This window comes from Mustela nigripes, chromosome 1 (genome assembly GCF_022355385.1).
Source record: "Mustela nigripes isolate SB6536 chromosome 1, MUSNIG.SB6536, whole genome shotgun sequence".
Classification (NCBI taxonomy): Eukaryota; Metazoa; Chordata; class Mammalia; order Carnivora; family Mustelidae; genus Mustela; species Mustela nigripes.
Window position 1 is genome coordinate 264,418,022 of NC_081557.1, and position 141,791 is coordinate 264,559,812.

The window sequence follows — 141,791 nt, forward strand, 5'->3', positions numbered from 1 at the left end:
AAGGAGAAAGCAGGAGCTACCTGATTTCAAACCTGGTGCTTCCTACTCTCAGCCAAGATTGACGCTCCAAACAAGCAGAAGCGGGAGAGCTACTGGCCAGAAAGGATTTTATCTGAGCTTCATCAATCCCTCAAATTGCCTCTCTTTTTCTTAGGCATCTGTTCCCCGTGTAGCCAAGGCCTGGGGTAGCTGCTTTGGAGCACAGTGTGGCTCCGGGTGCCCAGGACTGTGCTGCCGGGGGAGGGGGGGGATACCTCCTGGGTTTGAAGCACCTGCCTCTGCCCCCAGTGTAGGTGTCGCTGGTGCTAAGACGTGGGCTGTCCTTAAGCCTGGATGACCCCTGCGGTCTGGGATGTGCTGACACAAAATCCAGGCAGGTAAACACTAGTTGACCCTCTTACGCGATCTTACCAACCCCTCAGGGATTTTTCTATGGCCCCTGCATTTTCTCACTGAACAGCTCAAGGTGTGGCGGCTGCCTGTTCCAAAGAGGGGAGCACCTCAGTCACTATACTCTTCTCTTTCCCTTGGACTGGGGAATTTCTCATACTGGTTGGCCAACTTCCATTTGCTGTGCTGATTTTTGAGGAGTGCGGCAAAGGAAGTCTTCCGGGTGATATTTCTAGATATTTCCCGGCTCTTGGCCTTCCTGGTGGGGGAAGAGCTTTGGACTAAAGGATACACCCGGAAAATGGGCCTGCCCCGAGGGGCTTCGAGGAGCTGCCATATCTCCCCAGAGGTATTACTGGCCAGATACTGCCATGGCTTCTTCCCGCTGCTGTCCCGTATGTTCACCCGAGAGGCCAACCTTTGCACTAGCAATTTGATGACCCCCTGGTGACCATGGATGGCTGCAAGATGCAGAGGGGTGTATCCACAACCGGACTTCACATTGACATCAAGGGTAATCCCTGCTTTCTGGGTGCTGGAGACGAAGTCCTGGAGTGCCCCGAGGTCCCCGTGTTTGGCCATCCAGTGCAAGGCCGTGTACCCAGTCAGGAAGTCTCTGTGCAGAGCCAGCTGCGGGTCCTCCCAAAACAAAGTCAACACCTGAATCCAAGAGCCACTGGCAAGCTTCACAATCCATTCGTGCTCCCTGGCGTCCAGGGGGACCACAGATGACTTGTGCTCAGAAGGTCTGTGCAGGACGGCAGCTGCAGACTCGTCCCCAGCCCGGGCCCAGGGGCTGTGTGGCCGACGCCGCTCAGCAAGAGAGGCCTTAATGCCCACAGGTCTGGGTGTCAGAGCAGCATCCACTCTCGGGCTGGGCCCTGCTCCTGCCTTGGAGGGTCTCCTGGACCGTGGTGGGCGACGGGTCCTTTTCAGCAAGTCCTGCTCAAGATGCTCCTCATCGGAAGAAGACAGTTTGGCTCTCCCTGCCTGAGAGCTCCTCCTGAGGGATCTCCTGAACTTGGGAGCTGGCCAGGGCAAAGACTCCTTGGGGTGCCCTGCAAGGCCGTTAGCCTCCATCGAGCCCTGCCGAGAGCGGTGACCATCGCCTCTGCTGCCCTGAAGGCTCTTGCCGGGACTTCCCTCCTTGGGAGAAAGGCCTCCCGCTGCATTCCTGCGCTCTCTCCAATCTGGGGTTCCCAGAGCAACCCGCAGCCCCTCTTCGGAACCCCCGGGAGACTCTCTAGGCCCACTGCTGCTCTCCTCGCTGCCGTGGCTTTCTTGGTCCACAAAGTCATCCAGGTCTTGCAGGGACAGCTGACAACGAATACTGCGGAAGACCCCCCGCGGAGGGCTCTCGGGACGGGGCTCCGGGACGACAGGCAGGGCGGGAGGAGACGCAAGCGCGGGGTCTGGAGGCACCGAGTCAGGTTCCCGGACCCAGAGGCTCAGCCCGGAGGGTAGCTGGAGGAAGCTGTCCGGCAGCACCGACCAGGCTCGAGTGGGGCCGCGGTCCCGGGCCTCGGGGATCTGGGGGTGTCTGGCCACCCACTCCCAGGTGCGCTGCCGCTGCTGCTGCGGGGTGGAGTCGTGCAGCGAGTCCGGGGCCCACAGCTCCGGCGGGTCTCCGGGGGAAACCGGGCGGGACAGGGGGGCCGGCGGGGAAGCCCGGCTCCCGGCAGCCTCGACAGCTGCAGGAGGCGAGCCGGGCGCTGCGGACCCCGGGCCGCGCTCAGCGGACGCGCCCTCCGGCTGCTGCCCCGGAGCCCCGCGGTCGTCCCGGGCCGGCGGGCCGCGCGCCGGCCGCTCCCCGGCGGGGCTGGGGCCCGGGGCTGCTCCGAGCACGGGCTCGCCCGGCGGCCCCTCCGGGCCGTTCTGCAGGCATTCCCGGCAGCAGCGGCCCCGCGCCTCCGCGGCGGCGCACCTGGCGCCGGGCCCGTGGCCGGAGCCGCCCCCCCGCCCGCCGCCCGCCGGGGCCGCCTCCGGGGCGCGTCCGCCGCCACCTGAGCGCGGGGCCTGCGCGGCGGCCCCCGCGGGCTCCTCCTCCGGCTCCTGCTCGCGCCGCCGCCGCCGCTCTCCCCCGCGCGCGCCTTGCGGGGCGCAGGACGCAGCCCCCCCTGCAGGGGCGGGCGCGGGCGGGTCTCGGGGTCGCTGCAGCTCCTCCTCCCCCACCAGGTCCCGGTACCTCCTCTTGAGCACCACGTACTTGGTGCCGTCGGGGTCCTGGCGCACTGCGGCGACCGAGTTGACGAAGCCCTTGAAGAGCTCGCGGCGGCGCTGCTGCTGGCCGGGGGGCGCGTCGGGGTCCCGCAGGAAGCTCTTGAAGTGGCTCAGCAGGGCGGCGTTGGTCACTCTGCCCCCGGCCTGGCACAGGAAATCCAGCAGGGCCTCCTGGCTCAACTCTCGGGCCATCCCCGCGTCGGCGCGTCCCGGCCCCAGGTGTCGGCGCTTCGCCCTTCCTGCGCTGCCCGCGGCCGGCCGAAACCCCGGCCTGTCGTGTGTCACCTGCGCCCGGGGCGGCGCCACCCGCCTCCATCAGCCGCGGAGGGCGGCGCTGCTCGCGGCCCCCGAGCGCGCCCAGAGCCGCACGGGCTCCCCGGGAAGAGGCCCCCCCGGGTCGGGCCCCCCGCACGCAGCCCGGGCGGCAGAGGGCGGCTCCGCGGGCCTCCCGCCGCCGCTCCCCGCAGCGAAAGTTGCCGCGATAGGTCGGAGCCGGCTTCACCTGCGCGCTGGCGACGCCTCCCCGGCTCGGGGGGAAGGGCCCGGCCCGCCTCCGCCTGTCCTTCCGCCCTCTGAGGTCTGCCCTGCCCCGCCAGCCCGGCCGAGTCGCGCGGCTGCGGGCCGGGGGCGCGCGGGGGGCGAGGGGCCCGCGAGCCGGAGCCCGCAGCGACCGGCTGAGCCGAACGCGCAGCCTCCGGGGCGGGGCAGACCCGGCAGGTGAGCGACCGGCGGCTGCCGGGGGTCTCGGCACCGAGCAAGCGAAGGCGTGGACGGCCCGCGCCGGCCTCTCCGTGTGCGTAAGTCCTGGCGACAGCCGCTGGCGGGGAAGGTGCGAGTCCGCGGGCCTCTGCGGTCCCCGGAGAGGTGCCTTTCTGACCGCTCCGGGCTGGGAACTTCGGATTCCCTAAGGCCGTGCCGAGGTCGGGGGACTCGGTGCGCGCCCCCGACAAGCCCTTCTTCATCCCCACTAGCCGCGGGGCCGGTCCTCAGGCCCGGGCTGCAGAGAGCCAAATGCACCCAAGTGTGTACCGAGAAGAGAAATGAACTCTGCAAGTTACCGGTTGGCTTCGGCCTTTCTTCTTCCTAGCGATGGTCTCCCGTTACGGAGAAACTGGGTTGACAGCTGATGGCCCGGCAGCTTTAAAGGAACAGGAATCGCGCGGTGAAGGTGTTTGTTTCCTCCAGAGTCTGTGAGCAGAAGAGTTTTGGCAGGGTCCCCTCTGTGTTGGCTTGAGTAGTGGTGTCTCCTCTCTCCGAATGTGAGCCCCCCCCCCCCCAATCTCCACCTCACCCCCATCCCCGCACCTTGGAACTGGTGAGAATATTGCAGTCTTGCCTGGTTTGACCCCACTGCTCCAAACCTTCTAATGGCCGCTTGATTCTCTTCCATTGGGAGTTTGGAAACTTCCTAATTCCGAGTCCATGTGTAGCCCAGAGCGGTCTTTGGGAAAAGCAGCACTTTTCCTAATGGCTGCTTTCCCCTTTCAGCTGATCTGTCCACTTCTAGGTCCGGCCCTTTCTTTAGTTGAGGTCTTTGAGTTGAGATCCTGTTTGACAGTCCTGTTTCCATGCCCAAGGTTCTTTCATGTTTTGTCTCTTAACCTTTCTGGTTCCATGCCCTCCCCCAGGCTACCTTCCCTACGGTGAAGTCTCCATTTCCTCCTGCTCTGTCCTAGCACTTACCTCTCCTGCACGCCTCCTTATCTTTTCCCCCTTTCCCTTCTGCTCTACTATGTTTGGTTGTTTCATGAGTCCCTGTCCTATGTGCTAAGAGAGGTTATTGAAAGTACGTTGGCCTGACAGTTGTCAACAAAGACCAAGACCAACCTTAGTGACCACCACAGAAGCCACGTTCACTGACCTTCATCTTAAGGCCCCAGTAGTCCCCTGGTACTTTTCCAAGCATGAACTGGAACCCTTGGCTATAAATTATCTAGGTCAGAATGAAGAACTGGGAAACATTTTTGTCTACTTTTGGGATTTTCTGTAATTCAAACCCAGGACTGGGTTGAGAGGGGGGATAGTGCTTTTCACTGAAGAGAAACATTAATATCAAGCTCTTAGGATGGTTGTTAAAATAAACATTTTGTATTAAATTTTAGCTGCCTTTTGTGTTTATTTCCTGGTGTGGAGCCCCGATGGGACTGAGAGGCATGTCCACCCGCAGGGCAGGAGGGATTCCAAATGGAAAAGGCAGGTGGGTATTCTGGAGGGGCAAGTGGAAAGGACCTCCCTTCCCCCTTTGGTATTTTTCCAAACTTCTGGTTAAAAGGGGGTTTTGTGTCAAGGAGGAGGGATGATACGGACTTGGAGCACTTGAGAGGACTGGGAGAAAGGAAGGGCTCATCGAGGCATGGGTGTTGGAATCAGATTATCTTTACTTAAGGGTGGAATGAATAGGTCTGAGAAGCAGAAGCAAGGAAAAGGCAGGGAAAATCCCTTTGCTTCAGATTTCTGGTGGCACAAGGGTTGAGCCCCCAGAGCTCCTCTCCTCCTCTTTCTCTCACTTGTCCCAGGTTACAGGATGGAAACGTAGAATGTTCTTCCCCTTACCTCAGGGAGCACTTTTATGCCTCTCTTATATAAAGTTCATTATTTCCAGAAATATTTATGGAGCAGCCATGCCATTCTGGCACTACTAGAAATGGATCTAAAGAAGAAAGCTTGCTCGGGAGCTCACTATGCATTGGGAGCAACAAACAAGAGAACTGGCATGAACCTGTTGTAAGGGACTTACCAGAGATGTGCACCAGAGGCTGGAGAAGCTGAGGGGTGGTGCATACTGGAAGGACCCAGGCTTAGCCTGGGGGATCAGGGCAGTTTGCCAGTAAGAGGCAACTTTGCGTAGAAGAGATGAAGAAGAGGCAGAGGAAAATTGTGCAAAGGTACAAAGATTTGGCTCAGCGTGGCATATTTGGGGAACTAACTGCGAATAGAACTACTTGGCTTTAAGGAAGACTGTGTGGACAGGCTGGAAAGGAGACTGGGAAAGTAGGGCAGAGTCAGAAAATGAGGGCCTGGAGCATGGGGTGGGGGGCAGGCTTTGAAGAGTTGTGGGGAAGGTGGTGGCCTGACCCTATTCATACTTTAGAAAGATCATCCCGGAGGCAGTGCTGCTTTGGAATCATGACCCATATTAACAAGTAAAAATAGTACATTGCAGAACAGTAGTGTATTTAACCAAAGATGCCGTGGGTTGTAGGATACATTTTGGTTTCTGAGATGTTAAATATTGGGCGCGGGGTGGGGGAGGCTGCCTCTTAAGGGAGAAGAAATACAGGGGCACCTGGGTAGCTCAGTTGAGCCTTGAGTTCTCGATTTCAGCTCAGGTCATGATCTCAGGGTGGTGGGATCGAGCCCCACATCGGCTCCGAGATCAGAGTCCGCTGGAGATGATCTCTCTCCGTCTCTCTCTGCCCCTTCCCCTGCTTGCGTGCAGGCACACGTGTGCCCGTGCTCCCTAAATAAATAAATAAAATCTTTAAAGAAAATAAAATAGAAGAAATACAGCATGTTTAATATCATATTTTTAGGGGAAAAAAAGAGGTTTATTTGGGAGTAGGATTTGAGGACTGAAGTGGGGGTGACTTTTTTTCTTTATAACCTTAAAACGTTTTGGCTATTTCACAATGAGAGTATATTACATTTTATTTTTTCTTTTTTTTTTTTAAATTTTATTTATTTATTTGACAGAGAGAGACCACAAGTAGGCAGAGAGGCAGGCAGAGAGAGAGGGGGAAGCAGGCTCCCTGCTGAGCAGAGAGCCCGATGTGGGGCTCGATCCCAGGACTCTGAGATCATGACCTGAGCCGAAGGCAGTGGCCTAACCCACTGAGCCACCCAGGTGCCCCCGAGAGTATATTACATTTTAGTTTGAAAAAGACAATAAAGGGGAACCTGGATGGCTGAGTCGGTTAAGTGTCTGCCTTTAGCTCGGATCATGATCCCAGGATCCTGGGGTTGAGCCCTGTGTGCTGGTCTCCCTGCTCAGTGGGGCGCCTGCTTCTCCTTCTCCCTCTGCCATTCCCTTTGCTGTTCTCTCTCTCTCTGTCTCAAATACATAAATAAATAAATAAATAAATATCTTTTAAAAAGCAGACACTAAAGAAAAAGAAGACATAAATGAATAACAGTGACAAAGAAAGAAACAATATCCAATCTTTAGAGTGGAGGAGAGAGACGGTGTTCCCAGCAAGGAGAGCAGTCTGGAAGTTATTGAGATGATCCAGAAAAGGATTGCTAAAGGTCGGACTTCAGTAGTGTCCAACAAAGGGAGATGAACAGATGGACTGAAGAGATAGCGGGTAGGTAAATTCAGCAGGATTTGGAGCCAGAGGAACTGGGGTGGGGGAGGAGGGGGACGGAGAGGGAAGGAACAGCTTGGCTTCTCTCACGCAGTTAGCCTGAGTCACTGGATGGATGTTGGGTATCATCTACGTGGATAGAAAGTACAGAGGAGACAGTTTTGGAAATGGGAAAGATGATAAATTTGGTTCAGTGCCTGTTCAGGTTAAGTGCCTATAGGCCATGAAAACAGGAATATCCAGAAACCAAGATAAGGTTTGAGGTTCCAAGAATGTCTGAGATTAGCATATGTAAACGACCAACAGAGCCCTAGGCCATGACAAAATTGCTTAGAGAGCACAGAGGCAGTGGGAAGGCAAGGAGGTGGAGGGTGGATCCTCGTTTACCCGAGAAGGAGGAAAAGAGACGCCTTCGGGAGACTTAGAAGGAGCTGCTGGAGGGGAAGAGGAACCCCAGTGAGTGGGTGTGACAAGCAGAAGAAGGAAGAGGTTTCTAGAGATGACGCCAGGTTTGATAAGAAGCGAAGTGCGACCCTGGCCTGTTAGGTCACTGGAACCTGGTCTGGAGGAGTTTCAGAGTGTGGTGGGGACAGAAGTCGGGCTTCAGAGGGGTGAAGAGTGTGTGAGTGACACTGGGTGACAGACGTGGCCCCACAAGGCAGGAGAGACATCTAGACATGGAGAATATCAGGTCATGGGATCTAAGGTTGGTTAGTTGGCGCTGGTCGTTTCAAGAGATAATGGTCAAGTCTGTGTGCTTAGGGAACACCGCCAGGAAAAGATAAGTTGAAGACGAGAGGAGAGAGTAAATAATTGATAAATCAGGAGTTGGGTGTGGGGCGAGAGTCCAGAGTTCCGCTAGAGAGATTCCCTGGAGCAGGACAGGGCAGAGCTACTTTTCCTGTTGAGAATAGAGGGGGGGGGGGGGGGGGGACCCAAAGAACTGTTAGATTAACTGGAGGGCTAAGAGATGGGGAGGAAAGGTTTGAGGAGGTCTTGGCGGGGTTGAAAAGCAGGTACAGCGGGAGTAGTGACTACGAGAGCTAGAAGGTTGGGCAACTGTGAGCAGAGCATCAGATACTCTTAGGTCTTGGGGCTAAAGCTTTCCAAAATGGAGTCACGTTGAGGATTCGAGTCAGAGTAACCACGTGGATGTAGCATCCTGGAGCCGAGAGCACTGTAGACACTGGGGAACCATGTGGGGGTGCCGACTGAGACCCTGAGGTCACCTAGGAGAGAGAGGACACCAGGATCATCCTGGGAAACGCCCGGCATTGTGGTGTGAGTGACACGGAGGGCATCTCCCCGGGAGCACTGGCTCTGTTCCTGGGCAGGCACACTCAGCTGTGCGGTACAGGGATCACAGAGGCGAGCCACATTCCAGACCGCGCGCCTTCATCTGACCTCAGGACGCGGATGCGGAGAGTGTAGGAAGGAACCGTTCCCTCGCAGAAAGCAGCTCTGCTCGCTAGTCATGGGATTGTGTTGCTTGTAGGATGTGTTTGTTCTTTGTCTTCAGTCCAGACCTCCACTGGGGCTGTCCAGTGGGATCTGCATCCAGGAAGGCGGGGCTGCCCAGTGTCAATCATCCGGGTGGGCAGGGAGACTCCAGGTAAAACCAGAGCGAAGGTGAACCTTACAAAGGCCCTGAGAGTAAACCATGGGGCGAGGCCACCCTCTCTCTTTCCTTCCCAGTGTCGCGAGCTCTAGGAAGAGAAACAGAGTTCCATGACCAGCCCCCAACATGAGGGGTCCGGTCCTAAATAGTATCTTAATATGAGAACCTGTCTCAGCCACACTGTGGCAAAGAGATGTAAAATCCATGTTTTATCCCCCACCTGCCCCCCCCCCTTGCTGGCCTTGTCTGCCGGTTGTGGTTACAGCAGACTGAGTACACACAGGAGCGAGGTGAATTTCAGGGTCTGGACTCAGGTCCAGCTTCCCCTCCCCAAGTGGAAAATCTCCTGCCATGGCCAACTTTAGAAGGTACAGATTTGGATTTGTTAGAGGAGTCAGCAGATTTTCTAAATATATCCTGATTTTAAATGTGGGAAAGCCAAATCTCGGAATTTGGTTTGTGGAACTGATGTGCAAATCCAGGTGACTTCAGACATAGCACTTGACACCAGAGTCATAATCTTTCTGCAACTCTGTGGACTCAGTGGACCATTTTTTCCCTTTGAAATCCCTGTCTTGGTTCCATTACTCTTTTCAGGTTCTTCTCTTATCTCCCTGACCCTACTCTGAGTTTCCTTCGCTAGCTCTTCTTCCCATGTTTTTCTTTTCCCCACTCTCTGCGCATTCACCGCGCCCCTCCTTCAGTTACTTTGACTGTGTCCCCGAATTCACGTACCACTTCTGTTCTAACGATTTCCAGATCTATACATGAAGTCTTCTTGGAGACAGCAGAGACTTCCAATCGATTAGTCAAGTCTTGGCTCTGCCTCCAAGTATTTCTTTAAACTTGGCCCATTTACAGATGCTTCAGACCCGAGTGTGTCCACTTGTGCAGGGAGGAAATCGAAAAGATGATTCGGAAGTTCCTCCCAGGGCTCACGTTCGGAGTCTAAACCTGCTGCTACTTTTAATGATCTTAATAGTAATAATGACATTTATTGCCTATTCGCCAGACACGAAGCCAAGTACTTTCAGACACATTAATATATTTAATTCTCCTAACACATTCCTGTGAGGTAGGAGCTATTTTTAGGCTGATTTTGCAGTTGTGGAAATGAAGATCCAGAAAATGTAATTTCCTGCAGGTTTATAACCAGTAACTAACAGAGCCAGGATTCCAGCCCGGATGATTTAAACCCACAGCTGACATCATTGAGCCTCTACTGTGTACTTGACCGCTTCCCCTCGAAGACCCTGCTTCCTGTCTGCTCTCCCACTGCTGCCTGCCCCAAAACATGACTCCTTCTGAGCCTCTCTGCCCTGAATCTGCATCCTCTTCCTCTCTTTACTTCCACTGGCTTTTCTTCCTGGAGCAAAACAAAAACAAACCCAGAATGAGCGCCTTGCTAGGAACTGCCCGTCCTCCAGTCACTGCTCTCGCTCACCCTCGTCGCCCTGCCTAGGCCACCCCCTGCCCCTGCAGCCTTTCCTGACCATCTTGGAGAGATCCATGTCCCACTCCAGGCATCTGCAGGCATCTCTGTTTGGGGGACATCAAGTCCGAGATGCCCACTAGACATTGACGTAGAGATGGCGAGCGGGCAGTTGAATATAGGATTCAGAGCGTAACCTCGGAGCGCCTATGGCTCAGTGTCAGGAGAAACTTCCGTGTTTATCCATTCCTGTGTGGCCCTCTGGCGCAGAACAAGGACTGCATCTTGCTCGCCATTAGCCAAGAGTCAGTTGTGCAGAGGACTCCGAATGACAGGGACTGTCGGCTTCCTGGGCTGCTGTGACACATCCTCACAGCCTGGGTGGCTTAAAATAGCAGAAACTGATTCTCTCGTCTGGAGGCTGGACATTGGAAATCGAGGTGTTGGCAGAGCTGCCCGCCTTCCGGAGTCCTCAGGAGAGAACCCTCCTCCTCCTCGTCTAGTTCGTGGTTCGGATCCACGTTCCTTGGCTTCTTCAGCTTGTGGCCACATCTCCCCAGTCTGGGGCTTGGTCTTCCCAGAACCTTTTCTTCTTCTGTATGGCTTCTCTTCTTCTGTCTCTTACAAGGATACTTGTCATGGATTTGGGGTCTACTCAGGTAATCCAGGACGATCTGGTCATAGCATCCTTAATTTAATTACATCTGCAGACCTTCACCTTTCTATAAATAAGGTTACATCCACAGGTTATATGGATCTGGAAATATCTTTTTGAGGCCCATCCGTCAACCCACTACACAGGGGATCAGGAAGAAGTTCTGGAATGTCTTTCTCCAAATCCACCAATTTCCCCTTATTTTGGCTGACTTAAAATTCAGCTCAGTTGCTCCCAATTAAGGGAGCCACACCCCTAGGCCCAGTACATGCCCCTCCTGTAATAATAGTTACTGCATATTCAGCACTGTTTTAAGGGTTTTATGTGCGGAACTCACTTAATTCTTGCTACAACCCCATGGGATAGTTCCTATTATTATCCATATTTTATTGAATCCCAATATTCTGTTTTATTGTCCCTGTTCCCCAGGAGATCTTCCCCAGGCCATCAACCAAGACTTAGTCATCTCTCTGCCCCCAGCAAACACCACTGCACATCCAGACTCGTTCTAAAGGCTGGTGGGTTGAATAGGAGACTGAACAAGACCGAGGTAGGCAAAAGACCAAGGAGGGTTTTGAGTATCTTTTTAAGACATTTTATCTTTTAGGGTGCCTGGGTGGCTCAGTGGGTTAAGCCGCTGCCTTCGGCTCAGGTCATGATCTCGGGGTCTTGGGATCGAGTCCCGCATCGGGCTCTCTGCTCAGCAGGGAGCCTGCTTTCTCCTCTCTCTCTCTGCCTGCCTCTCTGCCTACTTGTAATCTCTCTCTGTCAAATAAATGAATAAAATCTTTAAAAAAAAAAAAAAGACATTTTATCTTTTAGATCACAGATGTCCAGTAGTTTTAAAGCTGAGAAGCAATAGGATGAACTTGTCTTTCAAATTATCATCTCTTTTGGAGGAATCTCATCAAATACTGTTTTAATTATCACTTTGAAATAGGTCATTCCTCCCAAGCCTTCCTCCTGAGCTCTAGTCTCACATTGCCGGTTTTTTGCTGTGTCTCTCCAGACCCCGGTCCCGCAGGTCCAGACTAGCCCTCCTCATCCTTCCTTCCCCCAAAGTCACTCTTCCTGTATTACCAAGTTCACAGGCATCCTGACTAGACAGCTTGAACTAATCCCAGATGCTTCCCTCACCCTCGCTGCTTATCAGTCAACAAGTCTTACCAACTCCGTCTCCTGAAATTGATCTCCAGTTCCTAGTCTTCATCTGCTCCTCCAGTTAGTCCTCCGCTCGGGCCCTCATCACGTAAGCCTAAAATCTAGATCTGGTCATGCTGTTCTCATGTTAAAGCAATAACAAAAAACGGCAAAACAACTCTGCCATAGTTCTTCATTGCTTACAAGATCAGGGTCTTTAAGATCTACCTGTGAACACCAACCTCTCCTCCCTCTTCATTCACTCCGCTGGTGCGTATCGAATGCCGGCTGGGTGTCTGCTTCTGTGCTCCCCGCGTCTGTACACTAGTGAGCGAGGTGCCCCACACATTCCCGGGGGGGCATGGGGGTTCCTACTTGATCTGCTCTTGTTGTAGGCAGTAAGGGCCACTTAGTACCCTAAGGGAAGATGTAAACTGGAAGGTTGCTGGCAGCATCCTTACCTCTTTGCTCTCAGTATATACCATAACCATAGTGCGATTTGCATGCTTTTTGAGTGGATTTACAGATTATATTATCTCATTTTAAATTATTCTTCACCAAGGGGGCAAATGATTTAAAAGAATTCTCAAAAGAAACTACAAATTAAAGATAATACTGAATTTTAAACCTAAGGGACCGGGATTACACGTAGTAAGAGCCTTAAGCAGCTTTAGACTTAAAACAGTAGGCATCTGACCACATCGGACCAGAACTGGCCCCCACATTGAAGATCATCATAAAGAACATTTGAAATAGAGATGTATCTTTTCCATTTTACATGATGAGCTTCTCCTTAAGTGTGAGTGCGGGTCTGAAGTGTTAGTTGATAATAGTGTTAAAAGCCATCATGATTAATAATATCTCTTTTTTCTTCTTTTTTGGCAACATACACATAGACCTGATGTGACTGTAATTTTTGTGTTTATAGAAGGATGGTTCACAACATTCCAAAGTAGAGTATCATGCTTTTATGAGCTCTCATAACCTTTCCCAAATATCGCTCTCCTGCAGAAAGTAAAGCCCGCAGCCAAGCAAAAATAAGTTTCTCACTTTCAGACTATTAGTACAAAGTTAGAAAATAAATTCATGAGCTTTCAGTTCTTGCTGTTTCTACTACTTAGTGCTCACCACGGCCATGATTAGCAATATCCTTTTATTTTTTTTAAAAGTCTAGTGAGTATTTTTAAAAAGGATTTCATTTATTTATTTATTTATTTGTTTGTTTGTTTGTTTATTTATCAGAGAGAGAGAGAGAGAGAGCACAAGCCCAAGCCCACAAGAGTACAAGCAGGGGGAGCATCAGGCAGAGGGAGAAACAGGCTCCCTGCTGAGCAAGACACAGGATGCGGGGCTTGATCCCAGCATCCTGAGATCATGACCTGAGCCAAATGCAGAAGCTTAACTGACTGAGCCACCCAGGCATCCCATGATTAGTGATATTTTTACAATTGCTTATTTTTTCCTTATAATTTTTATTTGTTTTTATAATATACATTAGTACAGTAGCACTGCATATAGTTTTTTTTAAATATTTTATTTATTTATTTAACAGACAGAGATCACAAGTAGGCAGAGAGGCAGGCAGAGAGAGAGCAGAGAGCCTGATGCGGAGCTCGATCCCAGGACCCTGAGATCATGACCTGAGCTGAAGGCAGAGGCTTTAGCCCACTGAGCCAACCAGGTGCCCCTGCATATAGTTTTTTTAAAAAATAATTTTACTTTATTCTTATTATGATGATAATACATGTTCATTATGGAAAACTGCATATAGTTTTAAATAAATAAATTGTCCTGGGCTACTTGTCATTCCCTAAGCCTGTTCCATTTTTCCCTACAGCTTTGTGTGTTTATTACTCTTTTTTGCAGTCTGGCTTCTCTTTTCTCCATTTGGCAGGGTCCTGAGGATTGTTCAAGATTTCTTCAGCATCCAGAGTCACAAATATCCCCTTTCCTCTCTATTCCCTTAGAACTTACCGCTATTATGGACTTCTCTCCTTGGGTTATACTTACCTTGTTAGCATCTTCCTGGTGGAGTGTGATCTCCAGAAAGGAAGTAATCATTCTTAGTCATTCTTCGTCCCTAATGCCATACAGCTGCTGTTAGAGGGTGTTGCGAGTGTTAATTGAATTTAATCATCTCAAAACATCATTATCTTAACTCTCAAACCAGTATGAGATACAGAGAAACATATGAGATCTAAAGAAACAAGAAACAGAGGGCTACAGATAAAGCGAGAGCCTTAATTTCAAACAACATTTTTTGGGTTTTGTTTCTATTGTTTGTTTTGTTTTAAGATTCTTTCTTTCTTTATTTATTTGACAGACAGAGATCACAAGCAGGCAGAGAGGCAGGCAGAGAGAGAGAGGGAAGCAGGCTCCCCGCTGGGCAGAGAGCCTGATGTGGGGCTCGATCCCAGGACCTTGAGATCATGACCTGAGACTAAGGCAGAGGCCTAACACACTGAGCCACCCAGGTGCCCCTGTTTTGTTTTTTTAGACAGCATTTTATAAGGATGGTTCTCAAGGTATGGTCTGCAGGTCCTTCTGACAGACTGAATTTAACAAACGTCTGTCTTCATTCGTCGCACAGGGAAGACGTGTCATTCCATAGATTCTTATTTGTGCTGGCAGCTAAGGGCTACTTAGTGATCTATTAAATGAATTATTAAAGTCTAATGTTTGTAAACCACAGTTGACACATATCTACAGATGCTGAAGATTCTATTCTGGTTCTCCACTGAAGATCCTGGCCACCAGGAACACACTAGGCAAATGCACACAGGAGTCCGGATCAGTGCCCTGCCAATCTCGAAAGGCCAGTTTCTTACTCATCATCACCGGTATGTTGAGGTAGCTGAGGTTCTGAGTATAGTTCTGGCTTATTAGTCATATATCGCCATTGCTTCAGTTTCATCATCACCGGTGTGTTCTTGGTTCATTCCTCTGTTGGTGTCTCAGCTGGACAGCTCCACACCTGCGCTCTGGAGGCCGTGTCTTCTGTGCGTACTCTGGGAACTTGGGCAAGCTGTTTGACTTGCCTAAGCTTCAATTTTCTGTCTCAAAAAGAGGGGGAGGTGGTAAGAGTCCCAGGACTTACTTCATTGGTATCGTGTGGGGAATCAGTGAGCTGAGGCGTGTGGACTATTTCACGGGACGGCACCCGGCACAAAGAGAAGGTGCCCGGCCCACAGCGCATGATTATTAGTTAGGATTCGTTTCAGCTGAGCGTGGCAGAAAACCAGTCACAGTGACTTACTAAGATAAAAGTTTCTTTCTTTCCCCACGACGTCAGGCAGCCCAGAGTTGGTATGATGGGGTGCAGTCATCCTATACCCATGTTCCTCCCGTCTCGTGCCACCATTTCTCAGGCGGGAGTCCCACGTCACTGTCTAGCGGGCTGTTCCAGCACCATCCAGCACATCTGCGTTCCAGCTGGCGGGAAGGAAGAATAGACCCATGCCAGGCCAAATAAAATCTCTTCCCTGGTTTTTAGGAGCTGGAGCTTGGGCAACAAAGCAAATGCATATACAAACAAGAAGCAGAAACAGATCCCACAAGTACAGAGCACAAACTAATGACTGCCAGAGGGGTTGGGGGCGGGTGGGTACAACCAGTGAAGGAGAGTGGGAGATACAGGCCTCCAGTTAGGGACTGAATAAATCAGGGGTATAAACGGTACCGAACAGGTATTGTAACAGCATCGTATGGCGACAGATGGCAAGCTGCCCTTGGGATAATCGTAGCATAAATGGAGAGACTTGTCAAATCGCTATGTTGTACACCTGTAACTTATGTAACGTTGTGTATCAACTGTACTTCACTCTAAAAAAAAAAAAAATGGAGTGAGAGGAAGAGTTTCAATTTCTTGCTGGGCGGAGAAATAAAATCCGGTGGTCTTCACATACTACTGGTAGGAACGTAAAATGATGCTGCTACTTTGGAAAACAGTTGTTCACTCTTCGGAAGGTTAAATATAGAGATACCATGTGCCATAGCAGCCCTACTCCTCAACTATCCAAGAGAGACGAAAACATGGTCAAATAAAATCTTGTACCCGAATGTTCATGGCAACATTGTTCATGATAGCCAGAAAGCAGCAATAGCTCCAGGGTCCATAGGCTGACAAATGGATAAAAATACGTGATTTCTCCCAACGGAATGGAATATTACTATTCAGTAAAAAGGCATGAAGGAATGATTCATGCTACGTGGATGAACCTTGAAAATAGCACGGCAGTCGAGAGCAGCCGGTCACAGAGACCATGTACTGTGTGATCGCATTTATGCAAAATGGACAGTATAGGCAAATCCACAGGAACAGGAAGTAGGTTACTGGTGGCTGGGGGAGGCGGGAATGATGAGTTACTGCTCATCGTGTGGGGAAACGGAGTCCAGTCACACAGCTGGGATGTAATCAGTCATATCTGTGCAGTAATGAAGCTTTGATGAAAACTCCAAAGAGGTCCAGAGAGCTCCCAACCTTTCCCATTTCAGACCTGGTCTTATGTGTCTCTTCTGTTTGGCTGATCCTGAGTTGTAGCCCTTATAATAAAACAGTAATTAAAAGTATAGTGCCTTCATGAGGTCTTTGAGTTATTCCAGTGAATTTTGAAACCTCAAGGGGAGATCCTAGAAAGCCAGAAGTTAGTAGTCAGGCTGGTTCTATCAAGCATAGGTAGCCCTCTGGGCTTGCAGCTGGTGTCTCAGTGGGGGCGGTCTTGTGGGGCAAGCCCTTAACCTATGTGGCCCACACAGTGTCGGAGGTGAATGGAGTTGTTAGGCACCCGTTTGATGCTGGAGATTATTGGATTGCTCTGGGGAAGGCAGCATTTACTCAGTGAGCCCTGGTCTCAAACATTTGAGAACGCTATGTTTGAGAACAGTATGGGGAAGTACTTAGTACAAAAGCACCAAACTTTGCACACAGGTAGAAGGTAGTAGTCGTGCTACTTCGGGGGCACTTCTTCACGTGAGAGATAAAAGTGTTGACATTTTTAGAGTTGAATTGTACTTTACAGTACAAATGTTTACTGAGGGGTACTTTTCAAAAGACACTTCTCTTCTTATCAGCTTTTTCAAAGATACAGAGGCCTGTTTACCTAAAATTATCTGGTGGGGACGGGTCTGAAAGTGAAAGGATGAAATCAGAGCTCTTTTAGGGATATGAGTAGATATATTTCCATCAGGAGATCTCCCTGGATCTTGAAAAAAACAAACCAACCCGCTGCTATCCAGGTAGGTCTGAATGCAACACATATTTTTTCAGGAAGTATTTTATTCCATTGTTGCTGTTGGGAAAATGGATTATGTTCCTACCTGCTCTGCACCCTCCCCTCCTCTCTGATCTTCTCCTTTGGTACCCCCACCCCCACTCCCGGACAGGGAGAAGGACATTCGTAGAAATTAATATAGATGATGGCAGAAAGGCTCCAGAATTTTAAAGGGACAAGAAACAGTTCATTATGAAAAAAACTTCATCACTCTAAGCTTCAAAGCAAAACACGAGGCATCATGTAAATTAAATATTTATAAAATGAATATAAATAATGAGAGGACTTTTCAAAATAGTCACTGTAGAAACAGGGCAGAAGATAGCTGGTCAATATGTGTGAACACAGGGTCGGTTTTACGAGGAATCATCATATGTGTAACTGATCTTAATCAGAATCTCCACACACGGCATTAATTCATAAGTAAAAATTTTAATGAAATGTTTGTCTCCCCCCTGGACACAAACAGTGGTTTTCTTGTTATTTCAAAATGAGAATATTTACTTCATTGAATTAGTTCCTCAAATCACGATAAAAGTGGTATGACATTTTTTCTCATTTTATTTTATTTTTTAAAAATTCTTATGTATTTATTCACCAGAGAATAAGTGAGGCAGAGAGGGAGTGAGGGAGAAAGAGAGAGCACGAGCATATAAACGGGGGCGACAGGCAGAGGGAGAAGCAGGCTCCTTGCTGAGCAGGGATCGCCACGTAGAGCTCGATCCCAGGACCCTGAGATCACGACCTGAGCCGAAGGCAGAGGCTTAACCCACTGAGCCACCCAGGTGTCCTATTTTTTTCTCATTTTAAAAGATTGCAGTTACAGTCTTATGATGGGTCTGTATAGGTTGCCTTTGGACTAGAGAAATCATCTTCTATTACTTTCCTAATATTTTAAAACTATAGGAGTCTCTGTTCATAGCACCTTGAGGAAATGGTGAACATGAATAAAATTATGGAGATCACTTTTAGTTTGCTAATTGAATAACACTTGAGCTCATCCAAAGTGGTTCCTAGAGACTGTGACAGGTAAGTAGTTCATTTATTTTTAATTGCTAATTTAATTTCAGCTTCTTTTATTTAGGAAGTTACTTCATAGGAGAAAGTGTTAGGCAAGCGGAAATAATCAAGTATGTCGTCATCTTTTAAGATTCTTCGAAGCAGGGCTCATGATACTCTTTAGAAGAAATGAGGGTGTTCTGTCATTTTAACTTTCAAAGGTAATATGTATTATATTCGTGATAGAAATACATATGCATCTTTTTATTTTCTTAATGAGCTAAATACATTGACAAAAAGAGCTGTGCGTCGTCGTGGAAGGAGCACACTGTATGGAAATCCAAGGTGTTGGTTCTAGGTCCTGCCCTGAAACCAGCCAGCTCCATAATCTCGAGACTTCTAAGATTGTGTAGCTTTCCTGATTCCTGGGGAACAGACTCCGCGATCTCTGCTGTACTTCTTGGCTCCAGATTTCTGTGATGAGCTCCGTAATCTTCAGGGTGTGCCTACAGCGTTCGCGGGCTCTAGGAGTAGTGCCGGGCGTGGGACTGTTATCACACGGAATGGATTCCCTGATCTGCCCCTAACTTGCAAGGTAACCTCGGGCGGGTAACCTTTCTGAATTCCAGCTTATTCACTCTAAGTCGGGTTAATAATGCGGTAACAGACACTGTTGATGCCATGGCCCATTGCCCTCAGCCCACGGCCACGGCGCGGGACAGCTCCCAGGCCCTGTCCGCTGCCCGCGTCTGGGCCTGCCTCCATCTCCTTCACTGCCCCTGGGCTTTTTCTGAGGCGCAGGACCTTGCACAGCCCAGAAGTACAGGGAGTTCATGTCCCCCGGTGCAAACCTCTGCCAGTGAGAGACAGACGCTTCCCGACTCTCAGTAGGGCAGTGTGGGACACATTAACGAGTTCCTCAGTGTGTCTCCAACTAGTTGGAGCCCCTGTTCCCCGCAGTGGTAACCAGCTCATTAGTCAGCCCTGCGCTGGCTGGTCCGGCGTACCTGTCTCCCTTCTCCCACTCTCTGCTTTGTGCTTCCCGAGATCACCTCCCAAATAGTCTATTTGCACACAATTTCTAGTCTCAGGTCTTACTTTGGGAATCCCATTCCAGAACTGCTGTGATGATTAGTTGAGAGCATGTGTACACATATTTCCTTACTCTGATAGCTAAGAGGGCCTCGAACCAACCGCACCCCAATTAGCAATGAGCACACCTAGTGCCAGATCTCAGTTTCTAAAAGCAGTTTCCAAAAAAAAGGAACCAGAGCCTATTAGAGAAATGGCAGATTCTAGGACTGGAGAAGGGAATATACAAGGTAAGCTTGAAGTATTTTATAGTGCCGGAAAGTAAGAAAGTGCTAGAACAAACAAACAAAAACCAACAAAACTAAACATACCTAAAAACCAAAACCAGTGATGGGGTGTGTTAGAGGGACAGAGTAGCTAACTGAGAGGTCCCAGTGTCTTCTCCTCACTGCCCGTGAAGCATACCGGGCTGTCAACATGACTCACTGTTGATACTGACCTCAGTCACCCGGCTGAGGTAGTGTTTGTCAAGTTTCCACACCGCATGATGTAATTAGAACGGCATTTACCTCTTTCATCTTCCTGCCACAGGCTCCTGCCTAACCTTAGTCTAAGCTTGAGGAAAGTATCAAACAAATTCCACCTGAAAGGTGCTTGACCAGTACTCCTCTAAGCTGTTAAGGTCATCAAAAGCAAAGAAAGTTTGAGACACTGTCACAGCCCAGGGAAGCCTGAGAAGACGTGACAACCAAATATCCTGGAGTGGGAAAAAGACATTAGCTAATCTGAATTATCCACTGAAGGAAGTCTGAGTAAATTACGGATTTAAGCTAATAATAATAATGTATCAGTATAGGTCCATTAATTGTAACAAGTGTACCATACTCAGATAAGATGTTAATAATAGGGAAGATGAACTACGGGTTATATGAGGGATACCCTCTATAATTTTTCCATAAACATAAAAACATTTTTAATAGAATGCTTATTAAAAACAAAATGATAGCCAGTGAAAAAATAGCTTTGCAACTGGGAAAGAATTAAAAGGACCCGTGGCTTGTGGTAAACAAATGCATAACACGGATCCCTTTCAAGGAAGGATTTGCTTTCGCGCCACTGGGAGTGCAGTTAGCAAACCAGCAGCTTCTTCAGAGTCTGCGCCAACTGTAGAGAGGTGCCTTTTACAAGGTCACAGCTTCCAGAAGCAGCCCATCTAGTGCCAGAGCAAGGTGGGCGTGAAGGCATGGCCGTCTCTGCCCACAGAAGGACAATTCTGATGACTGGTATTTGCTCTAGAACTCCTCCCTGGGTTGGCTAACTCTTTAGTATTTGTTCTAGAACTCCCTGCTTTGTTGGGTCTGTATTATGGTTCAGATTCTCCCTGTGCCCAATCCTCCTTCATCCTACTTTTTTTTACAAGTTTTATCTCTCATAAACATCTTGCATCCCAAACTCCATTTTAGTATCTGCTCGCAGCTCACTATCTGCTCATCGTGAGTCTCCTCATTTAACAGAAGAATTTTACTTAATATTAGAAATAATTTCCCTCTGAGCCTTGACTGGATCCCCAACTTCTGCTTAAATATTGAGACATACTTACTTAATGCCTTCTCTGTTACCACGTAAAGAAGTTTGTGGGCATGAACTTACAGGAGATATTTCATGCCTACATTCTGATATGAAGAGCGCCCTGATAGGACTCATTGTTGCTCTTGCCTGTGCAGCAGCCCTTAACCCAGACTGTTTCCATCTTTCTTTTAGGGGCTAAATATGTCTGTGCTTTGGGATTTTGGTGGGATTCACGTGAACATGTACAGACTGACACAAGGGATGGGCACACAATCTCAAACAGGCCAACCAGACTTTTTACATGGGCATTCGAGTTTCAAGCAGAGTGATGGAGAGTTGGAAAATGGAGCTAAAACCCTCCATTGGTGATGCCAAAAGAGATGGTTCTGTGAGGCCTGACTGTTCACTGGGTGAGCTACCATTCTGGGTGAGCTACCCCAGGTCCTTGTAATCAATATTGGTTTTGCTCACTTTTGCTAGTGTTTCTTTTGCTTGAGCTAAAGACAAAAGCCACAAAAAATATGACCCATGGATATATTTTTACCTCACCATCGTTATACATTGTAACCCACAGAAGTAAAGCGTCTTTGTGCTGACAGCTGGTCACCGCTGGTGACTTCACAGTGAACGGAGTCCACTGTACGAGAAGTGGAATGACTATGTTAAACACCCAAAACTCATGGAACACTGGGTGTCAACTCTGCTTACATAAAAAATAAAACAAAAAAAATGCTATTTGTGCAACACTTCTGAAATGTGAAGGGAGTTATTGCAAAGCACTGAGCGCAGTTAGAGAGAGGTAGCCAGGGATGAGGATTTTTCTCAAGTCCCTACCATATCCACCAGTCCCACCTCCAGGAATTTATTCTAAGAAAGTATTTAAATAAGTAGTGAAAGGTGTATGTGGTAGGCTGTTGACCCCAGAGTTACTTGTAAAAATGAAATCTAGGGGCTCCTGGGTGGCTCAGTCCATTAAGCGTCTGCCCTTGGCTCAGCTCATGATCCCGTGATCCTGGGTTTGAGCCCCATTTCGGACTCCCTGCTCAGCCCGGAGTCTGCTGCTCCCTCTCTGCCCTTCCCCCCACTCATGCTCTCTCTCTCTCTCTCTCTCATGCACTCTCTCTCTCTCAAATAAATAAAATCTAGGGGAAAATATTCTAATACTCTTAAATATAAATAATAAACACACGAATGTTCACCTGTACATAATTTATCTAAACAAAAGTTAAAAAAAGTTTTTAATCCAGTCACAAATATAAACCCTGCTGTTGCAGAAGACCAGAGAAAGAGTTTATTACACATTTAAATTCAATCTCTTTCTGATTAGCTGGTTTCATCTGACTGGGAAGGATGTTGATAAGGATCAGAGAGAGAGAGAGAGATCAGATCCAGTCTGGGATTAACTCTAAAAAGAATAAACAGACTTGGCCTCTTTATTTCTGCTAGCCCAGTTCGATACATGCCCAACCACTCTTCTAGCTCCCTTTATTATTATTATTATTAATATTAATATTAATACAACTTGCTCCCACTGAAACTAGAATATCAATTAGGCATGCACAGTAGCCACATCAAACCTTTGTAAGGGTGCTAGCTCTTCCATTTTTAGAAATTAATTTATTGGGTGAATGAATAAATAACTATGGAATGTCTGCCACATGCATAGCCTTGTAATAAAAATGAAAAATTACAACATACGGCTGTTACCAAAAAATTTTTTAAAATGTAACAATGATACAACAATTCAAAGTCATTCCAGGAGAGTATGCTGTCACACTGGAAGCAGGATGACAGCAGAAAGGCAGAGATTGAAGAGTGACATTGTTGTGGCTTCCCATCAGTCTCCGCCACTTCCTTAACATATCCCGCAGATATGGGATACCCAGAGATTTGACATATCCCATAAATATACTCTACTGGCAGCAGTTTTTTCATCTGTAAATGGAGAAAATAATAGTTATGCATAGTAGTCCATTTTCAGGATGGTCGCTAGTGAGTCTTGATTCTTTTTTTTTTTTTTTTTTTTTTTAGTATTTTATTTATTTATTTTGTTGGAGAGAAAAAGAGAGAGCTCAAGCTTAGCCCACTGAGCCACCCAGGTGTCTGGCTTACTGCCACTCACAGCCCTGTGTCGTCACCTCTGACACCGAATGGAGATAACTCCATCATCCGTAGAACATTGTGGAAATGATCAGTGTGAGTTTCGAAAGCCAGGTCATAAAAGATCTCATGACTTGCCCTTTTCTCTGTTTTGCATCACTTCATTTTGGGAAGGTCAGTTGCCATGTATGTCATAAGGACACCCAGTCAGCCCTGTGGTGACGTGTACGTGGTGAAGAACCGTGTCCTCTGACCTACAGCGGTGCCAGTTTGCCCACACCGGAGCGGGCTGCCTTGGAAGCAGATCCCTTACCCTGCGGAACCTTCAGAGGACGGCGGCCTCAGCACGGTGACTGCAGGAGACCCTGAGCCCAGAATCACCCAGACAGGCTGCTTCGGATTTCCTGACCCACAGAAACCATGGGATAAGTCAGTACATTTTGGGATAATTTGTTATACAGTAATAGCTAACCAAGATGTGATATCATAATATATTAGCATCTTTTTGTCTTCTGCTCCAACACCAGACCATTGAGAGGATAGGGTTTGAGAGCAGCGTCGTTGGAAAAGAGGAGGGCTGCCGAGGGCCACAGATACATGTGCCCAGTTGTGCATCAGGGCGTATAAAAGCCCTTCTGCTGGGAATATTTGGTTTTCTCTGTGAGTTAGAAGCATGGAGTAGCTGCTAGAGGAAATAAATGTCAGGCACCAGAAAAAACAAAAAACGGGAGTAGATGGCATAAATGTATAGAGATCTGATCCGCAGGGCTCCCAACGTTCTCGTCAGTTTCGTAGTGGAGGAGTAGAAGTGACGCAAATTGCCAGCAACTGGGGAAAACCCAAGGAGAAAGTTCATTGATGGCCAGAATATTTGGGGCATTGGCAGGGGTTACTGATGATGCCCTTGGTACTCATAGGCATGTAATTTCTTCTGTGTGAACCTCTAGTTAATAATTTATACTGTGAAATTGCCAATATTTGCCTTTTTTGACATGTAAATATGTCAACTTCATTTACTTCAAACTGTTTTAACTCTGTAAAGGGTAAATCCACAGGAAACAAGTCACTTAAGAAATTACATCTTAAGGGGCACTTGGCTGCTGGCTCTGTGGGTGAAGCTGGCAGCTCTTGATCTCAGGGTCGTAGGTTTGAGCCCCATGTTGGGTGTAGAGATTTTTCAAGATAAAATCTTGAAAAAAAGAAAAAAAATACATCTTGAGAAAAAAATTCTCAAGATTAAAGGGAATTTTTCTTGAATGCTCTCTATTTTCCAATTCCTGGAACACAAGGATCTGTCAAAATCCTTTAAAACAGTTGTGTGTGCCCATGATTAAAAAAGCAAAATACAGCAAGTGTATAAAAGGAAAAATGTCTCTATCTGCTTTAATTGTTTTCAGCGGCAAGTAGCAGAGCCCCTTAACAGTACGGCTAAGGACCCAGATTTCGCCTGTCTTTTTACTCTGCTCTCTAGTCCGTGGGCTGTAGCCTAAGGCTGAATTTCTTTCATAGTTGTAAAATGAAAACACTTGGACCTCATGCTTCCTTGTTTGTATCCAACAGGAAAGAGAAACGCTGACCTGCAATGAATTTCTCATAAGAGTGAGAAAGCATAAACCTGAGAAGCTTCCAGCAAACTTCTTTCACTTCGTTAGACATAATTGGGTCACCCATAACAGGTCACTGTCAGAAGCACGGAACCATGTATATACCAATCTCCTCCCTGGAGAAAAAGTCAGTTTTCCAAATGCATTTGAATAAAATGGATATGGTTGAGTCACCCAGGGTTTATGACCTTGGCCACATCTGCTCCTCATGCCCTTTCACAGAGGCAAGCACTAGGGCCAGTTTCCTGTGCATCCTTCTAAAGATATTTTATGCATGTTCATTTTTAGAAACCCTCTATTTCTAGTCTCTTTTTAGAGAAATGGTAGCATAGCATAGTATACACACTCTTACATTTTGCTTTTTTGTGTAGTACATTATTGGTAAATGTTTGATAAACGGTAAGAACTATATTTCGTAAGCCAGATGGTTTCTGTCCTAATTAGTCACTTTCCTTCTTTGCCTTTTGCACTTCAGGAGCATTCAACTTTTTTTTTTTTTTTTTTAAAGTTCTAGACAATTTCTATTGGGCCAAGGGGGAAATAGGGGAGTTTTTGGCTAGACTGAGGCCTGAGTGTTAAATGGAGTCAGTGGACCGTGGGTGTCAGTATGATAGTGGAAGCAGGAAGGAAGAGGATCCCAGGGGTCAAAGTAATATAACAGGACAGCAACAGTGATAGCACATGTATGTTGAGTGCCTCCTGTGTTCGTGTTGTGCTAAACATACACTCAGTGAGAATCAGATAAGGTCTGCTTGATTAGGTCTCTTCACATGTAAAGATTCACCTTCAAATGATAACGCGTGTGTTAGTGTTTTAATAATGGAAGTTATTCTTGCTAAGTAAAGGCATTAAGAATGTTGTCAGTGCGAAGGAGAGACGCAGCATGATGATGGAGGACGTGGATCATGGAGTCTAACGAGCCTGAACTGGAATCCTGCCTCTGCTTCTCACTGCTGTCACCAGGATGACTGGACACTACAATATTCTCAATGTCTCTGTGCTTCACTATACTCATCAGTAAAACAGGGAGATATCAGAGAGCTATTGTGATGATTAAATAAGATATGCATGCAGAACACCTTGCATGGTGCCTGACGGGGTAAGCATTCAGTACCTCTAAACAGAAGTTTAATGGTATGAGATGACTTCTAGAGAAAGAGACCTGCTCTTTCTAAAGAGGTTGTATATCTTCTATTCTAACAATGCGTTGGAGTTCCAGGTACAACACATCCACCCTAACATTTAGTATTGCCAGTTTTTCTGATTATCAGCAATCTAATAGGTGCTATACAATTGTGGTCTAATTTGCATTTCCCTAAAGACAATGATGAGTGTCATTTCATGCACATTTGGCCAAACACATATCTTCTTTTATGATGTGTGTATTCACATATTTTTGCCCATTAAGAAAACTTCTTTGCAAGAATTGCAGATATTTTTTTCCAGTCTGTGGCTTGCGTATTTTTTTTAAGATTTTATTTATTTATTTGACAGAGATCACAAGTAGGCAGAGAGGCAGGCAGAGAGAGAGAGAAGCAGCTCCCCCCCACCCGCCCAGAAGAGAGTCCAATGCAGGGCTCGAACCCAGGACTCTGGGATCATGACATGAGCTGAAGGCAGAGGATTTAACCCACTGAGCCACCCAGGCACCCTTGGCTTGCATTTTCTTAATGGTGTCTTTGGAGGAGCAAAAGTTTGAATTTGGGTGATGTTCAATTGGTTAATACTTTCTATGTCCTAAGAAATCTTTGCCTAATCCAAAGTTATTAAGATTTTCCTATGATTTCCTCTAGAAGTGTTACTGCTGCCCCACCCCACCCCCCAACTTAAGTAATTGCTATGCCCAACATAGGGCTCAAACTCACAACCCCAATATTAAGAGTTGCCTGCTCCACCGACTGAGCCAGCCAGGCACTTTTAAGTGTTAATTTTAGTGTTAATATTTAGGTTTATAATCCATTTGGATTCAAGATTTGTGTTTAAGTAAAATGAGGGTTGAGATTCTTTGTATCTATATGGACATCTAATGGTTCTGGTGTGATTTCTTGAAAAGACTATCCTTTTCTATGGAATTATCTTGTCATCTTCATCAAAAACCAATTGACTATACATGTGTGGATCTATATTTGGATTTTCTGTGCTCCTTCAAAGAACTATGTGACTACATTGGCCAATTCAACAATGTCTTGATAACTGTAGCTTTTTAGTAAGCCTTGAAATAAAGTAGTTTAAGTTTTCCAACTTTGTTCTTTTCAAAATTATTTTAGCTATGGTTGGTCTTTTGTGTTTCTGTATAAATTTTAGAATCAGGTTGTCAGTTTCTATTACAAAAGCTCCCTGGATTTCAGCTGAAATTACACTGAAGGTATAGATTAATTTGGGGAGAATTACATCTTAAAATATTGAGTCATCTAATTCATGAACATGGTATATCTCTCAATTCTGGTTTCCTTCAATTTCTTGCAGCAGTGATATGTAAGAGTACGAAGCTTGTGCATATTTTGATAAATGTATCTGTTTTATGATTTTGATCCTGTTTTACAATAACTTTATATTTATTTATCATAATGACCCTATCTTTGAAGTAAATATGAGCTTCATTTTATAAGAAAATGGAGCTCAATGAGATCAAAAGACTGGCTCAATATCATATGATTGTCTAATCTAGAAATATTGTCTTACAGATAGGCTTTCTCATGTTCAAAATGACAAGCACAAGGTTATTATCTCAGCATTGTTTGTAATGGTAAAAGATTAGAAACAACCCTGAATTTATCAATAGGACTGTTTAAATAGATGATGATACATCCTTGAAAGTACTAGGCAACAGTATAAAAGAATGAGGAATATAACTAGTCACTCGTGTAAAAGGATGTACAAAGTATAATGTTAAACAAAACAAGGTGCATGATGATACACGTGGTTTTTCTTTTATGTGAAACATGGGATAGGGTAGGAAATTAAAATATATACATTTGCTTGAAGCTGCTTTAGAAAACCAAGGAAAGATATACCAGACACTAGTAAATTAAATTTATCTTTCAGGGAAAGGGACGGGGATTGGACAGATGGGAAATAGAGTGGAGACTTCATTCTATACAATTTTATACTTTTTAAAAAACCATATAAATATATTACTGATTTCCTCCCAGTATCCATTTTTCATTTCTTCCTGTTCTAGGGTCATCTACCCAAGTTTTAGTGTTGGGCATGGCATTTGGTGCCATTTAAGAGATTACAAGAAAAAAAAAAAAAGAAAGAAAGAAAGAAAGAAAAGAAAAAAGAGGGAGTACATATCCTAGTTTCTCCTATAGCTGAGTACATTTATGTGACTGAGTTTTTGCAATGGATTGTGAGCAGAGGTGATGTGTCCTATGTCCAGGTCACTTCCTTAAAAGGAAATTGTTTCCTTCCAATTTCCTCTTCCTCTTTTCCATGGGCAAGACTATGGATGTGGTGTTATAAGTCAGCTTTAATCAGAGTAGATGATGTAATAACCAGAAATTGATGGAGCGACAAGGTAGCAGCATGTAATGTGGACTCCTGGGTGAGCTCAAGAAGCATAGCTGCCCGGCCTCTGGTCTGCTCACCACCTCCTGGACTTTTCATGAGAGAAATAAACACCTTTCTCAGTCACTGAGTTTTGGGGGTGTTTCTGTTATAGAAATAGCCTGTACCCAAACCAGTGTATATAGCTTATGATATTGGGCAGCGCAGAAGCATGAACCCAATTGTTCTGATTCCCAAGCTCACGTTTTTCACTATGGATAAGTAAGAAGGCAGTCTTGCAGTGGATGATTCTTTTGTCCTCCTTAAAGAGTATAATGATGAGGCATGAAGCATAACCTGCTACAATTTATCATACCAACCAACCACTATCCACTTCTGTTAATGGGGTGGACTAAATGAAACAGGAAGAAACTTGCAACATAGTGTTCGTGACTTTTGAAGTCAGGTTGGAAAGGGAGAGTGGGAAAACAAATTGAACTGGGAAAAATTAACAGAAGGAAATTAACACAATCCAACAAATACTGGCAGATGAAGTTGCAAGGAACTTATGATTGAAGTGATTAAAGGATTTAATAATTTAATAAAGTGATTTACCTCATCCAAAAGGAGTAAGTTTACAAATGAGAGATGCAGGTGCAGAGTAACCCCATGCAACAGAATTATTCAGCTGGTGGAAACATAATGGGAGCAACATGTCCAGTAGCTAGCCAATAGGTTGAGACTGAAGACGATACTCTGCTGTCAGAATATGCAGGTGTCTGTGTGTGTTTCTTTCTCTCTCCAGTGGCAGTATCCAGTAGTCAGAGGGTCTTCTAATTTTTCTAGGCTCACAAAGAGAAGTAACTGGCATCACAATGACAGGCGACCGGGAGAAAGGAATTCCTGATAAGTAGAGGGGCCAGAATCAGGGGACTGACCCCACTCCAGGGCTGGCTGCCAAAGGGAGTGGCCGGAGGCCAAGTCCTCATATTCCAGGGACCACGTCATTCCACAGGGTGTTTCTTAACAAGATCAGATTTTCAAAAAGCATGTATTAAAGAGTAGCGCAAGGACTGGCACTTTCTTGCAGGCTTAGATAATTTTTGCTTTTAAAAGAATTTTTGCTTTTAAATTTTTGTGTGTTTATTTGACAGAAGGATAGCACAAGCAGGGGAGGGAGCACAGGCAGAGGGGAAAGCAAGCTCCCCACTAAGCAAGGAGCAGGATGGGGGGAAAAGGGGCTCAATCCTGGGAGGCTGGGATCATGACCTGAGCAGGAGGCAGATGCTTAACCCACTGAGCCACCCAGGCACACCGAAAGCCAGGATTTTCCAATCTAGGCAGTCTGGTTGTAGAATGATAAACAGCTTCATAATGAGAAATGATATTCTGAACTAGCCTTCCTTGGCCAACAGTAATTAAACTGTATTTTCATTGAATATATTTCTGCCTACCTGCCAAAACAAACAAAAAACGAGGAGGAGGGAATTTAAGGCATCGCTTCTTGTCAGTGAAAAACTTTAGGCCCATGTGGGGTAAAATTTGATGCTTTTGTCCTAAAAGGGTTTACCTCCAACAGATGAGATGTTGGAGTAAGTCACCTTAGGCTTTTGTGATTGACCTACCCACAAAGGCAGGGAGTTCACATTCTTCTAACCTAATCCGAGGTTTTCAACATAAACATTTATAAACCAGAGACGTAAATAAAAACAAAAAAATTAAGTCCCGCCATCGGGTCTGGTCAGTATAACACAGAATGGAGAGCTGATTGCAATCGCCCTTTCATTCCGCTGGCCACGTGAGGAACCTCCCGGCTCGCCTGAGACCTCCGGTCCCCGGGCGGACGCAGTCTCGTCCCCTCCGAGGAAGAAGGAACAAAATGGCCCTATACGGGGAGCCGCAGACCGCAGCGTCCCTGCCTTCCCCTTCCCTCTGCCCATCACGCGTCCACGGGGCAATCTTAATTGGACACGGAGCCTGCGGAGTCGCGACACCCAGGCTGGGCCTCGTCCTCACAAGGTCCGAGTCCGGGTGGGGCGCGGACACTGGCGGACCCCGACGAGGTTCGCGCGCGCAAGCCCGAGCCCGCCCACCACCGCCAGTCCCCGTTCAGAGACCCTCGTCCTTCTCCATGGCAGTCTCATCCCTGCGCGGGGGATCCGGCCTTGACCCCTCCCCGCCTCCCGGGCGACCCAGGCCCCGCTTCGCACCAGCCGGTCGCACCAGCCGGGTCCTGCGCGGAGCCCACTCGGCCTCCGAGGCTGCGCGTTCGGGTTCGGCGCCCCCGGGGACAGAGGCAGGCGCAGGCCCGGGGAACTGGCCGCTCGGCTCGGGTCAGACTCCCAGGCGCCGGCATCCCGAGGGGCGCCCGTCTGTCCCGCGATTCACCAGGCCCAGGTTTTCCCTGGGGGCGTCCTCGCGGGGCTGATGGCGGCGCTTCACCGCCTCGGCACACTGTCCCGCGCTCCGTCCCGCGGCTTCCGCACGCCCGGCCCCGGGCTGTCCTCAGTCACCTCGTCCCCGTGGGCCGCCGCCTCCGCTCCACGACGGGCCGCGGGCACCCGCAGCACCTCCCGGCCCCGCTCGCCGCCCAGCACGCGCCAGGCCCTGCCCTGCGCTCGCCACACAGGCAGCCGCGAGCCCCAACCTCTCGGCGAGGGCCCTTCCCCCCGCGGGGGGCTCTTCGGCCCCACGCGCGCCCGCAGCCGCCCCGCGCCGTCGCCGCGCCCCCAGCCGCAGTCCGGGCCGCGCGCCTCGGCGTCGGCGGGTCCGTGTCCCGCGGTCAGGCCGGCCGAGCCCCCACGTGCGACCCGCGAGCTCTCGCTGCCGCGCAGGCCGCGGCCCCGCGCTCCCGGCGGCCGACAGCGGCGCGGGGCGGCCTTTCCTCGCTCTCGGGCCGGCCGCGATCGGCCTCTGCCTCGCGACCCCCCGCCCGCCGGCACGTCTCGGCGACAGCTGGCAGCCGCCCGCCCGGCGGCCTCGCCCCGCGAGAGAACAGTGGAGGCCGCGCTTGCCCCCTGAGGGTGCCCAGCCCCGCCTCCGTCGCCCCCACCCCGGGGGCCGCCGCCTTCCAAACCGGCTCCTCGGGGGAAGCCCGGGGCCAGTTTTACGCGAGGTGATGTCCCCGCGGCCCCGCCGCGCCCCGCGGCCCCTTCCCCTCTCGCAGCCTCTCCGGCCGTCCGCGGCGGGAAGCGCGTGGCGGGACCCGGGGCTGGGACCTCCGCGCCCGGGATTGCACTCGGACTCCGGCACGTGGTGGCCCGGGGGGTGGCGGCCGGAGTCCGGGCTGGGGGAGGGTCGGCGGCAGCGCGGACGGCGGTCCGGGGGCCCCGGCTTTGGCGAGGGGCGAGTCCAGCGGCCGGAGCCGGCGGACCCCAGCGGCGGGCGCGCGCGTCGCCCTCCGTCCCTCAGCCCGGCGCGCGGACTCGCACCCCTGCCGCGGGAGCAGATGGTCCCTTCCGGGCGGGTGGCCATGTTGCTCCCATAAAGCGGGCGGGGCGGCGGCGGGGGAGCAGAGCGGCCGCGGCGAGCGGGAGCCGGAGCAGCCAGAGCGCAGCCGCGAGCGAGGCGCGGGGGAGGGCGCGGCCGGAGCCCGAGCAGCAGCAGCCGCCGGCGTCGGCGGGGAGCACCGGGCGCAGCCGGAGCCGCAGCCGCCGCCGCGATGGCCGTGGCCGTGGGGAGACCGTCTGTGAGTGCTGGGGCCGCGCTCCCCGTGCCCGCCGCTCCTCCGGCGCCGGGTGGTCCCCGCGTTCGGGCGGGCGCGGGCGGGGAGTGGGGGGCCGGGGCGGGGGCTCCGGGCGGCGGCGGCGGCTGTGGGCGTGTGCGCGGGACCGCGCGCGGGTCCGGAGCGGGGCGGAGGGCAGGGGCCCGGCGGTGTCTCCTCCGCGGTGCCACCGCGTGCCGCCCGGCGCGCCCGGGTCCGGAGCCGAGCGGGAGGAAGGACCCCTCCCCGCCTCCCTTCGGAGGGCTCCCCGGAGCCGCGCTGCTCCTGCCTCCCGCTCCGCGCGCACCTTTTCTCTCGTGACCGGCGAGACGCGCGCCGAGACGCGGTTTCCTCCGGGCTCCCGCGCCGAGGGGCCGCCGGTCCCGGGAGCGGCTCGCCCGGGCGCGCTGTCACGCGGCGCTGGAAGCGGCTCCGGGAGAAAAGGGTGGGATTTCCGCGGTGGCTTCCCCGGTGCGTGGTGAGGCCTCGGGCCCCCCAGGCACGCACCCGGCCGCCCCGGCCCTGCCCAGGATGTGGACAAAAGCCCCGGGCGCGCACACAAAGTTTGCACAAGGCGCCCTTGTCGGCCCGGTGGGAGCCCGGGGGCGGCGGAGCGAGGAGGCGGGAGCGCGGGGAGCCGGCAGGGCGGGCGCGTGGGGCGCCGGTGCCCCGAGGCTCGCAGCGCCGGAGGGACCGAGGGGACGCTCCCGCCGCCAGTCCCCGCGGCTGGGCTGCGCAACTCCGTGGCGACTCGGAGCCGGGCTTGGCGGGTGCGGGCTCAGCCCCGGCTGCGCGTCCGGTCCCCGAGGCAGGGAGGGGGAAGGGGCGGCGGCGGCCGGTCCTTTTCGTGGAGAGGAGCCGAGCGGGGTGGGGGCGGCGGAGTCCCCTCTCTTCACCCATTTCTTTGTCGTGTTCAAAGTCCACTTTCTCCCGCTGGTGTCGGGAGCGCCTCGAGCGAGGTGTTTCCCGCCCTCGCGTCCCCTTTCCGCTTCTCGTCTCTTGCCACAAGTGTGTGGCCGCAGGTGGTGGCTTGAGGGGCCTCGTGGTGACGCGCGGAAGTCGCGCGGGGATCCTGGGGGCTCTGAAGCCCCACGAGGGCCTCGGCTCCCGAGTCGTCTCAGACGCGGCGCTTTTTGTCGCCCCCGCCCGGGGACGTTCGCGGGGACCCTGTGCGCGCGCGCTCCAACGCGGGTCGGCGGCTCCGCTGCCGCTGCCGCTGCCGCTGCCGGGGTGTTTTCGGAGACGTTCCCCGAAGCGTAACTGTGGGTCTTTCCGGCGTTTTGTACTCGCACATTCAGTGACCCACGCTTGAGAATTTAGGTTTCCTCCTACGCACAAGTTGTGCTCTTCATAGTGGTCGTGGATCGTTCCTGACGGAATTTACAGACTGTGCTGATTTCTTTATTTTTGCGGGCGAGGAAATTGAGGTCCAGAAAGGCCAAGTTTATCTGACTGAATTATTCCCACCCCTCTTCCCGGTCTCCACACTATACTTACTTCCAGGGCACAGTTTCCAATAACTAAAATAACAATATCTACTTGAGATCATTGGAGAGCGTCTGGGAATGCAGATTTGCGAGGTGGGGGGTAGTGTTCCCTAACACCTTTTGCTGGTGCATTCTTGAGGCTTGGGGGAGGTGGAAGAAATAATTTGCTGCACATTTTCTATAAATTAGTTAGTTCATATATGTCAGTTAAATGGGAACAGTGTGTGGATTTAAGATTTAGTTGTGTGGCCATAATCATATCCAGCACCAGGTCTGCCAGCCAGATGTGAGCTTAATCCCACAGAATTCTTGTGAAAGGCCTCTCTCACTCAAATAATAGGGGAGATTTTTTTTAAAAAAGTGTATATGTACAGAGGAGGTAACTGCTTTCTCTGCACATTCCCTGTTGTCACTGGAATTAAGATTAAATTACAGTTTAAAAACAGAAGACTTGGGCGCCTGGGTGGCTCAGTGGGTTAAGCCTCTGCCTTTAGCTCAGGTCATGATCCCAGGGTCCTGGGATCAAGTCGCACATCGGGTTCTCTGCTGAGCAGGGAGCCTGCTTCCCCTTTCTCTCTGCCTGCCTCTCTGCCTACTTGTGATCTCTGTCTGTCAAATAAATAAATAAAATCTTTAAACAAACAAACAAAAAACCAGAAGACTCTTTTTGGACCAAGTTGTGGTATGAGTGATCGATTGACTCTACAGAGCTGAAAAGTCTTTTCATACATTTCCAAGGAATTGTTGAATTGTTTCACTTTGTTCATTCAGTTCTTGTCATAAGTGCCTTTAGTATGTCTTCAAGACAGCCCGGATGAACGCAGAATATTTCTCCAAACCCAGATCCAAGGATCAACACTACATCCTTCATCCTAGAATTCCCTGCCCCTCCTATCCTTTATCTGTTCTCCGATTTGAACAAATGGAAGGGTGTGTTGAGAAAAGAGAATCACTCTAAAATTGGTTTGGAGTTTCCGTAGTTACTCCTTTAGAATTAGCCTTTTTTCCCCCCTTGAAGTTGTTTATGAACAACTTCCTTGCCCTGCAAACTGCCTCTCCCATCCAGATTGCAGGAAGGTTCAATTCGATTAATTTGCTCTCAATTTAGGTTTTCTTGAACTTGAATGTCTTAGTGTGACCTTCTAGGTAAATAAGAGATTTTACTAGAGAAAAGTTCTTATATGTCAGATGCAGTATTTTCTGTCTTATGAAGTGGTTATATTCAGTTATGACCATTTAAGCCTTAAGGCTCAATTCAGATGTTTCTTAAGTGTGTTTGTTGGCTGGAAAACACAGAGGCTTCAGAGAATTTAGGTTTTTGAGAATTTAGGTTTTTGAGAATTTGGTGTGATACTGTTTATTTCTGTTCTAATCTCCACCCATAGCTTCTCCATTTTCTCGTGGATGCTCTTGGTACTTGACTCTCAGGCGACCCTGAAGCACATCTGCTGTCCCCAGGATGTAACTCATGAACAGCAAGAGCATTTCTCCCTGAGGGATGTGTCCACATTTTGGATGAGTTAGTATTTTTGCACCCAAGTCCCAGGGCAGCTATTACCTTTATTTTAAACAGAGCATGGTAATTTGCTGTACCTGGGAATCAGGCTTTATGTAGCCGATCCAGTCTCTCTCTGCCTACTTGTGATCTCTCTCTCTCTCTCTCTGTCAAATAAATACAATCTTGAAAAAAAAAAAAAGAGGTTATTCGGTTCACCCTTTTTAAATGGAGAAAATTTTCTTACTTTATCCCTAATAGAAGGTATGTATTTAAACTTTTCTGGTGGTGAAGTGTTTCCATGATATCCTTCAAGAAATATGTTTAATTGTTCTTTTATCTGTTGAGCCAAAAGAAATGGAAAGCCCCTCAAAAAAAAAAAAAAAAAAAAAAAAAGGAAAGCCAAGTTCATTCGTTCACTGATGTAAAACTATTAATTGAGCTCCTCCTGCATGCCAGGTACTGTACCAGGAGCCAGGGTTACAGGAGTGGACAAGAGAGAAATTCTCTTTTTACCCAGAGCATTTATTTTTCTGAGAGATTTAGTATCTACGTGTATTAAAGTGATGAACTTCAGTGGAGTATGGAAGCCATTTAGGGAGAAAGGAAATTTTGTGCCTCTTGCTGAGTCAACAGCTAAAATGCAGGTAAAGATCTCGTCCGGGAATCATGGACAGTTCCTGAAGATACGGTCTGTTTTCAGCAGGAGGGTGGGACTGACCAGGAAATGTTATTTTCCCTTGTTATAAAATTGCCAATTACATCTTGAGGTTGTAGCCCCCCATGTGGAGGGCTCTGGCTCTTTTCTACCTGGAGAAAGATGAATGTAGCTGAGAAATGTCCAGAGGGGAGGCTGTCATCTAGGGAGACATTTTTAAAAATTAAAACTCTTTAGTAAATGTTAAAAATGATACACATTGAGTCTGTATAAGCAGTTATTAAGGAATGGAGGAAGTGCTTGATGTACAGTGATCTTTCCTTAAACATTTTGAAAGCTGTAGTTTTTTTAATCTTTTAAAATACCTTCTTTAAAAGGGGCGCCTGGGTGGCTCAGTGGGTTAAAGCCTCTGCCTTCGGCTTAGGTCATGATCTCAAAATCCTGGGATTGAGTCCCACTTCGGGCTGTCAGCTCAGCAGGAAGCCTGCTTCCCCTCCCCCCTCTGCCTGCCTCTCTGCCTACTTGTGATCTCTGTCAAAAACAAAACAAAATAACAACAACAACAAACAACAAAAAGAACCCCTTCTTTAAAAATGATTATGTTTAGGGGTGCCTGGGTGGCTCAGTGGGTGAAGCCCCTGCCTTTGGCTCAGGTCATGATCTCAGGGTCCTGGGATCAAGCCCCACATGGGGCTCTCTGCTCAGCAGGGAGCCTGCTTCACCCCTCTTTCTGCCTGCCTCTCTGCTGGCTTGTGATCTCTGTCAAGTAAATAAATAAAATCTTTTTTAAAAAAATGATATGTTTAGACAATGAAGAATAGACCCATGCAAATGATTAAAAGAATGAAACTACCCATTTCCACCATCCTGATATAAGAGCTCCTAGATTGTTAGTGTATTTTCATCGACTGTGTGAGATTTACACAGGTAAGCATAACCTGTCTCATATAAACTGCCACTTAGAAACCAAACTGTGTGCCTGGTAGACCCTGTGTGTTTGGACACTCATACAATGTAGGAAACAGATGCTTAGTGCTTTCAAAGGGGCCACGCTGTGTCTGTGTCCAGACAAAGGAATGAATGATTTGGATGTCCTACTTTGAAGACCAGTGTTTATAGCCACCGATGATGCCACAGCTGATAATGATCTTTGGGTTTATAGTCTCTCTGGGGCAGGCTACAGTCAGAGCTTTCTATGCCCGTGTTTCTCCTTATAGGACCTTAAACTTGAATGGGGGTGGGGTGGGTAGGGGCTGTTGCTGGATTTTATAATTCATTGAAAATTCTCTTTCATAGTACTAGTTAGACCTGTCTCAACGGGGGTCAGTGAAGCAGAACCATTATTTAAGCAAAGACCCAAAAGATCTAAAGCTTCTATCCTGTTCCCCCACTAGACCTACTTTACGATTTAATTGATACCCCCTTTGTTGTTGTTGCTGTTTTTAAAACCCAGATTGATAGAAAACTCTCTTCAACTAAACAGTACCACCCCTGACCCACACAGACCTGCCGACAGCCCATCAACGCAACCAGTGTAAAACAGACAGACAACCTGGGCTATGGTGATGGAGACAGGCTTCTAAAAACGAAGCCTGGATGATGGGAAGTCAAATTTGCATCATCATAGGCCTGGTCTGAGGTAGAAATCAGGAGTCTGTACTGTCATGTGACTGGAACCCCAAGGCATTGGAACTGTCTTTCTTAGGATCTGTGCCAGTGAGTGTGAGTGCCTTGTTCAAGTCAAAGGGTTGAGGGAGCTGGCCTGTGTGGATGCGTCCTGTCCACCTGCCGAACTGTGCCCATGTGGGACCGAGGGTGCTGTGCTGAGGGAGGCGGCAGGCTGAGGCGAAGAGGTTGGAGAGGCTTCATGCTCCAAAAAGAATGTCTTCGGTCCCCAACAAGAAGAAGCTTTGTTCATGCCCCACTCCTTTTTTTTTTTTCCTGCATTTTAAAAGCTGTGATAAAAATATATATAACATAAGGTGTAGGCCTCTGAGAAGAGCAGAGCTGGCAGCTGGAGGCTGGAGGCTGGAGAAGCAAAGCTGAGATGTTTGCAGCAAACGCTCTTGTGCTGAAGCTGGACCCTGAGATGAAAGGGAAGATGTGTGAGGAATGTGCTCTCCGCCCAGTGAGCTTCCTCCTCCGTGTGGCCCTGCTGTGAGCTGCACCTTTTATCCTGAAGAAGTTGGACGCGTGTGAAGATGGACATCCCATGTACATGGGTGACACGCAGAACCCACTACGGTTTCTACTCCCTGCAAATGAATAGGCCCCGAAAGTTGTAAGAGACTCTTCGATTGAATGGATGTAAAAATGCTACTGTTAAGAACAAATTTGGTTTTGGGCCTTCATAGCTTCAGCTGAAAACTACTTGGGAAGACATTCTGTAGGGGTAGTTGCACACATGCGCCCGTGACGCTCAGCCTCTGGGAATGTTGATAAAATTCTAAGTGATGTCAAACTCCATTCTTGAGTGAGAATTAATTCTAAGGGAATTCTGTCTGCAAAAAAATAAAGTGTACCTGTTTGTTTTGATAATTAACATGACTTTGGGATGAATTTGTGATTTCACAACTTTTTTTTTACAGAAGTGAAGTAGAATCACAATAATACAGGTAGCTTAGAAATTTAAAAAAACAAAACAGTCCTCAACAACCTGAGCACATTTGCCATTATTCTTAGCTTCCTAATTCATCTTCATCAGAGACGTTTCTCATAGTTCCTCTTCGTGGGCGCTGACCTTATGATGTTGGGTATCGAGACGCCATCCGTGCTGCGCTCTTCAGATTTCTTGGAAGGATGAGTAAGCGGTAGGTCGACCGAGGAAGGAAAAGGATGAGTAAGGAAGGCGAGGTGGGAAAGGTGCCGCCCCGAGGGACTAGCACCGGCCTAGCTCGGGTGGGAGGTGGAGCTTCTTCAGGAAATCCGGCTGTGACATCAGGGTAGGGTAGGGAGAATGCATAGAGGGGACTCTAGGCAGGAGGGGGGAGACCAGATCATGCAGTGCGTTGTGAAGACCTGTGTATTTTCTACACGGTTTTCAGCATATTTTGTATCCTATGCAGCCTGTGCCCCAACTTAGGATATCTCGAGATTCTTGGAATTGGTTGGTAGAAGACCTTGAAAGTCTGTAGAGGATGAATTCTTTAGGGTTCAGTAGAATAGAGGAAATGAGAAAGCATAGTGGAGTTGATTCCTTTCAGGACCAAATTGAGCCCTTAAGAGTAGAGGGAGTGAAGACTGAGGCAGCACCCAGAGAGGAGGGGGTCCGGTGACAACATCCCCAGCATAGCTCTTCCTCTCTGGCCTTCTATATTGAGGCCTTCCTCGATGTACAACTACAAATTCTTATTTTCTTAAACATTGAAGCAACTGAGTCCTAAAGGGTAGGAAATGGCAGGACTCCTCCAACCTTGGACGGCAGGTGTCAGTCAGTGTTCTCATAAAGAAAATTAAAAACCCTTCGGATTCTGTGAAAGTAGGAAACAAGTCTGTTAAAAGCCAGGGTTTTCTTGAGACTTAACACCTTTTTCATTCCCTTCTTCCCTTTGTGTATCGTTTCACGTCAGTATAAATTTTGTGGGTCTCATTAAGGGTGCCCTTTAAATTACTCAGACCTGCTGTTGAAAGAAAGAGGCTTAACCGAAGCCCTCTGTGCATGGAAAGTCTGCCCACCATCTTGATTTTTTAATTTTTTTAAAAGATGAAAGAAATTGAAGAGCACACAAATGGAAATATAGACCATGCTCATGGATGGGAAGAACGAGTATTGTCAGAACATCCACACCACGCAAAGCAGCCTGTTGTGTAGATTCAGGGCAATCCCTGTCAAGATACCAGTAGTATTTTTCACAGAACTAGAACCAAAAATTGCTTTTTTTTTTTCTTTAAGATTTTGTTTATTTATTTGACAGAGAGAGAGACACAGTGATTGGGAAGACAGCTGGGGGCGTGGGAGAGGGAGAAGCCGGCTTCCCACTGAGCAGGGAGCCCAACAGGGGGCTTGATCCCAGGACCCTGCGATCACGAACTGAGTGGAAGGCAGCCACTTAAGGACTAAGCCACCCAGGTACTGCTAGAACAAATAATCCTAAAAGTTGTATGGAATTTAAAAATACCGTGAATAGCCAGGGCAGCCTTTGTGCTTACAAAGCTGGAGGTATCACAATCCCAGATTTCAAGATACACTACAAAGTTATGGTAATTAAGACATTCTGGTACTGACACAGATCAATGGAACAGGATAGAGAACAGGATAAAAACCCACACTTGTGTGGCTGGTTAATCTACGACAAAGGAGGCAAGAATATACAATGGGGAAAAGGCAGTCTTCTCAATAAATAGTGACAGCTACTTGTGAAAGAATGAAATTGGACCACTTCCTTACACTATACACACAAAAATTCAAAATGGATTAAGGACCTAAATGTGAGACCTGAAACCATAAAACTCTTTAAAGAAAACAAGCAAGTAATCTCTTGGACATTGGCCTTAGCGGCAGTGTTTTAGATATGTCTCTTGAGGCAAAGCAAGCAAAAGTAAAAGTAAACTGTTGGGGCTACACCAAAATAAAAATTTTCTGTATAGCAAAGGAAACCATCAACAAAGCTAAAAGGCAGCCTCCTGAATGGCAGAAGATACTTGTAAATTAAAAAGCTGATACGTGGCTAATGTCCAAAATATATGAAGAACTTACACAACTCAACAACAAAACAAAACCAAAAAACCCCCCAAAAACCCAATTAAAAAATAGGCAGAGGACCTCAAAAGATACTTTTCAAAGACGACCTGCAGATGGCCCACAGACACATTAAAAGATACTCAGCATCACTAACCATAAGGAAATGCAAATCGAAACCACAATGAAGTATACTTTACCGCTCTCCAAATGGCTAGTATTGGAGCAAGAAATAACAAGTGCTGGCGAGGATGTGGAGAAAAAGGAACCTTTGTGCACTGTTGGCAGGAATATAAATTGGTGCAACTATGGAAAACAGTATGGATGTCCCTCAAAGAGTTAAAAATAGAAACGCTACATGATCTAGTAATTCCACCACTGGGTATCTACCCAGAGAAAACAAATACAGTAATTTGAAAAGATGTATCTACCCTTACGTTTATTGCAGCATGCATTATTTGCAGTAGCCAAGGTATGGGAACAACCCAAGTGTCCACCGGTAAATGGGTAGGTAAAGGATATTGCGGCATATGCATGTGTGTGTGTATTACACATACATACACATACACAGACACACACACACATATATATTTCAGCCATTTCAGCCATAAAAAAGAGTGAGATCTTACTATTAGTGACAATATGGATGGACCTAGAATGTATTATGCTAAGTGAAATAAGTTGGAGAAAGACAAAGACCAAATGGTTTCATTTACGTGGACTCTAAAAAACAAGACAAATGAACAAACAGAAGACCAGAGTTGTGAATACAGAGAAGAACTTGGTGGTTGCCAGAGGGGAAGAGTGGGGGATGGGCAAAAGGTAAAGGAGTTGAAGAGGTGCGGACCAGTTCAGAGCAGCGAGGTCACGGGAACGAGCTGTGCAGCAGGGGAATGTAGCCAAAGATACTGTGACGGTGTCGCTGGTGACAGATGGTAACGCACCTCCGGTGAGGTGAGCGCAGCTTAATGCGCGGAGTTACGGAGTCACCGTGTTGTGCTCCTGAAGCGAATGTAGCATTGCAGGTCCGCTGTGATTCAGGTAGAAAAGCCCCCAAACCTCTGTGCACAGAAAGCCGCCTGGGAATCTTGATTTTTAAATTTCTAATTTAAATTATCGTCAAGATATTTATCTCACTTTAGCCTTAGTAAAATTCCCAAGAAGTAATATAGACAGGAAAACTGAGGACCAAGACGCCCACATTTCCCGGAGGCGATGTGGTGCCGCCAGTTGCTGGGACGACCGGCCTTCAGAGCTGAGGCTGGGACCAGCACGCATACGGAGCTACCATGCGTGTCAGTCTTTCAGACGAGGTTTTGCTCAGGTAACACGTTGCTCCCAGATTTTGGTGGCTTACACAGCAAAGGCTTATTTTTCACCCACAGTCTTTATTCCACCCTCTCAGATCTCCAGGCCGTATTGACCCTGGGTCGTCTGGCGGCAGAGGAAGAGGATCCTGAACCCTGAACTACGAAGTTCTTGCACATATCACTTCTACACAGACTTCCTTGGCCTAAAAATGGTCATTCCTGAGTTCAGCAAGATGAGATGGACAGTCCTTCTGCAAAGAATGGCCATGCTGGTCACTTGGTCTCGCTTGACCAGACCATGGATGGCGAATAAATCGTCTTCTAGAGAGGGCAGGAAACATTTTGTGTCCCAAGACTTCACTGTACTGTCCTAGTCAGGGCATCTACTGTAGAGCCAAGCGTCTTTATTATTTTTTCATATTGTTCCCGTTCCATAATGATTTTTCTCACTCCCTTTGTCCTTCTCTGACCCCAGTTGGACGTGGTCAGATGATGAGATAGAGTATGTGTGTGTGTTCAGCAGCCAGGCTGAGCCGAAGGCAGAGGATGTGATCATTCCTGTTGTTCCCGCACAGTGAGCTTCCAGTAGCATCTTCACTAAGGAAGGGAAGGGCAGTGACCTTCTGAAAGACCTTCTGTGCTGTTCCGTGGTGGCCCCGGCTCTGGGACTGTACTCTCTGGGAAATGGTTTTGAGGCCATTAGGACTTCCAGCTGCTTGACAGAATGATTTCCCTTGGGATGCTTCCAAATCTGTGCTTTCCCAGCCCATCTGTCCCTAAATGCAGATGCCTTGGGATGGCACCTTCTTTTCCTTGCTTTGTTCTGCTCGCTAAGAGGCAATAGTACTATATCACAGTTTGGTTAAGAACATGGGCTCTGGGGCCAGACGGCGCGGGTTCTAGGGTATCAGCGCTGCCATTTAACCGCCTGTGTGACCTTAGGCAAGTTACTTACCTTGTGTACCTCACATTCATCAGCTGCAAAATCATAATAGTACCTTCCTCAAACATTTATAGGACTTAACAAGTTAAGACACTCAGAATGTTTGCAGTGATGCATGAAACATTCATCCTCAATAAAAAGGAAATGACTCTGGAAATAATAGTGACTTTACACCAAAGACTGGGCTCCAAGTGGACTGCCAGCCCGTCCCACCCCGGCAGGGAGTGAACATTTGGCCTGTCTCCTCTCGCCCCCTGAAATGCAGTCCTCCCTTTTTCTAGTCAGAGCACACCTTGGAGGCACGGATCCAGTGCTCCCTCTCCTTGAAGAATTGAAGGTCTCCTTGAAGACCTCCGAGTCCGAGGTCTCAGTAATTGGCCCCTCTCGGAACTCCTGTGGCACTGCTGCCCTTGAAACACTTGTGTGTCACCCTTAATAGTGTTCTGGAGTCTCCACACCAGCCCCACTCTCTTGCAGCTCCTCTTTAAAATAAATAGCCCCATTTCCAGGGGTGATTAGCTCTGTGTATACCCCTTTAGGGTGGCTGTGCCTCTTTCCCTGTTGTATCCTTCCCAGTCCCCGCTGCTGTCCCTTTGGATCACTTTCTCAAATAGCTGTGCGCAGGCTTGTAAGTCCTTGTCTCAGGACCCTGCCTTTTGATGAAAACGCTGTTTCCTGGTTTGGGGCTCTTACCTTATGCAAATAAGGGAGCATGAATGTTACTTTGTAACATATCAGATTACTCTGGACTTTAAAAAAATATGCTGAGAACAAACTGACCTTTTAAAATCAGGGTCTTACTGTTTATTGGAGGGAAGACTTCAAACTGTTGTCCGATGCTAGGTGCAGAAAAGAAAAAAACTGGGTATGTCATCTCATCTTTTCTGTAACTTTCATTTCTGCTTCCTTGAAGTGGAACGAAACTCTCTGGATGGAAGTGCTTGTCTCTGAGTGTATAGCGCTACTTTGTTGTGTGCTTTGTTCTGTAACTTCTTTAATGTACCCATTTCAAGTCAATTACATATTTTATAATCTAGAAACTAGATACAGAGTCTATGGGGGAGATAACGTTTTTGATACATGAACTGTGAATTTGGGCCAAAGCTTAAAACTCTTTTTTGAAAGAGAGAAATAATGTAGCTTACACTGCATAGATTGGGAAAAAATGGAGGTAAAATTTTTTTGAAGCAACTTTCAGTGAATTAATAATGTTGAGCAATTCTAAGGGCCCAGATTAATTTAAGTATCTGCTGGAGAATTATTCCAACTCATTAGAGTTGTTCACATCATCTTCACCGTGTGCCCATCCCAAAGTCATTTTCTAATAATGTAGGAGACATGGTTGGAAAACCACAAGTCAAAAAAATTCCTTGTTCAATTTTCTCAAAATCTGTTACCTTTGCTCTCACTCTGAAGTTTGGTCTGACTTTTTGTAGGTAGGGGTGTACTATGTAGGACTGTACCTCCTTCTGTTGCAATGCTGTGATTGTTTATAATACCTCCTGTTTTCAATGCCTTCTCTAGTCCTTAGGTTTTTGTTTGTTTGTTTGAATTCCAAATAAAGGGAATAAGAGGAGAAAACGTAAAAAATTGCATCCTGGAATGTTTGATTTCTCCATTTCTCAGACAAAAACTGGAATTAGTTTCTTTCTTTCTTTCTTTCTTTTGGTCTTTAAGTATACATTTGGAATGTTGCTGCTAATTTTCGCATTGGCTTTGCCACCAAACTCCTAGCACCCATTGCACAGATGTTTTAATTGAAGTTGTGCAGTTCCACCCATTTCCCTGGTGATTACGTTTCAGTGGTCAGCACTGATCGTCACGATTTTCTTGTGAGGTAGTTTGATCAGATACTGATCTTGAACCCATCCCTTCAGCTCCCATTTGATGGATCAGGACTCACACTTGCCCAGGATAACAGTAACGATCTTAAGGTCAGGTTTTCTAACTGTTGTTTATACCTTCTTTCCAAGAGGAGATAGCACAGTAGTCTGCAGAATAAATGCTGTCAGAACTTGCTGAGATGATGGAAATATTCTGTTACTGCCTTGTCCATTGTGGTAGCCACCAGCTGTATGTGACCACTAAATACATGAAATGGGGCTTGTGCAACTAGAGATTTAGATTTTTTAAAAATCTTGTTTAATTATAATTAATGTGTGTTCAAATAGCCACATGTAGCTAGTGGTGACCACATGGGCTAGTGAGCTTTAGGAGTTAACAGTCTAGAAGTATGTATAATCTGATACTTCCTTTTCATTTTTTAGAAAACTTTTTTAGTAAGAAAATTCCAAAGTGGGGTGCCTGCGTGGCTCAGTGGGTTAAGGCCTCTGCCTTCAGCTCAGGTCATGTTCCCAGGGTCCTGGGATCGAGCCCCACATCACGATCTCTGCTCAGCGGGGAGCCTGCTTCCTCCTCTCTCTCTGCCTGCCTCTCTGCCTACTTGTGATCTGTCAAATAAATAAATAAAATCTTAAAAAAAAAAAAAAGAAAGAAAGAAAATTGCAAACTTACACAAGAGGGAAGGTATGATGAGCCCTTCTATCCCATCACCTAGGCCAATCTTATGTCATCTCTTTCCCCTTCTCTCCCCCCTTAAGCCACCCAAGTTTGTTGGTTTTTTTTTTTTTTTTTAAGATTTTATTTATTTATTTGACAACAAGAGCCAGGGAACACAAGCAGGGGGAGCAGCAGAGGGAGAGAGAGAAGCAGGCTCCCCACTGAGCAGAGAGCCGGATGTGGGACTCGATCCCAGGACCCAGGATCATGACCTTAGCTGAAAGCAGATGCTTAAACTGAGCCACCTAGGTGCCCCAAGATTTTATTTTTACTTATTTTTATTTTTATTTTTTTTAAAGATTTTATTTATTTATTTCACAGAGAGAGATCACAAGCAGGCAGAGAGGCAGGCAGAGAGAGAGGAGGAAGCAGGCTCCCTGCTGAGCAGAGAGCCCGATGCGGGGCTCGATCCCAGGACCCTGGGATCATGACCTGAGCTGAAGGCAGCGGCTTAACCCACTGAGCCACCCAGGCGCCCCCCAAGATTTTATTTTTAAAGTAATCTCTATACCCAACTTGGGGCTGAGATCAAGAGTCACATGCTCTACGAATTTAGCCAGTCAGGAACCCCTCAACCCCCCAAATTATTTTGAAGTAAATACTGGATGCAGTCTGATCTCATTTTAAGAGCTAAGCTGGTGACCTGGGGGTTAGACGGAGCAAGGCATCAGGAAGAGGTATTCAGGGATCTTCAAGTGACTTTGTGATTATAAAAACAAATAAACAAACCAAACAAAAAATCCAACAAAACAAAAAACAAAGCCTCCAGGTGTATGGATGGTAAAAGTTGTGGTTTGACAAAGATGAGTAATGAGTGTACAGGTGAGTGATGTTCTGTGTTTGAGATATGTTCTCCCCGTCATGGTAATCGTCATCATCATGAAATGCTAAGCCCATGGATGGACCAGTTACTGCACCAGGCTCCCTTACATGTGCTGTCACTGAAGTTCGGGTTCAAGGGTAGTTCAGACGTTCATATGCAGTATTTATCGTTGAGCGTAACAGAATACCAGCAGTGCTCTGGGGTCACAGGGTCTTTAAAGGTGGAAGCAAACTGAGGTTCATTATTGGTTTTAGCCCAGTCCCCTCAGAATGCTTCATTCCAGAGAGTAGTAGCCTGTGTTGAGCTCCCTTTGAGTGGCCCCGCACTTCGTCCTGCCACACTGGCCACGTCAGCTGACCGGCTGAGTTACAGTCTGTGGAACTAAGTCTCTCCTACTATTTTGTAAAACGGCAGACTCCAAGGACCTCTTTTAGAGCAGACCTTTTGTTTTTCTAAGTCTATTTGGGGTATCGCAGATACTCTTGTTGGAAAGAAATGTTTTTTACAGTTAACGTAAAATTTTCTCTTTTGAGAATTTATGCCCATTACTAGGGTCCATTTTTATAGGAAATGCCTGTTTACTTTCTGTATTTCTGTTTATAAAAGAAACCTACCTTGTAGCAAGCCGATTTTGGTCATGTACACACACTGCAGGAAATAATGCTTGCATCGGTGATATTTAAAAGTGCATCTTTACTTCACAACATAAAGCAAGAATTGGTGCTGTGCCTTTATAGTTGGATTAAGGTCTTATAATGATTTTCTTCCTTATGATAGACTGCAGAATATGTATATTCTAAATTTGGAACTCTACTTAGGATCTCAGGATTTAAGGGGAATGAATTTGTGATGGTAAAAGGTTCTTGGATCATCAGAAATGCTCCCAGGCCTTGGCTCAGCTGTTTTATTGATGGAAAAAGATGATATGCTTTAGAATAAGAGCTATTAAAAATTTCTGTAACATTCTGAACAACGCAAGCTGCCTGTTGCAACAGGATACCGTTCCTTTTCCATGGTCAGGTCTCCTGTAGAGTCTGCCCTTTGTGTCCCCTTGGACTTTTGTGAACCACAGTCCTGGGAGAGAGGGAAGAGCTCTGCCTAATCTCATCATCTACGAGCAGCTCAGTAGGATTTACTGTTGCTGCGTGGTTCCTAGAGATAGTGAGTAGTTGGTGAGTACCCCATGTGTTAATGTTGCTGCGACTCAGGATTTGTGCCATTTCTTGCAAATAATCCTCCTATGAAATGAGCTTTCTTATCTCCAGTTGACAAGAAATATTTGAATCCACATTAGGGCAAAGAACAAGATTTAGGAAGATGTGTTTTGTCAAATCACACACCCTGTGCTTTTCATGAAGGGTAAAGACAACTATCAAGGCTTGTCAAATGACTGTGACCTGATTAGGAAAATACAGGACCTATTTTCAGCAAAGAGGGTAAAATATTAGTATGAGTAGCAGGGTTTTTTTTTTTTTTTTTTTTTTTTTATTACATTAAGTTTATAGATTTGAAAAAATTCAAATTTAAATCCAGCAATAATAACACATCTTGAGAAAGAAACTAAATTCATGTAATCTAGGTATCAATTAATGCTTATACTTTATCACAGTTAGAAAAATGCTAAATTTGATCTAGCCATTGCATTTAATAAGAAATAGAAGTTTACCTTATTATTTTTTTCTCTTTAAAATAGTTAATGATCGGGCGCCTGGGTGGCTCAGTGGGTTAAGCCGCTGCCTTCGGCTCAGGTCATGATCTCAGGGTCCTGGGATCGAGTCCCGCATCGGGCTCTCTGCTCAGCAGGGAGCCTGCTTCCTCCTCTCTCTCTCTGCCTGCCTCTCTGCCTACTTGTGATCTTTCTCTGTCAAATAAATAATAAATAAAATCTTTAAAAAAAATAAAAAAAAAAATAAAAAAATAAAATAGTTAATGATCAATGCCTTATCACAGCTTTGATAGGCCTTAGCTTGGCTCTGGAGAGCCGAAGTACAGAGGGAGAGAAATAACAAAAAGCATCTTTGACCAGGGTGAACTTCATTATGTGGTTCATTTATTGGATGGGGAAGAAAGTACCGAGAAGGACACTCCGATTCTCTGGTCGGACTGGCGTGAGTGGGACAACATGTGCCACCATTTAGCTCTGCCTGGCAACATGAGGACCTCAGTGGTGCCAGAGTTTTCACTTTTTCAGGAGAACATGGAATGGACATTTGGAGTTTGAGGAGAGATTTGCCCATCCGGAAATGCTGGCAGTTAAGTCAACTATTTTTAAAATACTGTGTGGGCCACATAAACATGTTCCTGGGCCAAGACCTGCCACTTTGCGATCTGATTTCCATTGAAAATTCATTTATTTTTTTCAGTATTTGAATAAAGAAACCATTAACTTTTTTTTGTTTTGCTATGTCTTTTTATATGCTTTAACATTTGAATAAGTAAAGTGCTTTTTTGTAGAAAATCAGCTTGTTTTTAAAACAGAAGTGAAGCAATTACTTGAACTTTGCCGGGAAAGTGTCTCGATGGTTTGAGGGCCGCAGCAAAGCCTGAAACTTGTTTCCTTAGCAGGAGAGCTCCACGCAGGCTTCGAGCTGCCGGAGACGGGTTGGGAGAAGCAGGACTCTTTGCAGAGGGTCTGGGGCCCCCGGCGGAGAGAGCAGGAGGGACTCGAGCGTGTGGCGTCCAGTGCCCGCGTCCCTCTTCAAGAACATGTGCTATATATAGCGAACGGGGTCGGATTTTTTTCTTCTTGGTTGAGGTCCAGTGACAGTTAATGACTGTTCCTTACAGGCTGTGAAATTATTTATGCGTTTGGCAGTGGGAGGATGTACCGTGCAAGTGGCGATAGGTAGAACAGGCTCTGTTACCAAATCCCAGTAAAGTGCTAGTTCTAGAGCCAAGAGGGACTCCAGAGGTCATCCAGTCCAGGGCCTGCCTTTGAGGCCAGGAAACCGAGGGTGAAAGTTCTCATTAACTCGTTCCCGTCCAGCCTCTCCCTTCTTTCCCTCTCTTCTTCCTGCCTTAGGAAAATGTGTCTGCCAGGAATTACTTGTGACAATTGGAGAGTCTCTCAGAAAAACAAAGGTCAGGGGCGTCTGGGTGGCTCAGTGGGTTAAAGCCTCTGCCTTCAGCTCAGGTGATGATCCCAAGGTCCTGGGATCGAGTCCCACATCGGGTTCTCTGCTCCTTGGGGAAACTGCTTCCTCCTCTCTCTCTGCCTGCCTATCTGCCTACTTGTGATCTCTGTCCATCAAATAAATAAATGAAATCTTAAAAAAAAAGAAAAAAACAAAGGTCAGATGTTTAGTGAACTGAATATTTACAAAAGATCTTCCTGGAGGTTGATTTAGCTTGTCTTTGTTTGTTTGTTTTTAAAGATTTTTATTTATTTATTTGACAGACAGAGGTCACAAGCAGACAGAGAGGCAGGCAGAGAGAGAGGAGGAAGTAGGCTCCTGGCTGAGCAGAGAGCCTGATGCGGGGCTCCATCCCAGAACCCTGGGATCATGACCTGAGCCAAAGGCAGAGGCTTTAACCCACTGAGCCACCCAGGTGCCCCTAGCTTGTCTTTGTTTTTTATTGACAAAATTTCTGTTGCTTTTTTTTTTTTTTTAAAGATTATATTTATTTATTTGAGAGGGAGAGAGAGGGAGAGAGAGCATGAACAGGGAGAAGCAGGCTGAGCAGGGAGCCTGACCGTGCCTGATCCCAGGACCCCAGGATCACAACTTGAACCAAAAGCAGATGCTTAACTGACTGAGCCACCCAGGTGCCCCTGTTGCTATTTTTTTTTTTTTTTTTTTTTAATTTGACAGTAGATGGAGAGGCAGGCAGAGAAAGAGAGAGAGAGAGAGAGAGAGAAGCAGGCTCCTTGCTGAGCAGAGAGCCCAGGACCCTGAGATCATGAACTGAGCTGAAGGCAGCGGCTTAACCCACTGAGTCACCCAGGCGCCCCCCTGTTGCTATTTTTATATGAGTTTTGATAGGCTTCTTACCAAAGCCTATTCTTCCGTGCTATTTTTTAGAAAGCAAGAAACAAGGTAGGTATTAATTACACAGGAAAATGTGGCACTATATTACCCTTCCGCAGTTTTCTAGTAGTGGGTTGAACCACATGAAATCGTTGATTTCATCTGTCTCTGAACTACAAAAATGGTAGTTTCCCATGATTCAAGATAGTAGCTTGAGCAAAAGGGTGGTGAATATTGAGGTAGGCGCCTTCCTCCTGATGACATTGTTGGCATTTCTGTGCTCGGAGACCTTTCAGCCCTCCCCACTTTATCCTGTCCTGCCGCAGCAGTTGTACTGAGAGCTGTGGGGTTCACAGCTCCGAGCGCATCTGTGAGCAGTTTTCCTTCCACGCGCTATGTTTGGCTTGAAAAGCCTTCCTTGCCTTGAAGAGCAGACAACCAAACTCAAGTCAGAGGCTGGCTTTGTTTCTGGTTTTTCAGGCCAACAGAAGCAAGTTGGAATGGCAGTGATTGTCATCCTCAGTCTTGGTCAACAGCACGATAGTTGGATACGCAGTTATGTTAATATTGCACCCTCAACTGAGGATCGGAGACTCCGAAAACATTGTCTTGTGACTGTAATTGAAACTAATTGTGACTTGGGTGGGGGGTGGTAGTGGGCAGGAAGCAGACGGGCCCACAGAAAGAAATGTCATGAACTTTCGACCTTTTCTTCCAGTTTTCTGACTTAAATCCACTGAATATTGCTTTGTCAAAACAACTTTTGTAAAAGAAGTAGCATTTTGGTATTTTGGAGATTATACAAGAAGTATAAAATAAGAAACATTTGCCCTTAACTCTGATAGGGAAAATTTATTTGAAGGACGTTAGGACCTCTGAATCACATCTGAGACCCCTGACCAAATAAAATAAAACTTCTCACTTTAGGCATCAAAGAAATTATTAATAAATATATGCATACTTATTTTTCTTGAGAAATCAGAAAATAGAAATATGCCCCACATACAGTCAATTAGAGAAAGCCAAATCTACAAAATTCATGATTTGTAAAGATCTTAGTGCACCACAGCTGAATAAATACAACTAAAGAGCCATCACAAACAGCAACTTGGAAATGTGATTTTTCTGTACGACTTTGAACTAGAAGGTCAGTTAGAAATTCACGTATGACATTTCAGGTCCCTTCCAACTGTTACTTTAAAATGGAGTCCTTTACTCTAGTTCTTAAAAAAGAACTATAGAACTAAACTGTAGTAATAAAGGGCCTTTTTATTGGGGTAAAAAGTTTTCCAGAGGAAAATAGTATTAGATGGGCTGAATCTGTTTTCTCCCCTCTTAATTTATTTCTGCAAAAACGCCCTTCCATGGTGTTCTCTTGGGGCTCCCCTTGCCAGGATGGCCTGTGTGTCTCTCCAGGATTTGATACCTTTCTTCCTATGATCTGCAGTAGGCACCGGACGTCCCCTTCTCTGACAGTCTGTCTTTGCGCCTCACGTAAATGCCTTTCTCCTGCCCGCATCCACCTTCTGCGGCTTCTCTCCTCCTCGAAGGCTCCCCGGGCCCCTCTGCTTTCCCTCGCCCGGGCAGAGTTAGGAGGACTAGCTTTCTGCATTCCCATTTATCTTAGGCTCTTGTAATAAACAGATACCGTGTTGTACCGTAGTCATTCTCACGCCTTGCTCATTTTTGTCTTGTACATTCAGCAAAGCCAGTGTCTGGCAAAAGGAGTTCCCCAGGAAATGCATCAAAAATAACTGGCTGATAGGCCCAAGTTTCTGCTTGTGTAGAGGAATTTATCAGTAAAAATAACGGCGTAGCATCCTGGAAGGACATTATAGAGCAAGGAATTTAACGATCTGCTAGATTTCCCCAGGAATTCTTAGCGAGCGTTGTTTAACGGTTGACAGAGGGAGCTTTGGAGGGCGGAGACGTGAACACAAATGCAACGGGCTGAAGGTGAAATTTTCATCTCACCCGTTTCTTGTCTCAGTCCACGCTTTCTCAGCCCTCGGTTGCTCAGACCGTAAACTTTGTTGTTGACAGAGCATAAGGTAATGTATTCCTGTTCATCAGAAAATAGTGTGGAGACCCCTGGGTGGCTCAGTCCGTTAAGCCGCTGACTTCAGCTCAGATCATGATCCCGGGGTCCTGGGATGGAGCCCCGCATCAGGCTCCCTGCTCCGTAGGGAGCTTGCTTCTCTCCGCCTCTGCCTGCTTGCGTGCTCTCTCTCTCTCTCTGACAAATAAATAAAATCTTTAAGAAAGAAAGAAAGAACATAGTGTGGAGTGCCCGGGTAAGCAGCCTCAGGAAATGGCAAAGCCCGTTCTCCGTGCATATTCTCTTTGATGCTGTGTTCGGGGCCTTCCTGAGGCTTATTTTTCCTAATTATTGAAATTCTGTGAATGTCAGTGACCCCTGAAGCTATTCTGTGTGGCAGTGAATGTGCTGCTTTGCCTTTCAGAGAGCTCCCAACATGCTTGGTGAAATGCTAGAGATTGTAGCATGAGAAGTGGTTTTTCAGAGATGCCTTGTGGAAGTGAGGATACAGAGTTCAGGGGAAGAATAGATATTTAGACTATTTTTAGAAATTTATGAGTGGGCGCCTGGGTGGCTCAGTGGGCTAAAGCCTCTGCCTTCAGTTTGGGTCATGATCCCAGGATCCTGGGATCGAGACCTGTGTCGGGCTCTCCGCTTGGCAGGGAGCCTGCTTCCTCCTCTCTCTCTCTGCCTGCCTCTCTGCCTACTTGTGATCTCTGTCCAATAAATAAATAAATAAAATCTTAAAAAAAAAAAAAGAAATTTGTGGGTGATATGTGTATCTCTTATAACCACATTCAGCAGCTAGCAGAATTAACATTAAATTAGTAGAGAAGTAGGAGAAGAATCAATGAAACAAGATGGGATTGGGAGGGAGACAAACCATAAGAGACTCTTAATCTCACAAAACAAACTGAGGGTTGCTGGGGGGAGGGGGGTTGGGAGAAGGGGGGTGGGGTTATGGACATTGGGGAGGGTATGTGCTTTGGTGAGTGCTGTGAAGTGTGTAAACCTGGCGATTCACAGACCTGTACCCCTGGGGATAAAAATATATGTTTATTAAAAATTAAAAAAAATTAAAAATAAAAAAAAAATTAGTAGAGAAAAATATTTTAAATATTGTCTACTATGAAATTGCTTAAAGGAGACAAGACTCTACCAGGGGCTTTCTGTTGTGTCCGTTGAAACTACAGCAAATCTGTAATACAGATAGTGCCCCTATTTTACAATTAAAGAACAAGAGACTTAGAAGTATCCTGCCTCAAAGTCATTCAGCCCAAAAGTTGAAGAGCTGGAATTTCATTCCTGATTGATTTGTAGCCAATGGTTAGAACACTGTTCTGTCCTGCTTTATGTTTTGTATTAACTTCAGAGAGATTTTTTTCAAGCCTGTCACTTAAGATATTGATATTTAAATATTAAATCTAAAAATGTCATCAGAGACTTCATGCACACCACCCAGAGATGTGTGTTGGTGAAAGATAACACAAATTATTTTTAAACCTTCAGTCATTTTATGCAGTTGTGGAACAGAAGATTTTAGCTAAATATTTCTTAATTATGATCATGGAATCTTGTCTGCACATAGCACAGCACCACTTGGGAATATACCAGTACTTGTGTGACCTTCTTGGAACGGTACAGGATTGGCTTAGATGTGTGGGGGAAAGAAAACCACCTTAACATGCACATGACTTTGGAGCTATTCAGTGATAATGCTGTTCATCTAAAGAATATTGGAATGAGCCAGTGAGGGCCTAGGTAGGAAACGCCAAGTGGTTGTTACACTGCCTCTTTTCTGTCCAGCTTCACATGGGTCCTTTAAAAAAAATAGGCCTCTTAAAATATTTTTAAGATATTTAAAATATTTATATTTTATATTTAAGATATTTAAAAATTTATATTTATATACTTATAAATATAAAATATATAAAGTATTTTATATTTATATATAATATATAAAATATATGTAGTATATATGTTAGGTATTTTATATTTTAAATATCTTAAATTTATATCTTAAAATATAGGGATATAATTTGCTTTTCTATAAATTACTTTTCTGAAGTAATTCTTAAGCTGGTCAGTGGCTCTGCAAGACAACAACCACGTTGAGGTGTTATCATTTCTAACTCCCCTGATTAGAGTGCGGGTGGACAGCTTCATGTGGGCACTGGCCACTTGTACTTATTTCGCTGTGAATAATCTATTTACATCCTTGCTTTCTCTCCCTCTCCAAGCCCCCGCTGGACTATTTCTATCTTGTGACATTCATTCTTTTATTTGTGCAAATAATCTTCTCCCAGCCCGCCATGTATCTTTACTTTTGTTTTTGGTGTCTTGTTGCACAGAAGCTTTAAATGTGCCGTCATCTTTTTGGGTTGTATTTTGGGTCTTGTTTTAGAAATCTAGTTCACTCTTCACTGAAGTTCATTTAATTACGGTTAACAACTGTTTTGTCTTTTGCCCCGTGGTTTGGAGGGGACAGGAATGTGGCAGCTGTTAAGAAACAGAGAGCATTCATCCAGTGGGGGATGTCCTGAAATAATAAATTAGGAACAACTCAAAGAGGAGACAGAAAGGGAAGAGCTTGGAACCCAGGACACGAAAAGTAACAGTTCAAGAATCTGGTCCTTCAAGAGGGAGTCAGACATTCAGTGCTGTGTGATCTGAAGAAACTTTTGTGAGATAATTAATACCTCACTTGCGATTAGCAAGTGAGCTAGATGGAGGACAAGCAAGTGGGCTTGGGTTAGTGATGGGGTCTTTAAGTTAAAAGGTGGTTTTTGGGGGACAGGGTGGAGAAATCCCCCTTTAACACTCCTTTCAAGTGTCTTACTTCCATTTTTATAAAGTTCTGTAAGTAATAATAATAATATTGAAACTCACTGTACGGCAGGCACTGTGCCTAAGCGCTTTATATGCATTACCTCATTTAGTCAAACCAGGGAGTAAGTGCCGTAATTATGCCATTTTCCAGATGAAAACAGGCTCTAGGAGGTTAAATAACTTGCCCCATGTCACACAGCTGGTAGCTACATGGTATCAAGATTAGAATTCAATTCTTTCTGAACTCTGAGCCTTCCAGATGCGATTGTTACATATATTTTTTAAAATTTTTATTTATTTGACAGAGACAGATCAGAAGTAGACACAGAGGCAGGCAAAGAGAGAGGGGGAAGCAGGCTCCCTGCAGAGCAGAGAGCCCGATGTGGGGCTGGATCCCAGGACCCTGGGATCATGACCTGAGCCGAAGGCAGAGGCTTAACCCACTGAGCCACTTAGGCGCTCCTGATTGTTACACACTTTTTTTTTTTTTTTTAAATAAAAAGTATTTATGAAGATACTAAGTGGTGAGCCCTTGGAATTGGTGATTGTGCCTGTTCTACTGGAAAATCAAGCTCTGTCGAATCGCATTTAGTGGAAGAGAGGAGATTTTGCAGGACTTTACTACTTGAAACCTTTACTTCTTATTTTAGTTCTTTGTTTTTTATGTAGGCTCCCTACCCAGTATGGAGCCCAGTGCGAGGCTTGAACTCATGAGCCTGAGATCAAAACCTGAGCTGAGATCAAGAGTTGGGTGCTTACCTGAGTCTCAGTCATTAAGCGTCTGCCTTGGGCTCAGGTCATGATCCCAGGGTCCTAGGACTGAGTCCCACAGGGCTCCCTGCCCCGTGGGAAGCCTGCTTCTCCCTCTCCCTCTGCTGCTGCTTCCCTGCTTGTGCTCTTTCTCTTCTCTCTGTAAAAAAAAAAAAAAGAGAGAGAGAGAGAGAGAGAGAGAAGAAAAGAAACAAAGAGTTGGGCACTTAGCCACTGGAAACCTTTAAAAACAAAGCAAAGCCCTTTCCTTCCCCGGGTCCCACTTTTCTGGCTTTGCTGCCTTCCGTCCGGGGGAGGAGGGCGCCGTCTCTCCTGAGCTGTGGCCTGGCTCTCTCCGGACCCTCCCCTTGCTCAGGTGACAGGCCAGCCTCTGTGTTGCTCCAGTGCACGGGGATTGGATGGACCTTGTTGCTGTGCCTCTAACACGTTGGTGCGTCTTGGGGAAGCAGCTGTGTCGCTGCGGCTCCGAGTGCGACCGTCTCTCCAGGGCTTCTCCGTCAACAGTCCGGCTGCCCCGCTCAGGGTGGATTTTGCCAGGCTTGACTAAACCCAGCCTTCCCGCTTCCGTGGAATTGTGACACGTATCAAGGAGACAGGAGAGGAACTGAAGTCTGTTTATGTGGAAGAAATGTTGAGGTGCAGCCCTGGTGGAAAGCAGCTAGAAACTCTGGGTTCGTTACTTACGTGCTCTGAGACCTCGTGCAGGTTTCTTTCGATCTCTGTGACTCACTTCCACATCTGGGAAAGGCGGATGCTAGTGTCTCTCTCACCAGGGTGTGGGGATGCGGACCGGGATGCGCATGGAGTAGCCTCCAGGATATTTAGAGAAGCGCCCGAAGGCTAGGTTAAAGCAGCGAGCCCGTCCTGTGGAGCGGGGGTCCCCGCACGGTTCGTACACTTCGTGCACATCTTTATGTGCTCACCTCGGACAGTTTGGGTGAACTGATAGCACTTTTACCTCCGCTTGTGGATGAAGCATTTCTTGGGGTCTCCAGACAAGTAGGGCTTATTTGAAGCCCAGGAATACTCCTCCTGGCTTTGGGTCTCTACTTTTTCACTGTGGCCATGTTCTTTCTGTCACCCGGACATAGTCTGCCCCCCCCCCCCCCCCTTTAAGCCTGAAGAATCGGGTTCTTTCCCTTGAGTGTTGGTGGTTGTACCTTCTACCCAGCAGCCAAACTGTGTTAAAACATGCTGGATGTCCCTTGTGGACGCTCCCTGTTTCCTCTTCCTGTTGTCCTCTTCCTCCTTAAAATTACCCCTTAGCTGTGCTGCTTGTCCACCGTTGACAGCTTGTGGGAACTCATGGCCCTCACGGACACTCGGCTGCACCCTGTCCTAGAAGCTGTGGCGGCAGACTGAGCCCCACAGGTTTTTGTTGCTTGGGCTCTCACGGAGTGTTTGAGCAGGAAGGATTTTAAAGAAGTCATCTCATCCAGCGCTTTCATGTTACAGAGAAGGAAGCCAAGACCCAGGAGAGTAAGTGACCCGCTTCAGGCCCACAGACTCAGAACTGGAGCCAAATCCTCTGACTTGTGCTTCTACTACAAATCCAAGGACAGTAGAGCCGAGGCGTTCTGGGTAGGGAGTTGGTCAGCAGATTCTTTGGTGGTTTCTAGTCTCCCAGAGGAGAAAACCTAAACTTCCTTCCCAGTCGGTTATCTCAGGCTCAGGATGCTGGTCACCCACGAATTCATTCATTCATTTATTTATTTATTTATTAAAGAGAATTTTATGTATTTATTTATTTGACAGAGAGATATCACAAGTAGGCAGAGGGAGAGGAGGAAACAGGCTCCCCGCTGAGCAGAGAGCCCGATGCGGGGCTCGATCCCAGGACCCCGAGATCGTGACCCAAGCTGAAGGCTGAGGCCCAACCCACTGAGCCACCCAGGCGTCCCATCACCCACTAATTAATGATGTAGAACATCCTGACAGTTTCAGAGCTGGGCTGCAGATGGTATGAACCTGGGTTAACTTAGGGCCTCCGTGCGCTTGGACATTTATGGGAGCCGCTCTTTGTAAAAAATGTGAGCCCTTGTAAAAGTCTTATGTAACACAGCTTGGGTTACTGTTGGCGCTGCCCGCGTGTGCCTCTCTCTCCTGTGGACTAAAGAATAACCAGGGACTTAAGACAGCACAGAACTGTGCTTTGGAAAGCTCTCTCCGCCCTCCCCGAGCGCTCACAGGGACGTCGTTCAGGACCCTCTCGGTCAGTCGGGGTCCTTCACAAAAGAAAGTATGTCCTGTCAGCCGTTCCCAGGGGTTTTTTGTTGCAGCATCAGTCTACTTTTTTTTTTTTGTTTTTTTTTAAAGTTTTAACAGCATTTGCTTATTAAAAATTACCATAATCACATTCTATAGTTTTATAAAATGTAATTACATTTCAAACCAAAAAATTAATGAGATGAGATGCATTGTTTTACATTTTTGCAACTCTTGATTGTCTGACTTAATAGAAGACAGCTGGGTCTGCAAATCTGCTTTTCATTTACTCTCATGCAGTGAATTGTTTTGGTTGAAGTCCGTGCAGATCCAGCCTCCCGGAGAGATGGTTAGAAAAGGAAGGACTTACAGACCCCTAAAAGATTCCTGGAGAAGTCCCAGGGACATCTGACCATGCTTTGAGAACTGCTTCTTTAAAGTAACTCTCCTAGTCTCTGTTCCCCATTCCTTGCCCTCTGGGGAAGAGCATTGGCTTTCCTGATTGGCAGCGTCTAGAAGAGAGTGGATGCTTGTACATTGTGAAGTTGGGACTCCTAGTGACTGTGCTAGGATGGTGTCTAAGGTACCGTTATAAAGGAAAACAAGAAACTGACTTAATGCACATCCAGGAGAGTGCGTCTGGTGGTGGACATGAGAGACAGGGCAGCCATCCTGTAGGGTGCTCCTGGCCATCAGAGCTTTTGGGAATGTTCAGTTACTTGGGCTGGCTATTGAGTATACCGGTGTGTGTTATATTTTCTCTACACGGTAAGGATATGTTCCAGACACATTCAAAGAAAGCTCTGGTTTCTAGCACTTGGGGGAAGCAATGAATCTGTATTTCCCCTCATTCAGTTCTTCATTTTTTGGGGCATGGATCTCCCGAATCTTCCTAGGTGTAAAAGACACCTGTTTGGATCCATGAGTTGGAACTGTATCCATCGGAGTCAGTTTCTGCCTCCAGCACTTGTGTCAACACAAGGTCTCAGGCGTGTAATTCCCTCATTATTATAGGAATAAACACAATGAGCCAGTCTGGAGAGAGGGGCTAGAACCCGGGGCTCTGAGTGTGGGGTGGTCGAGTGATGGCCTCCCCGGTACAGAGCCTTCCGTGTCTCACTGATCCGGGCCCACAGAGGCTGCTGAGCTTTCTGCTTTCTGCTAGAAAATAGGCTGCTTCTGTGGTTTCTGAACTGTGCTGAAGTTGTGCTTCTTGGACGGGGCAACCTGCTCTTGGACTGGTACTCGCCCCCTCCCTCTGCTGTTGCTCCACAGTCGCTTCGGGACGGTATACTTCTGTTGGTGACCCAATACTGCCGTGAGGTTTTATGTGCCGCTGGAGAGCGACGCTCACGTGGGCTCCGGCAGCTCCGTCACCCCCCGCGGTGACGGTAGGACCCCGGAATGTAGGAAGTGGACGTTATTCCCCTGCCCTTCCTCAGCAGCCCCTCTCCTCTGCTGTCTCTGTTACAGACGACACAGCTGAGGCCCAGACAGATGGCGGGCGTGTCCTTCCAGTAGCCCCAGCCTGGACCAGGGCTGGAAGCCTTCGAGGGTGTTTAGCTTCGGATCGCAGTGGCCAGGGTGGATTTGTACGCGTGCGCGCCTGCTTGCTTGAGGGAAGGCTCGTGCACCTACTTGCGACAGCACGGGACCAGGTGGCCGGGACAGTCTCCGGAAGGCAGCGTGCTCGGTGGGAGAGAAATTGAGGCCGTGGGGAAAAGCTCAAGACAAGCCAGCTACCCCTTTTCATTGGAGGGGAAAAAGTGGTATTCAGTGAAAAGTAACTTTAGATTTACTAACATTTGATTCTCAGAATGCTTTGCCGTTTGTGGCCCGCACACAAATATTACTGCCTAAATCGATGAAGTCTGACCCGGTTTCCGTGGGCCTGCGCAAACCCTTCGTGACGGCCTCACGGATTGTTAGGAAAAAACCAGCAAAACGGGTGTTGTGTGTCGGTGCCGCGGCGGCTGGTGGTCGGAGCACTTGTTAGAGCTCGTGAGCTGCCGAGAAGTCGCGTGAAGGAAGGGGGTTGCGGGTAAGACGCCTTCAGAGACGGGGTCTGGGGACACGTCCCAGCAAGTGGAACCGCGTAAGTGCCATCGCCCGCCCGTGCCTCCCTCAGGGGGGCTTCACCATGAGCAGCACTGGTCACCCCGAGGGCGACAACACTGGGAGCGTTAAAGGTTTCGTTTTTAATATAAACTCCGGATAGTGGACGGTGGTGCTCCGTGCTATACAGCCGGTACGTGTTTCTCTTCGGCCGTGAAGATGCGGGTGACAACTGTCTTCGCTGTCCCTGGACAGGGTGCCGGGAGGAATCTGGAGATGTCCTCATCCCCAAAACTGCATCGTTTTTAAGCAGAATTAAGTCAATAACGTGGCTTGCTGGTTCCCTGCCCACGGTAGGCAGGGGCTCGGAAAATGTTTCTTCTTCCGTGGCCCTTAGTCCTGGAAGTTTTAGGGCAAACACGGCCGTATTTGGCTTCGCTCCTCAGCGGTGTCCGGGCAGCTGCGGTGGGAGCCAGTGGGTCGGTGCTTTAGTCCAGCGGCTTCCGTCAGCCCGGCTCCCTGCCCCGTGCTCCAGTCCGACGTGTCCTTCGTGTCTTCTGTAGGAGCTCTGGTCGGGTTGTCTCCGTGACTGGTCTTCCGGCGCTGCCAGAGCATAATTTCTGGTTTTTAGACCAGTGAGTGGGTGTTGTAGTCTGCGTGGCTGTGGTCTGCAGTCATTAGGTTACACTTGCTCCCTCTGTGTGAGAAAGAAAAATCCGTGTGGGCAGTTGGTCGCGGGGACACACCTCTTCTCGGGTTCCTCCTCCCCCTGCTCCCTGTTTCTGCGCTCCCTTGAGCCTCTGCTTTCCTTATGTGCCCTCACAGGGTGGCTCGGGGCCCCTGTGCGTGACCTCGGGAGGTGGTGACCTTGGGAGGTGGTGACCTCAGCGGTGCAGTGCACTTGTGCGATGCTGTAGTTGTGCCTTCGTGGCCGAGACGCACGTGTCAGTCTGTGGCCTTGTTCACGCTGTGGCAGGTGCTTTGGAGGCCGTCTGTCTGGCTCTGGGCCACTGTACTTGCTGCACGATCCTGACCAGCTCGGTCTCTGACCTTCGGCTGTAAAACGGGAATAATAATACTAGCCTTGGAAGCGATGGTGGGAGCTGGGTCAGATCCACGTAAAGTGCCCAGGATGGTGGGCGGCGTATGCCTACGGATATATGTAGGAACAGTGCAACTGCACATGCTTTGTCAATGTTAACTTGAACTTCAGCCGAGTAATTATGTCCGAGAGCAAGAGCCCCGATGATACCTGACCTCAGAGTAGGCACAGTTGCTTGCCTCGAAGTACGGGGAGGAGGCCACACTGAAGCGGGCACCTGAAGCCGTGGCTTCTCTTCTCCGTTCTCCGGTGAGCTTTTCAAATCTCCTCCGGCAAACACGCATTAGCCCGTTTAACGAATGCCACTCCTGAGTGGTAGTTCTTTGTGGTTGGAGGAGGCAGAGGAAGAGTGTTAACCCTGTGAAAAGGGGGTCTCTGCACTCACCCACCTTAAATCTACGGCCCCAGTTGTGGGACCTTGTCGCAGGGTTCAAAGTAAGAGAAGTAGGACAGGTGTCCTGTCCTTAAGGGATCGGCGGGCTTCAGGGGCCCCCACCGGTGGACAGCCAGCCAGGCGCGGTGCTGGATGCTGGGGTGACGAGGGGCCCAGATGCAGTGAGTGTTTGTGCAGTAGAGAGTGACGGCGTGCGGCTCGGGGAACCAGACGAGGCTTAACCAGGAAGATGGGATTTACCGGGACTGTTAAGGGTGAGTCGGATTTGAGGGTAGCGGTGGGGAAGGAGGCATTCCCTGTGCAGAGGTGGCTGTGCCTTGAAAAGAGTCAGTTGTCCCGCTTCAGGTGTTGGTGGTGATGGCCTCGGAACCTGGCATCCCTGGTTGACATACTGGTTCCGCCATCGCAAAGAGCTCTGGTTTATTTTCTCATCTATAAAATGGAGCCGACAATATCTATTTCACAGTGTTATGAGGGTTAAGTGGAAAGATTTTTTTTTAAGATTTATTTATTTTTGAGAGAGAGAGCGTGCATGTGAAGGCAGGAGAGAGGCAGGGGAGAGGGAGAGAGAACCCGCAAGCAGGCTCCCTGCTCAGCTCAGGCCGGGTGCGGGGCTGGATCCCAGGACCCCTGAAGTCATGCCTGAGCTGAAGTCAAGACTTGGAGGCGTGACTGACGGAGCCACCCAGACGCCCCGGTGGAAGGAGGTTTCATACAGGTCCAGGTGTGGCACGCGGCCGGAAGTACCCAGGGAACCATTCTGTAGGTGCTGGTTGTGGGTGGGGAAACGCTGAAATGCTCGCAGTGTCCTGTTTGTTTTGGGGGACACACTTGGCATTGCCTTCCTTACAGACGTCTTCAATTACTGCTTCTTGGTTGATCAGTCAAGGGGCATATTACTCCGTCTCCCCCTTTTAAGTCCTCCGGCTAGAAAATGTGGCAGAGCCTCATCCCTCGTTTTGCTACTCTGGGTATTTGAACTTTGATTATTCGGGTACTGCAGGCCACTTACAGAAGACACCAGTCCGCTCTCCTGGATCCCAGGGTACGAGGCACACCGATGAGGGCTTTACTCTCCCTGAGGACTGGAGCTTCACAAATCATTAGCGAGTTTTCCCTGAGGCTGTCACGCTGTCTTCCAAATTATTAATATCCGGGCTGAAGAGTGTGTAGGAGGTTGGCTTGAGTAGGAATCCTGGGGGCTGATGCCAAGCCTTCCTTCCCTGCTTTGGTGGTTACAGCTACCACAGTGCACAGTCCCCACGCCCGGTAATAGCCAACCTCAGTACGCACAGTTGGTGCAGTTGTGGCAAAAGGGGTTTAACTCTGTGTAGCCATGATTATAGTAAGATACACGGTCTGACCCTCTTTATGTGGGAGGGATTTGAGGCTTGGATTTTTCTCAAATCAAACGGCCAAAGTTGCTTTTCTTGTTTTTGCGGGTGTAATTATCACTTTTTTCCTCCGCTGCCTTTCATTTTCACCGTGTGAATAATAATTATTCTAATGAACCATTAGGCTTCGGGAGAGTTTAAAGGCAGCTAGCTACTTGGATCAGTGCCTAAGACTTTCTTTCACACCGGGGCCCATTGAACTTCGTCAGTTTCTCTTCCGTACAGAATATATGAATTAGAGCAAGGACCTCTTGCCAAGCTGTAATTTTTCAAGTTTCGATTTCAGCTTCATGCCTCCCTGCCATCATGCTATCCAAGACCGTCTGAAATGTATTCCCACACACGTTTCTAATTCTTAATCTGCTAATCTAGGAGCATTGAGGTGGAACCCAGCTCCATCTCGGAGAGAAGTCTGGGCTGCTGACCCAAGCCCTCTGTGCTTTGTGGGAACGAGGGGCATGAAAGTGTAACCTCTGCTTTTTTCCTGCACATGTTTATCACCTCCATTTGAGAGCTAACGGGATTTTATATCAGGTTGTTGTACGGAGCATCCTCCTTGGGTCCTATTGACTAATCAGAAATGCCATGACTGTCCTGATCATGGAAATGCCCCTTTAAGAGACAGTGGAGAGGGGGGAGGGGGCTGTGGGAACATTCTTCTGGGGCGCCTGTGAAAAGAAGGTTTGTTTTGCATTTAGCGGATTGGGACAAGAGAGCCAGCATCCAAAACCATCCATCAATAGCAAACCTTTGAGAGTAGAGGAAACTCATAGTCCCTTGGGTCTGCTTTCCTAAGCACACCAAGATGTGTGAGAAAACTCCTAAACCAACTTCTTCTTCTTCTTCTTTTTTCCCCACAGCGGGATGGATACTTCTGTAATATGCAGTTAACTTCTGTAAGGCAGAGAGTTGTCTGTTCTGCTGGTGGGAGTATTTATTATTATTATTATTTTTTTAGTGGTTACTTGGTTCTATTTTTTGAGAAAGAGAGCAGAGTAACAAAGAAGAGTGCTTTCGCTTTATTAGAATGGCAGAAATTACAGTCCGAACTAATGGGGTCAGTCTGTGAGGGTCTCTGCAAGATACGCTTTCTTAATGCTCTAAGGGAAGTTTGCGTGAAATCGCTTACCATTCGGATGGTCGCCCAGGCTTGTAATCTGGGTTAAAGCCTTGGCTGGAAGGCGGTTTTCTACTCTCGATCCCTTGGTCTCCGGCTCTGGTGAGAAGATAAGTTGGTAAGGGCCCTGGTGGGTAGAAATGAAAATCTCCCGTGATGTCGCTGCTTGGCGATGGCTCCCAGCTCTCGTCCGTCCACACTGCGCACCCAGGAGCAGAGCCTGGGCTCGCATTTAGCTATGTACTGTTTATATTGATCTTCCAGATACTTTCAGGGATAGTTCCAGTAAAATGAAATGTGAACCAGTTTTTAAAAAAGTCTTAAACCCTCACTCTTAATTACTCTTCAGTTTTCCGGTTGGTTGATTTCCATGCCCTTCAGATCTTAATTTTCCTGCTGCTTCTCTGGACTAGTTCTTTCTCTCCTTCTGTCTCCATTCCTTCCCTGCAACAGTCTGAATCTTACTTTTATCTTATTTTTTATCATCATAATTATCATGATTTTTTATCAATTTATCATGATATTTTATCGTGACCTGTAGGTCGTGATTCGCCTGCGAGATCGGGTCCTCCTCTGAGAAAGCCTCATTTTTTTGCTGGGGCCCATGTCAGTCCCCGCTGTCCAACCTCGCTAACCTTTGTCCTGTATTTCATCACCAAACGTTTTGCACTTGTCTTCTGTTTTCTCTCAATGACTTTTCCCCCAATAAGGTGTAAGTTCCTTAAAAGCTTTTGCATTTCCTAGAATTCTTATTATGCAGAAGCACTGAAATACTTGTGCAGTTTACTTTTGTTAGTGGTTCACTTGCCTTCGTAACTTGAGGGAGATCTAGTTTACTTACTGTGCTCTTACTCATTTGTCTTTTTTTTTCTCCTGGAGACTTGTCTTTTGTTTTGGGTTCGATAAATGCTAATCTTACCATACCCTAAAGTTAAACAGGGAATGTTACAACACAGAACCCTAAAATGGCCCCCATCCCAGCTCCCTGGTGAGCACACCCCACCCGTATCATGTAACACCCAGAGCTTGGGAAGGTGGTGGGATCGTCGCCCCCGTGATTAAGTTATGTTATGGCATAGCTCACGTAAGGTACAAAGATTTTCCCGGGTGGACCTGACCTGATCAGTGCCTTGAAAGGAACCGACTTTCCTTGAAGATTTGAAATGTGAAGAGGGATATGAGAGGTTCCCTGTTGGCGGTGGAGAGGAGACGGCCACATGGCTGGGAACTCTGGGTGACCCCTGTGTCAGTCCCCGGCTGACAGTGGGCGTGGAGAGGAGGACCTCCGTCCTATAGCTGCAGGGGATTGAATTCTGACACCGACCCACACCAGCTTGGAAGTGGAATTTGCCCCCAGAACTTCCAGATCCAAACTCAGCTTGGCCACCGCTTTGATTTTAGCCTTGTGAGATCCTGAGCAGAGAACCCAGCCATGCCCCATCCAGACTTCTGACCTTCCCAACCACGAGCTGATAAATAAGTGTTGCTTCAAGCCCCTAGCTCCTGATGATTTGTTCCATGGCAATAGGAAATTAATAATGCCCCCAAACGTATGTCAACAACCCCTATGCCACCCTGGTAGTGTTTCATCCGGGGCTGAGACCAAGACGAAGTAGAACTCTTAGGAAGGCTTGAAAATTTTGGCCAGAATTGTTTCATAATACTTGGAGAGTGATATCAAATGTTAATTTTATGTTTATTTCCTGGGAATGTATTTGCCATGGCTCTGGGCATTTTTGGTATAGCCCCTCAATTTTCAGGGGCTGGAAATCTGCCACTGCACTCAGAGATGTTCTAGACCAGCCTGGGTTAGGGACTGAGTGTGGCCCGAAAATGGCAACCTTCAGTAGTCAGGTGGGGACTGACACGTTTCTGACCGCCTCAGAGCGGGTTTGGATTTTTCCTCTGCTTTTCAGGGACGACCATTACATGGTCATTACCATATCTGAAAGCCCCTTCCATCCGAAAGGGACAGAAATAAATGATATCTTTCAAAAAGGAAGTGGCTCATTTATATCCGGTGATAGAAATGGTGCCATAGGGAAGGAAGGGTCCCATCCAGATTTCATTAGTTGCCGATGAATGTACTCAGCAAGTAGAAACACACAGACGGAGCTGCGGTATTTCTCAGCGGGGAAGAACTAAGGAACTGACGTGTGACTATGAGGAGAGGAGACGTACGTAAGAAGTTGAGGGGAAAACTTCCAGCTGATAAGGGCCCTTAATAATCTTTGACCTCCTATTCATCGCTGTTCTGAGAAAATTTGCGTGGAAGCCGTACGACATCATACAGGCAGGGCTGATGAGTAACTGAGACTTCGGGTGCTTTTCTCCTCGGCCAGAGGGGTGGTGTGTTTGCCATGGGATCCGGGTCTTTGGGATCCCGCTGCGGTGCCCGAGGACGTTCGCATGATTATGCCCCTCCTCGGTGAATTTCTCATTAACTTTCCGAGGCGGCCACGGGAGGGGCTTCTCCTCATCTCTGCGAGGTGCAGGGGTGCGAGAGAGCAGCTGCCGCATCTGTTTCTCATCGGACTGTGCCTTTCTCAGTACTTCTCGACTGTTTGTCCCGCCGCGGCCCTCCCCCGCCCCCTTCCTCTGAGCCCAGCAGCGTTGGTCAGAGTGTCTGGAATGCACATGTGGGCCTCGTCGGTCCCAAACTCGAGACTTTCTGCTGATCAGCACTTTGTGATGTTAGGCTGTTAGAGGCATTAGTCACTTTGACTCAGGAAAAAAAAAGAAAGAGCCGTCTTCGGAAATTTAAGAAAATGTCTTTTTTGGTCGTTGTTAATTCTTGGCACGCAGGGAGATGGAATCTCTGAGAGTTCGCACGGACTTCTAGAAAAACATTCTGTCTGTAAGAAGAAAGTGCTTCCATTTTGTGCAGTTTCTGCATCGCTGAAAGTCCGATTCACTGGTCATTCAGCCCTACCTCTCGCGCCCTCCTCCCCACCCCAGCTCACCCCCTTGGGGTCCCGGCTCAGGAGCAGCAGCTGGGGGCTCTGTTCACTTCCGATACCCACTTCCGTCGGGTCAGAGGTGCGACCCTCATCTGGGAGGCCGTGTGGGCCGTTGCTGCGATGGGCGGTGGGATGTCGAGAAGACGTAGGGAGCTGGGGGCCACCGGTGGAGAGCTCGAACCCCGTGTGTTTCCAGGCTTGGGGGTCAGGCTCCACTCAGCAACCACTGTGACTTCTCACCTTCAGAGCCAGCCCCAAGTGTGATGGAGAGAGGGTGGGCCAGGCTCCAGGGCTCTGGCTCTTCCTGTGGTCCTGTATCTCCACCTCGCCCGCCTTACAGGGGAACCCATCGGCTGCTCTGTCTGCCTCCTTACCTGAGAACGAGGAGGCTGGGGAACGTGATTGTGTCAAACGTCACACAGACATGCACTTTGGTGAAGTCTGATGGGGGTAGTGCTAGGAGGAGCGGAATAGTCAAGTCATGAATCAGCTGATAGACGGGATTCAGTCTGTTAGAGGGTCAGATGGGAAAGATTTGGCTAAGAAAGGTGTGGGAGGCGGTTATTAGGTCTGGGTGCAGAGGAGAAAAGCCTGGTGGCACGGATGTCCTCAAGTCCTCCAGAAGTCCTCACTGTTGAACTCAGAGGCCAGCGGGGGAGCTTTCGGTTATACAGTGGACTTTTTTTTTCTTCCTGCAAGAGGGTGAAAGCGTATAAATTTGTGTACATTTTTAATCAGGGCTAGCGATAATGCATGCTGACCAGTGTTATTCTAGGGGACTGGGACTCTCTGATACCTTGAAGTAGAGGTTGCCATTTAACAGGAAAAAGTGAGGAAGGACAGATTTAAGTTGAATGGGGGATGGGGCAAGTTCCACTTAGGAGATGTTGGTTAGCAATGCCTGGCCATGGATGCACCGGGGAGAGGAGGAGATGCAGGTATGACAAGCAGTCATTAGCCTTTGGAAAGTCACTAAAGCAGGGGCAGGAAGAAGTCATCTGAGAAAAATTACGTTAATTCTTGCAATGCCCCGTGAAGTGCTTTACCTTAAAGCTGGCAGACCTGAAGCTGAGAAGTTCCCATGACTTCCGCGTCCTGGGTCACACAGCTCAGTAACGGCAGAGTTGCCCTGAGTCCTCTGACTTCACCCGTCAAGCAATTTCCACTGCGTTGTTCTGCCTTTCTACTCACTTTGATCACTTCCAATATGATTTGGTTCTGCTATTAGAAAAAATAACTACTTATTCTATCACCTATTAGCCACAATAAGAATTGCAGGATATGGGGCACCTGGGTGGCTCAGTGGGTTAAGCCACTGCCTTCAGCCCAGGTCATGATCTCAGGGTCCTGGGATTGAGCCCCGCATCAGGCTCTCTGCTCAGCAGGGAGCCTGCTTCTCCCTCTCTCTCTGTCTGCCTGCCTCTCTGCCCACTTGTGATCCCTGTCTGTCAAATAAATAAATAAAATCTTTAAAAAAAGAAAAAAGAATTGCAGGATGACCTTCTTTAAAAGGATTTTTATTATTTATTTGTTATTTATTATTATCCTTTATAGCAATTTCTGATGTTTAAAACCTTTTATTTATTTTCTGTTTAAAAGGTGTGGGGTGTGTGTTTTGCAGTAAGTCAAATATTACGGAAATATAACACCTAGAAAGTAAAATTTCCCTATAGTCATACTATTCCCAAAGAAAACACCCCACATTATTTTTGCGAGGATCTGGAAAAGCAGAATTTGTTCCTTGTCTGGCAGTCCTTTGGAGAGCATTCCTGTGAAGTGACACTTGAAACTGGGGCAGCTACTCAGTACGAATCAAGATCTTTTCTGGTTCCTGGGGGTGGTTTTGAGGCTGGCTCCCTGGGTTTGTCAGAGCTGATCTACCTGGCTTTCCGGCCGGGGGCTCGCCCGTGGACGCTCCTTCTCAGGCCCCGCTTCCAGCTGGGCTGCTCTCAAGTTCTTTCCTCTTACGGTTTTCCTCCTCACTGTTCCCTCTTCTTCCTGGCTCTCTCTCTTCTGCTGCTTGTGTGAGACAATTTCCTTGGGGGTTTTCTTGGCTCTGACCTTGGGATTTCATGTTATAGATGACAGGCAGAGTCACAAATGTTCTCCAAGTCATCCTTAAAGAACGCAGTCCTCATTGGTAATGAGATGCTTCAGACATTTTATATTATGGAAATGACCCCAGCAATGCCTGGCCTTGAAAACATCCCCATGCGGGCTTCATAGTTGTGGTCTGAGATGTTTCGCATTCCAGAGTTTTCCTTTTGCATGGGAACTAAGGGCGTCCCCCATCTTCCCACCAACTTCTCTTTCTTTCAGAGAGAATATGAAACCAGTTCAATGCTCTCTAAAATGTAGTTAGATAAGAGCGTGTGTTTACGAAAACGACCCACCAGGCGAAAACGACCCACCAGGCGCTCGGGTAAAACCTCTCCGGCAGTTTTGTGGGGCCTGGATTTCTCCAGTTCTGGCTGGTGCTCGGTCAAGGATTTCGTGTAAGGAACAGCATGTTCTTCGGCGAGGCAGCATCTGCACACTCAAACAGGACCTCAGACACAAGGCAGCACCTGTGGCAAGGAAGGGACATGTACCTGCTCTTCCTCGACGTTTGTTCATTCTGTTCTTCCCTTCGTGGTTTTTCTTTCTCGGTTAGTCTGAGGGTTTTGCTGACCAGGCATAGAGAGAGGTGGGGGGAAGCAAGACTCCTGCTGAGCAAAGAGCCCGACGTGGGGCTCGATCCCAGGACCCCGGAACCATGACCCAAGCGAAAGCAGAGGCTCTAACCCACTGAGCCACTCAGACGTCCCTATTGCTCAAGTTTAAAAAAATATATCATTTTAAAGGTGTGAAATCTTTCTAAGTTTAAATGGTAATATCAATTTTGAAAGGTAAAAATTCAGTCTAATAGCTTGCCATGTACATTAAAACACGTATCACCTTGGTAACTTGCTCCCTGGCTTCTGCTGGCTGATCAGATCAGCTGCTGGAGATCACCTGACCACACCCACTGAAGCCTTCAGTTTTAAAATTGGAGAAGAGTTGTCATTTCATTTTGAAGGTGGTAAATAGAACCTGTGGGGGGACACCCAGTTTTGGGAGGCTCTGGGCTGGCTTGAAACAGAGGAAAAAGAGGGGAATCCAGAATGGGTTCCAGCTGTGCAGGTGCTGATGCCTGCGAATTGGAATGTGATTCTGTGGCTTCTCCCCAGCTTTGTAAGTGACTTTCTTATTTAGGGTGAATTTTCTTCTGCTCGAATCTTCTCTGTCTCTCCTCGACTTTTTGTTCATTCTGTTCTTCCCTTCGTGGTTTTTCTTTCTCGGTGAGTCTGAGGGTTTTGCTGACCAGCAGCTCCTCCTGGCACGCGCAGCAGCAGCGGCAGAGCTCCTTCATGTAGAAGTTTACAATCCGTCCTCTTTCCTCCCACCAAATTAGAGAAAGGAAACCCAGGATTCCGAGGACCTGTTCAGTGCTGGGCGCTCTCATACCTACTGATTCCTTCACTCCTCCCATCCCCTGCCAAGTGCTCCATCACAGACGAAGAAAAATAGGAAGCAAAGCTGGGGTTCAGATCACGCCCATCCGACTCCGAACTCTTTGCTCTCCTGTCCCTGCTTAAGCAAGATCTGGAGTTGTGGGATTTTATTTTATTTTTATTTTATTTTGAGAGAGAGAGAGAGATTGAGTGCATGGAGGGGCGGAGGGAGAAAATCCCATCAAGACTGGAGCTGAAGTCAAGGGTCAGAAGCCCGACCGCTAAGCCACTCAGGCGCCCCTGTGGACCCTGTTCCGTTTTTTATTTTTTTATTTTTTAAGATTTTATTTATTTATTTGACTGACAGAGATCACAAGTAGGCAGAGAGGCAGGCAGAGAGAGAAGGGGAAATAGGCTCCCTGCTGAGCAGAGAGCCCGATGTGGAGCCCGAGGCAGGGCTCGATCCCAGGACCCTGGGATCATGACCTGAGCTGAAGGCAGAGGCTTAACCCACTGAGACACCCAGGCACCCCCTTTTTTCTTTTCTTCTTCTTTTTTTTTAATGGTTGTTTTAAAGCAGCACACAGAAGGTAGGTGTTGGCACACATTCTTAAATAATTTACTTTATAATTATTTTAATGATGAAGTCAGCCAGGCGTCTTCTGAAAAAATTTGCCAATTATAAACTTCAGAGTATACATTCAGAGTAAAGTGACCCCTTGGGCATGGATGACTCTTACCTAGGAGGCTTCTGCAAGCTGGACTTTTGTTCCCCTGGTCATGTTGGGGAGCTTTGGCCTCCACAAGGTGTTTTTGAATTTCTCTGTCCAAAAGCTGCTCTCTCCTCATATCAGCCATAAAGTCATGATATTTTATCACTTTAATCCTTAGTGGTATTACATTAATGATGTCCTGTCTCTACTGCTAGTGGTAAATCTCTTCCTTTTTTTTTAATTTTAAGATTTATTTATTTTAGGGGTGCCTGGGTCAGTTGAGTGTCTGACTTTTGGTTTCAGCTGGGGTTGCGGTCTTGGGGTCCTGAGATCAAGCTCCAAGTCGGGCTCCATGCAGAGCACGGAGTCCGCTTGGATTTCTCTATCCATCTCCCTCTATTCTCACCCACCCCCACCATGCGCGCTCGCTCTCTCTCTCTCTCCCTCAAATAAGTAAATCTTTCTTAAGAGAGAGAATCCTCAAGCAGGCTCCTCACTGAGTGCGGAGCTCAATGTGGGGTTTGATCCCAGGATCCTGAGGTCATGACCGAGCTGAAATCAGGAGTCGACCGCTTAACCAGCTGACCCACACAGGCGCCCCTAAATGGTAAACCTCTTACAGGCAGGAAGAGAGCTGATCAGTGAGTAACAAGAGTAACACCTGGTCCCTGAGTGCTTTGAGCAGTGAGTATTTTGGAATGAGCAAATAAATAATTGTACCCACGTGAAAGTGACCTGAAAAGAGAAAAATGAGGCTGTTAAATTATTTTATACCATAGAGTTAGTCACAAGCCATTTCAAGGTGGAGTAGGCACAGAAATCATAAAAGTACAGCTCCTCCCTAGATAGAGCAGCAAACGCAGCGCTAAATCAACTAAGGTCTTACTGTTACTTACTTAGTGGTTCCATGTTGGCGCGTTCATTTGAGGGAATGGTCAAAACTAAGCCTTGTATTACCGGTTTCGCGTGCCTTGGCTGCGGAAATCAAAGTCTGGCCTTGGCGTTGCCAGGACAAGTGAAAATACATGCAGAGCTCCTTCGTCAGTTCGAATTCTCAACTTACATTTCTCATGGTTGCCAAAGAATTAGGACTTTAGAGAGCCCCCCCCCCCCGCCCCGCACTTTAACATACTGGATTTTGGTAGCAGCTGAAACCATTGTATTGTCTGGGGCTGTCTGAGAAGTTGTAGGTCATCGTGCTGTACCATGGCTAAGTGCACGGTCTCTAGAGTCTAGAACCTGACGTCTGGGCCCAGATTTCAGGTCTTCAGCTTACTAGCTGTGCGACCTTGGGTAAATCACTAAACTTAAGTGCCTCTGTTTTCTCATCTAAAGTTGAGTTTGGGTCATAATAGTAACTATCTTGTAGAATTGTTAAGATAAATTAACTAGCTCATTATTAAGGCTTTTCTGGAACATTGGAAATGGTCGATGAATGTTAGCAGTTATTATGGTCGTGGAATCCCAAATGGCCCGACCCATCTTTACCCAGTCATTATTTTCCTTGCATTGGTAAGGGGGATGTTTACTGAAATTCTCTCTGAGATTTAATAATAAGGATAATTCTGGAGATCACATTCTGCAGGATCTGGAAGGTGTGGATATGTAGACATTGGCTATCAGGTCTCCCCAGATGGAGGAAATGGTGTGAATAAACTCTGTTGGTGAGAAATGTGGGCCTGTCTCAGGAGTAGTAAGGGTCAGGGTTGAGCTTCAGGGCAAGGTGCCCTGTAGGGAGAAGTGGGAGATTACGTAGGAGATTTGAGATTAGCCCATGGAGGTCCCGAGATGGCAGGTCAAGGAGTCTGGATTGGGGGCCTTTGAGTTCGGAGATCCCTTTTGCAGCAAGAGAGAGAGAGGCGGGACCAAACGGAAGGTGGTTGAGTCGGTGGGAATAAAGGGGCGGAGGGTACGGTCTTGATCACACTTCAGAATTTATGCAAGGGACAACTGGGTCTCACACATCGGTAAGATAGGGATAGAGAAATACGATTTCGGTTTCAGGAACATCAGTTTGAGGTGCTGATGGGATAACCCACGAGAATCGTCCCTTTGATAGAGATTCAGAACTGGAACTCAGGCAAAAAGTTCAGTAATAGAGGTGGAAAGCTGAGAGTCCTTTCCAGATGCGTGGTAGTGGTCGAAGACATGATAATACATGAAATTCCCAAAGACTGCACCCATTGACTCGAAAGAGATCCTACACTTTCGGGGGGAGAGATTAAGGCAAGAAGCAGTAAACACGGTGACATAAAATTCTGGGACGTAGGAATTCGGTTCAGCTGTTGTGTGTGACTTAGAGCCTCTACTTGCTTTTCCTACAGTGCTTTCTAGTTTTTAAACCTGCTGGTGAACCACAGGAGGGACTTCCTACTTCACTACTTCCAGTCGCATACTGATGGCCAGTGACCCTCCAGGTTCCTTTAATACTGGGCAGAGAATTAGGCTCAAATTATGGAATTTTAAAATGGCAATATGAAATGTACATATTTCATAGTCCAGAGTTAGAAGACTCTGAAGAAATACATTTAAATTTTAAAAACTTCAAGACCAAGCTGTTTTATAACCCTTCATTTTGCATGTGGTTTTCAGTGGGTATAAAAATACTCAGTGGGTGCGTGGGTGGTTTCTCGTGTTTTGGAAATGGTGAGAATATGAGATGCTGTGCGTTGGGTTCTGGGATGAGAGCTATAATTACTGACTCTGATTCTTTCCCAGGATTGGCTCATGGGTGGGTATCTGTTTGATCTAAAAACCCAACCATGCAGAAGCCACAGTCATAAACTACTCTCCCTCCCCCACGCCCCCCCCCCCTGCCCCTCCTCCCCCCGGAAATGGAAAGAACTGTGGCGGGGACGAGGGTGATGGCTCTTCCCTGCCTTGCCTCCTTTAGGCCGTTCGCTGGTGGTTTGGGTCAGAGCTGGAGGGCAGGGGGAGGCTGGGGGGCTGGCATCTCCCGGCCTGAGCACAGCAGCCACTAACAGCTGTGGCGGCAAGAGTTCTAAATAGAACCCAGACTCACTTCAGATCCTCCTCCCCCAAGTCTTGGAGGATGTGGTAAACACCCTAAAAATACCTGCTGTCTGAACCTTTGAGGTCTGGAAAAGGAAGGGGCAGGTGGTAGAATTAGGGCCGTGTGGTAGTGTGAGGAGGCGTGGCCAGCGACCAGGCCTGCTGCCCGTGGGGGCCCCTGCCTGTGGGGGCCTCCTGCCCATGGGGCCTGCTGCCCGTGGGGGCCCCTGCCCTTGGGGGCTCCTGCCCGTGGGGGCCTCCTGCCCATGGGGGTCTGCTGCCCGTGGGGGCCCACCTCCCGTGGGGTCTGCTACCAAGCTGCTCGGGGAGCTGTCGCCCGCGCCATCCTGTTCAAGGATCAGTGCCTCCTCTTGAGTCTCCTATTCGCTGTTGGCAGGTTTCAAGGAAACTATTCATAGACCAGGCATCTGCTCTCTATCCCATTGACCTCATACCTGCAGCGGCCACCATGGGACTCGGGCAGTGTGCCGGGTTTTAGTTGTATTTCACAGAATTAGAATTTTAGAGCGGCAAGGACCTTAGCCATTACATTGTTCGTGAAACGTTCCTTTAAACGCACTGTATTGAGGGAGGCCTTTTTCTCAGCCTAGATAGTGACCACAGGGATGTGAAAACGGAGTCTCGGTCTTCGACAATGAAGAGAAATCCCAGTTATCATTATGTAACGCAGAAGAAGGAATCCGATCTTTTTAAAAATATCGATGAAACGGTCCTCTGCAAAACTTCTTTTTTATGAAAAAAAAATAGGGTTGTGGGACTCATTGTCTTACTCAGACTTCAGTATTTTGAATAACAAAGAACATGGTAACGGAACCAGAAAGAACACCAGGAGTCTTGCTTTCAAGGGGACTTTGAATATCTAGATTAGTTTCAATATCTAGATACCAGTATCTGATTTCAGTATCGGTAACCATGATGTTGTAATGGAGGGACCATAGCTCACCACTGTTTTCTTGGGAAAGGAGATTGTCACAGATGACCGCCCAGTACATCCGAGACGCATTCAGAGTCATGGAGGCAGTCAGCACCATTATAAAATAGCATAAATCACCCGCATTTTTAAGTGTATGAGAACTCTCTTACCCCAGTCTCCTCCAGTAACTGGAGGAGGCCCAGTGAGTGCAGAGCCCATGCTGGGTGCTCTGGAGGCGGAAGCAAAGATGCCCCCAAACCCCGTAGAGCTGATGGAGACAGGACCACTTCAAGCGCTGAGTTATTTTAAATATGTTGTATTTATGGTGGTTACAGAACTTTTATAGTGTAACAAGTATGTATCTTCCATTCTGAGGGTCTCAGAGTTCCTTTCTGTGTCTGGAAGAATGTTCTTATTTTATACTCTGGGTTGAAAGTAAATTGAAAGTTTTTCTTGAATTCTTGAAAAAACAACATCATGGTGGGTTTTTTATGTCACTTCATGCCTGTCTGCCAGGCTGGAAGCGGGTATTTCCCCGGACCAGTACACTTGGAAGCAGAAGTGAGATTCCTTGGGAGAGAGTCTGCTTTGGGAGTCTGTGTGGTTTTGTGGAAAGAGCGTGGCTTTGGGATTTTTAGTTGCTTCAGTTTGCAGATGGCAAGGAGGGTGTTTAGAGGGAATCTTCTTTTTCGACGCATGTCAGGAAGAGACGCAGGGAGAGGGTCACAGCCACAACCACAGCGCAGGGTAACTCAGGTGGCATCATTGCTGAATTCTCAAATGTTTCCCTCTGAAATTCCAGAATGAAGAGCTTCGAAACTTGTCCCTTTCTGGACATGTCGGATTTGACAGTCTCCCGGACCAGCTGGTCAATAAGTCTACTTCTCAAGGATTCTGTTTCAACATCCTGTGTGTTGGTAAGTGACTCATCTCCGGCTGCTCAGCAGGCTGCTCTGATCCTGAAGTGTTGGCAGGTGACTGTCAGAGGGACACATTTTGGGGAAAGAGGGGCATGGTACTTGTACTACTCTTCTTTCTCTCATTAGTAAGCCTGGGCAGTAATACACTGTGGATGTCACAGAGTTACAAAGATTGGGACTTATATGTGGTAAATGTTTCATGAACTTTGTGATGTTACTCAAATTGGTATTTTTATGTGTGTCACACTGTCAGGTGGTCAGTTCAGTGTTATTAAAACACTTACTTTCATTTTTGGTGGGGTGAGGGACTTAGAGCCTGGTAAGACTATAAGAAGGGACTGACAGGAACACGCATAGAGGGAGCATTCAAAAGCATTTTTAGAATTTATTTCTCGGCTCTTTGACTACCGTGCAGTAGAAACCTCCACTGAAGTCTTTTTAGAGGTATAAAATCCAAAATTACTCTAACTTCTATAATAAACCTAATGTTTATATTTCTGGTTTTTAGAGCAAAAGAATGTAGAATTCTGTTTTATATCTGGAGTAAATTTTCTGCCTGAATTACAGATTAAATACACATTTAATCTTTAAATTGGCATCAAAAACTGACCTTTAGTGTTTTCCTGATAGATCAATGGAAAAAAATCCAAGACAGTGGATTTCTCTACCTCCTCAGTGTGTTTTATTCGTATCTTGCAGATGTGCGTTCATCTGGGCCTCTGGCCTTGGTGTTTTTCTTCTCTCTGGCCATATGCTTTTTAAAGGGAAGGCAGAAGAGATGGTGAGGAGGAAACCAGTAGTCTAAGTCTTGGTTTGAAGCAGAAATGCTGCTGGGAGCGGTGATGACCTTCCCCTCACGGCCGCTCCTGGCGAGCGGCCAGGCTGCACGGCAGTGAAGTGGCTCGGTCTGCGTCGTCTTGCCGTTGTCCTCTTGTCCTCCGGTGTGTGCTTGGGAGACCTCACCCTGAGACAGACCGGGAAGGTTACGTGTGTGGGCACGTGGACCGTCCTTTGCCTGAGCTTGGCTGAATGTACCAGACTTCTGTTGTCCAAGTAAAATGAACTGAATTTTAAAAAGGTAGATGTTGAATATGAGAACCACCATTTTAAAAATGTTAGTTATTAGGGGAAGGGACAGATATTTTCTTTTTCAAAAAACCTGAACATATTAAATGTAGCCCCTGTACTGGGGGTTCGTTGGTAGAAAGCCACGCTGACTTGTGCACTAGACCAGCTCACTCAGGCATTATGTCTTAAGTGTCAGGTAAGAGAAGAACTCGAGAGAAACATGACCAAAGCAGCCAGCTCTCTCGCATCCCCCTTTTCCTGACATGAGGCTGTTTAAAATTCAGCAGGGGAGCCCCGAATGGCAGCTGGTTCTACAGAGCGGCAGAAATGAGTTGTCCTTTCTCCGAGGGTAAATGCTTGTTTGCAGAGCAGGGCAATTCTTCATTAGCGTAGCAATTTGTTGGCAGTTTGTTGATTTTCTATTGAAAAGTGCTCTGAATTATAGGCCAATTACTACTCTGGCTTCTCTTGCCTGCCTCCCCCAGCCCTGTCTCCAAGATCAGCTTCAAGAATACATGTGAGAGTTATGCCCCAGCCCCTGCAAGTAGGAAAAAGGCTTCCAGTGGGAGTGTGCTTGCTGGAAGGACCTGGTTTGAGCCGATGGGTGGTGTGCGGTGGGTGTGTTGGCTCCCTGGCTGACCCCGTGTACGTAGCGCGATTATGAGGCTAGTTGGAATTCATCACAAGCCACATCCGCGCTGCCCGGATGGGTTTGTAAAGCAGCTGCTATTCTGACTTCCCCGGGTAGGTGAGAATACCTATCATTTTTAGATATTTATTCTGGGCTCATTCTTAAACAGGTTTAAAATTAGTTTTTTGATTTAATTAAAACAATACATATGTATATTTTAATTAGGAGCTCTTCCCTGCCCCCTCCCCCTCCTGCCCTCAGTTCCATTCCATAGCGTAGCCCTGTGGAATCCTTCTGCAAATCTTAACATTTTTCTGTACTCAAAAAATATTTTTGGTGGCTTCAAACAACACTGGCTTATTATCTTATAGTTCTGTAGAAGTCCTACCAGGCTAAAATCAAGGCATCCACAGGGCTGAGTTTCTTGCCACAGGCTGTGGGGGAGTGTCCGTTGCCTTGCTGTTGCCAGCTTCTAGAGGCTGTCTGCATCCTTCGCTTGTGGACACTTTCCTCCATCTTCAAGGCCGGCAGTGTTGTGTTTCTCTCTGACTATTTTTGTGTTAGGAAAGTTTCCACAGAGAATTCCAGAAATCCAGTTGAAACTAACTCAGTTAAGAGGCCTCCGCAGCTCCAAAACACACTGAAAGAGTCCTACACTGAATCGTTTAATTAAGACCAGCTGGCTCTGGGCATTTGCAGAGTCTTCTGGAGGCCGTGTCTGGTTCTTGGTCCTGCTTGCTTCTGCGGGGCCTCATGTGCGGGTAGCGGCGTCAGGTGGCCGGTGTGGCTCCCGGCAGCAGGTGCGGCTCCCGGCAGCAGGTGCTGGCCTAGCGGCCCCTGAGGACAACAGAGCCATTCCTGATGTGTCTCGCTGAACAGTCACAGGATGTCTCTGACGGACCAGGCCGGAGTCACATGCCTACGCGGGCTGGGATATGGGGTTAGTTCAGCATAAAACACCACAGGTGCCCTGTGAGGAAGAAGATGTGGTGGGAGAGGAGGTTGGGTGTGGAGGAGATGCACTCTGGGCAGATAAACAGCTCCGCACAGTTATGCAGGTACTTCAGTGCTTTGGTTTTACACCAACACCAATGAGATCACACTGTCCATATTCTTCTGCACTTTTTTTTTTTTTTTTTACGCTACAGTAGGTCCTGGCCGTTCCTCCATGCCGGTGTATCTAGCTGGCCAGGTTCGCTTCCATGACCCTTTGGAACCTGGTTGGAGCCCACATGAGCCCTTCAGGAGACCCGGGTCCCGGGGTCAGCATTAAACATTAAGCATACTTGTGCACAGAGGGCAGAACACATCAGATCCCTTTCCCACAAATAATTTACAGCAAAATATCTATCAGAGAACTCTCACTGCCATCTGTCTGTCTATCTATCTATCTGTTCATATTATTTCAGTTCAAGTAGCCAACATAGAGTACATCATTAGGGTCAGATGTAGTGTTCAGTAACTTGTCAGTTGCGTATAACGCCCAGGGCGCTCACATCGCACGCCCTTCCTCATGCGCCTCACCCCAATATCCCAGCCCCCCAACCTCCACCCTCCAGCCACCCTTCTGTAGTTACAAGAGTCTCTCGTGGTGGTTCTCCCTCTCTCGTGACTTCCCATTCAGTTTGCCTCCCTTCCCCTATGGTCCCCTGTGCTGTTTCTTAGGTTCCACCTAGGAAGGAAGTCCTGAGATGATTGTCTTTCTCTGATTGGCTGCTTTAGCTCAGCATGATACCTTTCAGTTCCTTCACAAGGGTCCATCTATTTTTAAAGTCAGAGTCTGTGGAAAAGTATTCTATTTGATCAAAATATTTGACAGCCACTTAGAGGAGTAGGTGTCATTTAATTTAAGTATATCCATGCTACTTTTCACCTTGTCACTCTACTGTCCTTATGTATTTTTTTTTAACACACTATGCACGTGTGTGCTATTTAAAGCATCATTATTTTATTTTCATGTGATAAATATGGGAGGGAAATGAGAATTTTAAGAAGAGAGTTACGATCCTAGTAAGGAAACTGATCGTGTTTAACAAGAAAGCCTTGAATTTTAATTTTATTTTGTAGCAGGAGCTTTTAGGTTGCGAAGAGGGGAAACAAACCAGGGCCGTGATTCATCCTGGCATGAGCTAGTGGTAGAGGCCACGAGTTCAGTGTCTGGTATCAGAACCCAAACCTGCTGAATCCTGAAAAGAAGTGTAATGAAGAGGAGAGGAGTGTTCACTTAATAGGGAAGGAAACTCTTTTGGTGTTAAATTGGATGCCAGACCCCCACCTCTCTCCTGCTGATGACATACTAAATCACCCTAAAGCTGTACTTTTTTTACATAAAGCCTTTTCTTACCATGCTGTAATTCTCTAGGGAATCGGAATTATTCAACCTTTCTTCACAATTTTAAATTCATGCACCGTACTCATTTTCCAAAATGGCATTAACTCTGTGAGAACCTTCAACATCGATCCAGAAGTATGTAAGTTCTTTGACTATATACACAGACGGATAAAACACTGTAACATCCCTGCGTTCGAAGAGCCACCGGTTCAGTAGGGTCAAAGTCAATTAATAATACATCTGGAAGATAGAAATCTTCCTCGTAAACCCACCACAGTTGTTTTGAGAGAATGACAGGAGTAGAAAACATGCAAGTTTAAGATCTTTATAGCCAAGACTATAGTATGAACATAACTGTGGAATTTTACACTTAAATCTTTTTTTCGCAAGAATTTTATTAAAATTTTTTTTATTTGGGTGTGGCTGACACATGTTACATTAGCTTCAGGTGTACATTTGTATCCCATATTGCTTTTCCAGGAAAGGATTTGAAATGATTTACAGGGTGAAGTGAATGAGTAAATGAATAAAGATAAAATTAACCTCAGAAAATAAAGAGAAGCCAGGACAAGTCAGAGCTAAAGCTATCAGGTCAGTCTGGAGCAGTTCCTTCAGGGGTGGACTTGCCTCTCAGCCCGTGGTCAGAGCATGGAGTGAATCCGTTCACCCAAAAGATACTCACTGAGCACATACTACATGTCAGACATCAGCTAAAAGTCGAACGATGACAGATTTATGGTATGTGTAAAGTGAAAACAAAACAGTTGCTCCAGATGAAACGGTTTTGTCTAGAAAAATCTCCCCCCGGGATTCTCAGCAGAGATGCGCTCCGTGTCACTGCAGTTAAGTCTAGATCTCTAAAACCCCCAGATCGGTGCAGTTGACCACACAGTGCCAAGGGTCACACGCTGCGCTTTCACGCCCCTCACTCAGGCTGGTGGCACTAGACAAAGCTCTATCATCGAAGGTGATTTGATGAGGAGTTAGAACAACACAGCTTAGGAGCAGAGCTCTTTGATTATCCGGTTTCATCCTAGAATAAGATTCTGGAATATTTAGAGGAGGCAGGCCGACCTTCATGCACAATTATTTGGATAATTAAACAAGTTGCCAGAACTGGCATTCAGTAAAAGATGCTGAATCATGGATTGGCTTTTGATCAATCTACAATTACCTTCTAATTAAATGTAATCCTGCTGGGTCTTTTTTTCTTTTTTCTTAATTTCTTCCTCCCTCCTTCCTTCTCTTTCTTTCTTACACACACTCTCTCCCTCTCTTCTTCATTCTTCTTTTTCTTCTTCTTCTTCTTTTTATTTTAACGTCCAGCTTAGAGCTTGTGGTTTAAATAAGCCTGTGAATAGAATGGAAGAGTTAGAGTTGGACTGGATGTGGGTGTCCTGTCCACCAGACTTGGCAGGAGCAAAAGAAGCAGAAGCTCCAGATAGAACTTGAAGAGCAAATCTCTGCTGTAACAACGGAATGTTCAGGCAGATGTATTTATAACAGAACAAACAACAAACGCCAAAAAGTCTACCCAAACGACAAATCTCAGTATAAATGATCATCATGATCATTTTTTTCCTTCAGCTAACTTTTGATGAATGCCTGTGTTGAGCCAGATACTCCACTAGGGAGTTCTGAAATGCTTCAGAGCTGGTGTTAGTCATTTATTTTCTCAAAATATTGTTGTGGTTGTTGGGTTTGAATCCAGACTTACTAGGCTTTCTGTTACTCAGAATGAAGAAGCCTTTTTGCTCTTTTGGGTGGCTCAGAATTCTAGAAGATGCCCTACTTTCTGAGGATAGAGAGAGGCCTGACGAATGATGGACTCCAAACTCCCCTCGTTCTGTAATTCCTTGTTCCAAAATTTGTCATTCCTTCTCAACTGCCTTTGGTGAATCACACTGCTGCGAGAGTAGCCGTGTCTAATTATGGCCCTTAAAAGCACAGAGCATAGAAATGGAAAGCAGAGCACTCTGAAATTTAGAGGAACAGTGGTTTTTCCAAGCCATTGATCAGCCCTGTGCTATAAGTAGTGCCTGGAAAGCTAATTGTTCATTTGTTCATAATTTCCACCTTAATGTAAATGATAATTAAAATTACCTTGCGTTACCAAAAAAAAAAAAAAAAAAAAAAAAAACCACAGTATTCCTGATTCACATGGGCTTAACGAATTCTCAACCTAGTAAAATGGATTGGGCATTTCAGTCCTGTCTAGGTAACCTGGGATCCTTACCATGTAAATTGAAGTCTTCATTGCTGTTCGCAGGGTCACTGTGTACTGAGGGACACTAACCTTGTGCAGAGACCTTTCTAAAATAGTTCTGCTGCTGTTCCTTTGTCTGTGTTCTGAAAATGGGTAAATCTGGAAGAGAACTTTGTGGCACTTGAGAAAGTTACAAATGTAGCAGACACAGAAAATGACTCTGGTGCCGGCAGCATTGAATTGCCTACAGATTCTAAGTGTCCGAGAGCTAGAGCTCTGTTTGTTTCTGTGTCCATTACAAAGTAACTTTGTTTTGCTCAAGGTTCTTTTGTTAAGCGGTGAATCACAGATACCAGCTGTTGGCTCTGTCCCATTAGGAAGCGAGACTAGTTTAGATATCTTTTATTGATGGGCTTTTTTTTTTTTTTTTTAAGATTTTATTCATTTGAGAGAGAGCACGGGGGACCGGGTGGGAAGAGGTTGGCAAAGGGAGAGGAAGAAACAGACTCTCCCCGCTGAGCTGGGGCGGGGTGGGGGGGTCCATCCCGGGACGCAGAGATCATGACCTGAGCTGAAGGCAGATGCTTGACCATCTGAGCCACCCAGATGCCCTTTGCTGAGCTTTTTAATAAGAACATCCAGGAAAATAAGGAGAACCGGAAACAGTCTCAGCAGTTACATATCCAGACTTGGCAGAGATCTGGAATGACAGTCAGGATATTACAGAGGCTCAGTCAGTGTCAGTTGTCCGTTTTTATTCATCATTTTGTCCCCAGCACCCATGCTCATCACAGAGGATGTACTTAAATATTATTAATGAGTACATTTCAGGCACTAGCACTAACCTCTACTGTGTCTCTGTCTGCTCTCTTCCCCCTGTATTCCCTGCTGAGGGTGGATCGGCAACACATCTTCTATTTCCCTACAGTCTTTTCTGCCTCAGGGCCTCTGCCTACTCACTTCCCTCTGCGTGCCTTTTCTTTTCCATGCTGTTGCTTTGTGTGTGGGTTGTGTATCTCTCATTCAGACCCCCCATGGGAGAAGTTCTGATTGGACAGACAGGCCACTGTCTAGTGTGGAGCACTTTCTTGGAGCATAGTGACCAGGCTGCTGCGGTGCCTCCGGTCAGGGGCTAGTCCCGGTCCTGTTACCTGTGGTATGGTCTTGCTCGTGAGAGGAATGTGGTTATGAGAGACACTTAGAATGGTTCCGTAATGCTGAAGTAGAGTCTGCTGTTCTGTCACATTCCAGGTCAGGTTCCGAGCAACAGCGGGAGAACACCGTGTCAAGCTAATTCGTTGTTGTGGTCCCAGAGAGTGGCACGGAGCTCGGCACATTGTAGGCACTGGAAAAAGTACTGGCTGAGTGAGGCCTGGCGGAGGAGGACATTCTTTGAGCTTAGGTGTATCAGGGGCCTGTCTAATGGGAAAGGTTAGAGAATGAGGCAGATGTACTTAGACAGTTTCATTCCAGGCAGTGATAAGACACAATAAAGCTTCTAAGGAGAGAAGCTCAGATCCAGGAACGCTCCAGCCTCCTTCAGTTTCCCGTGGCGCTGGGAAGTAATGAGTGTCACAGGGGCGCCTGGTGGCTCAGTGGGTTAAGCCTCTGCCTTGGCTCAGGTCATGGGCTCAGGGTCCTGGGATCGAGCCCCACATCGGGCTCTCTGCTCAGCAGGGAGCCTGCTTCCTCCTCTCTCTCTGCCTGCCTCTCTGCCTACTTGTGATCTCTGTCTGTCAAATAAATAAATAAAATCTTCCCCCCCAAACAGAAAGTAATGGGTGTTATAGAAGCTCTGATTGGTAAGTGAAAAGTGGCTTCTGTCACACAGTGGGACAGTTGCTTTTTTAAAGCTACAAATCCCAGAGCTCTTTTTCCCATAGAATTGTCACCGTCCTAAAAGTCTTCACAGCAACCCTTTAGAAGAGGAACCTCATGGGGTTTGGATTTGTTGGAAGAGTTGCAACATGTTGGCATGTTTAAAGTGAACTGAAAGTGTAATTGGGAAATACTCCAGATTGGAAAACTGAAGGTGTTCTTACGGGTCCTGCCTCTCGGTTTCTGCCTCCCTTTCCCACCGTCGCACTCGGTTGCCGCCACCGCCACCGCCACCGCCACCAAAGCATAGGTTCTTCCTCCTTGCCAGCTGCTTTTAACTCCACATAAGAATTCGGATTAGGAGTCTTGCTTGGTACTGTTTGAAGGCCTGGCTGACGTGCTTGCTGAGCATTTGGGGTCCGCATTTGCTTAGGGGAGCGGCCTGGGGTCCCTGCCGCTCGCGTTCACAGGCGTCGGGGCTTCAGTAAACGCCGAGGGGAGTTCCCGATGTGAATTAACAAGGCCCTTGTTGCGGGCTTTTTCGCCTCATTAACTTTGATCATCGCAGATTTCACCCGGAACCTGGAAGAGCTGCCGAGTAAATGTTCTTCCGTCTTGACGCCAGTCGTAGGGAAGGGAACATGGGAGTGATAAGGAGGCGTCACGCAGACGGGTCCCTGCGACCGGAAAACACGAGGCGTGGGTTTTCTCTCTAATAGGAAAGTCGGGACGTTGTGTTTGTTGAGTGGCGGTGTTAGAACCACGCAAAACTTAGGTGGAGACCGTGGCTCTGCCACAGAACAGTGTGACTTCAGGCAAGTTCCTTAAACTCACCAGGCCTTACCTGCCCCATCTGTGAAATGGACGGGACAGGAGCGCCTGTTTCGTGGGGGGTCGTAGTGGGATTTAAATGTGGTAATGCACTGGAAGCCCTTGCCCTGGGGCCTGTCACAGAGTAAGCCCTCGGTGACTTCAGCTGGTCTGCTGGGGTCGCTGTCACTGTCACGAGTGTTGTCTTGGAAATGTAATTCTGTTCAGCAGCATTAGATAGTGTCAGATCATTTGATGACTTCATGTAATGTAAATGAGATTGGTCTTTTTCCCCTGGTAGCAGAAACAAATAATATAGTATTTTTAAAAGTAAGGTAATTTTACACACCAGTATTTAGGAGAGGAAGACGTACAGTTTATGTCTTTATAATGTATAAGCTGACACAGGCAAGCTTACAGGTTCTTTCTCTCTATCCAGAGAGCATTAAGAAGAGCATCTCGATCTGTAAGTACAAGATCTTTTATGCTAAATGGTTCCTGGAATTCATTAAGGCCTTTTTAGGGAGGTCTTTGATAGCTTATACATGGAAAGAACTATCTTTTCGTAATGGAATTTCTGGTGATACTTTTATGAAAATTTTACAAATATGAGTGAGAATTTTCTGACGAATTCAACTGATGTCTGAGAGGCACTGACACATTCTGACCTGTCTCCCTTGTGGTCATCAGGTGAGACGGGCATTGGCAAATCCACGTTAATGGACACTTTATTCAACACCAAATTTGAAAGTGACCCAGCTACGCACAACGAACCAGGTGTCCGGTTAAAAGCCAGAAGTTACGAGCTCCAGGAAAGCAACGTACGGCTGAAGTTGACCATCGTGGACACCGTGGGATTTGGAGACCAGATAAATAAAGACGACAGGTACATCTTGGGGTTTCGTGGGGATATAGATGGACCAGGAGATAGCAGGGCCTGTCCTGGGTACATTCAAAGGCTAAATGTTCCCTAGTTATGGGGCTGGTCTTCTGTTACCTAATAGAAAAGACATTCTTGTTCTCTGAGAAATTTTCTTAGAATGTTCTTCCCTGAGGTCTGGACCAGGCAGCACAGTCGGCTCCAGCTAGTCTAAGGGGAAAAAAAAGCTTAACGGCGTTTTCCAGGAGGGTCATGGAACTAGATTTGGGGGCTTTCCCAGCAGGAAAAGCAGTCTAGAGAAACACACAGTGGTTCTACAGGACAATAGGCAGACGCCGCTGCCACCAGTCACCTCATATAATTTGGCACCCGTGGCACGGTGGAACGGTCTCCAGAACCACCAGTTCAGTCTCGGATAACCGAGTGCCTTTACCGTCACTCGCAAGGAGAACAGGTGTGGCCTGCGTGTGGCCTCAGTGGTGGGTTTCTCGCTCCCTGCGTCCAGGTCTCGTGTGGCTGCCTCTGCTTGTAGAAACCAAACCGCTTCTAGAACACTAGCCCTGAGACCTTGTTTTTTGCCACTCTGCAAAATAAGAAGGCGTTAAAGAGGAGAGGAATGTGGAATGAGCTTAGTCCCTGAGGCGGACTGGGATATTTGACTTAATCCCCAAATTCTTACAGATTTCAGTGAAAGCTGAGAGTTGATGAGAAATCCTCTGTGAGAAGCCACGCCCCAGGATTTAGGAGACCTGGGTTGTAGCCTGGATTCTGCCAGTGACAGCGATGGGACCGTGGCAGTTTGTCTCACTTTAAGGGCGCGTCCCTGGGCGTGTGATACCGTGTATAGTCCTGCTCTTCGGCAGAGGCCTGAGGACGGACACTGGGACGGGGCGTGGTCATAAGGGGGTCGTCCTGCATTTTGAAGTCCTTGGTCAAAGTGGTACCAGCTCCTAAAACCTCAAAGTGCAGAAAGCATTTTAATGGCAGATCTGTTGAAAAAAGTCTTGATTTCCAGGTGGGACTAGATCTTGCCGTTGAGGGGAGTGCTTGGTGTGAGGCACTGTGCGTCCTTCTGTGAGGTGTGTGGGGCTTCCTCGAGGCCTGTGGAGGGGTGGGCAGCCTGCGGATACAGAGCTGCCCGGTCGAGTCTGAATGACTGTGGCTTCAGTCCAGCCTGATGAGGAATGTAGGTCGCCTGGGTTAAACTCGCCCTCTCTCTCCAGTGGGGTTTGTTAAGCTAATGAAGTCATAGATCCAGTAAAGTATACTTGTGAAAGAAAGGACGCGTTTAACCTGATTAAGAAAGAAAGTATTTTCTAAGAATTGTGTTCCACTAGTCTGTACGTAGAAAGGGGCTGACACCTGCAAGCGCGTCTTACGTGGGAGCCCGTTCGCGTAAACTTGACGGTATAATTATAAAATAATACAGTTGGTTTTTAGTTTGATAAAGCACATACTCAATTTATAAAGCCGAGGAAGTTTGGCTCTTCTCTGTGAGTTGCTGTATGCCTTTATCTGAGGGAAGCCATTAATCTTGAAACTGGTGCTCCAGCGATACGTCTGCCTCGGAGACTGTTCACACTTCTCGAGATCATCCTCCTCTTCATCATTCTTAACACCAGATGTCTTAGGACTATTTTAAATATGGTGCTCATTTTCAGAAGAATTAGAGAAAGTTAAAATTCTCCCAGTTCCAAAGATGATTTTAGAAGGGGGCTTCCAGAGACATTTTTGTGCAGAGACATTAAGGGAATAAAACACCAAATCAGTGAGATACGTTTACTTAGGGTTTGGAAATTTTATTAGTACCAGGGTTTATTTTTTCTTTCTTTTTTAAATTTTCCTCAGAACTGTGTATATTATATGTTTTGTAAAGAGGAACTTGAACTACTTTAGTCTAGAATGTGTATTGCCTAGAGATACTTTAACTATCTCAATATGTATGAGCACCACAGAAATTAGGAAGAAATATTTAATTCATTCTCTAGCTGAGCTCCATTTTATCTATAGAGCAGTTTAAATGTTCTTCAGTAAACATTGTCCTATAATAACAGCAGTGATTGTTAGATGTAGTGAGAAGGATTTCATCCCGCATCAGGTCAAAATGAACTGTCTGTACATTGTGTCGGGTGGGGGACAGTAAGCCCAGACCCTGCAGCTGAGCTGCTGCTCTTAATTTATGGCCTCAGTGCCAGAGAATGATGGAGAGGTTCCCGCCTGAAGGCTGTTTGTAACGCCAAGTGAAACAGGAAGCCGAAGCCTTGGCAACAGCAACAAGAGCACAGGTGCATTTTGGGGCCGGGGAGAGAGCCGGGCTTCCCTGTCGTGGGGCCATCACCGTGTGCTCCGAGCGAGCCGTGTCTCCGACTCTCCAGCCCGCACGGGTTTCTCCCCGGGGTTGGAGGATGTCATGCTTGTGCACCCCCTGACCGGAAGGCAGTAACCGGACCTTCCGGCAGGAATGAGAACAGTCTTCCAGCATCTTTCTGCTCAGACTCCGTGTGCTCTTCCCCGCTTAGAGTCACAGCCTCCGTGGCTGCACGACTTGCGTCCCCCCGAGTGGGGGTTGGCCTTCAGCCTGCTGGTTTGCACGGGCCGGCACGGACAGCGAGTGGCTACTGCGATACCCATTCTCACGTGTGCAGCTGGAGGCCTCTTTAAGAAATGAACTGACTCATTTGGGTCAAATAATAGTTTCCAAGGAGATTTAGAAGAGAGGAAGTGTGATACTAACCTAACCTAGATACCAAATATTTTTTTTCTTCTGAAATTTCTTGACAGCTGTTGCATAACCTCTTTAAATGGCATTTGGAACTCTGTGCCCCAGAAGGCATTGTTGACACTGTTGACTCTAAACCCAAATGACTATTGTTTAAAAAAAAATTTTTTTTTTTTTTTCGGACAGTCTGCTTCCATAAAAGAACTGGAAGTGGGGTGCCTGGGTGGCTCAGTGGGTTAAGCCTCTGCCTTCGGCACAGGTCATGATCTCAGGGTCCTGGGATGGAGCCCCGCATCGGGCTCTCTGCTCAGTAGGGAGCCTGCTTCCCCCTCTCTCTGCCTACTTGTGACCTCTCTCTCTCTGTGTATCAAATAAATAAAATCTTTAAAAAAAAAAAAAAAAAACCTGGCAGTGAGGCATGCATTTTTGCATTGATATGTAACCATATGGGAAGCAATGTGTTGTTTCTCTAAACCTGTGATTATTTTTACTACTTTGGGGATGAGGCAAGCTTTTCGGCCATGAAAAGCTTCTCGCGGGACTTCGAGAATGTCCCGGTGTGTTTATGTAGGCTTCAGTCATGTCCGCGTTCCTGCATGAGTGTCTGCCTGGGACAGAGCTGGCTAGAAGGAGACAGGAAGAGAGATCTGGTAAGGTTTCCTGTTGTGTTGAATAGCAGGATTAACTCTTCGTGGTTAAGGCCTTCTTCGTGTTTCTGTCTGTATTCTTCAGTTGAGAAGGGAAGGGGTCTAGAGAAGAAGGTAAACCGAGTTTTGTCGCACAGCTGGAAATAATTCACGTGCCCCACATTTGGGAAATGGGAGATACAGTGTCAGTGGCGTATCCTGACTGTAATGGTGGTCAGCCCAGAGGGGCACGGGTAACAGAAATCCGCAGACTCCACATCTTCGTGTCAGAGTTATAAAATGGTAGCCAAGTGGACCCTCTGGTCTCTAATTTCTGTTTTTACCACACTTTCTGATGGAGGTAGTTGAGAGCTAAGGTAAACTAACTTTACCAGCAAGGCAGAGAAAAACGAGATGGTAGGTGTCTGCCCACATGTAAAATGGGGAGTCGGCCCCTGAACTGTGGTGTTGGTTCTTCTGCAAGAATGATTAGTGGGTAGCTGGGGTGGGTAGAAAATACTGTATAAAATATTATTTCCCTTCAGTTTCAGGGTCAGCCTCTGTATTTTATTGTGAATTTTGTGGCTGGAGGTGAACTGGAAAAATGAGTTATGGGTAAGAAGGACTATCCCCATGCCTTAAAAGGAGACGATGTGACAGTGTAAGGACTTCCTCCACTGTCCTCTGCATGGCAGGACTACAATCCAGAGGAGTTGAAATTGGTCAAACAGAAAATAAATCGGTGTCCCTTCTGTAAGAATGGGAACTAGCAAAAGGCAGAATTGGGGTTAAACTTCCTTATCTTTGTGACGGTGAATGTCGATCAGAAGTGAAAAGGAGTAGGAAGAGAGGGGCCGGTCGTTTGTTTAAAGGATGGTGAAGGGGAGTGTAAAGCTGCTGGCTGACTTAAACCCAGGGAAGAGTGATTTTAATAAATAGTTCTCCTGGAATACATTTCTTTTAATTTGTTGTAACGGTAAGAAGTTAAAGTTGGTGACATTTCTTGCTTGACTCTCTGTGTGGACGCCCTTCACCAAGTGAAGGAATCCAGGGAAGTGTGGGTTTGGGGCCAAGGGGAGGAGTCCCTTCTTGGACACGTTTAGTTAGAAGAGCCGATGGAGGTACCTCTTCAGCAGCTGGATGGATGGGCTGACCCTCAAGTGAGAGATCTGGGCTACTAGCAGAGGTTTACGAATTCTCAGCACTTAGATGGTGAGTAAAACCCAGGAATCAATGGGATTTTTCAGGGAGCTCATGTAAAGGGAAGAGGAGGAGACTGGAAGATTAGCCGGAACTCCCCGGAGGGCACGGCAGAAGGAAGCCCAGGATGTAAGAGAACAGAAGGTTTCTTGGGCTCTATAGACTCCAGGGCAGAGAGCGTCCCTCACTGGAAAAGGGGAGATGTTATGCCTCCCATAGTCTTGGAGGATCAGAATCAACACCAGCGGCAAGAGGGAAATTAATAGAAAGCAGAAACATACTGGGAGCGCTGCTGGGGGGAGGTGCTGAGAAGCTCAAAATCAGGAACCCGCGAGGCAGGAAGGAGCAATGGCTTTCGAGCTGCTTTTCCTTTCCTTTCCTAAGAGGGCGTTGGGGAAAGATCCCTGTTCCCCAAACGCATGACTCAGTGTCCGGAGACGGAAGCATCAGGCCTTGTACGGGCACAGGTGGACCTCGGCGGAGTGGCTGGTGCACTTCCCTGCAGGGCACCGCCCAGCGGCAGAATGGTTCCCCGGGTGCTGGGTGCGGGTAGGGTTCCTTTTCCCCCTTCTCTTTCTGAAAAGTCAGGCTGGCTTTTCTCTTATTCGTTACTGTTTTTTATTATATTACTGTGAAATAGTTACATCTTACTCTTCTGTGCTAGTGCTTTACACACACCAGCTTATTTGTAACAGTAGCTCTCTGGTAACAGATGCTTCTTTGCCCTTGATTTACCTTTGAGGAAATCGAGACACGGAGGGGTTTAGTAACTTGCTCTAAGTCACATACATACTCGGTTGTGGAGTTGGGACTGGTTTGGCTTGAATCCATGCTTCTAACCACTATCCTATGATAATTCACATGATTAATATTATTATTTTATACCTGCCAGTGTTTTAACGTGGAAAACAGAGAAGGAACTTCTACTTGCTCATTCTTTCTATTAGATTTTATTGGGATTTCTGTGGTTATATTTAGAACCTTATCATTACAGAGGCATATTCTGTTTTTTCTTTAAACCACTAGAGGTTTTGTCTGCTCACATTGAATCAGTGGACTGTGATGAATCACTGAGGAAAAATATCAAAAAAACTTCTTTTTCTGAGTGCTTCCAGTGTTTGGTTGTAAACGTGCTTTGTTTTGTTCGTTTGCTCATTCTCTCCGGTGTCTGCTGTCGTCCGCATTATCCAAGATTTCTAGTTCCCTTTCACGGACTTCAATTTAGTATATGAGTCAGGAGACTGGAGTGTTGAAAGGTCTTTCTTTCTTTCTTTTTTTTCTTTTTTAAGATTTTATTTTTATTTATTTGAGAGAGAGAGTGAGAGAGAGCATGAGAGGGAAGACGGTCAGAGGGAGAAGCAGACTCCCCACAGAGCTGGGATCCCGATGTGGGACTTGATCCTGGGACCCCGGGATCAGGACCTGAGTGAAAGGCAGTGGCTTAATCAACTGAGCTACCCAGGCGCCTGGGTTTTTATTTTTCAGCAAGGTGGTAAGTTTGGGGAGAATGAACCCATTGTGTTCCCAGGAGACCCATCTCCTTGCGGCTAATGCTGACTTCTGAGGGGTCCCCTGCGGACCTGAAAGTTTACAGCTTTTCCAGTGACCCACTGAAGGTACTGCTGAGCCCCTGGAGGAATCTGGTATATGGAACGCGTGTTCCCAATGTGCCATCCATGATGGTGGTCAGTTAATAGGATCATACGTAGTCATTCAAAACAGATTTGAATTGTGACTTGGTGAGAAGCAAGAGTTCAGAGTTGACCTTCGGAGCATGACGTGGGAGCTGGAAGTGATCCTGAGGCTCCTGACCCGGGGCCCATCAGTGTGTAGACGGAACCCGGGGAGGAGGCTGGGGCTCGGTGAGAGCGGGGAGGGGCCCTCCCGCCCGGGGGAGTGGGGCGGACGGCGGCCGAGCTGCCACGGCGATGGTGATGCCGCCGCGTGAAGTACAAGAACCCCGAGCCCCTCTCCGTGTCCGCACGGGTCGGTCCGTGGCGCGACGGTCCGAGCCCTTCACTGAGTCAGACTTGGAGACCGCGTTTCGGCCCCGCGGGAGGGCAGGTCGCGCGCTCTCAGCGGCGTCTTCCGTGGGGGGTGATGGTCGCGCGGTCGTCGTCTCTGCTCGGAAGGACAGACGGACGAGCCGGGAGAGCGCCAGGGGGGAGAGCGCCGGAGAAGTGTTGGGGTCGGGGTCGGGGTCTGGGGGCGGCGGGCCGGGGGCGCAGGCGGGCGAGGGCTGCGAGCGTCGGGCCAGGGCGCGCCGGGAAGGTCGGAGAGCGGAGCCGAGAGCGGAGCGGGGAGCCGGCCGGGGTGGGCGGCCTGGGGCGCCCAGGGACGCGCGGGGCGTGGGCGTCAGCGGGGGGCTGCGGGGGGTCGCGCCGAGCCGCGGGGGCGGGAGACCCGACGGCCGAGCTGAGCCGAGGCCGCTCCCGCCGCGCAGCTACCGGCCCATCGTGGAGTACATCGACGCGCAGTTCGAGGCGTACCTGCAGGAGGAGCTCAAGATCCGGCGCTCGCTCTTCAGCTACCACGACTCCAGGGTCCACGCCTGCCTCTACTTCATCGCCCCCACCGGCCACTCCCTGAAGTCCCTGGACCTGGTCACCATGAAGAAGCTGGACAGCAAGGTACGCCCCGGCCGCCGGCCGCTCGCGGTTCGCATCGGGTCCGGGTCACATCCCCCATCCCCGTCCCGGTCCGCATCCGGTCCCGGTCACATCCCCTCTGCCGGGAGGCCCTGGTCTCGGTTCCCCTTTGCATGTCATTCGGTGCAGTTTGATTGCGGGTCCGTTTCCCGCAGCAGTTGAGGTTCCCTGCGGGGTTGGAGGAAGGTCCAGAGATGCCCCCGACCCCTGCCGCGCACCCACACGCCCGCCCGCCGACCCGCACCTTGTTACCACGTGGGCGCTCAGCCCGCGAAGAGCTGTGGGCTCCGGGGCTCCCCGCTGCCGGCTGGGGCCGGACTCCTCCAGAAAGAGCTGTACCTCGTTAGAGCGCACGGAGCCCTTTCCTGCCCCGAAACTCCTCTGCATCCTCCGCGCTCCCGCCTGTCCGCCCTCCCCACTTCCTCCAACCCCGTGATGGTCTTTTCTGGTTTACAGAACAGTAGGGTTTAGCGATGTGAGAAAAAGGCTTCAAAACCTCCAAAAACTTCAAAACAAAACAAATAAAACCCATGGTGTTCTTTACCAGGTATATTTAGTTCTTAAATTAGCTCCAGTGGGTGCTCTGAGGAGGGCTGGGGAGTTACATAGTGGAAGCACCTAACAGGTCATAGGAAGGGTTAAATTTAGGGAGATTGAAATATGAAGTCACAATTTATTTTCTTAAAAGCTCTAAATTTCTTTTTTTCTTTTTTTAAAGATTTTTATTTATTAGAAAGTGAGCACCGCACAGGGGGTGCAGAGGGAGAGGGAGAAGCAGTCTCCCCGCCGAGCAGGGAGCCCTATGCAGGACTTGGTCCTTGGGATCATGACCTGGACCAAAGGCCGATGCCTAATCCACGGAGCCACCCAGGCGCCCCTTTCTAAATTTCTTTTTTAAAGACCTTTAAAAGTTTGGCTTTAATAATTAGGAAGTTTTGAGTGGGGGGGGAAAGGTGTTAATTTTTTTAAAAAAACTTAGGTGATAAGGACAGTCCAGCTCCTTCAATTTAAAACTGAATTGCACCCTTGTGTTTTTATTTTTTACTTATTTTTTAAAGATTTTAATTATTTATTTGACAGAGCACACAGCAGGCAGAGCAGCAGCAGAGAGAGAGGGAGAAGCAGACTCCGCACAGAGCAGAGAGCCTGATGTGAGGCTCCATCCCAGAACCCTGAGATCATGACCTGAACCAAAGGCAGAGGCTTAACCCACTGAGCCACCCAGGCGCCCCTGCCATGTGTTTTTAAAAAGTAGTTTCCGTTTGTCACCTGAGCTTTCCACATTAATAACCTCTCCCTTTTACAACATTTTGAAGGAAATGTACTGACAAGTTTGATAAGTTAATGGTCTGTTTTACAATTACTTTGATTTTTCATTTTGAAGTAAATGGAGGACAGGACGTTCTGAGACCAAAGAACCACATGACCGTGGGAATGACCACAGAAAGAAGTCATGGTCTTTCTCTTCTAACCTCCTTTTTGAGTTCCATGGAGAGTCTTACCAGCTCCAGAGGGTTTTGTTGGGTATTATTTTTTGTCTAAACAAACACTGTTGGAAAGATGCTTTCTCTCCAGAGGAACATGATGGAGAGCACTCAGGAGACCAGCCTGTCCCCAGGGCCTCTGTCTGAACTCGATGGCAGAGCGCCGGCCGAGGCTGACGCAGAGCCAGGCTCCTCGGCCTCCAGCACGAGCAGATACACGGCTTTGCTGAGACAGTCTGGTGGCATGAGGGACCACTGCAGCCGGCGTGTTCTCCTGAGAACAGAGAGAAGCCCTTCTCCATCGCGTTTCTTTCAGCTGCAGTTAGCCACGGACGGTGCAGGGATCTGGGCCGTGAGGCAGGCTCCCTGTGCTGTCCTGTCCTGGCGGCAGGGCTGGGCGATGGGCAGAGAAGGAGGCTGGTCCGAGGGCTGTGGACCAAGCCCACAGCCAGGAGGATATTAGCAACAGGGTCCTGCTTAGTAGGGTTGAGTTAAAAAGGGAGAGAAAATAAGGCAAAGCAAACCCAGCTGGAAACCAATGAACAAAGTACCCAGAAAGCAGGTTAGACGCTTTCCGAGACCGCTGTTGCTGTGGAGCCAGGCCTGCCGGACAGCATCTGCAAATGGTATTTGCAAAAAGGTTTGTTGATAGAAGCAGAGTGAAAAGTTCAGGCTCTTAACTATATAAATCACAAGTCTGTGATAATTTCAGAAAAGATTTTTAAGCCCCGCCACTGAGGACGATTTTAAATCTAGATTGCTGGATTCATCTACCTACTCTGATCAAGAAACTGTGAAACTCGGCCATTCTGTGTGTGTGATGGTCCCTGAGTGCTAAGCACGTGCAGAGGCGGCCGGGGAGAACAACAGGGCAGTCCTGGCGTCCGACCCACACGTTTCCCCGCCACTAGTGTCTCCCGCAGTCTGGGACTTGCTGGGTGAGCCCAAGCGGGAGGGTCGGAGTGGGTGGGGAATTGGGGAAGAGGAGGTTTTTCTCTCCACACGTCTTCTCATGGGGTGCATCAGGGATTCTCATTTGGCTCTTGGAATAAAGGAAGAAGCAAAGGAAGGCAGATGTGACCAAGAAACCCTTGGGAAAGACCCCCTCATTCTCTTGCTGGGAAGACTTTCTCACCGAGTCTGACCCCCTTCCTCCCAAGTTGGGCGGGGAGCATGACCCCAGGTCCTGGATGTCAGTAGCGTCTCACTGAAAGCTCCGTACCTACCACGGAGTGGAAGACAGTTACTCCTAAAAATGGAATGTAAAAAAATGTGCCTTGTGGACAGTGCTGGGGAAGGTTGGAAGAATGACCGACGTTGGGGTTCGGGGTTTGTGCTTGAGGACGTCCCTGGCTCTCAGCGCTGGGCTTCCTGCCACGGTTGGCAAACTCTGCCTTGTTCCTGGTCTGTGGAGCCCCTATTTGGAAAGTGAGCCTTGTCTTTGGCGCTAGGTCTCGTTCTGGCATGAAGAAGTAACGTGCTAGAAGCCGGTGTTTCAAAAGAATTCGTTGGTGTGATTTTGAAAATTTTAAAAGTAGTTGAAACTGGTTTTGTTGGTGAACATGTTGGTTCTTCACCTCTAGCAGTCATTAGAAGAAAAGAGAGGAGCTACTCTGGGAGAGGGGGCTGCTCCGCTGTTCTAACACAGGCTCGGCTGTCCCACTGTAGGGGCATGAAAAAATCCAGCTCCGGAAGTAGCTGGGAGAGGGCTAAAAGGAGTGGTTGGTTAGTCAAAGAACAGGCTTCTTTGTTACCGCTATTTGTCATAGAGTAACACTTCCTCTACTCCGTAAAAAAAGGAAAAAAAAAAACCCACGAGGTAGCACAGAAGAGGAAATTCCAAGTACGCCCTCAGTGCCGGATGGGAGGAAGTACGAGTGCTCCCAGACGGAGCTCCGAGTGCCCCCCCAGACGGAGCTCCGAGACTATCCCATATCGTTGTCATGTTGCATCTGGGCAGAAAGTCTGATTCTCCGCCTCGGCTCTGTTTTTTTTAAGTGAAGCTTTACAGTTTTTGTTGTTTATTATGTTTCATTCATTTGTCGTATTTTTCTTCCATGGGAGTCGTGGCAAAGCGGGTGTGTTTGTTTCTCAGGTGAACATTATTCCGATCATTGCAAAAGCCGACACCATCGCCAAGAACGAGCTGCACAAATTCAAGAGTAAGATCATGAGTGAGCTCGTCAGCAACGGGGTCCAGATATACCAGTTCCCCACGGATGAGGAGACGGTGGCAGAGATCAACGCGACCATGAGCGTAAGTCCTCGGCTGCGGAACGGCTCCCCGTAATGTCCCGGAAGCTTTTCTTGGTGGCAGTGCCGTAGGGTGACTAGAACCCGGGGCCGGGAATCTCATGCGTCCATGTGGCCCAGCCTGGCACTCTGGCAGGGCCCTTAGCCACCTGCTCCCCAGGTCCCCGTCCGTCAGCGGGGGAAGCGAGGCAAGCCGAGCTCCACTTTCCTTCCCACTCGGGCAGGTGGGGTCCTACCGCGGATCCCACGGGAAGGGCCTGCCCGCCCACCGCCACCTCATGCACAGCAGCTTAGAGCACACAGATCTCTGCTCGTTTCTGGCATTGCTGGCAGAACCTCGTCCACCCGCCTCATTCCGGTTCCGCGACGGGTTCCTGCCTTTCCTCCCTGATTCTCCTACCTTTCCTGCCCGCGGCTGAGCTGGCGGTTGAGGTGTGAGTTCTTCACCTCACAGGCAGGGTGCTCGGGAGAGAAACGACTGGAGAAAGCTTCAGCAGGTCTCAGGTGTGTCTGCGACACGGTGTCTCGTGGTGAGCCTCCGTGCTGCCCGCGGAGAGCCGAGTCTCTCCCGCTGCCTCTTCTGGAGCCCACAGCCGTGGCTCATCTCGCGGCCACGGTTACTACACATTTATTTTTTCTTTTAGGACTGCGTAACTTCTGTAGGAGTCGTGTTCTTGCACATAGTAAATGCCCAGTGATGGTTTTTGGAATTCTTAAAATTGTAGGTTAGAATCAGTAAAATGTAATTAGAAGCTATTAAGTAAGTTGCCTTTCCCTGGATACATGTTTAAAAATGATCCAAAAGTACGCTAGTGGCAGCAGAAGTCAGTCTAGATCTTCACATGGTGGTAGGTTGAATTATGTTCTACTTCCTTAGATCTGGTCATGAAAAGTGTCTAATGTCATTAAATGCACTAAAGACACTTTTTAAAAAAATTAACAGCCTTATAATGAGATGTAATTGATATACTGTACAATTTACCCATTTAAAGCATGCAATTCAGTGGCTTTTAGTATTTTCAGAGTGGTACAACCATCGCCACCATCAGTTTAGAACATTTTCATCACCCCAAAGAAGAAATTGTGTACCTTTTAGCCAGCAGCCCTCTAGGCATCCCAGCCCTAGGCACCCACACTCTGCTTGCTTATCTCTTACATTTGCCCGTGCTAGACCTTCCCGCCGTCCACCTGGAGAGGTAGATGACTTGGGCAAAGCTAGGAGCAGCCCTGAGACTTCAGCCCTGGCCTCGCATCTGTGTTGTCTGCCGTCATAATTTAGGAAAACAGGGTTAGTCCACAGACCTCCCTCTTTTTTCATCAGTTCAGCTCACAGACTCTTCTGGATACTGCTGTTACCGTTCAGGGAGGAATTTCTTCCTTAAGTTACTGCCGAGGTGACCAGGACTTTGGAAGCCAGTGCAGCTCCTGCCCTCTCCGGGCTGCTGTGTGGATTTCAAATGTCGGAGCTCAGGAAAGCGAAGGGAGCCCGGCCCCACTCTGCTCCAGTCTGGTCGCCCTCTGAGTTGTAAGACCCACGGCGGTGGCCATGCTCCTGGGGTCAGGATAGTAAAGGCTCTGGAACTCCTGGAAACTGGAGATGCTTCCTGGGGAGATGGCCTGAGGGGCTGTGAAAGGAAGGCCGTCCTAAGGGAGCGTGACTGTCCCTATTGGGAAGACGGAGCTGAAGCGAGCCGGGGAAGGGCAGTGAGGGGTTGGCCATCGGGACCGCCTTGTAGCAAGCACAGGGCGCAGGAGCCCCTTCCCGTCCCGGTGGACCAGAGTCCGTGTCCGTGCCCTTGGCAGAGCTGCGGCAGAGCCGCCCCTGAGCAGGACGGAAGCGGGCAGCGTGTCGGTGTCTCCGTGCCCCGAGCCCTGCGGTCGTGGGCACCTAGAGCTGCGGAATGATCGCCGCCTCCGGTGTTCTTGACATCCGTGGAGCATTTGCCGCGCGGCAGCTGCTAGTCCGGCGGCTGGGAGCTGTTCCCGCTGCCTCGTGTGGGGAGGAGGCTCCAGCCCGGGCTGTCTCGGGCCCTGCGGCCGCTGAACCACGAGCTGGCGTTACCCATCGTCGTGGGAAGTTCGCGCCGCGTTCGCCCCGAGCCCCTCTGCTGCGGGGCGGCGGCCTGGGAGGTCAGTGCAGGAGTCAGGAGCGAGTGTCCTCTCATGTTCTCTGTCCCCCTCCCCATCCTTTTAAATCATTTTGGATGGTCGTGCCCCTGGATTTGCGTTAAATTCTCAGAAAGAAAATAGCCTTGGATCTTGGCTCTCCAACTAATGGAGATGACGGTCCCAGATGAACCTTGTTGTTCCACAAGAAACTGTCTTTTTAGGCTCCCCATTGCAGTGTGCCCTGCTGGTACAGTCCGTAGACCATACCGCTCCGGATCTCGAGGTCATGGGTTCGAGATTCTCCTTTGCAAACTTAGATTCTCCTTTGCAAACGTGGCAGTCTCCGGTTAGGTGTAGGAAGCTGCTGCTTATCAATTAGTAATTCAACGTAAGGACTTTTAAAAGAGGTGCAAACAATTTGGGGTGATGAAATCTCACAAGATGGGTAAGAAACACATTTCTTTGGCGGTTGCTTTTGTCGCTCAGGGTGAGCGGAGAAAGCAGTTTTCTTGGGTCGATACCCCAAAATGTCGGTCAGAAGGGCCCTGTTGCTCCGCAGCTCCAGGGAGCACGTCACAGTTCCAGACTCAGTCTGAGAAAGAGGATGTGCTTCCTCCCTACAGAGCGTGGGATGAACCAGAAAGTAGAAGTATCTTGAGCATCAGTGAAATCCCACTTGGGCAGCCGGGCTCAGGGTTGTGCCCTCTATGGGAGAGGGTTGGGCTTGGAAATGTGCTTGTCTTTCTCAGCTTGTCTGCAGTAGACGGGCAGCGGCTCAAGGAGCTCGCGATAATCGGTCTCAGGACAGCCGTGTCAGATGTTCGAGCTCTGGCATGCTCGTAGGGAAGAGGTGGGTTTACTGACTACCCCTCATCCTGCCCCAGCGCCCGGGAGAGGCAGAGCCACTGCATGAGTCAACGGGGGGCAGTCTGGTGTCTTGAACGCCACCTCTGCTTGAGAGGAGTCTGGGCTGCAAGCCTTAGGCCAGTAATTTGGGCTAAAACGTATTTCTGACGTGAAATTTGTGCAGTGGCCATCTAAAGCCGTGCTGTTCAGTAGAAATACGAGTCACACAAGTAATTTAACACTTTCCAGTCATCACATTTAAAAAGGTAAAAGGGGGGTGGGGTGCCTGGCTGGCTCAGTCTGTTTAGCATTGGATTCTTGGATTCCGCTCAGGTCACGATCTCAGGGTCATGAGATCGAGCCCCATGTCCAGCTCTGTGCTCAGTGTAGAGTCTGCTTGGAATTCTGTCCCCTTCCTCTCCTTCCCCCTCTGCTCATGTGCCGTCTCTCTCTCTCTCTCTCAAAATAAATAAAATCTTTTTTAGAAATGTGGCAGAGGGGTGCCTGGGTGGCTCAGTGGGTTAAAGCCTCTGCCTTCGGCTCAGGTCATGATCCCGGGGTCCTGGGATAGAGCCCCGTGTCGGGCTCTCTGCTCAGCAGGGAGCCTGCTTCCTCCTCTCTCTCTGCTTGTCTCTCTGCCTACCTGTGATCTCTGTCTGTCAAATAAATAAAATCTTTTAAAAAAATAATGTGGCAGAAGTGGCATTATAAAAAAGAAAGTAAAAGGAAAGGTGGAATTAATTTAAAAGCTTAACTGACTATATTCAAAATATTATCATTTCAACTTATAATCAATATAAAAATTAATGAGATACTTTCACAGTAAGTCTTTGACATCCAATGTATATTTTATAATTACAGCACATTCCAATTTGGATGAATACTCAAGTTGTTCCTAACGTACTCCAAAGTTTTTCAATATGAAATAAGTCCCAAAAAGATAATTTTCATCTGTGTTTGCATCCACATCAAGCAGACAGGTTCTTTTTTTAGAAGATTTGAGTTTGAAGCAAAAAAAAGACAAGAAGTGCCGTCCCCAAACAATAGAATTTTATTTAATGGAAAAAATTTTATCTTCCATTTTAAATTAAATGTAAATTAATAAAAAGTCAAATAAAACTTGTGTCTTAACCCCCCAAGCCCCATTTCGGATGCCCAGGGGCCACAGTGTTCACGGCTGTGGTCTGGTGCGGTCCGTGTCCGCAGCTTCCTGTGTGGGGCAGAGACTCCTCCCGCTGCCCTCGAAGCTGGCTCCTGTCACCTGTTCCCGATCCCGGATCCCGTGGTAGAAAGGATGGGGACGCGCAGCCCAGGCCACCAACCTGCAGAGCCCCCCCACCCCCCCCCCCCCCGCCCCGGGCCCTGCGGCAGGGGACGGGTGAGGCCTGCGGCAGGGGCCGGTGCTGGAGAAGGTGACTCATCTCCGGGCTTGTGTCCCTTCCCAGGTCCATCTCCCGTTCGCAGTGGTCGGCAGCACGGAAGAGGTGAAGATCGGCAACAAGATGGCCAAGGCCAGGCAGTACCCCTGGGGTGTGGTGCAGGGTAGGTGCATGTTACGGGGAGGGGCGTCTTCCCGTTTCAGCCCTGCGGCGACTGTCCCCATCTTCCCCTCCCTGCCGTGTTTGGGGGGTGCTCGGCTGCAGGAGGGCGGGAGGGGGCGGCAGGGCTGTGCAGGAGGCAGTTGTCAAGCGAGGAAGCAAGACATGGTGGCCCCGTGGGTGGCCCGTGGGGAGAAGGTACCTCGCGCCCCTGAGGCAGCCCCGCGAGAGTGTGGGCTTGTGTGGCTGCATCATCATAGCCAAGTGTAAGAAAACGACTAAACGCTTCTTGTCAACGAGAGGGTACTTGTTTCTCTATTATCTCTGGAAAACTTGTCTCCCAGTGAAGCGTTACCTGACTGCATATCGGAGAACTTTGAGGCTGTCTGACCTGTGCTTGGCACTGCGGGACATGCCCACAGTCTCTGACCTAAGGGAGCTTCCCATAGGTCGCTTTGTTGGGCAAGGACTGTGTTCGCTGCCCTCGTGCCTTTTGGAGGAAGATGCCCAGTGCTAGAGGTCAAGTGCAATCACTGCGGAAGGTTCCTCAATGGTTTAAGCCCTGTCGGTACTCCTTTTCTGTTGTTCTGAATAAAGGCCATAAATCTGAGGAGTGAGACAAGATTACACCTTTGGGATCCCTAGGAAAATGACAATTTTTATGAGTCTTACCCGTTTTCTCTACAATAAAACTTTTCGTAGTGTTGATAAAAATTAACGAAGTGGTATGTAAAAACTGCCTTGGATGCCTCCCGGGGCCACGGAGGGGTGGAAATGACCTGGCTTTGCAGCCAGATGTTGGGGTGTTTGAATGTAGACCTGCTACCTCTCAGGTCAGCGTGCCTAGCTCAGCCTTGCTTCTGCATCTGCAAGACGAGAGTCACGACGCCTGCTGGGCAGGATTATCCTGAAGGGTAAAGACCGCATCTGTAAGGTCCGTCCCCCGGGCCAGGCCCCGGGGCTCACCGTGGTCATCGGTATTGCGGCCCGCGCCGTTAGCCGCGTGTCCTCGCAGGTGTGAGGCGAACCCCGCAGGGGGTCTGCAGCTGGCCTTGAGACCAGGGGTTTCAGGAGCCAAGGTGGTAAACCTCTGGAGAGCGTCACTTCGGATTTTCAGGGACGTCACTGCTCACAGCCACCCCCACCTTGCCGTGTCTTGCAGTTGAGAACGAAAACCACTGTGACTTCGTGAAGCTGCGGGAGATGCTGATCCGCGTGAACATGGAGGACCTGCGGGAGCAGACTCACACCCGCCATTACGAGCTGTATCGGCGCTGCAAGCTCGAGGAGATGGGCTTCAAGGACACGGACCCCGACAGCAAGCCGTTCAGGTATGAACGCGCCCCGCCGCCGCCGGCCGTTCGGGTGTGAACGCGCCCCGCCGCCGCCGGCCGTTCGGGTGTGAACGCGCCCCGCCGCCCGCTCCCAGTGGCTGGAGTGGCGTGTTGGCGCGTCACGGAAATGCTTACTGGAGTAGGGCGCCTGGTGGCTCAGTTAGTTCGATGCCGATCCTTGGTTCCGGCTCAGGTCATGATCTCCGGGTTGTGGGATTGAGCTCTGAGCTCCGCGGTGGGCTCCGTGCTCAGTGGGAAGTCCGCTTCAGGGTCTCGCCGTCTGTCCTTCCCCCTGCAGGGGCGTGTGTGTGAGCACACACACACACACACACACACACACGCACGCTTGCTCACTTGAGCTCTCAAATAAATAATCTTAAAAAAAAAAAAAAAAGATACCGGTGACAGAGGGACCTGGTGGGGACGCGTTAGCAGCGTAATAGCCGGGCACTGTGATCCGCGCGTCACTGGCATGACCTCAGCTGACGCACGTCGTCGGTGTCATTATCCTCCGTTTTACGGGTCGGCACGTTAAGGCACCGAGAGTGTAAACCACCTGCCCAGGGCACTGTGGGGGGCGTGAGCCCCGGCTCTGGGCCGCCCCCTCCCGGAGGACGGAGCCCGGCCCGGGCCGCTCACTGCAGCGTTCCGCGCTGGGGCTGCCCGCGGGGTCTCCCTCCCCAGGGCTCTTCTGCCCTCGGTGGCTCAGTGGCAGCCACTCCTGAGGACGAGAGGGAGTAACTTCCCGAAGCCGTCCTGTGTGTCTCCCCACGTCACCAGTGGGCGGAGATGAAGGGGGGCACGGCGTGAAGGGGAGAGTATCAAAGTCCGTGTGGAGTTAGCGGCCCAGAAAGGCCCCGTCCGGCTCAGGACCGGGTGGTGGGGCGGGCTGGCAGGGTTGAGTACGTTGGCGGCGGAGTGGTGATGGCGGGGGGGGGGGGGGGGGGGGCAGATTCGCCGCCTCTGATAGCCTTGTCCGTCCTGGCCCGCACGACACCTCGGTGGGGATTTCAGGTGAGGAGACGCTGTGAGGTGTGTCGGCACAGGTTAGGGCTGCGGTTCCTTGGAAAAGACCGTTTCCTCTCCTGCGAGCCCACCAGGAGGCCGGGTTGCTGGGCGGTCCGGCCGGGCTTCTGCAAGGCCTGGCAGAGCTGGGTCGCTGTCGCCTCCCCGCCTTGCGGGGCTCCGAGTGGTGGCAGATGTCATCCAGGCCTTCTGACCCGCAGACTAAGCTTCACCCCCGCATCTCCCGCTCCCCATTTGCTTCCATTTCTTCTGGCCTGAGGTTTCCTCGTTTTGCTTGGGCGTCTCACTGTGCTCTCACTGCATTTATTTTTTCATTGACGTATAATTGACATCCGATATTCTATGGATTGCAGATGTACGACTTAGCGGTGAGTTCTGTACAGTGCTCAGCGCTCCCCAGGAGAAGTGTGGCCACCAGCAGCGTGACTGCAGTATCACTGACTGTATTCCGTCTCCATGACTGATTTATTTTACCGCTGGTACAAGCCTGACCCGCCCCTGTCTTCCTTTATTTATAAGGAATAATCGCCCCAGTCCCCCAACCACCAGTTTGTTCTTTGTATTTAAGAGTCTGGTTGGTTTTTGTTACTTTGTAAATTCATTTGCTTTTTTTTTTAGATTTTTAAATTCACTTAGAGCAGAGGGAGGGGCAGAGGGAAAGGCAGAGAGAATCTCAAGCAGAGAGTGAGATGGAACCCGGTGGAGCCCGACTTGGAACCCGATCCCACGAGCTGGGATCATGACCTGAGCCAAAACCATGAGTGGGACGCTTAACCGCCCGAGCCACCCACGTGCCCCATTTATCCCTTCTGTTTTTTAGATTCCCCATGTAAGTGAAACCGTACGGCATTTGTCTTTCTCTCTCTGCCTTATTTCACTTAGCGTAATCTCTTCTAGGTCCATCCGTCTTGTCATAGACAGCAAGACCTCATTCTTTCTTCATAGCTGGGTACTACTCCACTGTGGGTATATGCCACGTTTTCCTTGGCCACACACTTACTGATGGATGCTTAGGTGGTTCCCTATCCTGGCTGTTGTAAATAAAGTTCAAAAAACATAAGGTGCGGGCGCCTGGGTGGCTCAGTGGGTTAAGCCGCTGCCTTCGGCTCAGGTCATGATCTCAGGGTCCTGGGATCGAGTCCCGCATGGGGCTCTCTGCTCAGCAGGGAGCCTGCTTCCCTCTCTCTCTCTCTCTCTCTGCCTGCCTCTCCGTGTACTTGTGATCTTTCTCTGTCAAATAAATAAAATCTTAAAAAAAAAACAAACCATAAGATGCATAGATCTTCTCAAACGAATAGTTTTGTTTTCTTTGGGTAAATACCCAGTAGAAGAATTGTTAGATTATACAGTATTTCTAATTTTGTAGGAACCTCCACACTTTTCCAGAGTGGCTGCCCCAGCTTACATTTCCACCAATAGCATGTGGAGGTTCTCTTTTCTCCACGTCACCACAAACACGTTATTTCCTGACTTTGTGATACTAGCTATTCGAAAAGGCATGAGGTGTATCTCACTGTGGTTTTGGTTTGCATTTCCCTGATGCCGAGTGATGTGGAGCATCTTTTCATGTGTCTGTTGGCCATCTGGATGTCTTCCTTGGAAAAATGTCTGTTCAGATCCTCTGCCCATTTTTCAATTGGATTTTTTTTGGTGTTGAGTTGTGCGAGTTCTGTATATAGTTTGGTTATTAACCCCTTATCCGCCACTTCACTAGCAAATATCTTCTGCCACCCAGTACATTGACTTTTAGTTCTATTGGTGGTTTCCTTTGCTTTGCAAAAGCTTTTTAGTTTGATGTAGCCCCAGTACTGTTTATTTCCCTTGCCTGAGGAGACATGTCTAGAAAGAAAAAACAAAGCTGGAGGTATCACAGTCCCAGATTTCAAGATAGACTACAGAGCTGTAGTAACCAACACACTGGCATGAAAAAAAGACACATCGATCAGCGGGACAGGATAGAGATCCCAGAAAAACTCAGACTTACGTGGTCAGTTACTTTATGACCAAGGAGGCAGGAATATGTGATGGGAAAAGAGTCTCTAACGAATGGTATTGGGGAAACTGGACGGCCACAGGCAAGAGAATGAAACCGGACCACGCTCTTACAGCACACACAGAAATAACTCAAAATGGATTAAAGGCCTAAATGTGAAACCCGAAACCATAAGGTCCTTGAAGAGACCACAGGCGGTTTCTCTCCCACTGGCCGTAGCAACATTCTGTAGCTCGGTCTCCTCAGGCAGGGAAAACAAAAGCAAAACTAAAGTATTAGGGGACGGAGGTTTCCTTTTTGATAATAAAATGGGGGAGTATATATTATAAATACACATCCAAACTTTTACTCTTTTCCCTATATCAAAAAAAAAAAAGTAGACAAAAGTAGACCTTTCAAACCTCTTGCCGTCCCTTTGGTTACTGGGAGCACTGGAAGTGTTTCGTCCCAGGAATCCACTCGCTTACGCTCCGGGTGTCCATGTCGGTGCGAGCGAAGACGCCGGAGCATGAGAGCCGGCTTTGAGCAGAGAGGACAGCGGAATCGACCGGGTTTCCCATTTCCGGAGAAGCACTGCTGGGAAAAGGGCTCACACTTCCCTCCGAGGAGCCTCCGGCTTCCCGGGCACTTGCCGGGCACTTGCCGGTGAGCCTGGGACCGCACTGCAGGGGCGGGGGTTGCGGTGAGTGGACCCCGGGAAAGATGCCGCAGTTCAGGAGAAGCAAAAGCTGCGGCTGGTCGAGTGGCTCCCGGAACGTCCTCTTCCGAGCTCTCACTCTGGACGCCCTTAGATCTTTTTCCCGCGGGAATTTTGGGTGCACCGAGGGGGGTGAGTGTGATTCTCAAAGCGGAGGGTTTCCGCAGGTGCGCGACGGAGCCCGTCCCTCCCTTCCCGCATCCCGTGTCTCTCTCGATCCTCCAAGCCCCTCTTGCATTTTCAAAGCAGACAATGACCTCTAAAGCCAAGGCTGGGAAGGGGCCGCGTCCCCCGAGTACACTGCGAGGTGAGAGAAGCCGGAGCCGGGGGAGCCCAGTAGCCGGCTGCGGGAAAGCCTGGGGAGGACATCGGCGGCCGCAAAGCTGAGGCCGTCCCTGCCTGTGTCCTTGAACCTGATCTCCCTGTCTGTCCACCTGTGTACCTGTGCGGGTGGCAGCCTGCTGTCCCCTGGGCCCAGCTTTGCCACCTGCTGCCCTGCAGTCAGCCCAGCCAGAGCAGCGCGCCGCCTCTGGGCCCGTCTCCCTTCCCTGGACCGCAGTGGGGGGGATTAGGACCTAAGTGGGGTCTGGACCCCTCTTGTTCCTGCTTCTCTTCTCCTGAGACGTCCCTGCCCAAACTGCCCCTTCTCATCTCAGAATACCACCTCTTCCTGACTCTGTCAGCTCACAGAAAGAGCCTTGTTCTCTCAAGAGATCTCTCGAGAGATCACAGAGTTTTCAGGTTCGTGAGACCCATTTGTTTTGGGGGGAACACGGAGACTTGGTTCCCCAGCTGTGCAGTGTAGTGGGCGGGGCTCCAGCGTGAGCGGCTCTGCTGGGGGACCGCACGGACGACTACAGGCTGTAGCCGAGTGTCTTCATCCAGGAGACGGGACGTGGGTAGCAATACCCGCCGGTCCGGGTTCTTGTGAGCATTGATGGGTTCTCGCGTGTAAACGCTTCACGAACGCTGGTGACATGCCGTTCTCTGGCACGGCCTGCGCCAGGTCGTTCCTGGGGGTCGGAGCAGAGAGAGGACTGTGCTGCGGGAGCTACCAGAGGGAAGTCGGGACTGAGCTACCCGTGCTCAGCTCTGCTTTCCCTCGACCTCCGGGAGCAGCACCCACCTCTGCTTGGGGCTGTTGAGGAAACGAGAAGAGGGCAGCGTGCCGGCCGGCTCAGCCCGAGGAGCGCGGGACTCGTCATCTCAGGGTTGTGAGTTCGAGCCCCACATTAGGTGTAGAGATGACTTAAAAATAAAATCTTAACTATAAAAGTGAGAAAGTGAGAAGGTAGAATCTGTGGTTTCAGTCCGGCTTAAAACTGCTTGAAAAAATTGCTTATTACTTATTGAGAAAAGGGTGTTAATAACTACAATTAAAAATTAAGTCGAGGGGCGCCTGGGTGGCTCAGTGGGTTAAAGCCTCTGCCTTCGGCTCAGGTCACGATCTCAGGGTCCTGGGATCGAACCTCACATCGGGCTCTCTGCTCAGCGGGGAGCCTGCTTCCTCCTCTCTGTCTCTTCCTGCCGCTCTGCCTCCTTGTGATCTCTGTCTGTCAAATAAATAAAAAATCTTTAAAAAAAGAAAAAAAAGAGAAATTAAGTCGAAGAGCTAAAAACGGCCAGAGACGTCATCCAGTGGGTATCTGTGAGTGGATGACACAGAACTGGTTCCTTCCCAACTGGTTTGTACTGACCTAAAGCATTAGTGAGGGCTTCTGGTGTCTCATAACTCCACTGGCAGAGGCTTCTGGGGACGGTGACCCCATGAATGTGAATGTGTGGTGGTTCCAGGTCATTCGCAGGATTCCACTGGGGTTGTGACTCCTTGGAATTCAGGCTTAAGGTTTCCTAAGTGTTGCTCATCATTTCCAGGGTCAGTGTTCGGAGGCTGGTTCGTGTCCTAGGACACAGTGATGGCACGAGTGGCATTTGTCGAGCGCACTTCCCTGTTCCAACCCGGATGCCAAGACTGTGGCTGGGTCTCCACGGCCGAGGCCCTCCAACTGGCCGCAGCGTTGCCTGATCGCCTTTTTCTAGGACACAGGCTTTTTGACTTTGGGTGGCAGCCTTCACTGTAAAACGTGTTCTCTGTATTGTGATCCGGTCTGCAAATTTTGAAGTACATCTGTTCTTAGTGCTTGCCCTGCACTCTGGTATTTTCTGTTCTATCTGTTAAACTTTTTCATTGAGCATACTGGTTAAGACTGTTGTTTGGGTCATGACCCCTAGTTTGAAATGTATCTCCAGAAACTGGAGCATGGGTAGGTTTTGGCTGGGACCGGATGAGGCAGAGTCATCGTGAGGGCTCTCATACCCTAGGTAGGTAGCTGTGGGTTACTTGAAGAAGTTTCCACGATTAAACAGATTTGGGGAGCTCTAAGCAAATAAACAGGTGCTTGTACGTAAGGACTTTTAGAGCATTTAAGACAAGCGGTTGTTGGTGGACGAGTTTTATCAAGTCACCTGGAAGCATTTTAAAAATACAGATGATGTCGTGTTCCCCTGACATCCTGAATTAGCCCCTCCAGGATTGGGGTTAGGAAACGGTTCAGGAAAGTCCAACAAAACGGGCCCAGGTGATCCTGACGGGCTCCCGTGCTTGGGGGACATGCGCGTTGTGACTCTGCAACAGGAGACCTCACAGAGCATTTTCCCTGGACTCTGTTGCCTCGGGAAGCCCTCTTCTGAAGATCCCTTGAAACCCAGTGATCTCTGAACACATGTGGGAAGTATTTCTGTAAAACGTGTTCCACTCCTCGTTAGGAAGAAGTGGGCACTTACATTCATTATCGTAAAGTTATAAAAGTTTCCCTCAAACTTTTGTACCAGAGGCAGGTCCTCTTCTGCCCTTGGGAACTCTGATCCAAGTAAAGGTGACCAAGAGTTCATGGGTGCCAACAAGCAGAATCCAATTCATGAATTAGTTCTGAGAGTACACTTCCATATCTTAAATTTCAAGTGCAAATACTGCTACCTAACATTAACCACGTCCACACTGGCCAAAGTTGTTTTTGTTTCCAAAGATAACATGCAAGCGAAACGTGCCTCTGGGAACTCATAAAGTACTTGATTGTTCCTTAACAGTAGTGTTGACACTCGTGAGGGCAGGAGCACTTTTAAAAATTATTTATTCATTTATTTATTTGGGGGAAAGAGTGTGCGGAGCGAGAGGAAGGGAAGCAGGCTCCGCGCCCAGTGCAGAGCCTGACTCGGGGCCCGATGACCTGAGCCCAGGTCACGAGTGAGATACCCCACTGACCGAGCCCCCCCAGATGCCCCAGGAGAACTTACTTTTAATCAACCAATAAAAGTGTTGGTTAGAGAATTACAGGCAATCCCGATTGATGCACGTTCTGGTTGTTCATCTGCGCGCCTCCCTGGCCCTCACCTGAGCGTCCTTTTCCTCCTGTGAGAGGACGAGTGTGGACGCAGGAGGCTCCGCGTGGCGGCCTGGGCTGTCCACGGCGCTCGCCACGCGGAGTCAGCAGCCGGGAGGCACTCAGTCCGCAGGTAAGGGGGTCATCCTGCGGCGCTGTGTTCCTGTAACAAGGCTGGCTGTGGGGGAGCAGCAGGGGCCTAGTGGGAACAGCACCTCACCAGACTCAGTGCTGGTGTGGGGACGGGGGCGTTTCCTTAACTCGTGTCCCCAGAAGCGCCTTTTCCGGCAGCGTATCTGCTCTGACGGACAGATAGAGCCGAGTCTGGCATTCAGTTCAAAATACTGGGCTCAAAGTTCTGTAGCTCGTCAGGAGGAGGGTGAGGCTTCAGATAAAAATAAAACTCCTGCCCGCTTGGTTTACCGTTGGTAATGGGACTTGAAAAGTAGCAGTTTTTCTGTAACATCTGTAGATAGATGGTTGTCTCTTTAGGTGGGTCACGGCATCGTTTTCTGAATTGGGGAGTGGAGGGGCGTGCATGGGAGGAGGGAGGTGTTTGCCCCTGGTGGTGTGTCCAGTGCTGTCCCCGCTTGGCCCCCATGTCACCTCCATGATCCTGTCCCGAGGAGGTAAGTGCCGCCGTATCCGCCTCTTACAGACGACATTGAGGCCTAGGGACGGTGCCCTTCCCTGAACCGGCCGCTGAGCTGCTGCCGCCCGAGTCCAGACCCTGCTGAGGGGTTCCTGTGCCGGTGCGTGCTCTCCGCCATGCTATGTGGCCTTCATGCCCTAAAACTCTGCCTCTTGCTTGGTGCCTGCCTATTGGCTGATCTGGGAGCTACGGGCCAGCCCAGCCCAGGCGTCGCCTCTGCGAAGACACTCGGGGAACGTGGCCAGAGAGTCACCCATGGAGAGCCGGATCGCGCCGCTGACTCGGCTCCAGTTCTCTGTGGGCTTGTCTTTGTCCTCACTGCGTGACTTAAAAGATTTTATTTATTTATTTGACAGACAGAGGTCACAAGTAGGCAGAGAGGCAGGCACAGAGAGAGGAAGAAGCAGGCTCCCTGCTGAGCAGAGAGCCTGATGCGGGGCTCAATCCCAGGACCCTGAGATCATGACCTGAGCCGAAGGCAGAGGCTTAACCCACTGAGCCACCAGGCGCCCCTGCCTCATCTCTTTTTTGGGAAGCAACGAGTAGGAATTACATGAGCTGAAATATCCTGTTCAACTTCACAACATTGTCCTTGGTTTGTGGCTTTTGAACAGTCTCCAGGAGACCTACGAAGCGAAAAGGAACGAATTTCTGGGAGAACTTCAGAAGAAAGAAGAAGAGATGAGGCAGATGTTTGTAATGAGAGTGAAGGAGAAGGAAGCGGAACTTAAAGAGGCAGAGAAAGAGGTAAGCCGCCTGTGTCCTTCGGGGAGGGCACAGGTCAGCAAGGTGTGTGACGGGCACGTCCCGGTGTGCAGAACTCCGTGCGCTCCTGCGTGCTCTCCGCATGTGTCTTAGCGCACGAACAGCAGACGGACGTGGCAAGGATGTGCCGGTCAGGTATTCTTAGCCCCATTTCCCAGATGATAAAACCGAGGCCTGGAGGTTAGATGATCTCTGCAGTCACATAACCTAGTATGTAGCGCAGCTGAAACTAGAACTAGACCTTAGGTCTCGAGGTGAGGTCCCGTGTTCTCTGTACCTCTGTATTTTCTCAGTTTTAAGTCTTGCAACGGAAGAGTTGGGATTCTGGGACCATTATTACAGTCTGTCCGCCAACCCGGTGAGCCAAGCCGTGGAGGGGCCCTGGGGCGCCCGCTGCTGGGTGACAGGTCTGGCTGTGGGCCTCTTCTGGAGGGGCTCACACTCGCTGCTCCAGGGCCTCGAGACTCCGTGTCATTGCCTGTGACCAGGCCCCGCTAACCGCCTCCTGGAAGCCGGCACAGATTCCCGCTGTGGCACACATCGCACCGAGACGGGGGCGGGCGGGGGGAGACGGTAATCTCCCTGAATCCCAGGGCCCATCACGAGCATCTCGGGCTTGTACATTTCCGAACTGCACGGTTTCCTCATCGTTCCTTTAAAGTGATCTTGATCAAGACAACTGAACTTCAGTGGCTGTTTAAGGAGCTAAGCCCTCGGTATAGTTTTGCTGCCCAGCAAACTTGATCCTGGCTTATTGTTGGCCATAGGTACAAAGTGGAAGCCGGAGAGAAAGCTGGAGTCACCCAGTACGAGCTTTTCTCTTTCTTCCTCCTCGCTTTTGTTTCTGCCTCGTGATGATTTTCTAAGTTCGATTTATGCCAGAAACCTCCCAACAGATTCTTACTATTCCAGTAGCCTGTAGTGTCTGTATCACTGTGTGTGTCTGTAGTGAGTGAGTGTATGTTACACACTGTGAAAAAGGACCAGAAATCCAGAAGGACTCTTACCACTTGGGTAAATGGCTAGTTTGGAGCGCGGATAATTTTTTTCTTCTTTATGCTTCTTGCAATGACCATGTATTTTATTATCAGTAAGAATGAACAGGATTCCCGTCAGTGTGCTGGCGTCCAAGTCCGAAGGGTGCGTCGCCGGGCTTGGGGGCCGCTCTCGGCCCCCCACCCCGGCCCCCCACCATCGCAGGTGCAGCAACACGGAGCGGCGGTTGTTTTTGCACAGACCCACGTGGCCTCCAGCAGTGCCGTCACTCCCTCACCCGGCTCGCCCCCTCTTTCCCTCTCCAGCTCCACGAGAAGTTTGACCTCCTGAAGCGGACCCACCAGGAAGAGAAGAAGAAGGTGGAGGACAAGAAGAAGGAGCTGGAGGAGGAGGTGAGCAACTTCCAGAAGAAGAAGACGGCGGCTCAGCTCCTGCAGTCGCAGACGCAGCAGGCGGGGGCGCAGCAAACCAAGAAGGACAAGGACAAGAAAAAGTAAGCGGGTGTCCCCCACGCTCCGGGTGTCCCCCACGCTCCGGGCGTCCCCACGCTCCGGGTGTCCCCCACGCTCCGGGCCTCCTAACCATTTATTCCTCTTGCATGTTTCCGCTTTCCCCATTGGCAGACTGGAAGCTGGTCTGTGACCAGAAAGATAAAAGCAAGTCTGTTCTCTGCAGTGCAGGGGAGATGGTACAGGTTTCTAGCGTGTGCGTAAAGGGTGCGCAGACTAACGTATAAAACCGGACCGCGCGGCACGCCGTCGGGGTGGAGGCCCCTGCCGTCCCGCGGCGTCTAATGCACCAGCGCTAGGACTGGAGAAGACGGTCCGTTTCTCTTCAGTGCTCTCTGGAGACCGTCCTCGAGACTCGATGAGGGCGTCCTGGACGGACGGTGGCGAAGGTCGTTCTGTTCTGTGTGGCGCGGCCGGATACGCCAGGCACCGAAGGTCTTGTTTCCGAAGGGGAAGACCGGGACAGCCGGCTAGGGGCCGCCGCGTTTTCCCCTAAGTGCGACCGGTGAACTGTGGGTCCGTCCACCTTCCCGTCCAGACGCCCCCCGCCCCCATCCTCGAAGCACAGGAAAGAGTATCTGAGACACAGCCTGGATTTCCCGTGCCCCCGGGTCGGGGCCTCTCTGGGTCGCTGCTTCCCGTCGCAGCGGCAGCGGCGGCCGCCTGGGTCCCGCGGGGGGTGCGGGCCGGTCTCGGCCTCTTGCGCCGGCCCGTCCGCACCAGCGCGGGGCATCCCGGGTCGCGGCCGGCGTGGCAGGCGCAGGGGCAGGACGGGTCTCCCGGGTCAGCCAGCCCAGGGCGCCGCCGTCCCGCGTCTGCTGAGCGGGTGGGGCTCTCGGGGCCGCGACGGGGCCGCCGCGACGGGGTTCTTAGTCTTGACCCTGGGGGCCAGGTTCCCGGTTCCTGGGGACGCGCTGGGAGCGAGCGCGGGGGAGCTGCGGGGCGGGCAGAGGCCGGGGCCGGGCTGGGCCTGGCCGCGGGGTGCGCGCCCTGACGGGCGTCGTCCAGTGTCCCGATGCTCTCGCCCCGCGACCGCGCATGGTTTCGCATCCACCGCACACGCGGCCTCCGGGACGCGGAGCCGCGGGACACGCGTGCAGAGGCCGAAGAAGGAAGCGCGTTCCCTGGGCGACGGCCCGGCGTGGGCGAAGCGCGCTGCGAGCTTAACAGTCGGTCCAGACGCGAGTGAGGGAGCCCCGGGGCCGGACCGGGTCAGGCCGGACCGAGTCAGGCCGGACGGAGCCTGAGCGGAACCGCTGCCGGCACCGCGACCCCGTCCGGGACTGTGCGCGCTGGGAGCCGCGGCCACTCGCGGGGACGGTCCGTGCGGCCGGGACTCGGCTCCTCCAGTGCGGCCGGCCGGGAAGTCGCGGGGCCTCGTCCCCTGCTGACCCGAACTCGCCCGGGATCAAGTGTGTGCGTGTGTGCGTGTGTGTGTGAATGTGAGTGGGTGCACGCACGTGTGGGCGCACATCCGTAGGTACGGATGAAACAGCTGCCGACTCACGGCTTAGGAGACCCAGAGTCAAGTTTTTCTTACCCCGAAGCACTCGTGTGCGTGAAGGTCCACGTTTTCTAAAATCTTTTTAAAAGACCAGCAGCGCTCCGAGGAGATGCCCCGCGCCCTGGACGTGCCTTGAAGCCACACAAGCCACACGAGCTGCTCCGCACTGTGCCTCCGTTGGACAACAGTCTGTGTAGGGTCAGACTTCCCGGGGAGGGAGGTTTCTCCTTGCCCTTTCGATCATTTTAGGTTATTTTCATCCCAACCTCGGGCCTTAGCATTGTAAAATGGCTTTCAAGTTCACACAAAATATGTGTAAATTCTATTTTAGCCTTATTTATACATTCCCTTGTGTTAGTGCTAGAATTAGACTTCGTTTGGTGCACAGCAGTGAGCAGATTTCATACCTGAGAATGGCACATACTTTTGGCTAGGTTCTTAACCTTTTCTACAACTTCCCCATGTGAAGCCAAAGGCAGCTGCTGGTCGGAGGCCTGGGTGTGGAGGTGAGGGGACCCCCACCTCGCGCCTGAGGGCCCCGGGGGCTGGACAGGACACAGGAAGATGGTCACCGGAGCAGCACTTGGAGACAAATGGGAGACTGTGTGTTCTCACGTGGCCGGAGGCGATCCCGGGGTCCCCTGTGTGCCCCTTCAGAGCTGGCTTTGTTGCGGGGAGAAAACTGTTCTAGAAAGAGATGCACACTTATTTACTCGCTATGCTTCCACCTTGAAAATTAACTTCGTGTTTCTAATAGTTTCAAATTCTGTTTTGCTCTTCTGGGGATACGCCCCCTTTTAACGTACATAAGGTTTTATACTTCTTGGCCTGTGGTGGCTCGAGAGTCCACATTTCCTAAGGTGACAGGCAGAGTAGAGCCGACCGGGGGCACCTCCTGCCCTCCCCAGCCGGCGCCAGGGTGAGGCCTTCAGCGGACCGCGTTCCTCCTTTTGGAAAACTCGGCACCACTGCCGTTGCCGGGAGGCCTGGGTGGCGACGTTTCATCCACCCGGAAAGAAGGTTTTAAAATCCATCATTTACAAACGGTCGCTGGCATCCGAGAACGACAGGTTCCGCAGCCGTCTGCTCCTCTGTTGTAGAGAAAGTTTATTTTCCCTCCTCGCTAAGGAACGAGGTTGCATGCTTCGGACGCGCCTGCGGGGAGGCCTGCGGCTCTCGGGGACGGTGTCGCGCTCTGCCCCCAGCGCTGTGGACACCACCACCCAGTGCCGGTCCTGCTTCTCCTTCCCGAGTGCATGCGTGGCCCGTCCCCGTCCCCTGCACGCCAGTCCCCGAGTCAACGGCTCAGAGACGGTGCTGCAGATTTATTCTCTGACTCCAACCGCCCAGACACAGAACGATGCGCTTCTCTTCAGCGCCGAGGGGAAGCCGAATTAGTGGATAATGTTCTGTGTTATTTGAGAAAAAGAAAACCTTCCATATAATATGGAGTGGTTTCAAGAAGTCAGTCCTAAAGTCTTAATTACATGCAAATGGAAACTAACTGTGTGTTCTTTAATTCAGTATTAAAATGTTGCTTTTGCTTGTCCTGTAGAATAGCTTCTTCCGATGCGTGGTTTTAATTTCTGTCAGTTCCATAATCATTGCATGAGCATTCACCATCACCGAATGCTGGTGCTGGCGCTCCTAATTTTCCTTTCTTTTTTATTTATTATTATTTCTAACTTTTTTGTTTTGTTTTTTAACTTGCAGTGCAAGCTTCACATAAAGCCTGGCAAGCCAAGGACGGTCCCGCATTCACCTGCTTTTGCAGTAATATTGTATCTCTGCCATGTGTGTCCTTTTGTTTTATTTCGTTATTTTTTTTACCCTTCCCCAGACACCAGTAACTATTAACTCATTTTGCTGAATGTTGTTGGGTAGCGGAAAATGACAGAACAAGAGAATGACACCAAAAGCTGTGTGCCGCTGGACTCTGTTTCTGGAAAGTCAATGATTTGCCTTTTATGCCTGTTCCGAGCAGCGGGAAGCATGCCTGTTGCTTGTGTGCCGCTTGGGACCGGGGGCCGGCGGGTTGCTGGCTCCGTGTACGTCTGTCGGGAGAACTCGTCACCGCCTCAGCAGCCGAGCGCTCATCCCGATGCCCGTGACGGCCGTTTGCTCTTCTCTATTCCTCACCCCCGGTGGCACGAGCCCACCACCCACTCTGCCCCTCCTCCGTCCCCGCCCCAGCCGAGGTGGCCTCCTGTGCAGGTGGAACAGGGGCCGGCTGTCAGGACTGTCACTCCTGCGTGGGATTCTCCTTATTACGATAACATTGTTGGACCCGTGCTGGGGGTCTCTTCAGACCATCCCCTCTTACGGCTTTAAACACGTGTCCAATCCCCCCCTCTCCAGTCTTGGCCAAGTTGGACCGCAATGAGAAAGCCCATTGTGTTCCCTTTTATCAGCACGACCTTGAACCTGTCCCCGTGGGGGATCTGCAGGGTCAGGTAGTGGAACGTGGCCAGAAGCTGCGTCCACGGGAGGACGAGCTCCCACGGCCTCCTGCGCTCGCAGCAAGCGGCGCTCGCCCTGTCCGTGGCGGGGCCGGCTCAGGGCTCGGTGCTGGCTGCTGATCACGCTGGGCCCTCGTCGGGGACAAGGCAGGTAGGAAGTCTGTGACCAGCTGGTGTCCTCTGCAGCCCCACTTCTGGGGGCCTCGCCCATTCCTGGGGGCAGAGAAAGAAGGGCCAGAAGGGCTGGGGTTTCAGGTCCGGCTGTCCCAAGGGTCTCCTCCCCCTGTCTCCGCGCTGCGGCGTGCCCGTGGCCGTGGCCGTGGCCGCAAGGGTCAGGGCCGCCCAGGAAGGCCACGCAGACCCCAGACCACACTCGGAGGGAGGGGGTGTGTGTCCCCGCCTATACCGCCCCTTCGGGGGCTTGTCCCTTGTCCTCCCGGCCTGCCCCACTGCTGACAGCCCCGGGGGCTGCGGGTCCTCGCCCGCGGCCGCTGCCCTGAGCCACCCCCGCTTCCTCCGGCCCCCGCCGGCCACACGCGGCGTGAAGGGGACAGACACGCTGGGACCCCCGGACCCGCACGCACCCTCTGTGGTTTTTGTCACAAGCCTCTGGTTGCTTCCAGCAGTTTCGTTCCTTGTCTTCATGCTTAAGCACACGCTCGGGGCAAGGAAGTGAGCGTCTCCCCGGACCCAGGTCCGCCCTTAGCCGAAGTCCGGATTCGGTTCCGCTGAAGGCCGACCGGGCCAGGCTCGGAGCCGCGGGCTGGGACCGCGATGGCGGCGCGAAGGCCCCGGGGGGAGCCCCGGCCTCGTCCCGTCGTCGTGCTTGTCGCGCGCCCGGCCACTGGGCACGTCCGCTCCCGCGAGGCTGACCGGGCCGTGGCCGCGCCGAGGCCTGACGCCTGTGTCGTGTGCGCTCCGGCTGCTGCTTGTGTGTGAGCTGTCTGTGCCTTCTAACAAAACAGCTTCTCGGTTCCGCAGTGGTCCCCGCAAAATGACCGTTTTTAATGCAGCGCTAAAGCCTTTCTCGAAAGGGAGCCTCGCTGCGACTTTGATCCCAAGATTGTTGACGGATTGATCCCCCCAAAGAAAATTGTCACAACAAAATAAACCACATGGAGAGTCAGGGAATAAAAAGTCAAAAGAAAGTTCTAGAAGCTCGCTCTCCCCTTTTTTTTTTTTTTAAACAGCGTTGCTTCTGAACTCTCTGCCCCGCGCCCTGGCCCTGTTGGGTTGGTGTTGCTGCCCTTCTCTTCTCTCTGTGTCTGTGCCTTTCTTCACAGTAGTCCTTGGCTCTGCACGGAATAAATGATACCCTCAAAGCTAATTGGATGTGCTTTCACCTTTGCATGTAAGTACAGTACTAAGAAAACTTGGAGAACTTTCTGACTTTTTGAAATTAGAGAAACAAACGGGATAGATGCCCCCCCCTTCTGGAGGGAAGGGGGGAGGGAAGGTTAGAGTAGCCTTTGTTTATGACAAGAAAAAGGAAACACTAAATATATTTAAAATAGCCACATTTGTACCTTCCCCACAGTAAATACAAATTTGGCTTTCCCTTGATGCCATGTGAAAGTCAGAAGTTCCTGTTCCAGGCTGCGTTTCGCACCTGTGGGCATGCCTGGACATTCCAGAAGGTCCTCGGTTCTGACTGTGGAGTAAAACTAGAGTAAGAAATGACCACCTTCCTTTGGAGAAAACCAAGAGGGAAATATTTTTTATGTTAGGTTGCTTAATGTTTTGAAGATCTCGGTTTGATGGTCTTTCCCTCCCTCTGACCGCTGGCCGTGAACACACCTTTTTTTCGGCTAGACAGCTCTAGCTGGCCTCTCCCCGTATCTTCTGCTCAGCCACAATGACCATTGCTTTTGGATTTTAGGTCCGTGTAATGGTTGTACGTGCCGTAGAATGATGGAAAAGCACGAGAATTTTCTGGCAGTTAGGGACTTTGTTTTCCCAGCTTAGGCTCCTCATTAATTGGTCAGAGTTTTGTCCAGAAAGGGCATCTCAACCAGGGGAACATTGAAGGTCACACTGGGCACAGGTTCCTTATTGTCTTCCTTCTCTGCTTTGTAATCTCACCAGCAATAACACTTACTCTGCATTCTCGTGCACCTCAAATGGACGGACTGGGTTTCTTCACTTTCTGACATAGTGTTGCACACACACACTGTTGAATCTGGGTTTCAGCTGTTACCGACCCGTGTCCTACTGTGTCTCGTGTGGTCCTTCCAAACCCGTCCTTTTAGATCTCTCTGCTTTGCCGTTTGCAAGTGTCTGAAATCGTCAAGTCTCAGCTTCCAGAAAGTCTTGGTTCCACTGACAGGGTCCATATGCGATGAGTTTTTAGTGGAAACTGTAACCTACGAAGTCTAGATTTATGTAGGTCTGAGGGAATTTTTTAAATAAACGAAAAGCTGTGAACAGCATTAGAACTTTGTCTATTTCTTAATTTTAAAATATGCTGATATGCCTTAAATTGTAGTTGTAGGTCACTGTCATTTTGCTGTTTGAAAATAACCAGTGTGTTTCTAGAAGTGTTGTGTAACCTACTTTTGGTGTTAATGCAGAATTGTTTTATGTGTAAGCTGCATGTTAGACACTTGTCTTTTTTAAAAACGAAAATAATTGTATTGATATAAAGTATACCACTTTTTAAGTACGAAAGTAGTCACGTAGCAACCATGCTCAGTAATTTGGCGTCTGTTAAGGTAGGAGCGTGATGGGCAGGTAATCTATGCATTTATCACTAGTGCCAAGACACAATGTGGGCGAAAATATATTTTTACCCAAACAACGTGTGCCCTTTTGTGAGTTCTTTCAGTCCGTGTTTGCTGTGCGCATGTACACACGACTCTCGTATTGGATAAAAGCAAAGGGAATGGAGTCTCGTGCTTTCCTGCCTTGTCTGCTGGTTTCAGACGCTCCCGTCGGGGCAGCAGCACCTTCTCCGAGATCATTGCCTGTGGTGTCCTGTCCCTCACGTGTGGCCGCTGCCTCCCCCTCCCCCATCCCCTTCTGTCCGCACGGCTGTCCCCGGCCCCCGCCCGGCCCCTGGTGTCGGCGCCGCCGGGGCTGCTCCCAGAAGTGAGCCCAGCTGTCGTGGAGAAGCCCCCGCTCCCCCTTTTTTCCAGCTTTTAAGAATCAAATTTGAATCTGAATCTTTCTCTTTTCTCTTCTGTAGCTTCTTCTTTATGTAACCATCCTGTTGACAAGCCCTCCTCTCTCCTAATGGACAGAGAGCATTAGCCGAGCAGGAGCTGTCTGTTCACGTGTCGGGGAAGAGTTACCTCATTTCCACCGTCGCTTCCTGTTCTTTTAAAGTCCGGGTCAAACACGCGTCGCTGTTTGTACTTGTCCATGTCTGTTTACCAACCACTGCCCGCGGTGCTTTCCAAAGGGACTTGTCACTACCCGAAACGGTAATACTTAATCACACTCACAAGGAGATTGAGTGGAAAAGAGAACGTGGGCCAAGACCCCAGGTAGCCGTGTGTTGGGACCCTGTCGCGTAGCTGTCCTGTTCTTGAAGCTGCTGAGCTGAGAACTCACGGACTGAAGACGGCACGTACCCTACCCTGGGCTGGGCAGCACCTCCAGGGCCCACAAACTCGATCTCATGTTAACTCCAGACCTCTCTGTCCCGTGAGCGACCTTCTGAACAGCCCCATCGGGACCCTCGGCCACCAATCAGGCCATAAGAGCTGGGCAACATCCTCTTTGCTTTTGTTAGTTTTTATGGGTTGTTTTGGAGTTTGGGATTTTTTTTTTCAACTTTTGATATTGCATGAACAGAGATGGCTACAATTTTTTTATTTGGAGTGTTCTATTGATGCAATGTTTTTATTTTTCAGCTGACCATCTGCCTCTTGAGAGAGAGAAGTGGGCATCCTTCCTTTAAATTCAGGAACCACTGTTGTTTGATTTCACTCCTTTTCTGTGACCTGCATCCCTTATATAAGTTGTTTTTGGTTTGGGATTGTTTTTGAAAAAAAAAAAAAAAAATTTCCAGTTAGCCAGTTCTGTTTTATGTATTGGTTATTCAAACTGAGTTTGGTATCAAAATTATGCCAGTTTTAAGTTCAAGGGGAAATCTAAGTGAAGTTTAAGTCACAGAATTCTGTTTAAGAATCTCTGCTGATCTCAGATACAACCACGAAAACCCCTCGGGTGTCACTAGCGTTTTGACCTACAAGTCTTAATCGTGTTTAAAATGTGTCAGTGTTGGGTCAAGGACTTTTCTGCCTCTAGGGCTCAATTTATACTTAAAGCCACCTTAAAATAGCTTTCTGGCCCATCCCTGCCTTTCTATTTATTGTGAAGCTGTACTTTCCCTTGTTTCCAGACTGGCTTGTTCGCTGGGCCGTGGGAGCAAACCCCAGGGACATACACAACCCCTCCCCGACTAGCATCGTTACTAGTTCTGGTACACATGGTTCTAGTTCTAGTTCTAGTACAGATGCTTCTGACCCCCAGTCTTCTCAGTCCCCCAGGTGGCTTTCTCTACCATGTCTGTGGGAAAGAAATAAAATTCACTGGGATTCACTTAAAATACACCCAGCATAGGAACACACACTCTGGCAGCAGAGGCTGTGATTCCTAACGCTGACACTTTTGTGAGGGGCTGGAGAGAGGAAGGGCCATTGTCGCTTAGCAGTCACCTCTTAGGGGCACTTTTCATCATCAAGGGACGGCTTTCAAATTCAGCTCTATTTTAGAGCATGAACGTGCATTTTAAGTTACTTTATAATTTTATTACTCGTCGATAGTCTTCGCTTATTTCCATCATTTTGCAGCCCCAGATTAGGAAGGTCGTGTTCGGTGGAGATCCCCAGGAGTTCGCGCTGCTCGAGACTGGTAGCGCAGGCTTCTGTTGGCAGGTGGCACGGAGTCCTAGGGCCCCGGTTCCCGGCTCTTCAGTCCCTTGCTTCTTGGACGGGTCCTTTAGGGCAATTGGATGCGCATGCTGGCATCTAAGAAAGAGGCTTTCCTTGAAAGAAACTAATTAAATGTAATAAAGTCAGGTTCATCTGAGCCACTAAATGCTCAAAATAAAAGCGTCCAGAGCCCCCCTCCCCATGTTATATTATAATCCATAAAGGTAGAAATCTGCTGGTCTGGTCAGCAGTGGCTTTGCGGTGGATGGGTGGGCACCAACTCTTAACTGATGCCGGAGCAGGACATCTGCTTTTTAAGTCAAACACAACCAACCTTTTGTGTGAAAACACTGTATACACTAAGTACAATAACTGGATTGTTAGTATTTTATTTATTTTTTTGTTTTTTAAAGATTTTATTTATTTGACAGAGAGATCACAAGTAGGCAGAGAGAGAGGAGGAAGCAGGCTCCCCGCTGAGCAGAGAGCCGATGCGGGGCTCGATCCCAGGACCCTGGGATCATGACCTGAGCAGAAGGCAGAGGCTTAACCTACTGAGCCACCTAGGCACCCCGGATTATTAGTATTTTAATATGAACTTAACCCCATCACTCATTTAAAAACAAATTCTGCATCAGGTTGTAAACACATCATTTGAGCAGTATTTAAAAATCAAATCAGGCACTTTTTTTTTTTTTTTTAAGTAGAGAAATGTGTAGCCTGTTGTTGCTTTTCCCTTTTATTCTCCCGTGTGGGACAGGTTACTGTAAGCACGTTGGCCTCTGTTCAGCTCCTAGGGAAGGCTGACCACGGACACCACTGGTCAAGTGAGTTCACGGGCCTCGCCGCTGATTCGGCCTTTTACTTTGGGGAGTCCTTTTCTCAAGTGTTGACAAAACTGCTAAGTTCTCAAGTTCTCCTGGCTCACCAGTGAAGAGCTGTAAAGCCATCCCAGGGCTGATCATCATCACTAATAATGATCTGCTTATCCCAAGCTGGATTGTTGAAAAGCAAAGCAAGAACTGAGTCATCAGACCCGGTTTCCATGGGTAATGGGCTTTTTAGTTTGCATTCAGTCTTTTAATAGGTGTTATCTGACTTTCAGATATAGACTGCCTTATCACTTGTGACCGCTATAGTCTACACCACCTACTTGAGGTTGGTCCAGCACGTGTATAAACATCTTCTGAGTCCGTATTTGCTGAGCTGGTGGGCAGAAAATTAGGTCATCTTCCCAGTATGCTGGGCCAGACTCCCCCACCCCACCCCCAATCAACTGTATCTAGAACATGAAACTTGCCTTTTAGTTAATGGTTTTTGCCTATGGGCCCAGCTTCTAAGTAAACAGTTCGGGAATCTGAGGAAGTCAGTACATAATTCTCACTGTGTGTAAGTGATGCTTCTCCACACAACCGTCTGCTTTGCAGAGGCCCGTCCTCTTCCCGCTCTGCAGACTGGCAGGGATGTCAGTGTGGCTCACTTGAAGACCCTGTGCTTGAGGCTTTCGGATCCGTTTCTAGCAAGTAGCTGGAGCTCCCCTGGCTGGAGAAGCGATTGGATGTGTTCATCTGGAAAGACCAGCCGGGAGCCTGGGCGTCCGTTCACCTCCCTCCCAGCCGTCCCACGCTGGCAAGTAGCTGCACACAAGTGAGATCTTTCCAGGCCAGTGGACCACCGTAAGGCACAGATCACACACACAGGCGCGCGCACGCGCACACACACGAGTGCATGGGGAAGGGCGTGCAGAGTAACACGCTAGACTTGGGCTGGACGGAGCACTGTGCGTGCAGCGTTTCCAGACTGAGGGCGCCGTGGCAGCTCTCCCTGCCCCTATTTCCGGGCACCCGTGCACCTTCCCCACCCGCTTCTGGTCTCCCTTCCCGAATACTTCGTTCCCCGGGCGGCCCCAGGCCTACACTGGGTGCTGGGGATGTAGCCCCACACCACGAACCGCCCTGGTCTCTGTATTCCTCATGAACACAGCAGATCTGGGGAGCAAAAGGTAAGCTGCTAAACTGTGCTAAACTGCTAAAGCCGATCGTGTTCTGACAAGCAGGAGCCCTCTCCCACCTCGCCCAAGTTCCTTTTCCGTGGTTGCTTAGGGTTGCCCTTCATTCTAGAGTGTCCTCTCGCCCAACGAAAGCAGCAGTTTCTAGGAAATGAGAAACCGGTTCACTGGGCCTCTCCTGTACTACCCTACAGTTGTGTCACACACGTCAGTTCTGCCATCTGACACGCTAGGAAGATTTATCGTATAGTCAAGAGAAAGGGGGAGGTTTTTACTATTTTATCTTAACTCAGAAGTTCCTGGGAACTAAAAAACGAGTTGGGAGCTTTCTCCAAATTTCTCTGGTAAGACATTCTTGGTTACCTCTTATTACGCCTTTTCAATAATCCAGAGATGGCAAGAGGGTGGTCTCTGACCTACCCATAGGCCGGTGGCACACCATACACCATAAAAATCACTAACTCATTATGGGGAGTGAAAGCTTCTAGTTCCTTGATAAAACCTATGCTGTCTAAGCCTGTACTTTATCTTTTACCCGTTAATGAATTTGGTCAAATCCAACTCAAAGTGAAAGCAGCATTTTTGGGAACTTGAGGACAAAATCTTCTCAGTTGCATTTCTAGGTTATTGCGCAGGGCTAGACAACTCAGAAAAATTAGTTTTGCAAAACCAGTTGTTTTTGTTCTTCGTAAAAGAACTGTCTGGACACAACTTGCCCCAGACTGCGGCCAGTCTTGCTCATCTTCCGAGTCCCAGATACACAGTCCCCCATGCCTTAAATGACGTGAACTTGAACTGCAAATGATGTTAGTGTTTGGCAACAAGAGACAAGTGTTCAACTGCTCGTTCTCACACAGCCTAAGGAACTCAGTTTTCCCCCGAAACTTAAAAAAGATGCTTTATTCTCCGAGAAGCACCATCTAGTGGCCCAAGCCCAAAGCATTAATACTGGGCATAGATGGGAGACCTTCTCCTCTTAACAGTTTAAAGGCTAAGTTCTAGAATTCTGCAGGCTTCAGAAGTGACACTTTAGAAAGCTTCATGATAGCGAATATAAAGAGTAAACTGGAGTTAGAAATGGAGCCTTAACTGTTAACAACAGTTCTTGGCCGTGCGGCCTTGGACCTCTAACCCTCAACTTGCTAATGCAGACCAAGAATACAATCTTTCAGGATGGTTGTGAGAACAGGGGACACAAGATCTTCCCTTTCCAGCTGAAAAATGTACGAACTACCCTACAGATGAAGATGAGCTCGTCACCATGTTCCCAAGAGTCAGCAGCTTATGCACACGCTCAAGTGCAAGGGCGCTGGGCTGCCCCGGGCAGCTTTGCTCAAACATGACTGACTCCAGAACGAGTAAATTAAGCTTGAAAATCCAGATGCGCGGAGTACGGAGGACACACACACGCTGTTTCTAACCCAGGAGAGAAGAATCGCTGCTACGTAGGGTGTAGATGCCAACGTCTTCATCCCTCCACGGTGCGGGTTACTAGGCTGAGTCTCAGCTGGGTGGAGTGCAGGGCGAAGCTCTAGCTAACCTCAGGCCAGAGGCTGTGTCAGGAACATTTCTGACAAATCGTTTTACTTTTTATTGGGATGTGGGCGCACCCTCCCTTCTCAGCCCTCTCCCCACTGTCTGTGTCCAGACAGATCTGTAGGAAAAGATCCTCTGCACCAGTCTTGTAAACTGAACGAAGACTTACTGCTTCACTACGGCCTGACTTTCAAGAGTCAGAGGGTGCACTTTTTCTGTTAAATGGAAGATCAGAGAAGAATTTATCCTGATCATCAAGTTCATTCCCTTGCCTCTGTGGAGGCTTCCTGGAATGACAGGCCTTCCGAGCATCAGGAGCCACCGAACAATTACCCGCAAAGGTCCGGTTTCCCCGTCTTGGAACAGTCTGTGAGGTGATGCCCTGCTCTCAGCAGCTGTTCCGTCAGATGAAAACAGACTATGTGGAAGGCGAGGAAAGGACACAAAGGAAACACTCTCGGGCCCAAACCTACATCCCCCGTCACACTGAAGTCCCCTTTTCATGTTTGATTTTCCGCGAGCATGTACTTGGGATTTTTATCATTTCTGTAGCAGAAATAGCAGCGTCTCACAGGAACTAGTACCACTTTGCAAGCAGAAAAAAGTTAAAGATACAGAGGTTTCAGGACAACTTTTATTGCTACCAGAGGCTTTTCTCATCAGTACATGGTTCTGACTGCAGTGCCTTCCTCAGCCTGCACGGGGAGCTCAGGGTCCAGAAGTCACTGAGAGAAAGGTAGGGCGAAAACTCTGGTCAGGAAGATACAAAGAGCTTAACAGAAATCGAGGGCACTGAATTCCGTCATTATGTGTCACAGACCCCAACCTCAGAGCTGCTCCGGTATTCAGACAGTCTCTCCTGATTACAAATGAGTGAAAACGGGTCAGTTCCCCCCCCAAAAAAACCCTCAAACCTTCGTTGGTCCACGTTTCTTTGGCGAGCGCCCAGGTAATTCACTGTATCACGAATCCTTTTATACGAATGTCAGAAATGCTTTTAACCAATCTAGGAGTGTCCTAATTACATGCCACTTTTAAGTTCCAATCTGAGATAAACAAAAAATGAAAACGATAATTTTGTTTCCAAACTGCAGGAATTGAAATTCGACCAACACAAAATGCACGTGGTAACACCAGTCCTTTCCCCCTGACCACCTCTCGCTCATATGCGGCGGCTCTGCAGGACCCTTTCGGGACGAATTTGAATCATGGATTAAACATGGCTGTCACAATGAAATAATTTATTCACTAAATTGCTAAAAAATGATTTTGAGGGTTTCCTAATCAGTGGAAGTCAGGCTATAGATCAACATGCATAGAAGTTCATTAAGTATTCAATAAAGAAGCAAGCAAAAATGAGAAAGATTAAATCAGGATGCTGGAGACAGGGTGTGCCAGCTGTGAGTTTTAGAACTTTAAAGAAAACACTGAATAGCACTTTTGAGATGGGTGAATCGCCATTACTTTTAGTAGAGAAAAGACGGAAGTGACAAAACACTCCAAAATTTTTTTTTACTTTAAAACAAATTTGGATCTTTTGAATTCTACACTTTTCTTTTGGTCTTTAAATGCTTAAATGATGTTGACTCTAATTTGCCACACAAGTAAGTGGGGATTTTTTCTGGCTCACTTCGACGGGCCTGCTAAGGTACACACCTTCATACAGCCTTTCCCGGTTTCCCACGCTCCCGCTCCCAGAGTAGTCTGCCGAGTCTGCACTCGAAGTTACATGACAGAAACCGGCTGCAAAGGCGGACAAGGGGAAGCGGGTCCCTCCTGCCTCGATAGATCAGTGCCACAGACAGAACCCACGTTCTCTGGCGCACTGTCTTCGTTGTAGAGCCGCTTGATGCCGTCGTAGAAGTCCTCCACTTCCATCTCCTCCACTTTGCGCTTGGCCGACGTCTGCTTGCACGCGCCGGCCGCCGAGACACGGTGGTAGAAGGCTGCTGCGCCTCTGACCGCCGCGTCCGGTTTGCTGGTGTCCTTGGAGAAACCTAAATCTGGGCCTGGGACAGAGGAGGGCTGGAATCTGAACACTCCTTTGTCACAGGTCACCAGGGTGTGCTTGAGGGGCCGGTAGACATACACGGAATTGAGAGGCGGGCAAGACTGCAGAGAGGAAAGGTGATGCGCCGCGAGCTCCCGGCAGTGGATCAGCTGGGAGCTCTCCATCTGGGCCACGAGGGAAAAAAACCACAAAGTCGCTCACTGCCGGGGTACAGACGACGCGTCGTCCCGCGGGCCACTTCCCCGCCCCGCGCCCTCCGTGCGCCCCTGCCTTCTCTCCTCTCCCCACCCCTACGTGAGACTGCTCTAACCCTCCGGCCTACCCCCGATCTTAGGAAAGGTGTCCAGATCTGTACTTCCACTGTCAGGCTTCGGAACTTAAATTCTGTATTTGCAATTATATGCTGAACACCTTCATGAAAACAGAAACGGTTCTCTTTTGTTCACCGAACAGACCCAACACCGACTCCTGTTCACAGTCCCTCTGTGGAGAGAACCCTTCACCTCACCCTCGGCCTCTTCTAACCTCTTCAGGAAGACAAACAGATAAACACAAAATTCATCAAGAATTTAGGGAAAAAAACAGAGGCATGAAAAAATTTAAATAAGGGATGGGGAACATCATCTGGCTAAGAATTTATAACAACTTAAGTGTCTCTTGTTTTTATTATTTATTTTTAAGATTTTATTTATTTGACAGACAGAGATCACAAGCAGGCAGAGAGGCAGGCAGAGAGAGAGAGGGAAGCAGGCTCCCCGCTGAGCAGAGAGCCCGATGTGGGGCTCGATCCCAGGATCCTGGGATCATGACCTGAGCCGAAGGCAGAGGCTTTAACCCACTGAGCCACCCAGGCGCCCCAAGTGTTTTGTTTTTAAAATACCAAATGAGAACTTTTAAGAAGTTCTTAAGAACTTGAAGAAGTTCTTTTAACTTTTAAGAAGTTAGCAGGCTTGACAACATTAACACGAAATGTTTTTGTTTCATTTGGAGGCTTCACCGATTCCTTCTTCTCTTTCAGGATAGTTATCCTGTCTAAAGCCGTCCTTCACTCCTCCTGGCCCCACACTCAAATTCCAGGGCCATCTGTTTCTATTTCAACCTGTCATCGTATACCACATCATATTAAAATAATCTACTTAACCATTTAGCTTTTCCTTTATAGACGATAAGCCACCAAAAGAGAAGTACTGTATTGTATTCATCTTTATTTCCTAAGTTTCTTTCCTAACAAAATAACTACACATGGGAGGCTTTAAAATCGTACCTGTTTTAGACAGTACAGATAGTCTCTGTTCTGCTTTCCCTATAATTATAGTTCCAGTTAAAATCATCTTCATCTAGCAATATACATTTCTCCCCATCCAAATATTTTAGCAGCACCCCAATGCCTACCAGAAATAAGCTAGCGTCTTTAGCTTGGTATAAGGCTCTCCACAGTCTGACCCCAACCTTTTTCAGCCTTATTTCCTGACATGTCCAAAACTGTGCTCTCCTTTCTGCCAAACAGGCCTGTCTATGTCTACCTGCTGAAACTGGATTACCTATTCCTTCCAGGTCTGGCTAAATGCCTCCATCTCCAGAAAACCTACACAGACATCACTTCCTGGTCTTGTGTATTTTATAAGTCTTTTTGGACATTTCTTAACTACATCTCATTCATACCTATACAACTTACAGTACACAGCATTACTATTTGCAATACCACAGAGGAAATAAAGGAAAATATGCATGGTTTGCAAAAACAACGAATACATTTAATCACGAGTCTATTTTTATCTCTAAAAATATTCATTGCTTGTTACCCAGGAAAGTACCAGCAGGAAGAAGAATGGAAGGCAGGTATTATCGTCACAGTACAAACGTTAGAATGCCTAAAATTGTCAGAAACAATATACGAAAAGGACCCATTTTTAGTTTCTACTATTTGGTTCACTAGTTTTTTTTCCTTGTTTGAAAGACACTAGATAACACCCGAAGGGTAAAACACTAGTAGCTAGTCTTAGAATTTCTTTTCTTCCCTTAAAAGAATCGGTGATACTTTAAGGTGGTCCCCAACTATTAAGGTTCCGACTGCAGGCGAGGGCGCACGGCGGCCCAGGGGTGTAGAACAAGCTGCGCCGCGCTAAAAACAGGGGGACAAAGAACACGGGAGAGATGGGGCTGTCAGGCTCTTGGCTCCGACCCCTCCACGGCCGAGAACAGCCCCCCGGCGGCCGGCGGGAGCCCGGGGAAGCGAGCCAGGCCGCAGAGGCCGGAGGGGGCCGGCCGGGGCGAGGGCAGCTGCAGGGGCGGGCCGGGCGCCGAGGGCAGCCGCCCCAGGGCCATGAGAGGGAAGCCACGAAGTCTCCCGCACCGGCGCCCTCGCAGCCCGGCCCGGACGCTGGGCCCCGGGTCCGAAGCAAGGCCGGCGCCGGTGCGCCTCGGCCCTGCAGCAATGTCCGGTACTAGAACCGAGAATCGGGGGGATGTTGGACATGGCAGAGCCCTGCCACACTTCTAATGACAAAGGTATCAGACCCGGTCCTCCTACCCAAATGCAGACTCAGGACCCCCCAGGTCCGGGCCACATACGCTGCCATCGGTCCCAGTCTTTAAAGAACTGTTAAGACCAAGTCTCCAGGTTTGCAATCTTGTTTTTAACGAGCGTCTCCGTTATAACTTGAATACCACATGGGCCAGAGATCTTTTTCCATTTTTTACAATCACAGGATCCCCAGTGCCCAGATCACAGATTTTTCACCGTGTCTGTGGCCCGTAACTACTCAACTGCACGCTGCTTTTCACACTATGTCCAAAGAGCCGGCAGAAGGAACGAGGCCGGGTGGATCAAGGCGGCGCCCAACAGAGCTCGGCCTCAAATACTTAGCAGCAGTATTACTTTCCGAACCACATTCTGGGATTCCATATGTACAAGATTTTGCCAGAGTCAAGGGAAGCTTTCTAGTTCTCAAAGAAACTCTGAAAACCACCAAACTAAATCTTTAAGGTGTGTACGGGAAAGCACTGGTTTTCTACTAAGCAGTCCTGTGTGTCTCTGAGAAAGCCCCAAGTTCCCCGAACTATAGGTTTAAAATAAAGAGCAGCTGAATGAATTGATTTCTAGGAAGATTTCTTCTAAGTCTGTAATACTCCGTCAATAAGAAGGGAACAGATTCCAGGGAACATTCTTACAGCACCAAAACTCCAGAAGACTGATGAAAGAGAATAAGCACACTCTCCAGTATTTCTTTTTTTTTAGTAGAGAACAAATTCTCAAAGCTACAGAATACAAATGCTAGTTACGACAGTCTTATTATTTATGCCTCCAAGTCTGTCCTTTCTTCGGGACAGTAACACTTCGTACAGCACATTTTCTCTGTACTGGCTTTGGGAACAGGCACAGAGACCAAGTCAGAACATTTAAACATGTCAATTGTTCCAATAAAAAGATGAAAAATGAAATGTAGAAGATTTCCATGAATATCCCTTCCCCCATTCCCATAGTCTAATGTAAATGATTAATATTCAGCTTCACATAACAACACTGTGGGTAGGAAAGTAAATTTCCTGTGCCACACTACTATTCTATTTACATGGTGGTTTATGATAATTTCTAAAAATTCTCACTAAATATATCTCCTGAATTTATTTTCACTATAGCATTTATTTCAATGGGAATATTTCTCAATTACAACAGTCTAAACATGCTATTAAAAGAAAATCTCTCTTGTATGGGAGAAACGGCCTGTCTTACCACCAACATCCTCTGCCTGTCCCAGGGATGCAGAGCAAGCCGAGCCCCACTAAAAACTGTGGAACAGAGCACAGAGAAAAGGAATGGGCTTCTAGCTAATATATTGCTCTGATCTGTCAACCTTTTCATAAAAAGACCCTCGATCCTTCTCTGCTCACAGACTAGGGTCTAAAATTCTCCGAGCTGAGAGGCAGTATGAGGTACTTCCATGTCTGCTAACTTTTACAGTTCATATCTATGAGATATCTTACACCAAATTCAAGTATTATTCTACTTTTCTTTTATAGTATTCTAAGTTTTATAAGTTCAATAACTACAGTTCTTTGCTAAAATTAGGTTTTATGATAAAATGTAATTACTTAAGCTCAGAATTTAACGGTCTTTTCTCTAAATAAAATCTGATAAAATAAATCAGAAGAACTATCACCAAATAAGAATAAGTAGGGACATACAAAGGCAAAGTAGATTCCTAAGTGTTTTATGGACTCAGGTGGCAGAACAGTATGGTCCTGCAGCAGACATAAACTTTTAATTTTTATTCAGTGACATGAATAGAACCAATAAGCCTATCCAAAGTAGATGCTAACATATAGTACCTTTACGAACTTTCCATTTCAATGAGAAGTTTCTCCCTTAAAACTCCTACATTTTATATGCATAGCTAATAAAAAATTTAACTGGCCTATTAATGTTTTAAGCCAATTTGCAGATAAAAGTGATGGAATAACCGTAGGCAATAATAGGAACTACCAGGCAGAAAGGACACCTTCTACTTGCCCATGTCTAGTACAAATACTTCACTTTCTAGCCAACAATAAATTACTTGTCTAAAAAACAACTTCTTGCCATTTATGTTTTTGAATTTGTTTTTTACAAAGTAAGTGAAATGCAGAAGTACTATAATGAAATACACAAATGGTGGTAGAAAGGTTCTTCATAAAAAACTAAAGGACAATGTATTATAGAGAATCTTACTAATTTCTCAAGATTCCTACAAAAACTTTATATGTAACTAGAAGGGTTGAAAAGAAGATAGGCTCTAACCTTTGTTAAGAGATAAGTTTCAAGTGTGTATTACTTTACTCTTGTCTGTTCTTCAAAGTGGTCTGCCATTATGAGATGAGACATGTCTCTTCGCTTTATAACCATCTAGTAACCGTACATACCCTAGCCAGAGAGAACACTTACTTTGACTGACACCTACCTGTGCTTTCTGAAGCAGCTCAATCGTCAGAGGAAGCCAATCAGGAATAAGTTTCTCCATTTCCAAACTAACCATGGCCAGAGCAAGCATGGATCCTTTGAATTGCAGAAGTTGGTTGCAGGCCATACAGTGAAGGAGTTGCTTGGTAAGGACAGCCAGATGTTGAGATGGGCTCAGTCTGGGCAAACTGAAAAGTAACTGAGGCCTAGTTGACACTGCAATGGCATGAAACTGGGGGGGAAAAAAAAAATCACAAGAACATCATACTAGTTTTTCTTAAAGTTTTAGGTAAATTATGTATAGAAATTGATGTAATCTTAGGAATGACTCAAGTTTCTTAAGTTTTTAATTTTAGCTTCATGAAATTTGACATAGGATAATATCCTAATTTCTAATTTTTCTTTTTCTAAAAATCACAACAAATGAGTGGGCAATCTACTTTCCTAAGTCACTGAGACTACATATTCAAACAGGTAACTAAGAGACATTAGGTATATTTACAATGTGAAGAAAATCCAATGGTGTAGCTGTGTGAAGATCCCAGTTCAACTTATCCAGAATAATTCTCTCCATCCTCAGAATTTCAGATGAAGAACATCCACAGAAACTGTCTCTTGCCAACACCTTCAGTACTGGAATTCTCTGTCCCAAGCAACGTGGAATGGGGCAGAGTGAAGAGGGAGGAAAAAAAATAAACTAATTTTCAATTTGTGTTCTGGTAAACAGAAAGCAAGTTAATAAATGGAGAAAATTTTTCAAGAAAGAGACAAAACTAAATTTTGAAGGAAAATATTTACCTCATCCTCCTCCACAGTCTTGGCAGCTAGGAAAAAACAGCTGATCGCGATACAACTCAAGTATTTTGGATGGGCCTAAAATTTCGAAGAAGGAAAAAAGCAACTTCAGTGATTTTCAAAAAATTAGAGTTTATTTTTTAAAACTAGCTATGCATGTGAGACAAATACGGATACAATTCCAAGGAATAATCAATCTGATTCCCACCTATTGCTTTCTAAGATCAGAGCTAACTTTTAACTTCACAAGCCTAGCCATAATCATATTCTATGAAAATACTAAGATACTACATTGTTCAAAGTTCAACCAATGCTAGTTAGCCAAAGTTAAATTTCCATCTAGCAGAGAAGAGCTTAATTTTAGAAGACAACTTATTTAATAAATAAAATTCCAAAAATTAAAGATCTCTTTGTACATGTGTGTGTTCTGTAAGCTAGTTTTACTCTCTTTAACTGTCACACCAGTAATATTAACATACTAGATGTTAGGGGAATTAAAGAGAAAGAATATAAAGAAAAAGACTATAATAAATCTATTCCCGATGCTTTATAAAAACCTACAGGGTGATAGCGGGGCAGTAGAAATTTTCTAATTAAGTGTCCACAAAAACAAGTATATATTCAAGTTCTATGGTGAGAACGAAAGGCTCCTACATTCCTACAGAATCAATCAGCAGGAGGAAGTAACTTTCTCAAGAGTCTGACATGCACAGGAGGACTTGAATTTGCCTATTTTCCTTATCTAAGATAAGGCAGGAATACTTTCTACCTTATTGGTAGAATAAGGGTTTGCCAAACCCAGAATCAGAATCCAGTTTTAAGTAAACAGATCAATTAACTCCAATTACATTAACTGATACAGAGGTAAGTTACATAACACACAAAAAAAACCCCGTTTCGATATTTACTTTATACTTAAATATTACATTCTTGTGAAATCAGGGAACCCCTCTGATGACCTGATGTGGCCCTGATTAATTAACTTATTTAATAAACACACCAGTGACCACTGCACCTCAGTGTTAAGTGGCATACTGTGTAGGAACCTTCTAGTTCTCTGCCTATATGAAAAATAAAAGCTGGTTCAATACTGTCAATATTTTTATAATTATTAATAGTAATCAGACATTATGGTTTAGAAAGTACTTCCAAAAATACTGTCATGTCTATTATGTCTCCGAAGTTAAGGGACACCACATGAGTGATTTCTGTAGCTAACAGTTCCAGGATCCCTGATTTCCCCAAGTATATACAACAGGGCAAATGCCTGAGGTCATCAGAGTTCACTACAAAGAAGAGCCCAACTGTTAACAACTCACTCACGGTAGGTAATGCAACTAAATCAAGGGCACCAGAGTAAAAGAATCCCAAGAGCAAGTGTGTGTTGTTTTTTTTTTTTTAAACAAAGAGTAGTTCTAATTCCTCGATGTACATCAAGTCATTTGTGCAGTTTGTTTTTGCTTCTTTAAATACAGACATTCAGATCTTACCAACTAGAGATTCAGTAGCTCTGGAGCCGGGCTCAGGGTGCAAAACTTTTATTAAAGAGCTACATAGCATTTCCCTCTGCATAGCTAGGACTGAGGATCTAGACACTGCTGCAGCCTTGTATGGTCCGCTTTAAGACCCTTTATTTAAACTATGAATACACTTTAGGTATTGTTTCAATATAGATTAACCATTTAATTAAGAGAATTTTAGGCTAATAACATGACAGGACCCATTAAATAAGAAATACAAAAAAATGAGATACGTGGCAATTTTCTATCTGATCCAGAAACTTCCCCAAATCTGTTTAAACTGTTTAATACGGTAAGAATCTCTTCTATGACAGCAAATACAAGAAGGTCATTAATAATTTGTGAAGAACCTAGAAACTAAGAAAGGACACTAAGCCTAAACTCATCTTTCTCTGCAAAAGGAAGGTCAGCTATAGTCAGAGGATTGGGGGGGGGGGGGGGGCGCGCGGGGGGCTTGATAGTGAGATGAACTCAGCCATGTCAGAGAACATAAATTTCAGGCAATTACTATCATTATAATTAGGGTTCTTTAAGTCTCTTAAGAATACAAGTGTGAAACATAAGAGATTAACTGAGTGGCCATCCAAATTCTTCCACTCCATAATTTTTTTACTTCTATTTTTCACGCCTAGTAACAAATGAATTCCCAGTTCTCCCAGCACACATATTCTTAGGAATACAAATGACAACAAACAAACTGTTTTTCTACTTTTTCATGCCTTGCCATTAAAAAAATTCTAATTTTCTGATTTAAATCCATTGAGAGTCTACTATGAATAATTTCACATAATATAACCAATGCTATACCAATAAAAACCATATAAAACTTATTCATATTTTTTTGTATGTTGTTGTTCATGCTGTTGTTACTAATGCTGTTATTCAACAAAAATATACCAAATTTATTTTATGCTCAGTTCATTTTATTATACTCCAAATGTATGCCCCTGGAAATTATTTATATACTTCAAAAAAACAACAGTGTAAATATTCAATAACTAAGTAGTGGCAGAAAAAAATGTGTAAAAGGCTTATTATACTTTTCTAGTCTAGTTCACAACTAACATCTAGAGTATACCATGTGTTAAAAGATGACTAAACTGATATATGGTTTGTATTAAAATCAGGAAATCAAAAACTTCACAGATTAAGTATATGTTATGAATACTGGTAGCAAAAAAGTATAGAATACGATTCAAAACAAATTCTAAAAATTTACAGCAATAATAGAAAACATCATGCCTTCTTATAGGGACACAGATCTTGTCCAAGAAGGTTTTTCACTCCTTGTCACTTTCTAGAATGTTTACTACTTGCCCCTGGTTTAGTACATAAACCCTCAAACAAGAGGTTGTGTTTAAGTGTATCCTAAAATATTTACCTTTACAGTAGCTAAAAACCTGTCCAAAAGACTGCTAGCCAGAGCAAATGTTTCTGGGTAAAGGTTGAATTGGTACTTGAGTTTGGCCAGCCACTGAATCACTTCATCTCTCTGGGATGGAGAAACATTCTACAAGGGAACAATTAAAAGATAAAATAAAAATAAAAAAGAACAAGTGAAGCTCCAAGTTATCAAGAATGAATTTTCTCTTAAAAGGTTAGCAAATGCTATGGAATACGTTTATATGTTAAAAATGTTTTTAAGTTTACTCAAAATCTATCAAACTTAAGATGAACGAAGATAAAACTTTATGTACTGGTCAAAACAATTTATCAATATCCAATAGCCTCTTCCTGTTTATTAAATAAAATCTTCACAATGTCATCTCACCATATACCTATATTTTATTTATTTATTTATTAAGATTCTGTTTATTTATTTGACAGAAAAAGACACAGTGAGAGAAGGAACACAAGCCATGGAAGAGGGAGAGGGAGAAGCAGGCTTCCCAGAGCAGGGAGCCCAATTTGGGCCTCAATCCCAAGACCCTGGGATCATGACCTGAGCTGAAGGCAGACGCCTAACAACTGAGCCACCCAGGCATCCTCAACTTATATTTTAATTAAACTAAGGTGTTCAGGGAATATAATACTTTAAAGGTTAGGTAACACTATTATCAACGGATGGTAGTTTTGGAATTAAGTTTCCCAATTCTAGAAAGAGGAAAATAGAAGTGAATTTCTTTCTAAGGCAGCAAATAGCCATTAAACCATCTTAGAAAATGTAAATGGAGTATGGAGGTAGAATGACAGCCCATTAAAAACAAAAGTGAAGTCAATAGGAATAAATTAAAGATATCAGGGACAACAGCTGAATTATATATTCAAAGATCATGGGAGAATACTCAAGGGGAAATTCACCTGAACTAAGTCACCAATGGAGAGACGATTACACAAACATATAACATCACTGCTTCCTACATACTATTTTAAACTGCTGAGGACAGGCTTAATTTTTAGAAGGTACACACTTTAAAGCAGTAATGACTTAGCTCTCTTTACTCTTGAATTTTGCAGGCACCACAAAAAACAACAAAATACAACAAACATAGTAATAATCTACTTATAGTAAACACAACAGAGTACAGAAATGACTCTGTGATTAGTGGAAAGAAGTATTTTCAGTAAGTGAGGGTTCTAGACAGGTAAAGGTTTAAACCAAGCACTGTATCTTTTTAATTACAACCATTTCAGATGGAAAGCCTTCCTGAGAAAGCCAAGAGACCATGGCTTTCCTGATTACTCTGGGTCAATTTTATGAAATCAATTCTTCTATCATAGAGAGATACATCAGGATCTATAAAAGCAGGGTGGGCTGCATATCTTAATGTATCTCCCCAAACAGATATTACAGTTGGAATTTCTTCTCTCCTTCCTCTTGGCTTTCTTTTGTGTTGTGAGAACTACAAGACTTCGTGCTCATTATAATCTCTGCAATTGCACTGGCAAGCTAATTTCTCATTTTTTCCCCTTCCTCTGTCACTTTTCACTTTGGCACAACACAGTAAAGTGTTACTTAACGTTGGCCAGACCAACTAATTACACATACCATTTTTACACGTAGCTCTAAATTCAGTTATAACTGGTATTTCAGAAGGTTAACTGCCACATATCCACGTTCTAGTCAATTCCTTTTGTCCAATAAAGACTGACCCTAGACTACTGCACAAGAAATACTGACAAGAAATTGAGATTAAAAAAATGGTTTACAACACCACCAAGCTGGTGTTAAAACTATGAACAATAATCTAAAAATATCTGACAGTCAAAACAATTCAGTTCATATTACTATTCAATGCCCATCGTGCGACAGGTGCTGGGAATACAATGATGAATTTAAAAACTCCGTTTAAACTTCTAAACTTAAAGTCTCACGGGGAGGCAAACAATCAGAAAATGTCAATCCCCCATGTTTAGTGTAACAGAAAGGTACGCGGAGGGTGCGAAGGGCACACCCTGGAAGGGCGCTCAGTCCCCTGTGGAAGGAGAGTAAAAGCTTCTTACAGGAGGTAGCGATGAACGTGTACCTTACAGTGAGGAGAGGATGTGATCATTTTCACGTCATGGGAAAAGATCTATTTTTTTAAGCCTGTGAAAAACTAAAAAACAGGAATCATGTCAACCTGGAGGCAATCACTTATTGTCAAGCTCTTCTTTTTTTTTTTTTTTAAAGATTTTTATTTATTTACTTGATAGAGAGAGATCACAAGTAGGCAGAGAGGCAGGCAGAGAGAGAGGGGGAAGCAGGCTCCCTGCCGAGCAGAGAGCCCGATGTGAGGCTCGATCCCAGGACCCTGAGATCATGACCTGAGCCGAAGGCAGAGGCCCAAACCACTGAGCCACCCAGGCGCCCCTTGTCAAGCTCTTCTGACTCTCAAGTAAAATCAAGGTGGGTAAGAAAGATGCCAAAAACGGATACTTGGAGAATCAGTGTAGAATCCCAGTGATCGAGACAAAAACACAGGCAGCTCACTAAACTGAAGCTGTGGGCGTGACAGGTTCTGGGTGCGGACAGCAGCAAGGGAATTTATGTCCTGCACAAACGGCTGTCCGACAGGACAGAGGAACAGAGAAAACCGGAGTTGGGCAATTAGAGCAGGGGCTAAATTCTCTCTCTTGAACTGGTGGCCAATTCTAGCCTGAAGCTGCGGCTTCCTGAGAAAGGTGGCAGGAAGCAAACACAGACCGACAACTAGGGCCACCGTCAAAGAGCTGTTACTGGTCCTTGCTTCTGGAATATATCATTTTCCACAGAGCCCTGAGCTGCTGCCCCTGGATCCAGCTCTGAACTAGGGGCTCCGAAAGGTCCCCGGGAAGGGCGTGAAGGCAGTCACGGGATTTCCAGAGGAGCTCAGCATTCAAGAGAAATTAGATTCCTACCTAGAAGAGCTTTTGTCCAAAATGCCGAAACAAACAGAAAAGTAATGTTAAGCGAGGAGACACTGAAAACAAATCAGTGTAAGGAAATACATTTGCACGGGGGGCAAAAGACGGTCACAGAGTCCGATAAAGCTGGGGAGGCCAGAGGTGAAAGAACAATGGGCCAGAGCAGCCGCGAGCAACCAGATCATCAACTGCACCTTCAGCTCAGAGATGCCTACAATGGGGACAGAGGAGAAAAAGATCCCTGAGTGACAAAATTATATATAATGTACCTATTTGGTGTCTGACATTAAATAATAAACATATAATTGTAAGAAGTGCCACAGAAGATGGACGCGATGTGCTTGCTGTGAGAGTACGTAACACAGGGAACACAGTTGTGCAGAGATTTCCATATCATGGTTATAACTAAATGATCCAACTTCTAGAAAACACATGGAATGCAAAAGGCACTCAAATACTAGTTTTGTTCTTTCCTACTTCTAAAAATACCTGATGCTCTAATGATGCCAGAAAAAAACAAATTTACAAAATACTACATACAAATAATTATTTTAAAACAATTATAATACAACTAGTTATGAAAGAGATCATGACAAATCTTTGGACTTTATACCTTATACTGAAATACAGGAATAGGGCCCAGAAAGCATTCCCGCATGACTAGTAAAATCATCACTAGTCAAAAACTAGTAAGAACAACAAAAACCCACAAAAGGTTAACAGTTTAAAAGTCACTCTTAGGGAAATCATACTAAGATCACTTTTTCAAATCAATTCAAACATGTACTCAACAGTAGTATCATCAGGGCAGCTTTACAAAAATGAAGTTCTGTGTCTAAGTAATCCAAATCAAAAGGCAGGCCAGGGGAAAGAAAGGAAAGCAGAACTGCCTGCCCCCCTAGATGGTATGTCCTGGACAAGGAATCGGTTTCCTTTTACATGGATTCCTCAAATAGGGTTAAGCCAGTTCAGAAGCTGAACAACTAACTAATCCTCAAGAGAGTTTGGAATGGATTGATTCAAGCTGGTAAAACACAGGGGTTTTGTATTTCACAAGCTACTATTCTGGTCATTTAAAATACAAATACTCTCCAGCTTTAAACTCTTCAAGGCTCACCATTACCTAGAACAAGTACAAGCCCCGAGGTGTGGCGTACAAATCCCTATGACCCACTTCTCCAGCCTCACTTACCTTCCACCACTTTCTACCTTAAAATTCATACTGTGAGAGCAGCACTTGCATTTCTGGTCTTCCTTGCTCCTCCTGTGCTATGTTATTACATCACTTCTCTTCTGTTCATACTGCTCCCCCTGGTTGGTACACACCCCCCTCTCTTGTTACCTACCTTATTATTTATCCTTCAAGAGCTATTTCAACGGTCACTCCTCACCACACTTTTCCTAATAACTCTAGTTGGGCTAAGTACCTTCCTGTGCTCCCACAGCCTCTCGTCACACCTGTAAAGTTCAACATTTAAAAAAAAAAATTACATTTCTGCTTTTGGGTGTGATAGAGTAGGCAGCAACCTACACAACAGCTGAGAACTAGAAAAACCACTGACCACCACCACCACCACCACCACCACCACCACCACCAGTTTTGAAGTTATCAAAACTGCTAGGACAACCAGGCTTTGCAGAACCAAGAGTCTGGAAAAGAGGTACAACTATCCCCCGATTTCAAAAGTCCAGGTTACGTCACTTAGCTTTAACTAAAAACCTACCTCAGTACCTGAAAAATTCCAAAGATTTTCACTTACATGAGAAAAGGCAAAAAGTAAGAACAGCCTTCGGCATTCATTCCGCAGCAGTTAGAGACAGTGACGCACCCAGAGCAGCAAAATGGTACCGCTGCCTCCGTCCCCCAATCCACACTCAGCACCTCAGCCACCAAACTTTGAACTGTGTCTGTGAGCACCCACCAGGGCTTTATCTTGATTTATTCTGCCCATCTGTTAGCAATATGTGTCCTAAGATATCAGAAAAGCCAAACCGAGGGGTCTGGAACACTCAAAAAATTGCCCTTATAAACTAATGGTAACTGCTTCTTTGCCTTATAGCATCTCAGCTCAGACACGTTTCCACAGCAATGCTCCACTTGCAAACACTGGGGAACCTGGAACTGAAGTGCTCAACTAGAGGAAAGAGCGGCTTTTCCTTTAGGGCACTTGCCCACTCTCTTGAGTATGGCCAGAGGCTCAAGAGGCTGAGAGGAAGGAAGCCTACAGAGCTTCTGAGACTTTTATGGGTGGAGACACAAAATTTGGAGCCTTAGGAGCCAAATGGGGAGAGGAAGGGTCAGAAAACTGAATGTGACACTCAGCTGATTTTCCCCTTAATTTTCTGAATGACATTCTGAAGCTGGGAAGGACAGGGATGTAAGAAGCTAACCCAGAGCCTCTGAAAAGCAAGAGTGAGCTCGGCACCCTTTAGCACCCTCCCAAGTGCTCAGGTGAGATCCCGGACTGTACTCTGGGAGTGGGGCACACCAGGGGCAGAAGCAGCCATACCCAACTGCAGCCCAGATGCCAAGCAGCACAATCCCTCAGCGGGTTCAAGTGATTAATCTCCTACTCAGTCACCTACCAAAGGCCAGACTGAACCCTTCCACAGCAAGATGACATCTAGAACCTTCACAATTTTTCATAATGTTCAGCATTCAATTAAAAATTACTGGGCATGCTAAATAGTATGCTAGGTAAAGTCAGTCAATCAGAGAAAGACCAACACTGTGTGATTTCACTTACACATGTAATTTAAGAAACAAAACAAATGAACAAAGGCGGAAAAATGAGACACAAACCAAGAAAAGGACTCTCAGTTACAGAGAACTGATGGTCACCGGGGGCGAGCCTGGCGCGGAGACGGGGGAGAGAGATGAAGGGGAGTAAGAGAGCAACAAAAAGACCTAAATCTTTGAATTATCAGAAAAGGACTTAATATACAATAAAGGAAAAGTGGGAAAAGAGATGAAAAAATGAATTTCACTAGAGAAATGATAGCTATTAAAAACATCTAAAAGAAAATTCCAGAACTGAAAAATATCATAACTGAAATTAAGAACCCAGTATGTGGATCCAACAAATCAGACATGGTTGGACAATTATGCTTTGAGGAAAACTTAGTTTTTAATGTATATATTAAAACACAACAGGGGCACCTGAGTGGCTCAGTCGGTTAAGCATCTGCCTTCGGCTCAGTCATGATCCCAGGGTCCTGGGATGGAGCCCCACACTGCGCTCCCTGCTCAGTGAGGAACCTGCTGACTCTGCCTCTCCCCCTGCTCCTCGGCTTGTGCTCTCTCTCAGATAAACAACATCTTTAAAGAAATAAGATAAAAGAACAAGTGGAAAGTCATTTAAGCATCTACCTCAGAATAAAAAACAGCAAATTACACAAAGTAAACAGAAGCAGATAAGAACAAATAAGAAAAAAATGTAAAAAGAAAAAAATGTACAAGAGGGAAAATCAACAGAACTAAAAGGCTTATCAACAGATTCCTAGAAAGACTGATCAAGAAAGAAAACACGTATCACCAACTAAGGAAATGGAAAAGGGAACATCAGTATGAACCCTTCTGATATTAAAAAGGTATCATAAATAACTTTACACAAATAATTCACAATTTAGATGAAATAAATTCCTTGGGGGGGAAAATAATTTACCGAAACTGAAATAAGATTTAAATGAAGACCTGATCAGTGTCACATTTACCAAAGAAAATGAATTATTAAACGCTTTCCCACAAATAAATCTCTAGGCTCCCAGTGGAATCTTCCTACACTTTAGAAATAACAACCCAAACAGAGAGTACTTTTTAAAAAAGCAGAACACTTCCTAATTCATTTTAAAAGCCAGCATACTTTATTATGAAACTTGACAAAACACATTATAAACCAATCTCACCCATGAACATAAATGCAAAAACCCTAAGCA

The 141,791-nt window shown here is 47.9% G+C and overlaps 3 protein-coding genes and 1 long non-coding RNA gene across 16 annotated transcripts in view; 2 read left to right on the plus strand and 2 right to left on the minus strand.

Annotated features, from left to right (window-relative positions):
* SOWAHB (sosondowah ankyrin repeat domain family member B) overlaps positions 1-2,938 on the minus strand; it is a 3,803-nt gene extending 865 nt beyond the window's left edge. The window contains exon 1 of the mRNA XM_059385451.1: positions 1-2,938. This exon is cut by the window's left edge and continues 865 nt beyond it. Within this exon, the coding sequence (XP_059241434.1) occupies positions 502-2,802 (2,301 nt within the window). The 5' untranslated portion in view covers positions 2,803-2,938 and the 3' untranslated portion in view covers positions 1-501.
* Positions 2,939-18,489: 15,551 nt separating this feature from the next.
* On the plus strand, positions 18,490-26,568 carry LOC132007327 (uncharacterized). The gene is made up of 3 exons (XR_009401307.1): positions 18,490-18,623; positions 22,904-23,158; positions 24,290-26,568. It is a non-coding gene; the product is annotated as an uncharacterized LOC132007327 (long non-coding RNA).
* A 4,833-nt stretch (positions 26,569-31,401) lies between these two features.
* SEPTIN11 (septin 11) lies at positions 31,402-119,861 on the plus strand. 10 transcript variants are annotated; one of them, XM_059385479.1, is made up of 11 exons: positions 31,402-31,510; positions 75,246-75,360; positions 84,919-85,114; positions 92,097-92,283; positions 95,881-96,042; positions 100,439-100,535; positions 101,694-101,862; positions 110,228-110,360; positions 111,680-111,867; positions 117,037-117,197; positions 119,701-119,861. In XM_059385479.1, the coding sequence occupies exons 1-10, from the start codon at positions 31,484-31,486 to the stop codon at positions 117,152-117,154; spliced, it is 1,392 nt and encodes a 463-aa protein (XP_059241462.1). In that variant the 5' UTR covers positions 31,402-31,483; the 3' UTR covers positions 117,155-117,197; positions 119,701-119,861. The 10 variants fall into 10 exon arrangements, with proteins under 10 accessions (XP_059241462.1, XP_059241485.1, XP_059241455.1 ...); XM_059385502.1 differs by having other exon boundaries at positions 117,130-117,197; XM_059385472.1 differs by lacking the exon at positions 119,701-119,861 and adding an exon at positions 119,031-119,694.
* Positions 119,862-124,883: 5,022 nt separating this feature from the next.
* Positions 124,884-141,791, minus strand: part of CCNI (cyclin I) — a 30,093-nt gene continuing 13,185 nt past the window's right edge. For 3 of the 4 annotated variants that reach the window (XM_059385541.1, XM_059385535.1, XM_059385528.1), the window contains 5 exons: positions 134,911-135,039; positions 132,013-132,087; positions 131,717-131,857; positions 131,216-131,446; positions 124,884-126,442 (listed from right to left, as the gene is read on the minus strand). In XM_059385541.1, coding sequence (XP_059241524.1) covers positions 125,993-126,442; positions 131,216-131,446; positions 131,717-131,857; positions 132,013-132,087; positions 134,911-135,039 — 1,026 coding nt within the window. In that variant the 3' untranslated portion in view covers positions 124,884-125,992. The remainder of the gene's footprint in view (positions 126,443-131,215; positions 131,447-131,716; positions 131,858-132,012; positions 132,088-134,910; positions 135,040-141,791) is intronic. The other variant, XM_059385549.1, reaches the window with a different exon arrangement.

Coding starts and splice junctions, on each gene's coding strand:
- SEPTIN11 (XM_059385479.1), top strand. CDS start 31,484: ATGGCCGTGGCCGTGGGGAGACCGTCT. Junction 92,284..95,880: donor TGAAGAAGCTGGACAGCAAG/GTACGCCCCGGC, acceptor TTTGTTTCTCAG/GTGAACATTATTCCGATCAT. Junction 111,868..117,036: donor AAGGACAAGGACAAGAAAAA/GTAAGCGGGTGT, acceptor TTTTTTAAACAG/CGTTGCTTCTGAACTCTCTG.